Source organism: Pecten maximus, chromosome 5 (assembly GCF_902652985.1).
Source record: "Pecten maximus chromosome 5, xPecMax1.1, whole genome shotgun sequence".
NCBI lineage: Eukaryota > Metazoa > Mollusca > Bivalvia > Pectinida > Pectinidae > Pecten > Pecten maximus.
In genome coordinates, this window is record NC_047019.1 from 38319384 (window position 1) to 38450982 (window position 131599).

The 131599-nt window shown below is 39.2% G+C and overlaps 6 protein-coding genes and 2 long non-coding RNA genes across 12 annotated transcripts; 4 read left to right on the forward strand and 4 right to left on the reverse strand.

Annotated features, from left to right (window-relative positions):
- Positions 1-406: 406 nt before the first annotated feature.
- Positions 407-1087, forward strand: LOC117328449. The gene has a single exon (XM_033885980.1). The coding sequence runs from the start codon at positions 407-409 to the stop codon at positions 1085-1087; it is 681 nt and encodes a 226-aa protein (XP_033741871.1).
- Positions 1088-1388: 301 nt separating this feature from the next.
- Positions 1389-1973, forward strand: LOC117328450. Its single transcript, XM_033885982.1, has one exon. The coding sequence runs from the start codon at positions 1389-1391 to the stop codon at positions 1971-1973; it is 585 nt and encodes a 194-aa protein (XP_033741873.1).
- Positions 1974-22796: 20823 nt separating this feature from the next.
- Positions 22797-66994, reverse strand: LOC117327981. 2 transcript variants are annotated; one of them, XM_033885266.1, is made up of 6 exons: positions 66820-66994; positions 37416-37488; positions 28983-29114; positions 27931-28074; positions 26364-26516; positions 22797-25368 (listed from the first exon to the last, which is right to left on the reverse strand). In XM_033885266.1, the coding sequence occupies exons 4-6, from the start codon at positions 28016-28018 to the stop codon at positions 25103-25105; spliced, it is 507 nt and encodes a 168-aa protein (XP_033741157.1). In that variant the 5' UTR covers positions 28019-28074; positions 28983-29114; positions 37416-37488; positions 66820-66994; the 3' UTR covers positions 22797-25102. The 2 variants fall into 2 exon arrangements, with proteins under 2 accessions (XP_033741157.1, XP_033741156.1); XM_033885265.1 differs by having other exon boundaries at positions 66606-66851.
- Positions 29142-32269, reverse strand: LOC117327980. Of its 2 annotated transcripts, none has more exons than XM_033885263.1 (2): positions 30492-32269; positions 29142-30185 (listed from the first exon to the last, which is right to left on the reverse strand). In XM_033885263.1, exons 1-2 carry the CDS (start codon positions 30656-30658, stop codon positions 29162-29164), a joined length of 1191 nt encoding a protein of 396 aa, XP_033741154.1. In that variant the 5' UTR covers positions 30659-32269; the 3' UTR covers positions 29142-29161. The 2 variants fall into 2 exon arrangements, with proteins under 2 accessions (XP_033741154.1, XP_033741153.1); XM_033885262.1 differs by having other exon boundaries at positions 30237-32269.
- On the forward strand, positions 34612-37435 carry LOC117327982. 2 transcript variants are annotated; one of them, XR_004532761.1, is made up of 3 exons: positions 34612-34680; positions 35600-35696; positions 37387-37435. It is a non-coding gene; the product is annotated as an uncharacterized LOC117327982 (long non-coding RNA). The 2 variants fall into 2 exon arrangements; XR_004532762.1 differs by lacking the exon at positions 37387-37435 and adding an exon at positions 35956-35983.
- Positions 66995-69875: 2881 nt separating the features above from the next.
- LOC117327983 lies at positions 69876-70767 on the reverse strand. Its single transcript, XR_004532763.1, has 2 exons — positions 70418-70767; positions 69876-70219 (listed from the first exon to the last, which is right to left on the reverse strand). It is a non-coding gene; the product is annotated as an uncharacterized LOC117327983 (long non-coding RNA).
- A 27543-nt stretch (positions 70768-98310) lies between these two features.
- Positions 98311-117126, forward strand: LOC117327984. Its single transcript, XM_033885267.1, has 5 exons — positions 98311-98669; positions 101304-101449; positions 102164-102356; positions 103348-103467; positions 113329-117126. Exons 1-5 carry the CDS (start codon positions 98444-98446, stop codon positions 113742-113744), a joined length of 1101 nt encoding a protein of 366 aa, XP_033741158.1. The 5' UTR covers positions 98311-98443; the 3' UTR covers positions 113745-117126.
- A 340-nt stretch (positions 117127-117466) lies between these two features.
- LOC117327985 (TIP41-like protein) lies at positions 117467-129073 on the reverse strand. 2 transcript variants are annotated; one of them, XM_033885268.1, is made up of 9 exons: positions 128999-129073; positions 126717-126845; positions 126131-126310; positions 124791-124893; positions 123008-123139; positions 122207-122302; positions 121915-121977; positions 118801-121383; positions 117467-118414 (listed from the first exon to the last, which is right to left on the reverse strand). In XM_033885268.1, exons 2-8 carry the CDS (start codon positions 126836-126838, stop codon positions 121255-121257), a joined length of 825 nt encoding a protein of 274 aa, XP_033741159.1. In that variant the 5' UTR covers positions 126839-126845; positions 128999-129073; the 3' UTR covers positions 117467-118414; positions 118801-121254. The 2 variants fall into 2 exon arrangements, with proteins under 2 accessions (XP_033741159.1, XP_033741160.1); XM_033885269.1 differs by lacking the exon at positions 128999-129073 and adding an exon at positions 128898-128954.
- Positions 129074-131599: the final 2526 nt, after the last annotated feature.

Sequence of the window (131599 nt, forward strand, 5' to 3'; positions counted from 1 at the left end):
GAAAAAATCAAATCTCAAACCGAAAGAAAAAATCTTTGTGCCAAAAAGTGAGGGGATCAGTAGTATAATCTTTGCCATGGTGTCATTGCAATGTTATGCTTCAAAACACGGCACTATTTTGAATGACCTGGTCTCTGATAAAAAAGAACTGCCTCCAAGTGTATAAAAATGAATATGGATATAAAGCAACTAACCATATGTTCTACCATTGCTTTCTGTGCATGCCAAGCATGATTTTTCTCATTTTGTTTGTGCCATTTCTGTTGATTTTTCTGTTCCAAGTCTTTATCTATGAATCATTTGACATTGAATCTCTAATAAACTAATAACTGATTTTTAAAAATAAGAATGTACATTATTTCTATGTAATCTCCCTCTGACCAAGCTCTGTCTGTGTAACCTCCCAATGGTCCAGCTCTGTCTGTGTAGCCTCTCAATAATCCAGCTCGGTCTGTGTAGCCTCCCAATGATCCAGCTCTGTCTGTGTAGCCTCCCAATGATCCAGCTCTGTCTATGTTACCTCTCAATGATCCAGCTCTGTCTGTGTAACCTCTCAATGATCCAGATCTGTATGTATAACCTCCCAATGATCCAGCTCTGTCTTTGTAACCTCCCAATGATCCAGCTCTGTCTATGTAACCTCCCAATGATCCAGCTCTGTCTATGTAACCTCCCAATAATCCAACTCTGTCTGTGTAACCTCCCAATGATCCAGCTCTGTCTGTGTAACCTCCCAATGATCCAGCTCTGTCTGTGTAACCTCCCAATGATCCAGCTCGGTCTGTGTAACCTCCCAATGATCCAGCTCTGTCTGTGTAACCTCCCAATGATCCAGTTCTGTCTGTGTAACCTCTCAATGATCCAGCTCTGTCTGTGTAACCTCCCTATGATCCAGCTCTGTCTGTGTAACCTCCCAATGATCCAGCTCTGTCTGTGTAACCTCCCAATGATCCAGCTCTGTCTGTGTAATCTCCCTATGATCCAGCTCTGTCTGTGTAACCTCTCAATGATCCAGATCTGTCTGTGTAACCTCCCAATGATCCAGCTCTGTCTGTGTAACCTCCTAATGATCCAGCTGTCTGTGTAACCTCCCAATGATCCAGCTCTGTCTGTGTAACCTCCTAATGATCCAGCTGTCTGTGTAACCTCCCAATGATCCAGCTGTCTGTGTAACCTCCCAATGATCCAGCTCTGTCTGTGTAACCTCCCAATGATCCAGCTCTGTCTGTGTAACCTCCCAATGATCCAGCTCTGTCTATGTAACCTCCCAATGATCCAGCTCTGTCTGTGTAACCTCCCAATGATCCAGCTCTGTCTGTGTAACCTCCCAATGATCCAGCTCTGTCTGTGTAACCTCCCAATGATCCAGCTGTCTGTGTAACCTCCCAATGATCCAGTTCTGTCTGTGTAACCTCCCAATGATCCAGCTCTGTCTGTGTAACCTCCCAATGATCCAGCTCTGTCTGTGTAACCTCCCAATGATCCAGCTCTGTCTGTGTTACCTCCCAATCATCCAGCTCTGTCTGTGTAACCTCTCAATGATCCAGCTCTGTCTGTGTAACCTCTCAATGATCCAGCTCTGTCTGTGTAACCTCTCAATGATCCAGCTCTGTCTGTATAAACTCCCAATGATCCAGCTCTGTCTGTGTAACCTCCCAATGATCCAGCTCTGTCTGTATAACCCCCCAATGATCCAGCTCTGTCTGTGTAACCCCTCAATGATCCAGATCTGTCTGTGTAACCCCTCAATGATCCAGCTCTGTCCGTGTAACCTCTCAATGATCCAGCTCTGTCTGTGTAACCTCTCAATGATCCAGCTCTGTCTGTGTAACCTCCCAATGATCCAGCTCTGTCTGTGTAACCTCCCAATGATCCAGATCTGTCTGTGTAACCTCCCAATGATCCAGCTTTGTCTGTATAACCTCCCAATGATCCAGATCTGTCTGTATAACCTCCAAAACCTTATTCAGTAAGCCTGTGTGGTGTATAGTTTGATGGTATCTCCCAAACCAGCTGAAACTCTCACAGAAACAGTTACCAACATGTTTATGGCGTCCTGTCATGTTCACTAATTTGCCAAGCTTATCACATTCACTTTGAATTTAAAAATTCCTTTTTTGTTTCCATGGAAGCCAATTTTGGAGCAGGGTAAGAGATTTAATTGGAGAAGAAAATTATCAAATTTCGAAGTCTGGGTTTGATTGATGTAGGGCTATTATAACCTGTGGTAATTGTCTGCCATCAGGATGAGTAAATCAAGTCCATCTGTCACAGGTTTGCTGTTGTATCTAGTATCAGTATCAGTCGGAGGTATTTATTAAGTACCTGTATAAGATGTCATTAGGTATCAATTACCTGTATAAGATGTAATTAGGTATTAATTACCTGTATAAGATGTAATCAGGTATTAATTACCTGTATAAGATGTAATTAGGTATTAATTACCTGTATAAGATGTAATCAGGTATTAATTACCTGTATAAGATGTAATCAGGTATTAATTACCTGTATAAGATGTAATTAGGTATTAATTACCTGTATAAGATAATTAGTATCAATTACCTGTATAATATGTAATTACATATTAAGTACCTGTATAAGATGTAATTACATATTAAGTACCTGTATAAGATGTAATTACGTATTAAGTACCTGTATAAGATGTAATCAGGTATTAATTACCTGTATCAGATGAAATAAGTAATTTTTAACATCCTCAAATGACCATTATGAAATGTTTATTTGTCCATCAATGTTTGCCAGTCAAAAAACAATTGATGTATTTCTACCTGTTTGTGTATTGATCTTTAAATTGATCGTTCAGGTGATCTCCAATAATACCTGTAGTCTATTTCCTATTGTTTGAGGAGACAATGGGGCTCCATTACATTACTTCTCCTGTCAGGTGTTATGGCTCCTGGCCATCCAGGTATGCATGTATCATGTAAATGAAGGAAAATATAACAAATTATTTCTAGTCTTTGAATGTGTTTCTAGGTATTGTAGGTACAAATTGGTACAGTGTAGATGAAGATGAAAAACAATTTGCAAGTGCATAATCCAATTAAGCGGTGCCATCACTCATATCAACAACTCCACCCTAGTACTCAATCTTCCTACAGCAGATATCTCTCTCCTTCACACTGTGAGGCACATTAACTCCAGAAATTGTCAGCCACTTTGTATGTTTTATTTTCCCAGACTTGTGTAAGTTGTGGCTTCCCAGATCTGTTCCGACCCTGTCTACCTTAAACCCAATTCTACAATCTAATTCCAGAAAACTAGTCTCTGTCTCTTTATGATGTTTCCTATTTTGATATTTACAAGGTCCTTCAGAAATTCTGAGTGGAAGTAATTGAACCTGAGCGCAGTTATTTTTCACACCATCAAAGTTTTAGCTGTTTTTTTCAGACACCAAACGGCCAAAGCATTGAGTAAAGATGGCCCCTGAGAAGTTGTAATTAAATGTCAATGATTCTACATGTAAGACTTTAATACAACAGATATAGTGTTTAACAAAACTGATGTGGTTAGTGTTCTGGTGTCCGATGATTCTAGTGGCTACCAAAAACATCCAGTATAGCGAGATAGAGAATCCAATCACTTGTACACTTCCCAGCAAATAAATTCCCTCTGGGTCTGGGTCTCCTTCAATTCCAATAACCACTTGTAGAGAAGCTAAAACGATATCCACATAAAGGTTTCCCCAAGTGATAATTTGAGGGGAACTTTAGGAGTACCATTTTGTTCTCTCACTAATATATCAGATATTTCTGAGGTAGTTTGATAATATCTATTTTCTTCCTACAAACTATTTTTGGACATGTTCCACAATAGTAAAACTTTCAAATTTTACTTGTAGGCCATTTGACACCCAACAATTGCTTCACTTTCAAGATCGTCTGTGAAGTAGCTTTGTAATCCAGCAATTAGCATGCTATCATCTAATTGAGGATACTTGAATGATAATTTTGTAGTTCAAGAAAGAGCTATGCTAAGTATTGTGATTAACAGATGGGTAATTTTAAAGTCCAGCTATTGTTACACTATCAAAATTACTTGTGGGGTAAAGTCCAACAATTGTTACATTTTCAATATAACTTGTGGGGTAATTTCAAAGTCCAGCCAATATATGTTACACTTTCAAGATTACTTGTGGGGTATATTTAAAGTCCAGCTATTGTTACACAAAATGTACTATCAAAACTACTTGTGGGGTAATTTTGAATTCCAACAATTGTTACACATTCAAGATTACTTGTGGGGGTAATTTTGAAGTCCAACAATTGCTACACATCCAAGATTACTTGTGGGGTAATTTTGAAGTCCAACAATTGTTACACATTCAAGATTACTTGTGGGGTAATTTTGAAGTCCAACAATTGTTACACATCCAAGATTACTTGTGGGGTAATTTTGAAGTCCAACAATTGTTACACATCCAAGATTACTTGTGGGGTAATTTTGAAGTCCAACAATTGTTACACATTCAAGATTACTTGTGGGGTAATTTTGAAGTCCAACAATTGTTACACATTCAAGATTACTTGTGGGGTAATTTTGAAGTCCAATAATTGTTACACATTCAAGATTACTTGTGGGGTAATTTTTGAAGTCCAACAATTGTTACACATTCAAGATTACTTGTGGGGTAATTTTGAAGTCCAGTAATTATTACACTACCGAGGTTACTTGCAGGGTAATATACAATCACCTGGAAAAACCAATGAAGAAATCAAATTACAATATATTTCAATAATCCATATTCAACTACTACATGTTTTGCCAGAACAATAAAAGACATTACCTAGAATAGTTTGACCAAGTGTGTTAAGGATCATGCCAATGAGGCTTCAGAATGCCCTCTAAGAGCCAACAAAGTATAGCTTATCATTATATTTACATGTAAAAATCCTCTCCTATAAGAGAACAACTACTAGACACAATATACAATAAGCATTATAAGCAAAACTGATTTTCTGACACCTCAAATTTCTTCATTTCGCTTATCTTGAAGATCAGTTTGACAGGATATTTCTTCAAGAAATCAAATTATCTCTCACTATCAGAATGAATGACTGGCTCCGACACTGAAGTCAGACATGCAGACAGCACTTTCTGTGCTGACTCCGACCATTTTGACCATTTTACACTTCCTCTCTTCAGTCTAGTGGACAAATGATGGAGATGGCCTCCATGGAAAGGCTGATAATTAAAATTCTGTATTAGGGACTGCTACACAGTGACAGCATTGTACCTCCATTAATTCTATCCAACTTTAACCAAGATTCTTGTCGGACCGTTACCTTTCTGATTACGTCTCTACTCCAATAGATCCCTAATACAGTTAAGTAGTTACCTGATTACGTCACTACTCCAGTAGATCCCTATACAGTTAAGTAGTTACCTGATTATGTCACTACTCCAGTAGATCCCTAATACAGATAAGTGGTTACCTGATTACGTCTCTACTCCAATAGATCCCTAATACAGTTAAGTAGTTACCTGATTACGTCACTACTCCAGTAGATCCCTAATACAGTTAAGTAGTTACCTGATTACGTCACTACTCCAATAGACCCCTAATACAGTTAAGTAGTTACCTGATTACGTCACTACTCCAGTAGATCCCTAATACAGTTAAGTCTAAATACTTATCCAGCTGTATAATATGCCACTTCACAAAATATCTGTGTAGGTTTATGATTTTCATTTTTACATATTTTTTAGATTTATGGATATCTAAAGCGTATGTTAAAAATTTATGATGATGAATGTTCATATGCTAAGAAAATATTGTATTATGAAGTATTGATGTTATCAAACCTATAACAAAGTTCTAGTTGGAAGAGGACTCTGTAAGTAATGGTAGTTATGTACTACTTTATCAGTAATCGTACACGTTCCACACAGCATGACCGAATGTCTCTAAGATTAATGTCTAATTGATATTTATTCCCATCATCCAAACAAATTTCATTTTAGCACTTGATATCAAAATGAACTTGTCCAATTTCAAAAGAATTACTATCTTAAGTGCATTCTACCAATAAGGTAACTGATATTGTGTAGACAGCTGTTGAAGACAAAACCTGCATGTTCTGCAGTTCAGCATCGATAGATACTACCACTAATAGTGCACAAGAGAGGCCAACGTGTAGAAATTCGAGATTGTCAGGATATCTCAATAGGTAAATACTTCTTGAAGGTCAAATAATGTCTGTTTCATGCCAATCAAGAAATTCTATAGTTAGAAATAAACTTATGATGGTGCAGCATTTGGGTGAACATAAATGTGGTTCTGGTATGATCCATTACTTATTGAGTGAAATGGAATGATTACAAAAGTACATATTCTAAACCCACAGAAGGGGGCTCTGGCACCTCAGAAGGAAGATCTGGTGCCACGGGAGGAGGCTCTGGCACCACAGGAAGGATATCTGGCACCACAGGAAGGAGATCTGGCACCACAGGAGGGAGATCTGGTGCCACAGGTAGGAGATCTGGCACCACAGAAGGGGATCTGGCACCACAGGAGGGGCTCTGGTACCACAGGAAGGATATTTCGCACTACATGAGGGGGCTCTGGTACCACAAGAGGGAGATTTGGCACCACATGAGGGGGCTCTGGCACGGGCTCTGGCACCACATGAGGGGGCTCTGGCACCACAGGAGGGGAACTGGACCACAGGAGGGAGATCTGGCACCAACGGAGGGGGATCTAGCACCACAGGTGGGGGCTCTGGCACCTCAGGAGGGTCTCTGGCCCCACAGGAAGGGATCTGGCACCACAGGAGGGGTTCTGGTACCATAGGATGGAGATTTGGCACTACATGAGGGGGCTCTGGTACCACAGGAGGGAGATTTGGCACCACATGATGGGGCTCTGGCACAGGCTCTGGCACCACATGAGGGGGCTCAGGCTCTGGCACCACAGGAGGGGAAACTGGACCACAGGAGGGGACACTGGCACCACAGGAGGGGACTCTGGCAGCAGATGATTGAAAGGTGAGGTTTATTGTGTAATATAACTGTCAGTTTTATAACAACATGAAATCACAATGTGGTGAATCAATGGTCTATTACATTCCTGATCAAAAGTCTTTACTTTATGCCAAATTGATTGAGGTCAAATAAACACGGGTAAAAAAAATCAAGGTCAAAACCATCAAGGTCAAATAAACCTTGGTCAAACTAGCCAAGGTCAATCCAATCAAGATCAAACTAACTGAGGTCAAACCATTCATGGTCAAACTAACCAATGTCAAATCAATCAATGTTAAACTGACCAAGGTTAAAATGAATCAGCAGCAATTGCAGGAACCCAGTCCATAGAAATATAAGCTATAAGCACATTTTTTAATACCAAATTATTGCATCACCAACACTTCAGCAGTTCAGTTTCTAAAATAAGCCACAAAAACAATATTATCTGTTAAGTTAATTGATCAAATTGAAATTTTATTATTGGTAAATTCTGCCAGTTTAATTAAATAGTGCTCCATTGCTGGAACAGTCCAAATCTGTATCTACATTCAGTATAGAGCAATTTTAGTGGTAACACAGGTAGATTTTCTTTATGTTACTAAACATGTATCTGACATTAGCAATAGCATTAGACATTTTTGAGGTCTCTATCTCTGTGTCATTTCAGGTCAAGCATCAAAAACTGCAATTTTATCTCATGTCATGGATTTTTGTTGTTGTTCAAGTTCTTTTTACTGCTAATGACATTTACAAAGTAAAAGTTGGGGTTATTTACAAATTCAGACCTATGAAGATTGTATAAAACCAATATTCTTCAGAAGCACTTATACTTAAAGAATAACTATGAAAGATTAAACAGAAGCACAAAGTCAGTAAAAAATAATTTATACACTCTTTATAGTGATCTTTCCTTTACACTCATGTGACCTAAATCCAAAATCAACATCACTGAGAAGCTTGAAACTTTATGGATATTGATCAAGAAACACACTGACTATTACAATGGTGCAGGGTTTAGGCTCCAGAAGGTCTTACTAGAGTTTACAGTCTATTAACAGACTGAGTAAACAATGGAGGATAGTTGTGAAAAGTTACAGCGACCTCATACACTGATGTTATACTCAAGCTGACTCCCTGTAATGAATTTGGTTGACTGTTTGGCTTTTAGTACTAGAATGGCCGCTAAGGAATTTAGTGAAGTGGAGGTGACACATTGACCCCCATGATATAGTGCAGTGCTGCTGAAGTTGTTTCTGCTTATATGTAAAACAATTTGATGACTGCCTGACATGCTTCATAGAAATAGAGCTCAGCTGAGAGTGTTGTACTGGAGATGTCATCAATATATGTCTAATATTTGTGGTATGATTGGGATGTTAGGTTTAAGAGGAAATACCACACAGACTTTAGAACTCTAAATACAGCCACAGTTGATTGACTAATTTGTAGAAGTATTGACAACTCGTGTCTAAAGACAATATGAACTGTCTATATTGTCCATTTTGTCCTCATTACACTGAGAAAACATTACACACTAAGGATCAATTTGTCTGTCGGACACTAATACTGTTACCAATGACAGTTATAGTCTTCAAACTCTGACTGTGTCTGGGCCAAGCATATATCTAGGGCCTTATACAAACACTGACTAACTCTAGACCAAACATATATCTAGGGCCTTATACAAACTCTGACTAACTCTAGACCAAACATATATCTAGGGCCTTATACAAACACTGACTGTCTCTGGGTCAAACATATATCTAGGGCCTTATACAAACACTGACTGTCTCTGGGTCAAACATATATCTAGGGCCTTATACAAACACTGACTGTGTCTGGGCCAAACATATATCTAGGGCCTTATACAAACCCTGACTGTGTCTGGGCCAAACATATATCTAGGGCCTTATACAAACCCTCACTGTCTCTGGGCCAAACATATATCTAGGGCCTTATACAAACCCTCACTGTCTCTGGGTCAAACATACATCTAGGGCCTTATACAAACCCTCACTGTCTCTGGGCCAAACATATATCTAGGGCCTTATACAAACACAGACTGTCTCTGGGTCAAACATATATCTAGGGCCTTATACAAACCCTCACTGTCTCTGGGTCAAACATATATCTAGGGCCTTATACAAACCCTCACTGTCTCTGGGTCAAACATATATCTAGGGCCTTATACAAACCCTCACTGTCTCTGGGTCAAACATATATCTAGGGCCTTATACAAACACAGACTGTCTCTGGGTCAAACATATATCTAGGGCCTTATACAAACACTGACTGTGTCTGGGCCAAACATATATCTAGGGCCTTATACAAACCCTCACTGTCTCTGGGTCAAACATATATCTAGGGCCTTATACAAACACAGACTGTCTCTGGGTCAAACATATATCTAGGGCCTTATACAAACCCTCACTGTCTCTGGGTCAAACATATATCTAGGGCCTTATACAAACCCTCACTGTCTCTGGGCCAAACATATATCTAGGGCCTTATACAAACCCTCACTGTGTCTGGGCCACACATATATCTAGGGCCTTATACAAACACCGACTGTCTCTGGGTCAAACATATATCTAGGGCCTTATACAAACCCCGACTGTCTCTGGGCCAAACATATATCTAGGGCCTTATACAAACCCTCACTGTCTCTGGGCCAAACATATATCTAGGGCCTTATACAAACACCGACTGTCTCTGGGTCAAACATATATCTAGGGCCTTATACAAACACAGACTAACTCTAGACCAAACATATATCTAGGGCCTTATACAAACCCTGACTGTGTCTGGGCCAAACATATATCTAGGGCCTTATACAAACACTGACTGTCTCTGGGCCAAACATATATCTAGGGCCTTATACAAACCCTGACTAACTCTAGACCAAACATATATCTAGGGCCTTATACAAACCCTGACTGTGTCTGGGCCAAACATATATCTAGGGCCTTATACAAACCCTCACTGTCTCTGGGCCAAACATATATCTAGGGCCTTATACAAACCCTCACTGTCTCTGGGTCAAACATACATCTAGGGCCTTATACAAACCCTCACTGTCTCTGGGCCAAACATATATCTAGGGCCTTATACAAACACAGACTGTCTCTGGGTCAAACATATATCTAGGGCCTTATACAAACACAGACTGTCTCTGGGTCAAACATATATCTAGGGCCTTATACAAACCCTCACTGTCTCTGGGTCAAACATATATCTAGGGCCTTATACAAACCCTCACTGTCTCTGGGTCAAACATATATCTAGGGCCTTATACAAACCCTCACTGTCTCTGGGTCAAACATATATCTAGGGCCTTATACAAACACAGACTGTCTCTGGGTCAAACATATATCTAGGGCCTTATACAAACACAGACTGTCTCTGGGTCAAACATATATCTAGGGCCTTATACAAACCCTCACTGTCTCTGGGTCAAACATATATCTAGGGCCTTATACAAACCCTCACTGTCTCTGGGCCAAACATATATCTAGGGCCTTATACAAACCCTCACTGTGTCTGGGCCACACATATATCTAGGGCCTTATACAAACACCGACTGTCTCTGGGTCAAACATATATCTAGGGCCTTATACAAACCCCGACTGTCTCTGGGCCAAACATATATCTAGGGCCTTATACAAACCCTCACTGTCTCTGGGCCAAACATATATCTAGGGCCTTATACAAACACCGACTGTCTCTGGGTCAAACATATATCTAGGGCCTTATACAAACCCCGACTGTCTCTGGGCCAAACATATATCTAGGGCCTTATACAAACACCGACTGTCTCTGGGTCAAACATATATCTAGGGCCTTATACAAACACAGACTGTCTCTGGGTCAAACATATATCTAGGGCCTTATACAAACCCTGACTGTCTCTGGGTCAAACATATATCTAGGGCCTTATACAAACCCTGACTGTCTCTGGGTCAAACATATATCTAGGGCCTTATACAAACCCTCACTGTCTCTGGGTCAAACATATATCTAGGGCCTGATACAAACACCGACTGTCTCTGGGCCAAACATATATCTAGGGCCGTATACAAACCCTCACTGTCTCTGGGCCAAACATATATCTAGGGCCTTATACAAACCCTGACTGTCTCTGGGCCAAACATATATCTAGGGCCTTATACAAACCCTCACTGTCTCTGGGTCAAACATATATCTAGAGCCTTATACAAACCCTGACTGTCTCTGGGCCAAACATATATCTAGGGCCTTATACAAACACTGACTGTCTCTGGGCCAAACATATATCTAGGGCCTTATACAAACCCTCACTGTCTCTGGGTTAAACATACATCTAGGGCCTGATACAAACCCTCACTGTCTCTGGGCCAAGCATATATCTAGTGCCTTATACAAACACCGACTGTCTCTAGACCAAACATATATCTAGGGCCTTATACAAACCCTCACTGTCTCTAGACCAAACATATATCTAGGGCCTTATACAAACTCTGACTAACTCTAGACCAAACATACATCTAGGGCCTTATACAAACACCGACTGTCTCTAGACCAAACATATATCTAGGGCCTTATACAAACCCTCACTGTCTCTAGACCAAACATATATCTAGGGCCTTATACAAACCCTCACTGTCTCTAGACCAAACATATATCTAGGGCCTTATACAAACTCTGACTAACTCTAGACCAAACATACATCTAGGGCCTTATACAAACACCGACTGTCTCTAGACCAAACATATATCTAGGGCCTTATACAAACCCTCACTGTCTCTGGGCCAAACATATATCTAGGGCCTTATACAAACCCTCACTGTCTCTGGGTCAAACATATATCTAGGGCCTTATACAAACACCGACTGTCTCTAGACCAAACATATATCTAGGGCCTTATACAAACCCCGACTGTCTCTGGGTCAAACATATATCTAGGGCCTTATACAAACCCTCACTGTCTCTGGGTCAAACATATATCTAGGGCCTTATACAAACACTGACTGTCTCTGGGTCAAACATACATCTAGGGCCTTATACAAACTCTGACTAACTCTAGACCAAACATATATCTAGGGCCTTATACAAACCCTCACTGTCTCTGGGTCAAACATATATCTAGGGCCTGATACAAACACCGACTGTCTCTGGGCCAAACATATATCTAGGGCCGTATACAAACCCTCACCGTCTCTGGGCCAAACATATATCTAGGGCCTTATACAAACCCTGACTGTCTCTGGGCCAAACATATATCTAGGGCCTTATACAAACCCTCACTGTCTCTGGGTCAAACATATATCTAGAGCCTTATACAAACCCTGACTGTCTCTGGGCCAAACATATATCTAGGGCCTTATACAAACACTGACTAACTCGTAACCAACATATATCTAGGGCCGTATACAAACCCTAACTGTCTCTGGGTCAAACACTATCTAGGGCCTTATACAAACACTAGACTGTCTCTGGGGCCAAGCATATATCTAGGGCCTTAATACAAACACGGACGGTCTCTAGACAAACATATATCTAGGGCCTTATACAAACACCTGACTGTCTCTGGGTCCAAACATATATCTAGGGCCTTATACAAACACGGACTACTCTAGAACAAAACATATATCTAGGGCCTTATACAACACCGACTGTCTCTGGGTCAAACATATATCTAGGGCCTTATACAACCCTCACTGTCTCTGGTCCAAACATATATCTAGGGCCTTATACAAACCACTGACTGTCTCTGGGGCCAAACATATATCTAGGGCCTTATACAAACACTGACTGTCTCTGGGGCAAACATATCATCTAGGCCTTATACAAAACCGACTGTCTCTAGACCAAACATATATCTAGGGCCTTATACAAACCCTCACTGTCTCTGGGCCAAACATATATCTAGGGCCTTATACAAACCCTCACTGTCTCTGGGTCAAACATATATCTAGGGCCTTATACAAACACCGACTGTCTCTAGACCAAACATATATCTAGGGCCTTATACAAACCCCGACTGTCTCTGGGTCAAACATATATCTAGGGCCTTATACAAACCCTCACTGTCTCTGGGTCAAACATATATCTAGGGCCTTATACAAACACTGACTGTCTCTGGGTCAAACATATATCTAGGGCCTTATACAAACTCTGACTAACTCTAGACCAAACATATATCTAGGGCCTTATACAAACCCTCACTGTCTCTGGGTCAAACATATATCTAGGGCCTTATACAAACCCTCACTGTCTCTGGGTCAAACATATATCTAGGGCCTTATACAAACCCTCACTGTCTCTGGGTCAAACATATATCTAGGGCCTTATACAAACCCTCACTGTCTCTGGGTCAAACATATATCTAGGGCCTTATACAAACCCTGACTGTCTCTGGGTCAAACATATATCTAGGGCCTTATACAGACACCGACTGTCTCTGGATGGACTTGACTTCTCTGAATCAGACAATGTAATAGTTTTATTCCAAATGAGCTAGGACTTGGCTTCTCTAAAGCAGAAGATTGGACAATAATATTTCAAATGAGGATGAATGAACTTTCCAAACGTGTTTACAGATTTAAACTACAGTAATTAGAAAATAAATAACTTGTTCACTAGGAGATGGCTATATCTTGATTAGTGTGATTTTCAAGGAAGTTTAACAAAAATAACCTGAACATTTCTGAGTGATGGATTATACCTTCAAGGAAAAGTGATAAAGGAGAAAAAACATTTAGCAGTTCCCTTCAAAAACATTTTAAATTTAGGATTATAGATTTCTAAAGTGGCCATGCAAACAATCTGAAATATAGGCTGTAAATAGAAGAACAGTGTTGTATAATGGTATCTATGTAAGGGTCAAATAAGACATTAAGTCCAATATATCTCCAATGTCATCCATAAAAGCAGATACTAGATCCCAGTGTTCCAAAGTCCTGAAATATCAGGAATAATGATGAGCTTGCTCACTATCCCATTGTCAATAATTCCTACAATAAACAGCCATTAAAGTTACTATGGTGTTATCTGTTGTCTGTATCTACAGCCAACAAGGAGAGGAAAAGTAAAAGGCCCAGGTTTAATGTGGAGATCTAACAGTCACACATACATGGAGATAAGGCTTCCCCCAGATACTGAGGCTGGTCAGGGCAACATCAGCTATCATTCTGGGAATTTGATCCTCTGTCCAGCCTCTTTGTTTTATCACCCAGCACTTTGTCGGCAGTTTCCCTATTGGTTGTTTCAGACAGCACAAAAAGCCCTCACTGATTGATGTAGCTTTTAGATTTTACTTTTTTGTCTCCTAAATAATCATGTGAACTGATGATTGTTATAGTGAGGCTGGATACATCAGCTGATATAAACACTTGATTTGGTTTTACTGTGAGTTGCATTTTATAGCTTTGCTTACATTGAAATTGTTAACAGTCCATCTATGACTGGGGTTCTACTTACATGTCCCAACAATGGAGCAATGTTCAGTATACAACTAGTAAAAAAAAAACTACCAATAAAATATGGGATCCTGTCACAGCCACACACAGGAAGGGGGATCCTGTCACTGTAGCCACACACAGGAAGGAGGATCCTGTCTCTGTAGCCACACACAGGAAGGGGGATCCTGTCACTGTAGCCACCCACAGGAAGGGGGATCCTGTCACTGTAGTCACACACAGGAAGGGGGATCCTGTCACTGTAGCCACACACAGGAATGGGGATCCTGTCACTGTAGCCACACACAGGAAGGGGGATCCTGTCACTGTAGCCACACACAGGAAGGGGGATCCTGTCACTGTTGTCACACACAGGAAGGGGGGTCCTGTCACAGTCTTACACAGGAAGGGGGATCCTGTCACAGTCTTACACAGGAAGGGGGATCCTGTCACTGTAGCCACACACAGGAAGGGGGATCCTGTCACTGTAGCCACACACAGGAAGGAGGATCCTGTCACTGTAGCCACACATAGGAAGGGGGATCCTGTCACTGTAGCCACACACAGGAAGGGGAATCCTGTCAGAGCCACACACAGGAAGGAGGATCCTGTCACTGTAGTCACACACAGGAAGGAGGATCCTGTCACAGCCACACACAGGAAGGGGGATCCTGTCACTGTAGCCACACACAGGAAGGGGGATCCTGTCACTGTAGCCACAGATAGGAAGGGGGATCCTGTCACTGTAGCCACACACAGGAAGGGGGATCCTGTCACTGTAGTCACACACAGGAAGGGGGATCCTGTCACTGTAGTCACACACAGGAAGGAGGATCCTGTCACTGTAGCCACACACAGGAAGGGGAATCCTGTCACTGTAGCCACACACAGGAAGGAGGATCCTGTCACTGAAGTCACACACAGGAAAGGGGTTCCTGTCACTGTAGCCACACACAGGAAGTAGGATCCTGTCACTGTAGCCACACACAGGAAGGAGGATCCTGTCACTGAAGTCACACACAGGAAGGGGGATCCTGTCACTGTAGTCACACACAGGAAGGGGAATCCTGTCACTGTAGCCACACACAGGAAGGGGGATACTGTCACTGTTGTCACACACAGGAAGGCGAATCCTGTCACAGCCACACACAGGAAGGGGGTCCTGTCACTGTAGTCACACACAGGAAGGGGAATCCTGTCACAGCCACACACAGGAAGGGGGTCCTGTCACTGTAGTCACACACAGGAAGGGGAATCCTGTCACAGCCACACACAGGAAGGGGGTCCTGTCACTGTAGTCACACACAGGAAGGGGAATCCTGTCACAGCCACACACAGGAAGGGGGATACTGTCACTGTTGTCACACACAGGAAGGGGAATCCTGTCACAGCCACACACAGGAAGGGGGTCCTGTCACTGTAGTCACACACAGGAAGGGGAATCCTGTCACAGCCACACACAGGAAGGGGGTCATGTCACTGTAGTCACACACAGGAAGGGGAATCCTGTCACTGTAGCCACACACAGGAAGGGGGATACTGTCACTGTTGTCACACACAGGAAGGGGGTCCTGTCACTGTTGTCACACACAGGAAGGGGGATCCTGTCACTGTAGCCACACACAGGAAGGGGGATCCTGTCACTGTAGCCACACACAGGAAGGGTGATCCTGTCACTGTAGCCACACATAGGAAGGGGAATCCTGTCACTGTAGCCACACACAGGAAGGGGGATACTGTCACTGTTGTCACACACAGGAAGGGGGTCCTGTCACTGTTGTCACACACAGGAAGGGGGTCCTGTCACTGTAGTCACACACAGGAAGGGGGATCCTGTCACTGTAGCCACACACAGGAAGGGGGATCCTGTCACTGTAGCCACACACAGGAAGGGTGATCCTGTCACTGTAGCCACACATAGGAAGGGGAATCCTGTCACTGTAGCCACACACAGGAAGGGGGATACTGTCACTGTTGTCACACACAGGAAGGGGGTCCTGTCACTGTTGTCACACACAGGAAGGGGGATCCTGTCACTGTAGCCACACACAGGAAGGGGGATCCTGTCACTGTAGCCACACACAGGAAGGGGGTTCTGTAACAGTCACACACAGGAAGGGGGTTCTGTAACAGTCACACACAGGAAGGGGGTTCTGTAACAGTCACACACAGGAAGGGTGATCCTGTCACTGTAGCCACACACAGGAAGGGGGATCCTGTCACTGTAGCCACACACAGGAAGGGGGTTCTGTAACAGTCACACACAGGAAGGGGGTTCTGTAACAGTCACACACAGGAAGGGTGATCCTGTCACTGTAGCCACACACAGGAAGGGGGTTCTGTAACAGTCACACACAGGAAGGGGGTTCTGTAACAGTCACACACAGGAAGGGTGATCCTGTCACTGTAGCCACACACAGGAAGGGGGATCCTGTCACTGTAGCCACACACAGGAAGGGGGATCCTGTCACTGTTGTCACACACAGGAAGGGGGGTCCTGTCACAGTCTTACACAGGAAGGGGGATCCTGTCACAGTCTTACACAGGAAGGGGGATCCTGTCACTGTAGCCACACACAGGAAGGGGGATCCTGTCACTGTAGCCACACACAGGAAGGAGGATCCTGTCACTGTAGCCACACATAGGAAGGGGGATCCTGTCACTGTAGCAACACACAGGAAGGGGAATCCTGTCAGAGCCACACACAGGAAGGGGAATCCTGTCACTGTAGTCACACACAGGAAAGGGGTTCCTGTCACTGTAGCCACACACAGGAAGGAGGATCCTGTCACTGTAGTCACACACAGGAAGGAGGATCCTGTCACAGCCACACACAGGAAGGGGGATCCTGTCACTGTAGCCACACACAGGAAGGGGGATCCTGTCACTGTAGCCACACATAGGAAGGGGGATCCTGTCACTGTAGCCACACACAGGAAGGGGGATCCTGTCACTGTAGCCACACACAGGAAGGGGGATCCTGTCACTGTAGTCACACTACAGGAAAGGGGTTCCTGTCACTGTAGCCACACACAGGAAGGAGGATCCTGTCACTGTAGCCACACACAGGAAGGGGAATCCTGTCACTGTAGCCACACACAGGAAGGAGGATCCTGTCACTGAAGTCACACACAGGAAAGGGGTTCCTGTCACTGTAGCCACACACAGGAAGGAGGATCCTGTCACTGTAGCCACACACAGGAAGGAGGATCCTGTCACTGAAGTCACACACAGGAAGGGGGGTTCTGTCACTTTAGCCACACACAGGAAGGAGGATCCTGTCACAGCCACACACAGGAAAGGGGTTCCTGTCACTGTAGCCACACACAGGAAGGGGAATCCTGTCATTGTAGCCACACACAGGAAGGAGGATCCTGTCACTGTAGCCACACACAGGAAGGGGGATCCTGTCACTGTAGCCACACATAGGAAGGGGGATCCTGTCACTGTAGCCACACACAGGAAGGGGAATCCTGTCACTGTAGTCACACACAGGAAGGAGGATCCTGTCACTGTAGCCACACATAGGAAGGGGGATCCTGTCACTGTAGCCACACACAGGAAGGGGGATCCTGTCACTGTAGCCACACATAGGAAGGGGGATCCTGTCACTGTAGCCACACACAGGAAGGGGAATCCTGTCACTGTAGTCACACACAGGAAGGGGGATCCTGTCACTGTAGCCACACATAGGAAGGAGGATCCTGTCACTGTAGCCACACACAGGAAGGGGGTTCCTGTCACTGTAGCCACACACAGGAAGGGAGTTCCTGTCACAGCCACACACAGGAAGGGGGATCCTGTCACTGTAGTCACACACAGGAAGGGGGTTCCTGTCACTGTAGCCACACACAGGAAGGGGGATCCTGTCACTGTAGTCACACACAGGAAGGGGGATCCTGTCACTGTATCCACACATAGGAAGCGGAATCCTGTCACAGACACACACAGGAAGGGGGGTCCTGTCACTGTATCCACACATAGGAAGCGGAATCCTGTCACAGACACACACAGGAAGGGGGGTCCTGTCACTGTAGCCACACACAAGAAGGGGGATCCTGTCACTGTAGCCACACACAGGAAGGGGGATCCTGTCACAGCCACACACAGGAAGGGGGCTTCTGTCACTGTAGTCACACACAGGAAGAGGGTTCCTGTCCCTGTAGTCACACACAGGAAGGAGGATCCTGTCACTGTAGCCACACACAGGAAGGGGGATCCTGTCACTGTAGCCACACACAGGAAAGGGGAATTCTGTCACAGTCTTACACAGGAAGGGGGGTTCTGTCACAGCCACACACAGGAAGGAGGATCCTGTCATTGTAGCCACCCACAGGAAGGGGGATCCTGTCATTGTAGCCACCCACAGGAAGGAGGATCCTGTCATTGTAGCCACCCACAGGAAGGAGGATCCTGTCATTGTAGCCACCCACAGGAAGGAGGATCCTGTCATTGTAGCCACACACAGGAAGGGGGATCCTGTCATTGTAGCCAACCACAGGAAGGGGAAGCCCCATACAGCAACTACATAGACATCCCCACCCTCCAGTACAAGAACTACATAGACATATCTCCCCCATACAGGAACTACATAGACATATCTCCCCCATACAGGAATTACGGTATTCAGATACAGTGTCACAAATACAAGTAATACTGGACTCATTAACACTGTCAATCAATATATCCCTATACATCCCCATTCCCAATACAAAAACAGCAATGACAGAGAAGATGAACTGGACCTAATGCTCAACATCCTTGACCACTTGACCTTTGGAAGACTTGTCCCAAGTGTCCACTTTGGACTGACCTTTGCCAATAGGACAATATAACTGTAAGGAGGGAAGGTTAGATACTGGCCTTTGTATACCAGTCAGTCTGTTTGCTAACCTTTTACCAGGAATAGTGTAGATATAATTAATGAGACAATCTTGTAGTTATTTTGTAGTAAAGGTCAGAATGAATTTTGATGTGCATTCGTGATACATCATGGTCTAATTCATATAAACATAAGGAATACAAATTGAGTTATTTCTCTGTATAGAAGGTTGACATTATGACTTTCTGTGTCTATTGATTAATCAGACCCTATACTGTTATTCAGGTATTTGGTTCAATTTCTTTGGTTACAAAATGTTTTATGACAGAAAAACTTACAAGTGTAGTGTGTAGATTATATAACAGGCCAAACATTTCCTATGACGCATGTACCCAATTGAACCATTCTTTACCCTTATGAAACATATCCATTATATCATTTGTAATTCAGAACCACACCTCTGTTACGAAGTGTTAGCTCACAAATACACACCTTCCCGTTCTATAACACAAGTGATCAATCTCTGAGACTGACTTACATGTTGAAACTTTCTGACGAGAATAAACCTGGCATGCAGCCGTATTTCAGCAGACTATACTGATACATGTACAGGACACCCTACAGGACAACCTATACTGATACATGTACAGGACACCCTATACTGATACATGTACAGGACACCCTATACTGATGTATGTACAGGACACCCTATACTGATGTATGTACAGGACACCCTATACTGATGTATGTACAGGACACCCTATACTGATGTATGTACAGGACACCCTATACTGATGTATGTACAGGACACCCTATACTGATACATGTACAGGACACCCTATACTGATGTATGTACAGGACACCCTATACTGATGTATGTACAGGACACCCTATACTGATGTATGTACAGGACACCCTATACTGATACATGTACAGGACACCCTATACTGATGTATGTACAGGACACCCTATACTGATGTATGTACAGGACACCCTATACTGATGTATGTACAGGACACCCTATACTGATACATGTACAGGACACCCTATACTGATATATGTACAGGACACCCTATACTGATGTATGTACAGGACACCCTATACTGATACATGTACAGGACACCCTATACTGATGTATGTACAGGACACCCTATACTGATACATGTACAGGACACCCTATACTGATGTATGTACAGGACACCCTATACTGATACATGTACAGGACACCCTATACTGATGTATGTACAGGACACCCTATACTGATGTATGTACAGGACACCCTATACTGATGTATGTACAGGACACCCTATACTGATACATGTACAGGACACCCTATACTGATGTATGTACAGGACACCCTATACTGATGTATGTACAGGACACCCTATACTGATGTATGTACAGGACACCCTATACTGATACATGTACAGGACACCCTATACTGATGTATGTACAGGACACCCTATACTGATGTATGTACAGGACACCCTATACTGATGTATGTACAGGACACCCTATACTGATGTATGTACAGGACACCCTACAGGACACCCTATACTGATGTATGTACAGGACACCCTATACTGATGTATGTACAGGACACCCTATACTGATACATGTACAGGGCACGTACCCTATACTGATGTATGTACAGGACACCCTATACTGATGTATGTACAGGACACCCTATACTGATGTATGTACAGGACACATACTATACTGATATATGTACAGGACACCCTATACTGGTACATGTACAGGACACCCTATACTGATGTATGTACAGGACACCCTATACTGATGTATGTACAGGACACCCTATACTGATGTATGTACAGGACACCCTATACTGATGTATGTACAGGACACCCTATACTGATGTATGTACAGGACACCCTATACTGATGTATGTACAGGACACCCTATACTGATGTATGTACAGGACACCCTATACTGATACATGTACAGGACACCCTATACTGATGTATGTACAGGACACCCTATACTGATGTATGTACAGGACACCCTATACTGATGTATGTACAGGACACCCTATACTGATGTATGTACAGGACACCCTATACTGATCCATATACAGGACACCATATACTGATGTATGTACAGGACACCCTATACTGATACATGTACAGGACACCCTATACTGATGTATGTACAGGACACCCTATACTGATGTATGTACAGGACACCCAATACTGATACATGTACAGGACACCCTATACTGATGTATGTACAGGACACCCTATACTGATGTAAGTACAGGACACCCTATACTGATACATGTACAGGACACCCTATACTGATGTATGTACAGGACACCCTATACTGATGTATGTACAGGACACCCTATACTGATGTATGTACAGGACACCCTATACTGATGTATGTACAGGACACCCTATACTGATGTATGTACAGGACACCCTATACTGATACATGTACAGGACACCCTATACTGATACATGTACAGAACACCCTATACTGATGTATATACAGGACACCCTATACTGATGTATGTACAGGACACCCTATACTGATGTATGTACAGGACACCGTGTACTACCAAACATGGCTAAATTTCATACGTCTCACTTGACATGAAACATCAAGATTCTACAATATCAATGCAATATCACCCACAAGGAAGCATTCAAATGTAGACCGTAATTTGATGAATTAAAAGTTTCTATTACTTATTAGTCTGGTATATGTAGATGTAGTGATTGAAATGTTGTAGAGTATGTTTTCTTCAAAATGAAAATTATTTCAAATTGAATTAAGGCTCAATGTTAAGAGTTAATCAGGTTCTCTTGTAATGTTTATCTTTCATTAAGAAAAATATACATACTGAAACACTATCACGAACAATAATTGTATTCTATCCCAATTCTGGAATATTGATATAACCCACAATTACTAAATACTTCACTCAATAATCTACTTGTGTCAATTCGATTTTTGAATAACAATAAAAAAAAAAAACAATTTCAACTACATTTTTTTCCAAATAACCTAGTCTTAGTGATGTGATAAAGCATCTCATTCACAGCCATGTTGAAGACCAAGTTCCCAAGTACATGCAATCGATGGCAATTCTGTGTAGGTCTTCCTCTCCCATAGTGAACTGCCACTCTGCCCAGTCCATAAATGCCATATCTTGTCGAGGAGTTAATATGTACGCAACAGCTTTTATTACTATAAGGTTAGACTACTAGTGGAGATAGTATGAAATTTTAACAATAAAATTATATTAAATTAGTTTTTTTTTTTTCTATATTTGTTCCAGGTCAGATAATAAGGAATATAGTACAGTTGGAGACATGTCTGATGTCTATCTCAGTACCTCACACAAACTTGTAATTCATTACAAGAAAGATTCAATTATCTTGAATCTTGCGGGAATCGAGGTCCTGATGAAGAAGAGTCAAAACATGAATATTGATAATGGAATGGATTATATATTTATGCATTTCATGCTAGGTGAGTTAATACATGAATCATTTGAGACAATTGACAACATAAACAGCTATAAATTACCATTTCTGTATTTTTTATTCAGCTACACAAGACAGAATAATATCAAATGTAAAGTACAGACAGGAGGATAATGAAGAATTCCAGAATACAGACGATAAAATCATATCAAATATAGTCTTTTTAATCCAAACAAAAGGATTACATCATGTTTATATCAAAATGTAACAAATCAATTTAGGTAAAACTGGAATGCTTCAATAAAATTGTTTGTACTGAAGAAAGAAAAATAAAACCCAGTTTGACAAAAATATTTCTGTAGCAGCTTTAGATATACAGCTTACCAATTACACAAGAAATATGCCATTATAATACATCAATATTAGTACACCAACAACAACATCCTGTATAGAACATCACAGCAAAATACAACAAGCAATACCGATTGTTAAAACCTAGTCCTGTCATAGAACTCCAGGGAAAATGGACTCTCCTCTCTCACCATAAATAAATGCCAGCTTGCATGACAAACTCATTTAGATTCCAGAAAAGAATTGAGTTGAATAATTTCCAATTTTGAAGTTTATAGTAAGAATCTGTTCAACGTGAATGTAACCATTGATTTAGCACAGAGAGGATAAAATTACAGATTTATTTTTCTCGAAATATTTGTTGGGTTAACAAATCAGTATCTATAATAGAATTTCAAGGAATCAAAATTAGTCATCAATTTTTAAATATCTTTATACAGTTAATATGATTTACATAGGCTCAAAGGGATAATAAGACATATTGTATCATAAAGTAAATTTTAAAAAATAAGTAAATGTTAAATAAAAAAATAATTCAATAAAAATCTAATTGAAGAATAATACTATATGTAAAAAAAAAAGCCTTTAAGAAGACTTTATTGCGAGTACAACATGACAGTGGATGTAGACAAAAGAGCTCACAGCTTCAGTACACTTTGTCACAGTGACCTACAGAACACCATTTTATACACATAGTCTATATCAGAATTTCAAATCTCCGAGTTATTTTTGTGTTTTATTTGTTTGGTCTCGAAAAACCAGCAACGTTTTGAACAGTGTTCTCACAAAAAGGATGTTTGATTTTGAAAACTTGAACCTTCCTTAAAACACTGTATGGCTACATTTACAGGGCAGAAATTTCCAATGTACTATACATAACAAGTCCCGTTACAAAGTAACCATGCATGGTTAATATCTAAAATTTCTTCCAAAGAAAAAATATTGTATCCGATCCATTTGCACGCATGCTCTGTTTCAACAGACTTGTACGGAGTAACCATGCACATAACAAAAAGCATTCAAGTGAACATGCTTTAGTGTAGATTAGAACTGTGGGCCCATGATGGCCTGTGAGGACCTTCTGTCACATGACTCTAAGTACGAACCTATAGGCCTGTGAGGACCTTCTGTCACATGACTCTAAGTACGAACCTATAGGCCTGTGAGGACCTTCTGTCACATGACTCTAAGTACAATAATAGAACCTATAGGCCTGTGAGGACCTTCTGTCACATACATGTCTCTATTTTGCCCGAAAATAGAACTTTTGAGCCCACAGTGTGTGTGAACTTTCTTTGACAACAAAGCCTTTATTTCACAGAAAATAGAACAGGAAAGTCCACCGCCTGTGAGGACTATCTGTCATAGCCTTACTTAAAGTTTTCTATAATACAAAATTGGGAGAAAGAGTCCTCAGCAATGATGTGGAAGATAAAACAGCTACACACGTCACCCGACATTAAGTTACACAATGAATATCTATGATGATGAACAGTAATCTCATTGAAAAGTCAAACCCTCAAATATAAAACTTTGACACAAAATTCAAAACGTGTTTCTAAAAAAACTCCCTGGGACTGAATTTAGCATTTCATCGGTAAGTTATAGCATATTTATTTCTTCTGTTCGCAGAAAAGTATGACATCTATAACATTTCTTCTGTTCGCAGAAAAGTATGACATCTATAACCTATCTCACAGCAGTTAGAATACACTTGGTATTTCTTTCTGATATTCTATTCCTAATCACATCGAAACAATTCAAAAGGAAATATCTTTTTGTACATCTGATCAAATATGTGTTAACCATGTTATATACAAGTAGCATACATGATATAAAGAAGCTGTGTGATATTTCCTGATCAATAAGTTTTTGGGATATGATGACACAAACAATCGACTAGAGAGGTTAGTGGGTTAACTATTTAAATCTCCAATTGACCTGGCCGTAACATTGAATTAATTTTCTAATCTGGTTGGAAGAAACCCTTAAATCAGGAGTATTCACACAGCCTCTGATATAGTGTCACGGTGCTAAATACAAATATACACTGTCTATTCATTCTCATCAATGAAACCAGCACTACCTGGGCCAGCATTCTTTCGGTTCTGGCGTCTCTTTTGTTTGCGTTGCTTCTTCTTTTCCTTCTTTGTCTTTCTCTTCATTTTCTTTTCGTGTTTTCTACATTTGACTGCTATTTCTTTCGTTGGTTCACATAATGTTGGGTCTTGTCCTGGTTTAAGAGTTAGGATTCTGGTGGCATTGCCATTTGGACATGCTGAAGTGTCCCAGTCGACAGATTTATCGTACTTACACTTGTCTGAAAAAACCCACAAAATCAACTATAACACTCATCAGCAATACAAAAACAAACAACAGTTCATATGCATAACTACATTTCACAATATTTGCTATTCTTGTATTTCCTGTCCAATATGTACCTACATATGTATTGTTTGTCCAATATATATCTACATATGTATTTCCTGTCCAAAATGTACCTACATTTGTATTTCCTGTCCAAAATGTACCTACATATGTATTTACCTACATATATATATTTCCTGTTCAATATATACCTACATATGTATTTCCTGTCCAATATGTACCTACATATGTCTTTCCTGTCCAATATGTACCTACATATGTATTTCTTACCTACATATATATTTCCTGTCCAATATATTATACCTACATATGTATTTCCAAACTTACCTCTACCTACACCCAGTAATGTATAATGTTTTGTAAACTATTTATTTTGCAACAATTGCGTAACAAGTTATATCAACATATATTAATCACTCTTGATGAAAGCACACGAGGGGTCTTACTATAGAAGGAATCAGGAAATTTGTAAATCAGCACTCACATTTCTTGACACCAGTAAATAAGTTAACAAGTTTCAAAAAAAAAAGTTACTTGGAGAGTAAAGTGATATGGCATGATATTGGAAATATTTTATCAGTTACACTGTAGATTCACAACAGCAGTCTAAATCAACATTTGACAAAAACTGGTATGAAGCCCTGATGTGTTTTGGTATATGTACACCTTTCTGTAAATATATCTCAGATTAGTTCTAACGCTAGTGCAAAATGAGGGATCTAGCATTTGATTCTGATATATATGTACCTCCTGCATAGAGAGTTCCTGGATACTTTTTATACCCCTACCAAAACATAAGGTAAGGTCGTGAAAGTAAACACAGTTATAATACTGTCAAGGAAAAGTCGATCATCTATCATTTAAGCAGAGATTGCATATAAGATCATACTGAAAGCTTATAAATAAAGAAAATTACTATCTGCTTACTCTTATTCTTCATTTTCCTGCACGGCTTGGTTTTGTTTTTCTCCGGACAGGCGGGGTTCTGTCCAGGAAGGAGAGGGAAACTGATAACCATTGTGTTTGTCGCCAAGTTACACTCTCCAATTACACGCTTACCATACTGGCACTTCATATTGACTGAAACACACCAGAAATGATTTACAAGATTACAGTGCAACAAACAGACCAATCAGAAATGATTTAAAACATTATGTTAAAACAAACAGACCTGCAATCAGAAATGATTTACAAGATTACAGTACAACAAACAGACCAATCAGAAATGATTTAAAAGATTATGTTAAAACAAAATGACCAATCAGAAATAATTTACAAGATAATATTTAAACAAACAGACCAATCATGATACTTTGACACATTCAACTCCTGCAAGGCTTTATATTTTTCCCCCTCACAGTAGTAAATTTTATGTACCTGTTGAGATTGACACACCTTTGTACAAATGTGATTGTCTACTTTACAACTGGTTAGACTCCTACATCCAGGCAGTAGACAGTTTGATAATTCAGGAAATTGAATGGTTCTGGTAAATCCAGGATTACTGGGATATCTCTGATTTAAACATTGAGTGCTTATGTTGAAGCTTACATTTTTTGTCAGTTTTTCACAAAATGTGGTATAGTTTTGTAAATTGTCTAATGCCAAGTATTTGACTGCTTGCCTGAAAGCAAATATAGGAACTTTGGGAAAAGAGCAAAACACATATATATACTACAGCTATAGTCACTTAGACTTGGACTTGGAAAACCTAATGTTTAAGGAGAGTTTGGACTCCTCTGACCTTGAAACTGGCCTTAGGACACAAATGAGCAAATTTGATAGCCTGATACCATCAAACTACAATTTAAGTATGAATAATATGACTGACTGAGGATAAAATGATTACCCTAGGACATTGCTCCCTAGTGGTGTCATGGTAACGAGTGGTGGACACCAGTTTTGTGTTTCTAGTCACCAGTTAAGGACCTATGATTGGTTCATGAGATGCCAAGCAGGCAGGAGTACTGTCAGTGGGTGCAACAGATAGCATGAGGATATCTTTGAGAAAGTGCAGGTGACCTTGACCTGACCTTGGAAGCTTAAAAAATTGCAATCTTAAATGCATTGCATGAAGTTAAGTGCTATTGGCCAATATCAACAAATGGCAGAAACAACTTCCTGTTTTTAGCAAAATGGCTTAAACCTTTGAACTTCAAACATTAACTTAAACCTTCAAACTTCAAACATAAACTTAAACCTTCGACGTCAAACATTAACTTAAACCTTCAAAGTTCAAACATTAACTTAAACCTTCGACTTCAAACATTAACTTAAACCTTCGAACTTCAAACATAAACTTAAACCTTCGAACTTCAAACATTAACTTAAACCTTCGACTTCAAACATTAACTTAAACCTTCGAACTTCAAACATAAACTTAAACCTTCGAACTTCAAACATAAACTTAAACCTTCAACTTCAAACATTAAAAGAACTGTGCACATGCTACACCTGAATAACCAACCTAGGTAGATAACAGTAACATAGTTACCTTTATTGGGCTTGCACCTTTTCGTTTTGATCTTGAATGGTTCACATTGCTGGTCGGGACCTGGAATCAGTGGTTTTCTGATTTCCATCGTCCTGTTTATGGGGTCACATGGCCCAACAATTGCAGCTCCATACTTACATACACCTGTAACCAATAAATGTATTTATCATTAAACACTAATTTACACCGTAAGATAGCAAAAGGATATTCACTGCATGGACTATACATACTAACCAAATACATGTATCTGTATATATACTCACAGGAGAAAACCTAAAGGGCGTTTCAAACTTGATTGACCTTACATTGGACTGGCAGTGTGAAGGCCTATGAGGGAGTTTCAGACTTGACTGACCTTACATTGGACTGGCAGTTGTGAAGGCCTATGAGGGCGTTTCAGACTTGACTGACCTTACATTGGACTGGCAGTTGTGAAGGCCTATGAGGGAGTTCCAGACTTGACTGACCTTACATTGGACTGGCAGTTGTGAAGGCCTATGAGGGCGTTTCAGACTTGACTGACCTTACATTGGACTGGCAGTTGTGAAGGCCTATGAGGGAGTTTCAGACTTGACTGACCTTACATTGGACTGGCAGTTGTGAAGGCCTATGAGGGAGTTTCAGACTTGACTGACCTTACATTGGACTAGCAGTGTGAAGGCCTATCAGTCTGTCAGTTTAGAGGTCAGCTGTGAAGGACTGTATGCTATATTTGACTTGACTATGGACTGACAGTGCAGGGTCTGTGAAGTAATGCATGTTATATTTGACTTGACCTTGGACCGACATCGTGACGTCTGTGAAGGAATGCATGTTATATTTGACTTGACCTTGGACTGACAATGTGGAGTCTGTGAAGGAATGCATGTTATATTTGACTTGACCTTGGACTGACAGTGTGGGGTCTGTGAAGGAATGCATGATATATTTGACTTGACCTTGGACTGACAATGTGGAGTCTGTGAAGGAATGTAAAGCTCGGAAAAAGAGTTCCAGGACTGGGCCTAGGACAGATTGTCAGACAGAACAGAATGAAAACTTGGAAAACCTACTACAATCCCTTGTCTGGACTTTTGGTGCACTGCAGTCTGGTTGATTGTTGGGCTTGGGTTGAAGTGTCCTTGTCTTTGTCCTGGTTACAGGATCACAATCACTCCATCTGGCTTTCTTAGAATATCTACAGCCTGAAACAAAATACATGGACATTTAATAAAGACACACATGGATATCATTAACTACTCCCTACCATTATAGAATGTCTGTCCTCTATTCCCCTGTCGACCCACCTACTCCCTACCATTATAGAATGCCTGTCCTCTATTCCCCTGTCGACCCACCTACTCCCTACCATTATAGAATGTCTGTCCTCTATTCCCCTGTCGACCCACCTACTCCCTACCATTATAGAATGTCTGTTCTCTATTCCCCTGTCGACCCACCTACTCCCTACCATTATAGAATGTCTGTCCTCTATTCCCCTGTCGACCCACCTACTCCCTACCATTATAGACTGTCTGTCCTCTATTCCCCTGTCGACCCACCTACTCCCTACCATTATAGAATGTCTGTCCTCTATTCCCCTGTCGACCCACCTACTCCCTACCATTATAGAATGTCTGTCCTCTATTCCCCTGTCGTCCCACCTACTCCCTACCATTATAGACTGTCTGTCCTCTATTCCCCTGTCGTCCCACCTACTCCCTACCATTATAGACTGTCTGTCCTCTATTCCCCTGTCGTCCCACCTACTCCCTACCATTAAAGAATGTCTGTCCTCTATTCCCCTGTCGTCCCACCTACTCCCTACCATTATAGACTGTCTGTCCTCTATTCCCCTGTCGTCCCACCTACTCCCTACCATTATAGAATGTCTGTTCTCTATTCCCCTGTCGACCCACCTACTCCCTACCATTATAGAATGTCTGTCCTCTATTCCCCTGTCGACCCACCTACTCCCTACCATTATAGAATGTCTGTCCTCTATTCCCCTGTCGTCCCACCTACTCCCTACCATTATAGACTGTCTGTCCTCTATTCCTCTGTCGACCCACCTACTCCCTACCATTATAGAATGTCTGTCCTCTATTCCCCTGTCGACCCACCTACTCCCTACCATTATAGAATGTCTGTCCTCTATTCCCCTGTCGACCCACCTACTCCCTACCATTATAGACTGTCTGTCCTCTATTCCCCTGTCGACCCACCTACTCCCTACCATTATAGAATGTCTGTCCTCTATTCCCCTGTCGACCCACCTACTCCCTACCATTATAGAATGTCTCCCTTCTATTCCCCTGTCGACCCACCTACTCCCTACCATTATAGAATGTCTGTCCTCTATTCCCCTGTCGACCCACCTACTCCCTACCATTATAGAATGCCTGCCCTCTATTCCCCTGTCGACCCACCTACTCCCTACCATTATAGAATGCCTGCCCTCTATTCCCCTGTCGACCCACCTACTCCCTACCATTATAGAATGTCTGTCCTCTATTCCCCTGTCGACCCACCTACTCCCTACCATTATAGAATGTCTGTCCTCTATTCCCCTGTCGACCCACCTACTCCCTACCATTATAGAATGTCTGTCCTCTATTCCCCTGTCGACCCACCTACTCCCTACCATTATAGAATGCCTGTCCTCTATTCCCCTGTCGATACACCTACTCCCTACCATTATAGAATGCCTGCCCTCTATTCCCCTGTTGACCCACCTACTCCCTACCATTATAGAATGTCTGTCCTCTATTCCTCTGTCAATCCTGCCTACTCCCTACCATTATAGAATGTCTGTCCTCTATTCCCCTGTTGACCCACCTACTCCCTACCATTTAGAATGTCTGTCCTCTATTCCTCTGTCAATCCTGCCTACTCCCTACCATTATAGAATGCCTGTCCTCTATTCCCCTGTCGACCAACCTACTTCCTACCATTATAGAATGTCTGTCCTCTATTCCCCTGTCGACCCACCTACTCCCTACCATTATAGAATGCCTGCCCTCTATTCCCCTGTCGACACACCTACTCCCTACCATTATAGAATGTCTGTCCTCTATTCCCCTGTCGACCCACCTACTCCCTACCATTATAGAATGCCTATCCTCATTTAAAATTATTATTTGGTACAAAAAGGAACAATCACCAATGCTATTAGCCTATAGTTTATGTTTTGTTCAGAAGCCTGTTACATTGTAATATAATCGTAGAAGAAAATGAGAAAACCCCATGTCATCAGATGATTCTGTTGATAACTGCCAAGGGGTTAGCTGGCAGGCACAAGGGGACCAGTATTTGCTTCGTTGTGTACAGCAAAAACTATGATGCTATTGTTAAACCTGATCTATAGACATTTCAATGTTAAGAATCAATACATCTCCGACTCCTGTGTGCAGCAACACTCTGCTGTAGGCAAATTATCCTGCCAGCAGAAAGACTGACAGATCAGCTGGACATCCAATATTATTTTGGCCTTCTGTTATGGATCATCATTGTGAATTTGGTTAGCATTTATACAAGAGCCCGTATTTCTATATAATTATGATGACAGAAGACATCTTTGACAATCAATGAGCCTACAACAACAATCAATCCATCAGAATGACAGACAGGCTCTAACCACACACAGCCAGATGACAGCATGTAAATACATTACATAATCTGAAGAATGGAAATTACCAACAATTCCTTGTTCAATTACTTTTTTTCTGTATAATTTTTCATTACTAAGGCATACTATAGAAAGGTTACTGTAGGAAAACCACATGTGGCATTTAGACTGGGAGTTGGAGGCTACAAGAATGTGAATGAATACGGAATCAGCTGATAATAGCTATAGTTTTATTCCTTCATTTGTCTGCTCTGTAAAATTGAAGACAATTTCTCTTGGATATGGTAAGGGACTTGGACTTCATAGGAACCAATCAAATATACTGTAGTCCTCATTTAACAGCTAAGTGCAACAGTGAATATCATTGGTCACTAAGTGCAACAGTGAATATCATTGGTCACTAAGTGCAAAAGTGAATATCATTGGTCACTAAGTGCAACAGTTAATACCATTGGTCATTAAGTCCAACAGTAAATATCATTGGTCACTAAGTGCAACAGTGAATATCATTGCATGGTCCCTAAGTGCAACAGTTAATATCATTGGTCATTAAGTGCAACAGTGAATATCATTGGTCACTAAGTGCAACAGTTAATATCATTTTCAAACACATTCAATATCCAACTACAATCTGCAGAAAATATGAATGTGTATAGAAAAAATTGTTCCTTATGATTAATGAAGGTGAAATCGAAGTTAAGGGAAAGTCTTCTTCAAATGATTAAGATTTAAATTCAAAATGAGACACGACGAGTCAGAAGTCTTAATCATTTCAGGTTGGAAGGTAAATCATTGAGAAAGTTTTCAGATGAGGTCATACATTTGACAAACACACAAGGAGCATGTCATTGGTAACTCATGAGCAGAATGTATTTAACAAACTCACAAGGAGCATGTCATTGGTAACTCGTGAGCGGAATGTATTTAACAAATTCACAGCTGAGCATGTCATTGGTAACTCGTGAGCGGAATGTATTTAATAAACTCACAGCTGAGCATGTCATTGGTTACTCGTGAGCAGAGTGTATGTAACAAACTCACAGCTGAGCATGTCATTGGTAACTCATGAGTGGAATGTATTTAACAAACTTACAGTTGAGCATGTCATTGGTAACTCATGAGTGGAATGTATTTAACAAACTCACAGCTGAGCATGTCATTGGTAACTCATGAGCAGAATGTATTTAACAAACTCACAGCTGAGCATGTCATTGGTAACTCATGAGTGGAATGTATTTAACAAACTCACAGCTGAGCATGTCATTTGTAACTCGTGAGCAGAATGCATTTAACAAACACACAAGGAGCATGTCATTGGTAACTCATGAGCAGAATGTATTTAACAAACTCACAGCTGAGCATGTCATTGGTAACTCGTGAGCGGAATGTATTTAACAAACTCACAGCTGAGCATGTCATTGGTAACTCATGAGCGGAATGTATTTAACAAACACACAAGGAGCATGTCATTGGTAACTCATGAGCAGAATGTATTTAACAAACTCACAAGGAGCATGTCATTGGTAACTCATGAGCAGAATGTATTTAACAAACTCACAGCTGAGCATGTCATTGGTAACTCATGAGCAGAATGTATTTAACAAACTCACAGCTGAGCATGTCATTGGTAACTCATGAGTGGAATGTATTTAACAAACTCACAGCTGAGCATGTCATTGGTTACTCGTGAGCAGAATGTATTAAATAAACTCACAGCTGAGCATGTCATTGGTAACTCGTGAACGGAATGTATTTAACAAACTCACAAGGAGCATGTCATTGGTAACTCATGAGCAGAATGTATTTAACAAACTCACAAGGAGCATGTCATTGGTAACTCATGAGCAGAATGTATTTAACAAATTCACAAGGAGCATGTCATTGGTAACTCATGAGCAGAATGTATGTAATAAACTCACAGCTAAGCATGTCATTGGTAACTCGTGAGCAGAATGTATTTAACAAACTCACAGCTGAGCATGTCATTGGTAACTCGTGAGCGGAATGTATTTAACAAACTTACAGCTGAGCATGTCATTGGTAACTCATGAGTAGAAATTGACAAACTCATCAGAATTAGAAGACTAATGAATAACTAACCAGTAGAAAGTGATGGACAAACTCATTAGGGACATGTTATGGTGTACTGGTGAGCAGCATGTGATCCAGTGATTAGTGAGGGGAATGTGACCCGTATGTGATCCAGTGGCTGGTGGTGGTGGTTAAAGAGACCTTTCCGTCAGCCTTGGCCTACCATTATACATTCAGTTTCCTGACTTAACATTTCACTGCACTGGCTGAATAATCATTCAGCATGTAAAAAACATCTTCAATTTGTGTGGCAAACATTCATCACTTTAAACTATTAGAAAACAAATTATAAAAGACGTTCCCTTTTCACAGCAATATTTTTAAACGAATGTCAATTTTAATGTTTGAAGCGCAGTGTGCAGTACCAATTTATCCCTGAAATTAAAGAATCCAAGCTTTACAGCCCAATGAGAAATAAATCTATATTAACATGGTAACATTCAGATGAATGGGAATGACATCCATTAAAGAATAGTGTTTACCTGAAACTCGGATTTAACATGCAAACTCTGTGAATTATCACGTTACACGTAGAAACACTCGAGACACAGCTATCTCAGATCCATAGTGTATATCATAGAAATGAGAGGTGGAATCCAGGTGGAATCAATAGGGGCATCGAGGGGGGCATCAAAGGGGCATTGAGGGGGCATCAAGGGGGCATCGAAGGGGCATCAAGTGAGAATCTAGGGGGAAGCGAGGGGGAAGTGAGGTTAGGTATTAGGTATAGAGGTGGGGGATGGAGGGGTTAAGTATTAGGTAGAGAGGTGGGGGATGGAGGGGTTAAGTATTAGGTATAGAGGTGGGGGATGGAGGGGGTAAGTATTAGGTAGAGAGGTGGGGGATGGAGGGGTTAAGTATTAGGTAGAGAGGTGGGGGATAAGAAGGGGTTAGTACTTACGGGTCTCGCGGGGTGGGCTGAGGGGTTCCGTCTTAGTCTCGCGGTTGGTGGCTGTGCGGGTCCGTCTTCTGGTCTAGCGTGTGGGGGGATGGAGGGGTTAAGTATTAGGTATAGAGGTGAGGGATGGAGGGGTTAAGTATTAGGTATAGAGGTGGGGATGGAGGGTTAGTTATGGTTGAGGTGGGGTGGGGGTTAAGTATTAGGTATAGAGGTGGGGGATGGAGGGGTTTAAGTATTAGGTATACGACGGTGGGGGCTGTGAGGGTGTTTCGGTCTGATAGGTGGGGGATGGGGGTTCGTCTTGGTTAGAGGTGGGGGATGGAGGGGTTAGGTATTAGGTATAGAGGTGGGGGATGGAGGTTTCGTTTGGTATCGAGGTGGGGGTGAGGGGTTGTTTCGGTCTCGGGTGGGGCTGGGGGGTACGTCTTCGGTCCAGAGTTGTGGGATGGAGGGGTTCGTATTAGGTATAGGGTGGGGGCTGGGGGGTTAAGTATTCAGGTATCGCGGTGGGGATGGGGGTTACGTCTTAGGTCTGCAGGTGGGGATGGGGGTTCAAGTATTAGGTATAGACGTGGGTGGATGGTAGTAGTCATTCGGTTAGGGTGGGGTGGAGGGGTTGTATTTAGGTACTAGGGTGGGGATGGCGGGGTTCGTTTCGGTCGGTGTGGGGCTGGCTGGGTTAGTCTTCGGTTCGGTGCGGTGGGGGCTGGGGGGTTTGTCTTCTGTACGGGGGGGGGCTGGCGGGGTTCGTCTGTCGGTCCGGTGGGGGCTGGCGGGTTCGTCTTCGGTTAGCGAGTGGGGGCTGGCGGGGTTCGGTCTTGGGTTATCGCGGTGGGGGCTGGCGGGGTTCCGTCTTCGGTCTCCGGTGGGGCTGGCGGGGAGTGTTGGTTCGGTATCGCGGTGGGGGTGGCGGGGTTCCGTCTTCGGTCGCGACGGTGGGGGTGGCATGGGTTACCGTACTTCGGTATCGCGGTGTGGGATGGGGGGTTCCGTCTTGGTATCGCGGTGGGGGTGGGGGTTCGAGTTTTGGTTCTGCGGTGGGGGACTGGGGGGTTCGTCTTAGGTTAGAGGTGGGGGATGGAGGGGTTAAGTATTAGGTATAGAGGTGGGGGATGGAGGGGTTAAGTATTAGGTATAGAGGTGGGGGATGGAGGGGTTAAGTATTAGGTATAGACGGTGGGCTGGATGGGGTAGTATTAGGTGGGTGTGGGCTGGCGGGGTTTCCGTCTTCAGGTTAGGGTGGGCTGGAGGGGTTCGTATTGGTCTGAGGTGGGGGCTGGACGGGGTTACGTCTTCGGTCTGCGGTGGGGGCTGGAGGGGTTACGTATTCGGTTCGGTGGGGGCTGGCGGGGTTCGTCTTCGGTCTCGCGGTGGGGGCTGGGGGGTGGTACTTGGTAGGCGTGGGGGTGGAGGGGTTAAGTATTAGGTAGAGAGGTGGGGGATGGAGGGGTTAGTCTTCGGTCCCGGGTGGGGGATGGAGGGTTCGTTCAGGTACAGCGGTGGGGCTGGCGGGGTTCCGTCTTCGGTCTCGGGTGCGGGCTGGCGGGGTTGGTCTTGGGTCTCGACGGTGGGGGTGGCGGTGTTCCGTTTAGGTCTCGGGTGGGGGCTGGAGGGGGTAGGTCTTACGTCTCGGGTGGGGGATGGAGGGTTCGTCTTCGGTCGGGTGGGGGATGGCTGGGTTCACGTCTTCGGTTCTAGCGTGGGGTGGCGGGGTTCCGTCTTCGGTCAGCGGTGGGGGATGGCGGGGTTCCGTATTCGGTCGCGCGGTGGGGGATGGAGGGGTTCAGTTCTTCGTCTGGCGTGGGGTGGCGGGGTCGTTTCGGTCTCGGGTGGGGGTGGGGGGTCTCGTCTTGGTTCGCGGTTGGGGCTGCGGGGTAGTATTGGTTGCGGTGGGGGTGGCGGGGTTCCGTCTTCGGTACTTGGTGGGGGCTGGGGGTTCGTCTTGGTCTCGGGTGGGGGCTGGCGGGTTCCGTCTTGGTCAGAGGTGGGGGTGCGGGGTTAAGTCTTGTCTCGCGGTGGGGCTGGCGGGGTTAGTCTTCGGTTCGCGGTGGGGGCTGGCGGGTTCCGTCATTCGGTTCGGGTGGGGGCTGCGGGGTTCCGTCTTCGGTTCGTGGCGGTGGGGCTGGGGGGTTCGTCTTCGGTCTAGCGGTGGGGGCTGGTGGGTTCCGTCTTCGGTCTCGGGTGGGGGCTGGCGGGGTTCCTCTACGTATCGCGCTGGGGGCTGGAGGGGTTCACGTCTTAGCCTTGCGGTGGGGCTGGCGGGGTTCGGTCTTGGGTTTGGGTGGGGGCTGGGGGGTTCCGTCTTCGTGCGGTGGGGATGGCGGGGTTGATGGTCTTCGGTTCGCGTGGGGGCTGGCGTGGGTTCCGTCTTCGGTTAGCGGGTTGGGGCTGGCGGGGTTCCGTCTTCGTTCGGGTGGGGGCTGGCGGGGTCTTTCGGTCTCGAGGTGGGGGTGGCGGGGTTAGGTCTTCGGTTCGCGTGGGGGCTGGGGGTTTCGTCTTCGGTCGCGGGTTGGGGCTGGAGGGGTTGTCTTAGGTCTCGCGGTGGGGGCTGGCGGGGTTCGTCTTCGGTCTAGCGGTGGGGGTGGCGGGGTTTGGTCTTGGTCTGCGCTGGCGGGGCTGGCGGGGTTCCGTCTTCGGTCGGCGCGGTTGGGGCATGGCGGGGTTCCGTATTCGGTCTCGCGGTTGGGGGCTGGGCGGGGATTCCGATCTTACGGTCCGGCGGTGCGGGCTGGCGGGGTTCCGTCTTCGGTACTCGCGGTGGGGGCTATGCGGGGTTCGTCTTAGGTCTCCGCGGGGTGGGGCTGGCAGGGTTCAGTCTTTAGGTAGAGAGGTTGGGGATGGAGGGGTTAAGTATTAGGTAGGTAGGACATGGCAGTAACACATTACCTCGGTTCCTCCGGCCCCAGACACAGACACTGCCAGCACCAACAATACAGCAAATACAAATACAATCTTCATTCTGCAATAAACAATGGGTGGATGTTGTTGTACATTTCCAATATATAAAATAAGATAGTGTGTAAAACACAGGAAGCTGTAAGATTTACATTAGTTTTCTATAACCTCCCGTATGTTATATCTTCACTACAATAAAACATTTACATTAAAGGGATATTTCAGACAAGTTTTAGATTTAATTTTTTTATTTATATGAAATTTGCACAAAAACATCTCAAGTTGTATGCCCCCATTTATCTAAAACAAACATAATATTCAATTGATGGTAATTCTTTGTAGATCTAGCTGTTGGCCCTGATTGCATCATAATAGATTTGTTTTGTATTAGCCAAACAGACAGTAAAACAATAGTTGTGTACATTATAAAATTGACAGGAAATAAGCCTTGTACAATGAAAATTCAATCCCAGCAGAAAGTATAATTTAACAGTGTATACACAAAATACTTCATAAAATCTATGATCCAGTGACCCTTCAGTTCCAGATTTTCTATAATGAGCTATGTCTAGTCAGTCTAATTACACACTGTATATATTGACCAGGGGTCACCAATTTCGCTTGTCCAAATTGACCGCAGGAAATTTTTTTTAAGCTTACAGTATAGTTCTAAAAGTCTAGAGAGTGTTCTTAAATGTAGAGAACTATTACAGTAATGAAATTAAGAAAGGATCACAATATACAAAACATGTATTTATACATTTGCTCCGCATTTCCCCATTGACACAATGCTAAGAGGCAGTTGCCACCATACGCCTATAACACCCAGTGCCTCAGGCTATAACACCCAGTGGGTCATGTGACATTAAAAAAGGCAGGATTTTTTTGTTTTAGTTTAGTTTTTTTCAAAGTTGACAAAAATGGTAAGACAATGTAAATATAAGTATTGAACAGTGGTTTTAATGTTGTTATAGTCGATATGGCAGCAAGATGTATGGTGGGCAAATGTAGCAGCATGGAAACCCTAACGGGTTCCCATACCATTTGCCCACCATACATCTTGTTGCCATATCGACAATAACAACATTAAAACCACTGTTCATTGCTTAAGTAAAAAGGGCTCGTTTTGTAAACGAACATTCAGTTGAAGGTTCACTCAGATTTTAGCACATTTCTACATTTTGATAGATAAGCATATTGATGAATCGCCCTCAAAATTTTTTAGAATAGAAATAATTATATGTAGAAAGTGTAATTAGCACAACTGTAATTATGAGTGATGCATTCAGCATGACTAACTCTAAAATAAGATTACCCCTAAAATATATGTACATTGACAGTATGTTATTATTTGGTTACCCCTAAAATATATGTACATTGACAGTATGTTATTATTAGGTTACCCCTAAAATATATGTACATTGACAGTATATATGTTATTATTTGGTTACCCCTAAAATATATGTACATTGACAGTATGTTATTGTTTGGTTACCTCTAAAATATATGTACATTGACAGTATGTTATTATTTGGTTACCCCTAAAATATATGTACATTGACAGTATGTTATTATTTGGTTACCCCTAAAATATATGTTCATTGACAGTATCTTATTATTTGGTTACCCCTAAAATATATGTACATTGACAGTATGTTATTATTAGGTTACCCCTAAAATATATGTACATTGACAGTATGTATTTTTGAAGTATTTCTATCTGTATAGCAAGCATGTTCTTTAACTTTATGCTAAGTGGAATAATTTTGACTTACTTACATTCCAAAAATTGATTTAAAAATGTTCAGTTCTGATAAAAAGGTAATCAAATATCAATTGATTCCAGCATTTTGCATGATTTGAGAAGGTCGTGAAATCAGATAGACATGATGGAATCAGGTGAGTCGGCAAGTCGTCAGAAATTATACTCAAAGACAGCATATCGGGATTAGCGAACAGCTGGGTGCATTCAAATGCTGCTACTGATTTCTACCACTACTCAAGTTAACATTCCGAGTGATTTAGTTTGAGGAAGCAAATCAGAGAACCAAATTCGACATTTATTGATTTCCTTTCAAAACTGAATGCAGACTTAAGGAAGTTTAGAATAACATAAATATTGCCACTTGTCATGAATAAATAGCTCTGAAATAGTGTAAAATTAATTGAATGGATTAAGAGAAAGGAAATGGAGCCTGATTATTTTTATTCCTGACACATATTTGTAACAACATTGGTAATGGTATCACCATGTTTGTGTAAATCATGCGTATCAAACACCAAGACTAATATCACTGCAATCAAACAATTCTCATATCATTCACTCAACCTCATGTATGCCTTGAAACTATCCCATCTGATTTTGCCAAAATTAACCACTCCATGCTTTCCATCATCAAATACCAATGTGTAAACCACTCCATTCCCCCACCCCCACCCCAATACAAATTGAAACGAGTCAAGGCAGTAAATCTGGAAATGAATCCATGTTCCATCAACTGATAAACCACTCCATGTTGTCCCCAAGCAGATACCACTGTAAACCACTCCATGATTTCCCCACCAGATACCACTATAAACCACTCCATGATTTCCCCACCAGACACCACTACAAACCACTCCATGATTTCCCCAACTAGATATCACTATAAACCACTCCAAAACCACTCCATGATTTCCTCACCAGACACCACTATAAACCACTCCAAAACCACTCCATGATTTCCCCACCAGACACCACTATAAACCACTCCATGATTTCCCCACCAGATACCACTATAAAACACTCCATGATTTCCCCACCAGACACCACTATAAAACACTCCATGATTTCCCCACCAGACACCACTATAAACCACTCCATGTTGTCCCCACCAGATACCACTATAAAACACTCCATGATTTCCCCACCAGACACCACTATAAACCACTCATGATTTCCCCACCAGACACCACTATAAACCACTCCATGATTTCCCCACAGATACCACTATAAAACACTCCATGATTTCCCCACCAGATACCACTATAAACCACTCCATGATTTCCCCACCAGATACCACTGTAAACCACTCCATGATTTCCCCACAGATACCACTATAAACCACTCCATGATTTCCCCACAGATACGACTATAAACCACTCCATGATTTCCCCACCAGATACCACTGTAAACCACTCCATGATTTCCCCACCAGATACCACTGTAAACCACTCCATGATTTCCCCACCAGATACCACTATAAACCACTCCATGTTGTCCCCAAGCAGATACCACTGTAAACCACTCCATGATTTCCCCACCAGATACCACTATAAACCACTCCATGATTTCCCCACCAGACACCACTATAAACCACTCCATGATTTCCCCACCAGACACCACTACAAACCACTCCATGTTGTCCCCAAGCAGATACCACTATAAACCACTCCATGATTTCCCCACAGATACCACTATAAACCACTCCATGATTTCCCCATAGATACCACTGTAAACCACTCCATGATTTCCCCACCAGACGCCACTATAAACCACTCCATGATTCCCCCAATATAAACCACTCCAAAACCACTCCATGATTTCCCCACCAGATACCACTATGAACCACTCATGATTTCCATAGATACCACTATAAACCACTCCATGATTTCCCCACCAGACACCACTATAAACCACTCCAAAACCACTCCATGATTCCCCCAATATAAACCACTCCAAAACCACTCCATGATTTCCCCACCAGATACCACTATGAACCACTCATGATTTCCATAGATACCACTATAAACCACTCATGATTTCCCCACCAGATACCACTATAAACCACTCCATGATTTCACCACCAGACACCACTACAAACCACTCCATGATTTCCCCACCAGACACCACTATAAACCACTCCATGATTCCCCCACTATAAACCACTCCAAAACCACTCCAAAACCACTCCATGATTTCCCCACCAGACACCACTATAAACCACTCCATGATTTCCCCACCTGACACCACTACAAACCACTCCATGATTTCCCCACAGACACCACTATAAACCACTCCATGATTTCCCCACCAGACATCACTATAAACCACTCCATGATTTCCCCACCAGACACCACTGTAAACCACTCCATGATTTCCCCACCAGACACCACTATAAACCACTCCATGATTTCCCCACCAGATACCACTATAAACCACTCCATGATTTCCCCACCAGATACCACTGTAAACCACTCCATGATTTCCCCACTAGACACCACTATAAACCACTCCATGATTTCCCCACCAGTTACCACTGTAAACCACTCCATGATTTCCCCAGCAAATACCACTATAAACCACTCAGGATTTCCCCACAGATACCACTATAAACCACTCCATGATTTCCCCACCAGACACCACTATAAACCACTCCATGATTTCCCCACCAGACACCACTCTAAATCACTCCAAAACCACTCCATGATTTCCCCACCAGATACCACTATAAACCACTCCATGTTGTCCCCAAGCAGATACCACTGTAAACCACTCCATGATTTCCCCACCAGATACCACTATAAACCACTCCATGATTTCCCCACCAGACACCACTATAAACCACTCCATGATTTCCCCACCAGACACCACTATAAACCACTCCATGATTTCCCCACCAGACACCACTATAAACCAATCCATGTTGTCCCCAAGCAGATACCACTATAAACCACTCCATGATTTCCCCACAGATACCACTATAAACCACTCCATGATTTCCCCATAGATACCACTGTAAACCACTCCATGATTTCCCCACCAGACGCCACTATAAACCACTCCAAAACCACAACATGATTCCCCCAATATAAACCACTCCAAAACCACTCCATGATTTCCCCACCAGATACCACTATGAACCACTCATGATTTCCATAGATACCACTATAAACCACTCCATGATTTCCCCACCAGACACCACTATAAACCACTCCAAAACCACTCCATGATTCCCCCAATATAAACCACTCCAAAACCACTCCATGATTTCCCCACCAGATACCACTATGAACCACTCATGATTTCCATAGATACCACTATAAACCACTCATGATTTCCCCACCAGATACCACTATAAACTACTCCATGATTTCACCACCAGACACCACTACAAACCACTCCATGATTTCCCCACCAGACACCTCTATAAACCACTCCATGATTCCCCCACTATAAACCACTCCAAAACCACTCCATGATTTCCCCACCAGACACCACTATAAACCACTCCATGATTTCCCCACCAGACACCACTACAAACCACTCCATGATTTCCCCACAGACACCACTATAAACCACTCTATGATTTCCCCACCAGACATCACTATAAACCACTCCATGATTTCCCCACCAGATACCACTGTAAACCACTCCATGTTGTCCCCAAGCAGATACCACTATAAACCACTCCATGATTTCCCCACCAGACACCACTATAAACCACGTCATGATTTCCCCACCAGATACCACTATAAACCACTCCATGATTTCCCCACCAGACACCACTATAAAACACTCCATGATTTCCCCACCAAATACCACTATAAACCACTCCATGATTTCCCCACAGATACCACTATAAACCCACTAGACACCACTATAAACCACTCCATGATTTCCCCACCAGATACCACTATAAACCACTCCATGATTTCCCCACAGATACCACTACAAACCACTCCATGATTTCCCCACCAGATACCACTATAAGCCACTCATGATTTCCCCACCAGACACCACTATAAACCACTCCATGATTTCCCCACCAGACACCACTATAAACCACTCCATGATTTCCCCACCAGACACCACTATAAACCACTCCATGATTTCCCCACCAGACACCACTATAAACCACTCCATGATTTCCCCACCAGACACCACTATAAACCACTCCATGATTTCCCCACAGATACCACTATAAACCACTCCATGATTTCCCCACCAGACACCACTATAAACCACTCCATGATTTCCCCACCAGACACCACTCTAAATCACTCAAAAACCACTCCATGATTTCCCCACCAGATACCACTATAAACCACGCCATGATTTCCCCACAGACACCACTATAAACCACTCCATGATTTCCCCACCAGACACCACTATAAACCACGTCATGATTTCCCAACCAGATACCACTATAAACCACTCCATGATTTCCCCACCAGACACCACTATAAACCACTCCATGATTTCCCCACCAGACACCACTATAAACCACTCCATGATTTCCCCACCAGATACCACTATAAACCACTCCATGATTTCCCCACAGATACCACTGTAAACCACTCATGATTTCCCCACTAGACACCACTATAAACCACTCCATGATTTCCCCACCAGACACCACTATAAACCACTCCATGATTTCCCCACCAGATACCACTATAAACCACTCCATGATTTCCCCAACCACTTTAAATGACAGCATGATCCCCCACCAAATAGGAAACCATTGCATGTCTTTCTATCAAAGATACCATGAACAATTGAACTGAATTAGAAATAATACCACGGCTTCAAGACAAGGCTTACAAATAGAACTGTACAATTGTTCTTTGATTGTATATAATACTGATGATGGCTTCCAACTCCTTACTGCTTCCCATTTAAGGAAGAGAGTATGAGTCTAACTTTATTGACTTCAGTATGTCTCTATTAGGGGATAACACATTTCGCAATTCGATTGATGCTTAACAAAAAAGCTATTACCAGGGAAAGAATTAGGAAATGAAAAGGTAGGGAGGGGAAGATAAACTTAACATCAGGACCATTTATACTACAATAATGTAGCAGATATATTTTAGTCACTAGCTGTCACCTGGTAAATATATATTTATACTAGTATATATATATATATAGCAAAGGGTTCTAACTACAGTTTAACATACAGTGGGTAAAATAGATAGATTGGGGTGAGCGAACTCTTCTGTGTCTGTGTACTAACACACATCTATTGCTAGGTAACCACTAATGTCAACAGAGTGCAGTACCTCATACAATTCTTCCCTCGTCCCTTATAAAACAATTACTGTCACAGAATATTTGTGTAAGGCCATGCATTACCCATTACAGCACTGACTTGGATACAGAATTCCAAGAAAAACAGATTAGATTCAAACTAATGTTTCATAAAATGCTTCTCAAAGTGACTTTACTGTACCACAGACATGGTGGAACCTTGTGGTTCCTGTAGCATGTTGTGTTGGGTTTAATTTGACAATCTATTCAAACTTGGATGGATCTACTTGAAACTGCATCAAACTTTCAAGTGAAAAGTATGGTACACTTCCAATCAAACTTTTTCATCTACCTGGTAATAAAATGTTAACTATAATAAGAATAACTGATGGATACTAAAAATAAAAACCCCAAAACCACAAATCAAATCTACCTGTTATTCCATTCCTCTTCTGATTCTAATGTATCAATTCAATTAACACACTACAATGGGTGGTAACTTACACCCACACTACAATGGGTGGTAACTTACACCCACACTACAATGGGTGGTAACTTACACCCACACTACAATGGGCGGTAACTTACACCCACACTACAATGGGCGGTAACTTACACCCACACTACAATGGGCGGTAACTTACACCCACACTACAATGGGTGGTAACTTACACCTACACTACAATGGGTGGTAACTTACACCCACACTACAATGGGTGGTAACTTACACCCACACTACAATGGGTACTGCTAGTCGATATGAACCAGATGGAATGTTCCAGTTTTATACAAAGGTCAAGAAAGTACCTAAAATGCATTTGGACATAATATTGGTGTGTAATCAGTAAACAGTACTAAATCGAGTTAAAGAAGAGAATCTCTACTCAAGTTGGACATGCTCACTAAGAGGTTCCAAAGACATGCTACTGATTTGATAACTGTATGGGAAGGGGATAGTAAATTAAGTTTGATGTGTCCAAACTCCCAGCAGTGTTGCCTACACTGATGACCATTCAGGAAGGAATCAATGATAACACATTATATGATAACATACTATTTAACAACACACTATATGACAAGAGGCCCAAAGGGCCTGCATCACTCATGTGGATGTTTCAGTAATTATGGAAAAATATTTTAAGTTACATTTCAAAAATTTTTCTACCTTAATTGCTGCATCTTCCAACCATGGTTTAAAGTTTGTTTGTTTGTTTTTTTTCTATTTTGCAACCTTCCCCTTTTAGGCCCCCTCTCTCCAGCTCTAAGGGACCCATACCCTACATTAGATCCCCTTAGCCCAAATATGCTTCTGGCTAAATTTCATCAAAATCCATTTAGTCATTTAGGACAAGTAGGGATTTTAACGATTTACTCCAATTTCCCCTATCGGGCCCTGCCCCTCTGGCCCTTTGGGGGTCAGACTTTTCATTAATATAGCCATATATAGTTTATGACTAATAGCGATTTAAAGCAAATGTTGATGCACGACGGACGGACAGACAGATGCCGCACCATGGCATAAGCTCATGAGCTTAATAACACACTATACAATAACACACTATATAATAACATGTTATTTGACAACACACTATATAATTCTCCTAGAGTGATTTGTACAGCATTAAAGAGAACAGATGACAGGGAATAGACTGCTGTCTACAAGGACCAAAATGAATGTTGCTGGGCTATAACCATGGCTGACAATTTTACATGTCGATGACACTCAATTACTGTCCAAAATCCCTCGTGATAAAGTTCAGGAGCTGGAAAATTATTTCGCTCATTTTTCACTTTGCTAGTGATGGCTTTGGGTTAAGTCATATGATGAAAGGTCTCCCAGGTTTATTCATGGCTGAATCTCACAGTATACCTAAAGTTGATCGATTGATTTCTTCCTGAATGGTCATCAGTGTATGGAACACTGCTGGGAGTTTGGACACATCAAACTTAATTTACTATCCCCTTCCAGTACAGTTATCAAATCAGTAGCATGTCTTTGGAACCTCTTAGTGAGCATGTCCAACTTGAGTAGAGATTCTCTTCTTTAACTCGATAAGCTGGATCTGTAGAACTTCCACAGGAGAGCAGTTATTATATAGTTTTGTATACATGCATTGTTCTCGGTATACAAACAAGACTTTACTAATATGGCCCGATTGCATCCAACTTTAATTACAGAAACAGCAATAAGTTTCTGAGGCATAAAAACTAGGTCACAGTGATCAAATTTAATGTCATATATACAGGTATTGTTGATATCATGACAATACAACATGTCTACACCGCAATAGTGCCATCTACCTTGATACTATGGCTGATCAAGCTGCCATCACAGTAATTGTAGCAATAACTGTATTCAACCAACTACATTATAAAGTTTTGTATGCAGAATAAATAAGTCCCTTTTTCCCTGAAATTTTTAGCTAGTAGGCAAAACATATCTGTAACACAAGAATTACACATGATCATATAGTCCTGTCCAGCTTTGTCACTTTAGTAAGTTTTAAGCAGACTCCAAAATTCACAAAACAAGAGGCCCATGGGGCCTGTATCGCTCACCTGGTTGGATTAGACCAAATGTTGAAATAATGTTCATATTCAAGTTGTTTTATTTGTAAAATTCTAACAATGCTATATATGGTTATAGTGTGGGAATCCCAACTGCTTTAAAGATTAATGAAGTCCAGACTCTCTAAGGTCTGAAAGACCTCAAGAATTGTTTATAGAACATGCATTCATCACTTTATGACTAGTAGCGATTTCAAGGAATTACCTCTATTTCACCTATTGGGCCCGCCCCTTTGGCCATTCCGGGGTCAGAGTCACCATTTATGCAAAATCTGTTCCCCTGTTTCTGACCAAATTTGGTTCAAATCCATTCATAACTTGATGGCTAGTAGCAATTCAAAGGAATTACCTCTATTTCCCCCACTGGGCCCATCCCTTTTGGCCCCTTTAGGGTCAGAGCCACCATTTATGCAAAATCTGTTCCCCTTCCCCCAAGGATGTTTCTGACCAAATTGGGTTCAAATCCCTTCACAACTTTATGACTAGTAGAGATTTAGAGGAATTACCTCTATTTCCCATATTTGGCAACGCCCCTTTGGCCCCTCGGGGGTCAGAATCACCATTTATGCAAAATCTGTTCCCCTTTCCCCAAGGATGTTTCTGACCAAATTGGGTTGAAATCCATTCATAACTTTATGACTAGTAGTGATTTAAAGGAATTATCTCTATTACCCCTATTGGGCCCCGCCCCTTTAGTCCCTTTGGGGTCAGAGCCACCATTTATGCAAAATCTGTTCCCCTTCCCCCAAAGATATCTCTGACCAACTTGGGTTCAAATCCATTCATAACTTTATGACAAGTAGCGATTTAAAGGAATTACCTTAATTTCCCCTATTGGGCCCCGCCCTTTTGGCCCCTCGGGGGTCAGAGCCACCATTTATGCAAAATCTGTTCCCCTTCCCCCAAGAATGTTTCTGACCAAATTGGGTTGAAATCCATTCATAACTTTATGACTAGTAGCGATTTGAAGGAATTACCTCTATTTCCCCATTAGGCCCTGCCCCTTTGGCCCCTTGGGGGTCAGAGCCACCATTTATGCAAAATCTTTTCCCCCTTCCCCCAAGGATGTTTCTGACCAAATTGGGTTCAAATCCATTCATAACTTTATGACTAGTAGAGATTTAGAGGAATTACCTCTATTTCCCATATTTGGCCCCGCCCCTTTGGCCCCTCGGGGGTCAGAATCACCATTTATGCAAAATCTATTCCCCTTCCCCCAAGGATGTTTCTGACCAAATTGGGTTCAAATCCATTCATAACTTTATGACTAGTAGTGATTTAAAGGAATTACCTTAATTTCCCCTATTGGGCCCCGCCCCTTTGGCCCCTCGGGGGTCAGAGCCACCATTTATGCAAAATCTGTTCCCCTTTTCCCAAGGAGGTTTCTGACCAAATTGGGTTCAAATCCATTCATAACTTTATGACAAGTAGAGATTTAGAGGAATTACCTCTATTTCCCATATTTGGCCCCGCCCCTTTGGCCCCTCGGGGGTCAGAATCACCATTTATGCAAAATCTGTTCCCCTTTCCCCAAGGATGTTTCTGACCAAATTGGGTTCAAATCCATTCATAACTTTATGACTAGTAGCGATTTAAAGGAATTACCTCTATTTCCCCTATTGGGCCCCGCCCCTTTGGCCCCTCAGGGGTCAGAGTCACCATTTATGCAAAATCTGTTCCCATTCTGCCAAGGATGTTTCTGGCCAAATTTGGTCAAAATCCAATAAGAACTTTATGACTAGTAGCGATTTGAAGCAAATGTTGACGGACGGACGGACGGACGACGGACGACGGACGGTGCGCCATGGCATAAGCTCACCGGACCTTCGGTCCAGGTGAGCTAAAAATCAGTATTCCCCCCCCCCCCCCCCCCCCCCCAAAAAAAAAAAAAACCCAACCAGATAGTATGAAAGCACCCTGTATACATTATAGACATATGTGTAAATATTGGTGCACTGCAAAACTAATATTAAATTTCGCAAAAATCACTAATTCTCAAATTATGTAATTGTCCCCCAAACATCATTCTTTCTGAATAGCATGAATTCAATTCAATTTGACAATAAACTAATTTGTAAATAAATGAGAGAAACAATTAAGATTTTACATTAATTTCTCAAAATCTTGGGGTTTTAATCCAAAAATACAGCAAATAATTTTAATTCCTGTAATCTGTAGGGTGTGTTGAGATGTCCACTACGAGATCTCAATATTTACCATGTTTGGTTAATGTTGGACTTCAGATTTTTGAACAATGGATCTAAACACAAAACTTTAAAGTGAAATGTTGATGATGATGCCATTGCCATTTGTAAACATGTAGTATGTAACACCTAGTCTCACTTTGTGACTTTGTCGTAGGTGAGACAAAATAATTTGCTGATGTAATACAGATCTAGACATTAACACTGCTGATTCTGTCTATAAAGTATTTAATATCAATAAGTAAACTCCAGGTACAATGTATGTGCTATATGCACAATTTTTATTTCAGGTTTAGAGGATACGAAAAAAGATAAATCACAGTTTGATCAAGTACCACTCTGATGAGATCAACATTAAACACCTCCCCACCACGACAAGAGTAGGGAGTTATACCACGATGATAACCCCACCACGACAAGAGTAGGGAGTTATACCACGATGATAACTCCATCACAACAAGAGTAGGGAGTTATACCACGATGATAACCCCACCACGACAAGAGTAGGGAGTTATACCACGATGATAACCCCACCACGACATGAGTAGGGAGTTATACCACGATGATAACCCCACCACAACAAGAGTAGGGAGTTATACCACGATGATAACCCCACCACAACAAGAGTAGGGAGTTATACCACGATGATAACCCCATCACAACATGAGTAGGTAGTTATACCACGATGATAACCCCACCACGACAAGAGTAGGGAGTTATACCACGATGATAACCCCACCACGACAAGAGTAGGGAGTTATACCACGATGATAACCCCATCACAACATGAGTAGGTAGTTATACCACGATGATAACCCCACCACGACAAGAGTAGGGAGTTATACCACGATGATAACCCCACCACGACAAGAGTAGGGAGTTATACCACGATGATAACCCCACCACGACAAGAGTAGGGAGTTATACCACGATGATAACCCCACCACAACAAGAGTAGGGAGTTATACCACGATGATAACCCCACCACAACAAGAGTAGGGAGTTATACCACGATGATAACCCCACCACGACAAGAGTAGGGAGTTATACCACGATGATAACCCTACCACAACAAGAGTAGGGAGTTATACCACGATGATAACCCCACCACAACAAGAGTAGGGAGTTATACCACGATGATAACCCCTCCACTACAAGAGTAGGGAGTTATACCACGATGATAACCCCACCACAACAAGAGTAGGGAGTTATACCACGATGATAACCCCACCACGACAAGAGTAGGGAGTTATACCACGATGATAACCCCACCACAACAAAAGTAGGGAGTTATACCACGATGATAACCCCACCACGACAAGAGTAGGGAGTTATACCACGATGATAACCCCACCACGACAAGAGTAGGGAGTTATACCACGATGATAACCCCACTACAACAAGAGTAGGGAGTTATACCACGATGATAACCCCACCACGACAAGAGTAGGGAGTTATACCACGATGATAACCCCACCACAACAAGAGTAGGGAGTTATACCACGATGATAACCCCACCACAACAAGAGTAGGGAGTTATACCACGATGATAACCCCACCACAACAAGAGTAGGGAGTTATACCACGATGATAACCCCACCACGACAAGAGTAGGGAGTTATACCACGATGATAACCCCACCACGACAAGAGTAGGGAGTTATACCACGATGATAACCCAACCACAACAAGAGTAGGGAGTTATACCACGATGATAACCCCTCCACGACAAGAGTAGGGAGTTATACCACGATGATAACCCCACCACGACAAGAGTAGGGAGTTATACTACGATGATAACCCCACCACGACAAGAGTAGGGAGTTATACCACGTTGATAACCCCACCACGACAAGAGTAGGGAGTTATACCACGATGATAACCCCACCACGACAAGAGTAGGGAGTTATACCACGATGATAACTTCACCACAACAAGAGTAGGGAGTTATACCACGATGATAACCCCACCACAACAAGAGTAGGGAGTTATACCACGATGATAACCCCACCACGACAAGAGTAGGGAGTTATACCACGATGATAACCCAACCACAACAAGAGTAGGGAGTTATACCACGATGATAACCCCTCCACGACAAGAGTAGGGAGTTATACCACGATGATAACCCCACCACAACAAGAGTAGGGAGTTATACCACGATGATAACCCCACCACGACAAGAGTAGGGAGTTATACCACGATGATAACCCCACCACGACAAGAGTAGGGAGTTATACTACGATGATAACCCCACCACGACAAGAGTAGGGAGTTATACCACGATGATAACCCCACCACGACAAGAGTAGGGAGTTATACCACGATGATAACCCCACCACGACAAGAGTAGGGAGTTATACCACGATGATAACCCCACCACAACAAGAGTAGGGAGTTATACCACGATGATAACCCCACCACAACAAGAGTAGGGAGTTATACCACGATGATAACCCCACCACTACAAGAGTAGGGAGTTATACCACGATGATAACCCCACCACAACAAGAGTAGGGAGTTATACCACGATGATAACCCCACCACGACAAGAGTAGGGAGTTATACCATGATGATAACCCCACCACCACAACAGTAGGGAGTTATACCACTATGATAACCCCACCACGACAAGAGTAGGGAGTTATACCATGATGATAACCCCACCACGACAAGAGTAGGGAGTTATACCACGATGATAACCCCACCACGACAAGAGTAGGGAGCTATACCACGATGATAACCCCACCACGACAAGAGTAGGGAGTTATACCACGATGATAACCCCACCGCGACAAGAGTAGGGAGTTATACCACGATGATAACCCCACCACGACAAGAGTAGGGAGTTATACCACGATGATAACCCCACCACGACAAGAGTAGGGAGTTATACCACGATGATAACCCCACCACAACAAGAGTAGGGAGTTATACCACGATGATAACCCCACCACGACAAGAGTAGGGAGTTATACCACGATGATAACCCCACCACGACAAGAGTAGGGAGTTATACCACGATGATAACCCCACCACAACAAGAGTAGGGAGTTATACCACGATGATAACCCCACCACAACAAGAGTAGGGAGTTATACCACGATGATAACCTAAGAAAGCCATTGATGGATACATCACAGATCAGTCCAAACATCAGCATTCAAATGGTGCCAACAGTTTCTATACTGCCAATCTTTCAGCAAACTCTAGGGTTGTAATTCAACACTGATCCTTTTTTTAAACAAGACATCTATCACCTCTTATAAAAGTATTAGAAAACAATTAGGCATTACAAAATCTAACTGTGAATGGATTCCAGGTGATTTTTGGTAATACTTCACAGAACAGTTTATATCTAAGTGTCCAATGTTTGGCATGGATTCAATGCATGCATATGCACTCCAAATAAAAATTTGAATTGATAAGAAATTAAAAATATCATATAAAAACTAACTTTTTATTCTGTAAGGATATTGATAATTATGAGAAAAAGATCTAACAATATCACATCCAAGTTTTAAGAAAATAAACATGAAATTTGAGACCCATATCATAAAGAATTAGCTGTTGATGTTACTGAAGCATTAAACCTGTCCAGGAGACGAAGCCAGACAAGGTTATGGAGTACTTGAGAGTTTTATCTAGTCCCGATACCATGGGTATGACACCACATAAAAACCTCACTTTTTAGCTGATGCCTGCCAACTCAGTAACATGGAATGATACTTTACACAGCTGAAAGCTCTCCATCACTATCGGGAGATTGATGAATCATCAGTGTGAGATGATGACCCACCATTTACCACCAACAATGATATGATGCCATTTTGGTACCTTACATGTCACCTCATTCTATTAATCACCTAAAGAGCAGCAATATTGACAATAAAAACATCTGACAACCATTCAAATGTTAATTTTTGATATGGCATAACAAAGCTTTATATATATATATTGGTTTCCTGGGAGACATGGTCAAGCCTTGTTGAAATGAGACATGGTCAAGCCTTGTTGTACATGAACAGTCACTATAGGGCCATGAAATGAGATATGGTTAAGCCTTGTTGAAATGAAACATGGTCAAGCCTTGTTGTACATTGACAGTCGCTAGATCCATGAAATGAGACATGGTCAAGCCTTGTTGTACATGGACAGTCACTAGGGCCATGAAATGAGACATGGTCAAGCCTTGTTGTACATGGACAGTCACTATAGGGCTATGAAATGAGACATGGTCAAGCCTTGTTGAAATGAGACATGGTCAAGACTTGTTGAAATGAAACATGGTCAAGCCTTGTTGTACATGGACAGTCACTAGGGCCATGAAATGAGACATGGTCAAGCCTGGTTGTACATGGACAGTCACTAGGGCCATGAAATGAGACATGGTCAAGCCTTGTTGTACATGAACAGTCACTATATGGCCATGAAATGAGACATGTTCAAGCCTTGTCGTACTTTGACAGTCAGTAGGGCCATGAAATGAGACATGGTCAAGCCTGGTTGTACATGGACAGTCACTAGATCCATGAAATAAGACTCAAGCTTTGTTTGTACTTTGACAGTCAGTAGGGCCATGGAATTAAACCATGTTCTTATGCTCTTTCTTATAGCAGGTTTGATAATAATAACTCAACTCACAGGGGTATACACTCGACTCAACCCCAAAACCACTGAATTCCTAATTCTTTCCTACAGATTAATTAAATTAAATTTTGACCTGGATTTCCCCTTCTTGTTATGATATATGGGTCGCTGTAGTTTCCCTCTACAGATGTCTATGATAAAATTACAATGTAGAGGCACTGGCCAATTTACTGTACCAGCCACCTAGTACAGGCAAAGTACATCATATCAAGGCTGATTACACTATCTCTACCACAAATTATTTCCACTTTAAACAGTTACAATATATTAATCAGGTCTCCTCCTAGATGAATTTCCCACAATATGTGAAGCAGCCTAGGCAGAAACAGGGTAATCTAATAAATGAGACGACATATAAATCAGAAAAGAGCTTTTTCATTCTGAGCCTAAGTGGCCATGACACACTCATCTGGGTGATGAGTTGATGAATACTTTCCACTGCTACAGATCAGATATCATCCACTTAGTTAAACACTACCAATCTGCTGTTATTATTCTAGACACTTTATTCTTCAACTAGTGAAACAATTTTTTTTCATGGCCATCGCTAATTCCATTATCTGTTATCTGGCCAACATTAATCCCATTGTGTTTTCTGGTGACCACTAATCCCATTCTTTCCATCATTAATCCCATAATCTGTTATGTGGTGCTCACTAATCCCATCCTCTGTTATCCACCACTGATACCATTGTTTTCTATCTGGCCACCACTAATCCCATCCTCTGCTATCTGGTCATCACAATAATCCCACTGTGTTTTCTGGCCTTCACTAATCCCTTCTCTGTCATCTGGCCACCACTAATCCCATTACATTGTATGTGTTATGTGGTTCCCTTTAATCCCATTCTCTATCATCAGGCCACCACTAATCTCATTGTGTTATCTGGCCACCACTTATCTCATCCTCTGTTATCTGGCCACCACTAATCCCATCCTCTGTTATCTGGCCACCACTAATCTCATTGTGTTATCTGGCCACCACTAATCCTATCTGTTATCTGGCCACCACTAATCCTATCCTCTGTTATCTGGCCACCACTAATCCTATCCTCTGTTATCTGGCCACCACTAATCCCATCCTCTGTTATCTGGCCACCACTAATCTCATTGTGTTATCTGGCCACTACTAATCCCATTCTTTGTTATCTGGCCACCACTAATCCGATTGTGTTATCTGGCCACCACTAATCCCATTGTGTTATCTGGCCACCACTAATCCCATTGTGTTATCTGGCCATCATTAATCCCCTCCTCTGTTATCTGGCCACCACTAATCCCATTCGTTGCTATCTGGCAACCACTTATCTCATCCTCTATTATCATTCCACCACTAATCTCATCCTCTATTATCATTCCACCATTAATCTCATCCTCAATTATATGGCCACCACTAATCCCATTGTGTTATCTGGCCACCACTAATCCCATTGTGTTATCTGGCCACCACTAATCCCATTTTCTGTTATCTTAAGACCACTAATCAAATTATCTTCTCTTCACAAACTAACGACAAGTAAAGAAGTACCCCTGTCTAATCAGAGTGTTTACATTGAATTTTCAGTATTCTTGAGGCTACTAGTCATTCTAAGATGTTTGTAAACATGGCTGTCTGTACCTCCTGGGTAGGTTGTGGTGTATGTGGTAACAAAGCTGTAGGCTACACTTGGGTTAAACTTACTGGTAATGTATCTAAACCTCAGTCTATCAGGAAGCGGTTATGACATTTTTTAATGTTTGCTGCTAGAACACGTTTGGCATATCCATTTCAAAACCACATATCATACCCTGAAAACTGAGTGTAGTTCAGATGTATATGTTTTGAAAATATTATCTAATGTCTTTTTACATGGCCGGCCACCACTAATCCCATTGTGTTATCTGGCCACCACTAATCCCATTATGTTATCTGGCCACCACTAATCTCATTGTGTTATCTGGCCATCACTAATCCCATTCGTTGTTATCTGGCCACCACTAATCCGATTGTGTTATCTGGCCACCACTAATCCCATTGTGTTATCTGGCCACCACTAATCCCATTGCGTTATCTGGCTACCACTTATCCCGTTTGATGTTATCTGGCCACCACTTACCACATTGTGTTATCTGGCAACCACTAACCACATTGTGTTATCTGGCCACCGCTAATCCTATACTCTGTTATCTGGCCACCAATTATCCCATTGTGTTATCTGGCCACCACTAATCCCATCCTCTGTTATCTGACCACCACTTATCCCATTCTGTGTTATCTGACCACCACTAATCCCATTGTGTTATCTGGCCACCACTAATCCCATTGCGTTATCTGGCCACCACTTATCCCATTTGATGTTATCTGGCCACCACTTACCACATTGTGTTATCTGGCAACCACTAACCACATTGTGTTATCTGGCCACCGCTAATCCTATACTCTGTTATCTGGCCACCAATTATCCCATTGTGTTATCTGGCCATCACTAATCCCATCCTCTGTTATCTGACCACCACTTATCCTATACTCTGTTATCTAGCCATCACTAATCCCATTGCGTTATCTGGCCATCACTAATCCCATTGCCTTATCCGGTCACCACTAATCCCATTATGTCATCTGGCCAATACTAATCCAATTCATTGCTATCTGGCCACCACTAATCCCATTGTGTTATCTGGCCACCACTAATCCAATCCTCTGTTATCTGGCCATCACTAATCCCATTCTCTGTTATCTGACCACCACTTATCCCATTGTGTTATCTGGCCACCACTTATCCTATACTCTGTTATCTAGCCATCACTAATCCCATTGCGTTATCCGGTCACCACTAATCCCATTATGTTATCTGGCCAATACTAATCCAATGCATTGCTATCTGGCCACCACTAATCCCATTGTGTTATAAGGCCACCACTAATCCCATTGTGTTATCTGGCCACCACTAATCCCATTCTCTGTTATTTGGCCACCACTTATCCCATTCTCTGTTATCTGGTCACCACTGATCCCATTGTGTTATCTGGCCACCACTAATCCCATTGTGTTATATGGCCACCACTAATCCCATTCTCTGTTATCTGGCCATCACTAATCCCATTCTCTGTTATCTGGCCACCACTAATCCCATTGTGTTATCTGGCCACCACTAATCCCATTGTGTTATATGGCCACCACTAATCCCATTGTGTTATATGGCCATCACTAATCCCATTCTCTGTTATCAAGCCATCACTAATCCCATTCTCTGTTATCTGGCCACCACTAATCCCATTGTGTTATCTGGCCACCACTAATCCCATTGTGTTATATGGCCACCACTAATCCCATTGTGTTATATGGCCACCACTAATCCCATTCTCTGTTATCAAGCCATCACTAATCCCATTCTCTGTTATCTGGCCACCACTTATCCTATACTCTGTTATCTAGCCATCACTAATCCCATTGTGTTATCTGGCCACCACTAATCCCATTGTGTTATCTGGCCACCACTAATCCCATTCTCTGTTATCAAGCCATCACTAATCCCATTCTCTGTTATCTGGTCACCACTAATCCCATTGTGTTATCTGGCCACCACTAATCTCATTGTGTTATCTGGCCATCACTAATCCCATTCTCTGTTAATTGGTCACCACTAATCCCATTGTGTTATCTGGCCACCACTAATCTCATTGTGTTATCTGGCCATCACTAATCCCATTCTCTGTTAATTGGTCACCACTAATCCCATTGTGTTATCTGGCCACCACTAATCCCATTCTCTGTTATCAAGCCATCACTAATCCCATTCTCTGTTATCTGGTCACCACTAATCCCATTGTGTTATCTGGCCACCACTAATCTCATTGTGTTATCTGGCCATCACTAATCCCATTCTCTGTTAATTGGTCACCACTAATCCCATTGTGTTATCTGGCCACCACTAATCCCATTGTGTTATCTGGCCACCACTAATCCCATTGTGTTATCTGGCCACCACTAATCCCATTGTGTTATCTGGCCACCACTAATCCCATTGTGTTATCTGGCCACCACTAATCCCATTCTCTGTTATCAAGCCATCACTGATCCTATACTTTGTTATATGGCCACCACTAATCCCATTGTGTTATCTGGCCACCACTAATCCCATTCTCTGTTATTTGGTCACCACTAATCCCATTGTGTTACATGTATCTGGCCACCACTAATCCCATTGTGTTATCTGGCCACCACTAATCCCATTGTGTTATCTGGCCACCACTAATTCCATTGTGTTATCTGGCCATCACCGATCCCATTCTCTGTTATTTGGCCACCACTAATCCCGTTGTGTTATCTGGCCACCACTAATCCAATCCTCTGTTATCTAGCGATCACTAATCTCATCCTCTATTATCTGGCCACCACTAATCCCATTTTCTGTTATCTTGTGACCACTAATCCAGTTGTCTTCTCTTCACAAACCAACGACATGTCATTCTAAGATGTTTGTAAACATCTCTGTCTGTACCTCCTGGGTAGGTTGTGGTGTATGTGGTAACAACTAGTCATTCTGTAATGTTTGTAAACATGGCTGTCTGTGCCTCCTGGGTAGGTTGTGGTGTATGTGGTAACAACTACACTTGGGTTAAACTTACTGGTAATGTATCTAAACCTCAGTCTATCAGGAAGCGGTTATGACATTTTTTAATGTTTGCTGCTAGAACACGTTTGGCATATCCATTTCAAACCACATATCATACCCTGAAAACTGAGTGTAGTTCAGATGTATATATTTTGAAAATATTATCTAATGTAACACAAGTATGGATGTCTTAAGTCATTTTTTCCAGACTGGACATTTACACCGCAAGTTGTCATTAATTATTTAGAGGTCATATTTACTGGCTAGGTATTAAGGGGTCGCGGTGACCGAGTGGTTAAGGTGTCTCGACACTTTAATCACTAGCCCTCCACCTCTGGGTTGGGATTTTGAAACCCACGTGGGGCAGTTGCCTGGTACTGACTGTTGGCCGTGGTTGTTATATTTACTGTATGGTTGTTATATTTACTGTATGGTTGTTATATTTACTGTGTGGTTGTTATATTTACTGTATGGTTGTTATCTTTACTGTGTGGTTGTTATATTTACTGTGTGGTTGTTATATTTACTGTATGGTTGTTATATTTACTGTGTGGTTGTTATATTTACTGTATGGTTGTTATATTTACTGTATGGTTGTTATATTTACTGTATGGTTGTTATATTTACTGTGTGGTTGTTATATTTACTGTATGGTTGTTATATTTACTGTATGGTTGTTATATTTACAGTATAGTTGTTATCTTTACTGTATGGTTGTTATATTTACTGTATGGTTGAAACAAACCTACATTATGTTTCGCCTCAATTGCATCAACCAGCTCAACCAGTACAGCCTTTTATGTAAGCTTATTTCTTGGAAATAACGCCAGAACCAATCAGAAGTATTCTACTTTCATTTTCATATCAAATGTAGATACAATTGGATATTTCACTAATCAACTGCAAATTAGAAAATTTGAGACTAATACCAGTATTTGACAGGTGAGGGCTATTTTTATCATCCCAAAAGGAGACTTCCCAATGTTGCATCAAGGAGAATGTGTACAAGTTACCTCCCCTTCCACAAACCAGGCAGTAAGCATAATAATTTGCGCAGAAAATAGTTCAGAATACTTAATGATAAAACAGCTCATTGTGTATGATTTTAATGATTTATCTTTATATATAATGTATTTATCTTAAAAAGATGTCTTCAAACATATGAAAGTGGAATCATATTACTAAATCATAAATAAGTATTCTGCGGAAGGAAATAATGTGTGTTGTTAGTTTTTTTTGGGAAGAATAATTTCCGGTCCCATCCTGCACCCATCAGGATTTATCATAGAAATAAGTGATATTTTGATTCCCCAAGAGTTCTGAATGAATCTGTTCTCTTGAAAGTTGGCAATTTCAGCTGTAGGTAGCTGTGTTCCACAGCACCTAAAAAAAAATCTTTTAAATGTCAAGTTTTACGGAAGCTGTTAACAGTACAGTTACAGCATAGAGTACACAATTATACCTCGATATCACAGGATAGTAATGCTCCTGTTCATAGCTCCCCCTTGGGGAGCTTACAAAAGGACAAAAATAACATTTGTATAGAAGTAGCTGTGGAAATAATAGAAGGTGAACAAACTAAAAGTACCTCTCTCTGATTAAACCCACCAGATACAACCTCTCTGATTAAACCCACCAGATACAATCTCTGATTAAACCCACCAGATACAATCTCTGATTAAACCCACCAGATACAACCTCTCTGATTAAACCCACCAGATACAACCTCTCTGATTAAACCCACCAGATACAACCTCTCTGATTAAACCCACCAGATACAATCTCTGATTAAACCCACCAAATACAATATCTCTGATTAAACCCACCAGATACAATATCTCTGATTAAACCCACCAGATACAATATCTCTGATTAAACCCACCAGATACAATATCTCTGATTAAACCCACCAGATACAACCTCTCTGATTAAACCCACCAGATACAACCCCTCTGATTAAACCCACCAGATACAATCTCTGATTAAACCCACCAGATACAACCTCTCTGATTAAACCCACCAGATACAATCTCTCTGATTAAACCCACCAGATACAACCTCTCTGATTAAACCCACCAGATACAATCTCTGATTAAACCCACCAGATACAATCTCTCTGATTAAACCCACCAGATACAATCTCTCTGATTAAACCCACCAGATACAATCTCTCTGATTAAACCCACCAGATACAACCTCTCTGATTAAACCCACCAGATACAATCTCTCTGATTAAACCCACCATATACAACCTCTCTGATTAAACCCACCAAATACAATATCTCTGATTAAACCCACCAGATACAATCTCTCTGATTAAACCCACCAAATACAATATCTCTGATTAAACCCACCAGATACAATCCAAAAGTACCTCTCTCTGATTAAACCCACCAGATACAACCTCTCTGATTAAACCCACCAGATACAATCCAAAAGTACCTCTCTCTGATTAAACCCACCAGATACAACCCCACATAGCAAGCTGTACCATTCACACATCAGGATGAGTAGATGAGTGACCAATGCCATGAATTGAACCAGGCCCAAAAGTGACCAGTACCAGTCTATACACATTCAATGACCACATGATACATTTCACTCATCAGTTTCCATCTGAGAAAGCAAGAATAAGACTTGACCGGAAAGTGACCAGATACCTGAGGCTATGTGTGTAACTATGGCCACCTGGGTGACAGATTATTCAATATATTGACTTTCTCTCCCACTGTTACTAAGTTAAATGGCCAGTTGAGTGGTCAAACAGTAGAGAATCAATAACATACAACATCAGGAGGGACATGCTACATTGATCCGAGTTACATAACCTTACTAGATCTACCATACCAGACCAGTCACAGCTAGCTAGGTAGCACTATAGCCCTATACAATGTGTTACTGAGATATGGGAAGCAGTCATTGAGTTGTGGCATGGAAACAAGTTTTTGATAAAAGATGAAGTTTAGTCTTGATCACCCCTGTGGTCTAACAATCCATATGTATCACTGATATTTGTGGTTTATAAGTTATGGCCCCCAGTCATTACAGCCTCATCTATCAACCTGCTGGTCAAGTAGTGGTGGAACTTGCAAACCAGAGATGGAGGGCTATTGATAAAGTGTTGGGACACCTTAACCACTCGGCCACTGAGGCCCAGTTTAAACCTCATTCGATATGATCATTGAAGATTCATGTAAATAAATATATATCTATAAGTCTATTTTGACAAGAATTCATATCATATATCGATTTAGACATACAGTAAAACCCAGTTATTTTGACACCCATTACACCATCAAACTCACTTATCACCATGAATTTATTCAGAATGCATTTCCTCCCATGCTAATGCACTTGTTTTACTGCCAAACTCGCATACCGCCATCCGCCATCACATTTCGAGAACAAATGGTAAAAATAACATCATCTTGACCTCATTAATATCCCGCCATTGAGTCCTGAAGTATGTGTGTTTATATATTATTGTTACATGACTGACTGCCGACTGACAGATAATTAGCCGTACACATGAAATCAATGAACCATGACTAGTGCTTTGTGGTCTTTCTTTAGGTGAGTTTCGTAAGTTATGATGATTAAAACTCACTTTTGTGATACCGCTACATGCTTTATTAAAATATCAGTGGACTTTGTTACTCCAGAGACAATAGTAAGATGTTGGGTACACAAGGTATTGTACCATGTACGTGATGACGCAATGTTAACAATACGGAAACCCCGGACACATTACTCGCGCGACTCGCACTGTTTCAGCAACGATGTCACACAACTGTTTAGGCAATGATGTCACACAACTGTTTCAGCTATGATGTCACACAACTGTTTCAGCTATGATGTCATACAACTGTTTCTGCAACTAGTTCTGCAAAGATGTCATCTGCCTGCTTCAATGTTAGAAAGATTATAGCTACATGTAACACCCCGAGATGAAATTACTCTTCTTTATGCGTTTCTTTTATTCAAGTGAATTCCTATTTTGACTTGAGATATTATTAAATAAGTTTAGTGAATTGCATTATGTGACCATCTTCAATGGTTTCCAAATGAGCAGGCTAAAAACATCCCTGATACATTTTGAAACAGATGGCTTTTGCACACAGGTTCCAACATATCACACAGAAATGTTGACATTTTAAGACAGACAGTGTTACACATAGTTTGAGGATACTACGGTCAAGGCTCTCATTAAAAACCAGTTTGTCAGTATAAATACAACCTGTTATTCATCAAATTTAAACAGTCAGTTTTTTCAGCATGCGAGTTAACATTGTATACATTCAACTGAGTATTAATAATTAAAAAAACACAAACACCTGTTTTAAACCTTAGCAAGAACACTGACTGGTGATGTCCCTTATGCCCATGAAACCTGCTGCAATAAACAGTGAGGTTTTATGTACAGTTTGTAGCTGAAGATTACAAACTCCCAACATGTACGAGGGATCCAAACTATGCACGTAAATTCAATATGTAAGAACATCCAGTCATAAATACACAATTCTTCTCAATCATTTCTCAGAACTGGAATAACTTTCTGCCACTTAAATTATCCATCAACCACATGTACCCATCTTACAAGAAAATTTCAATGAAAATTGGACAACCCATCCTCCCTACAGAGGCATTAAAAGTTCCATAAAGGCAGTCTGGTACCTGATAGGGACCCAACAAACATCAATCATTATGTCTATTGATTCTACAGAGGCAGCATCAACATGAAAAATCAGCATTTAAACAAGCAAATAAAGGCAAATTTGTTACACAAACACCACACAGGACAAATGGCAATCTGTTTCACTTAGCTTTGGCCCTGTACAACAGACCGAACGATACTACCATTACCTGGTCACACACCTCATGGACCTTGATGATACCTCAACATACCAGTCAACACAATCACTCCAGAAGTCTAGTTATACCTCAACATACCAGTCAACACAATCACTCCACAAGTCTAGTTATACCTCAACATACCAGTCAACACAATCACTCCACAAGTCTAGTTATACCTCAACATACCAGTCAACACAATCACTCCACAAGTCTAAGGTAACCTCAACATACCAGTCAACACAATCACTCCACAAGTCTAGTTATACCTCAACATACCAGTCAACACAATCACTCCAGTCTAGTTATACCTCAACATACCAGTCAACACAATCACTCCCAGTCTAGTTATACCTCAACATTACCGTCAACACAATCACTCCACAAGTCTAGTTATACCTCACCATACCGTCAACACAATCATTACTCCACAAGTCTAGTTATACCTCAACATACCAGTCAACACAATCACTCCACAAGTCTAGTTATACCTCAACATACCAGTCAACACAATCACTCCACAAGTCTAGTTATACCTCAACATACCAGTCAACACAATCACTCCAGTCTAGTTATACCTCAACATACCAGTCAACACAATCACTCCACAAGTCTAGTTATACCTCAACATACCAGTCAACACAATCACTCATACCAGTCAACACAATCACTCCACAAGTCTAGTTATACCTCAACATACCAGTCAACACAATCACTCCACAAGTCTAGTTATACCTCAACATACCAGTCAACACAATCACTCCACAAGCCTAGTTATACCTCAACATACCAGTCAACACAATCACTCCACAAGTCTAGTTATACCTCAACATACCAGTCAACACAATCACTCCACAAGTCTAGTTATACCTCAACATACCAGTCAACACAATCACTCCACAAGCCTAGTTATACCTCAACATACCAGTCAACACAATCACTCCACAAGTCTAGGTATACCTCAACATACCAGTCAACACAATCACTCCAGTCTAGTTATACCTCAACATACCAGTCAACACAATCACTCCAGTCTAGTTATACCTCAACATACCAGTCAACACAATCACTCCACAAGTCTAGTTATACCTCAACATACCAGTCAACACAATCACTCCACAAGTCTAGTTATACCTCAACATACCAGTCAACACAATCACTCCACAAGTCTAGTTATACCTCAACATACCAGTCAACACAATCACTCCACAAGTCTAGTTATACCTCGATCAACATACCAGTCAACACAAGATTTCAATAGTTTCATAATTTCATTCCACATCTGTATACAAATATTGGACTCTTCTATCTCATTCCACATCTGAATACATATATATTGGACTCTTCTATCTCATTCCACATCTGTATACAAATATTGAACTCTTCTATCTCATTCTACATCTGTATAAAATATATTGGACTCTTCTATCTCATTCCACATCTGTATACAAATATTGGACCCTTCTATCTCATTCCACATCTGAATACATATATATTGGACTCTTCTATCTCATTCCACATCTGTATACAAATATATTGGACTCTTCTATCTCATTCCACATCTGTATACAAATATTGGACTCTTCTATCTCATTCCACATCTGTATAAATATTGGACTCTTCTATCTCATTCCACATCTGTATACATATATTGGACTCTTCTATCTCATTCCACATCTGTATACAAATATTGGACTCTTCTATCTCATTCCACATCTGTTTACATATATTGGACTCTTCTATCTCATTCCACATCTGTATACAAATATATTGGACTCTTCTATCTCATTCCACATCTGTATACAAATATTGGACTCTTCTATCTCATTCCACATCTGTATACATATATTGGACTCTTCTATCTCATTCCACATCTGTATACAAATATTGGACTCTTCTATCTCATTCCACATCTGTATAAAATATATTGGATTCTTCTATCTCATTCCACATCTGTATAAAATATATTGGACTCTTCTATCTCATTCCACATCTGTATACAAATATATTGGACTCTTCTATCTCATTCCACATCTGTATACAAATATTGGACTCTTCTATCTCATTCCACATCTGTTTACATATATTGGACTCTTCTATCTCATTCCACATCTGTATACAAATATTGGACTCTTCTATCTCATTCCACATCTGTATAAAATATATTGGACTCTTCTATCTCATTCCACATCTGTTTACATATATTGGACTCTTCTATCTCATTCCACATCTGAATACATATAAGTTTTAATCATTGCCAATTCTGTTGTCCCTTTTATAAAGGAAAGCTGTTAATAACAAAATAGCAGTCTTTTCTGTCATAGTTCAGAAAATCTTGGCATTGCTTCATGAATTTCTTTTATTTGGTGTTAAATTCTTCCTTCTTACCATTTTTGTTTTATTATATTTGTATTTTGTATTTATTATTAATGCCACAACATTCATACCACTTTTCATTTATCAAACCATTTTACAGTCTATTTGTGATGAAAGACAAAAGAATTCTGCAACAAAGTGAATATAACATTTTCTTTTAGATCATTTAAATTCATGATCACTTTAAACTTAATTATTCCTGTTATAGACACAATTATTTAAGAATAATCCTAAAGTTAACATCATTTTCAGTCTCTGTATCTGCCTAGTCATTACAACTATAAACCTCAGTCTCCGTATCTGCCTAGTCATTACAACTATAAACCCCAGTCTCTGTATTTGCCTAGTCATTACAACTATAAACCCCAGTCTCTGTATTTGCCTACAGTCATTACAACTATAAACCCCAGTCTCTGTATTTGCCTACAGTCATTACAACTATAAACCCCAGTCTCTGTATTTGCCTACAGTCATAACAACTATAAACCTCAGTCTCTGTATCATTACAACTATAAACCCCAGTCTCTGTATTTGCCTACAGTCATAACAACTATAAACCTCAGTCTCCATATCTGCCTACAGTCATTACAACTATAAACCCCAGTCTCTGTATCTGCCTAGTCATTACAACTATAAACCTCAGTCTCTGTATTTGCCTAGTCATTACAACTATAAACCTCATTCTCTGTATTTGCCTACAGTCATAACAACTATAAACCTCAGTCTCTGTATCATTACAACTATAAACCCCAGTCTCTGTATTTGCCTACAGTCATAACAACTATAAACCTCAGTCTCCATATCTGCCTACAGTCATTATACAACTATAAACCCCAGTCTCAGTACTTGTCATCTTTCTGGAGATACAGTCAAATAAAATACAATAATTCTGAAACAAAATATGGACATGTTTTTCCATCACCTACCTGAAGGAATTTAGTTCCCAGAAACTCAAAAACTCAAATGCTCTTAAAATCCACAATTACTAGCTATCACACTGCCTCCTACTGGCAGTAGAGGGGTAAGTGTTGTGGCTGTGGGTTCACTGAGCCCACTCTCTTATCAGACCAGGCTTCCACACTGAATCACATGTACAGGGTGCTGGCGGTTTAATCCAAATGAATTCCTGGTAGTACTCACCTGATCTATAACCTTAGGGCTCCCAGCCACTCTCTATACCAGTAATCCTGTCACATGGCAGCCCACCGGTTAGAACCAGTTATCCTGTGATCAGCTGATCAAATGCTGACTGACAGCCTAAGTTTGAGAGTAACACTCCAATGGAATGGTTCCTCTCTATCCCTTTACCCCTCCCCCAGTGGTCATAGGGGCCACCCTAAGGGGTCATACTTACTTAGTAGTATAAATAGAACTAATTCTCATATTGTAATATGTTTCTACAGATCTTGTATGTAGTATTTTCTTTATTTGTACATAAACATTTCACCATACATATTAAAATGAACAGACCTTTACTCTATATTAGGTTTAATTAATTCATATGTAATTATCACAATAAGTACTGATTTACTGAATATATACATGGTAAGGGGAATAGCAGAACATGTAAAAACTACCATAGGCATACAAAATTCCTGTACATAAGTTTTATTTTGGCTATGTGTTAATACTGTTGATATCTCATACTCTTATAATTAGTGTGTGAAGACAGGTACAAATTAATACTGTTGATATCTCATACTCTAAGTGTGTGAAGACAGGTACAAATTAATACTGTTGATATCTCATACTCTAAGTGTGTGAAGACAGGTACAAATTAATACTGTTGATATCTCATACTCTTAGTGTGTGAAGACAGGTACAAATTAATTGTGTTGATATCTCATACTCTTAGTGTGTGAAGACAGGTACAAATTAATAGTGTTGATATCTCATACTCTAAGTGTGTGAAGATAGGTACAAATTAATAGTGTTGATATCTCATACTCTAAGTGTGTGAAGATAGGTACAAATTAATTGTGTTGATATCTCATACTCTTAGTGTGTGAAGACAGGTACAAATTAATTGTGTTGATATCTCATACTCTTAGTGTGTGAAGACAGGTACAAATTAATACTGTTGATATCTCATACTCTTAGTGTGTGAAGATAGGTACAAATTAATAGTGTTGATATCTCATACTCTTAGTGTGTGAAGACAGGTACAAATTAATTGCGTTGATATCTCATACTCTTAGTGTGTGAAGACAGGTACAAATTAATTGTGTTGATATCTCATACTCTTAGTGTGTGAAGACAGGTACAAATTAATACTGTTGATATCTCATACTCTTAGTGTGTGAAGATAGGTACACATTAATACTGTTGATATCTCATACTCTTAGTGTGTGAAGACAGGTACAAATTAATTGTGTTGATATCTCATACTCTTAGTGTGTGAAGACAGGTACAAATTAATACTGTTGATATCTCATACTCTTAGTGTGTGAAGACAGGTACAAATTAATACTGTTGATATCTCATACTCTTAGTGTGTGAAGACAGGTACAAATTAATACTGTTGATATCTCATACTCTTAGTGTGTGAAGATAGGTACAAATTAATTGTGTTGATATCTCATACTCTTAGTGTGTGAAGATAGGTACAAATTAATACTGTTGATATCTCATTCTCTTAGTGTGTGAAGACAGGTACACATTTATTGTGTTGATATCTCATACTCTTAGTGTGTGAAGACAGGTACAAATTAATACTGTTGATATCTCATACTCTTAGTGTGTGAAGACAGCAGTTGTCAGTTTATCAATTTTGTGTGTGGAGTTGTCAGTGTATCAATTTGTGTGTGGAGTTGTCAGTGTATCAATTTGTGTGTGGAGTTGTCAGTTTATCAATTTGTGTGTGGAGTTGTCAGTTTATCAATTTGTGTGTGGAGTTGTCAGTTTATCAATTTGTGTGTGGAGTTGTCAGTTTATCAATTTGTGTGTGGAGTTGTCAGTTTATCAATTTGTGTGTGGAGTTGTCAGTTTATCAATTTGTGTGTGGAGTTGTCAGTGTATCAATTTGTGTGTGGAGTTGTCAGCTTATTTAATTTGAGTGAGGAGTTGTCAGTTTATCAATTTGTGTGTAGAGTTGTCAGTTTATCAATTTGAGTGTGGAGTTGTCAGTTTATCAATTTGTGTGTGGAGTTGTCAGTTTATCAATTTGTGTGTAGAGTTGTCAGCTTATCAATTTGTGTGTAGAGTTGTCAGCTTATTTAATTTGAGTGAGGAGTTGTCAGTTTTTTTCAGTTGTCGAGGATGTTTCTCTCTAGTTCTCAGGCTAATTGCTGTTCGTATTCGAGTTATCCAGTTAGAAGCCGGGTATATTGAGAACCACAGATGATTACCGAACACAACATTGTTGTTTCACATGATCAATATTATACCGAAAGAATCCATAGTCACTGAAGGTAAAAGGCAAAATGTCAAATCTGCAACAAGTATGTAAGTGTGTTAGGCTTGTTGAAGTCACTTCACATTGTAAAAATCATGTGAAAATATTTCTGTTTGAAGATTTGTATTGATTATCATACAAACAATATACACAACACAAGATATTTGATCATTATCCTCACATACTTGATACTTCTCAGTTTTTACAGCACTAGTTAATATTTTATAGACTCATGTAACAGAGCGCAGGAATTATATAAATTTAAATCACTGCCTCCGCTAGGGATCGAACCCGGGACCTCTGGCTTACTAGTCTTACGCTCAACCGATCGAGCTAAAGAGAAGATCTCTCTAGCCGAGCGGTATATTGCGGCTAGTATTTACCAGGGTTACATACTCCCCCTCCAGGAAAGAACTCGTCCTCGAGTTTCCAGGGGTAACAGCGATGCTTTCGCAAGCAGCGATGAGTATCATTCCCGAGTCCCTACGTGGGCGCCAATGTAACAGAGCGCATGATTAATTAAATTTAAATCACTGCCTCCGCTAGGGATCGAACCCGGGACCTCTGGCTTACTAGTCTTACGCTCAACCGATCGAGCTAAAGAGAAGATCTCTCTAGCCAAGCGGTATATTGCGGCTAGTATTTACCAGGGTTACATACTCCCCCTCCAGGAAAGAACTCGTCCTCGAGTTTCCAGGGGTAACAGCGATGCTTTCGCAAGCAGCGATGAGTATCATTCCCGAGTCCCTACATGGACGCCAATGTAATAGTCGTCTTATTTCTTCAATAATACAACTCCGGGTTCTTGTTTCCAATATTTATTATTATACAAATAAACCCTGTAACATGAAATACATCATATTACCATATATTTATACATAATGATAATTCACGCAATTATACAATGAGACAAAGTATCTCCCTGACCGTAGTCAGTTACATTAATTACAATTGGCGAATATATACATTAAAACTGTTTTAATCAATCTATACATTATATAGAAATAGCAGCTCTTACATTATTTATACAATTATCATTCATTTATCTTAATTACATTAAAATACCCACCTCTTCAGTATGAAGAGGGTTTTCCCGGACTATGTCCGCCGAGTCCTCTGTACTCGTCTTAACGTTCAGTTAATAAGCTATATGAATAAAATAATGCACACATTAAAACCATGCTTCATTGAAATCACTCGCGTAATACGACCACGCCCGAAATCTGAATTAATTTCCAGAATATCAACTTTACTTTTAACAAAAATACTACCTTTAATCAAATATATTATATAAAAGATACTATATTACATTACGCTTATATATATTTTTACACAGGTACTTACGTTTAATGACTCTAGTGTTCGCTACATCTTTTCGTCTCTATGCTGGCTATGATTACCAATATACGATGTTGTCCCTCTGACCGCTCTGTTCATAAGTGACCAGTGCGCCAGGTAAAACTACCCAACATTCAACACTCGCATTCCATAAATAGACAATACGTACACTACAAACAGGTTTACATACACGTTACATCACATCCGCTCATTAGCTCGCTCGCATTCTCACGTGCTATTCTACCGCGCGCGCTAAAACTATTGCCGCATTGCGTACCGTAGAATGCTTCGCGGAAAGCTGACTTCCGTTTCATACGGCGCGTATATTTAAAATACAAAAACATATTAAAAGTATATTGTCAAAATAATGACATACACATTGCAGTGACCTTGTGGATTCTTTCAATTCGTTGGCAGTTATCTGGGGGTGCAGTTTAGTCAATTGTTCGTAAGTGAGATTCTTACATTTGAGTTGAGTTGTCATTTTTACAAGGTTTATGATCGCTCAGTATCAATTTGTGTGTAGTGTCAGTATCAATTTGGATGTGATCGTCCTATTATCATCATGTTATAGTGTTAGTTCTTCAATATCAATTGGTTTTGTTTCCAATAGTTTTATTATACAAATAAATGTGATAGTATGATATACTTCATTTATACAATATGTGTTGGAGTGCATTATCATGAACAATTGGTGTGACTTCGCAGTATTCATTAATTTAGTTGGGATTTCGTTAATGTTTTATCAATTTTGGATTGAATGCATTCTAATTATTTAGCATGGGTATTCAGTTATCAATTTGTGTGTAAGTGTCAGTTATAAATTTGGTTGTGGAGTTAGTCAGTTTATCAATTGTGTGTAGAGTTGTCAGTTTATCAATTTGTGTGTGGAGTTGTCAGTTTATCAATTTGAGTGTGGAGTTGTCAGTTTATCAATTTGTGTGTGGAGTTGTCAGTTTATCAATTTGAGTGTGGAATTGTCAGTTTATCAATTTGTGTGTGGAGTTGTCAGTTTATCAATTTGTGTGTGGAGTTGTCAGTTTATCAATTTGTGTGTGGAGTTGTCAGTGTATCAATTTGTGTGTGGAGTTGTCAGTTTATCAATTTGTGTGTGGAGTTGTCAGTTAATCAATTTGTGTGTGGAGTTGTCAGTTTATCTATTTGAGTGTGGAGTTGTCAGTTTATCAATTTGAATGTGGAGTTGTCAGTTTATCAATTTGTGTGTGGAGTTGTCAGTTTATCAATTTGAGTGTGGAGTTGTACGTCAGTTTATCAATTTGTGTGTGGAGTTGTCAGTTTATCAATTTGTGTGTGGAGTTGTCAGTGTATCAATTTGTGTGTGGAGTTGTCAGCTTATTTAATTTGAGTGAGGAGTTGTCAGTTTTTTTCAGTTGTCGAGGATGTTTCTCTCTAGTTCTCAGGCTAATTGCTGTTCGTATTCGAGTTATCCAGTTTGAAGCCGGGTATATTGAGACCCACAGATAATTACCAAACACAACATTCTTGTTTCACATGATCAATATTATACCGAAAGAATCCATAGTCACTGAAGGTAAAAGGCAAAATGTCAAATCTGCAACAAGTATGTAAGTGTGTTAGGCTTGTTGAAGTCACTTCACATTGTAAAAATCATGTGAAAATATTTCTGTTTGAAGATTTGTATTGATTATCATACAAACAATATACACAACACAAGATATTTGATCATTATCCTCACATACTTGATACTTCTCAGTTTTTACAGCACTAGTTAATATTTTATAGGCTCATTCCATCTCCCCTGGGACATCAATATAAACATACAGCAGTATGTACTAATTGCTCTATTGATAAAGCTGTCTCACTTCCCTGATGAAGGCCTAGGCTAATTAATGAGTACAACAGTAAGAGGGACATTACCAGTCTGGAACCATTAGTATAGCCCCACTTCCCCCTTATACTGCCCCCCCCCCCCCCCCCACCTCACTTCCCCTTTATATCACCCCCCTAACCAGGTCCAACTTCCATTCCTTATTATATTGGACCCCCCCCCCCCCCCCCCCCCCTCCCCTGATACAGAACCTCAACAAAGAGGGCCCCGCCCACCTGACACATACAGGGGTCCACCAGGTCAATACACATAGGGCCCCACCCAGCCAACACACACAGGCCCCACCCATCTAACACACAATTAACAGGGCCCCACCCATCACACACAGAGGGCCCCACCCAGCCAAGACACACAGGGCCCCACCCACCTAACAACCACAGGGCCCCACCCACCCCACACAGAGGGACCCACCCAGCCAACACACACAGGGCCCCACCCACCCCACACAGAGGGCCCCACCCAGCCAACACACACAGGCCCCACCCATCTAACACACACAGGGCCCCACCCATCACACACAGAGGGCCCCACCCAGCCAACACACACAGGCCCCACCCATCTAACACACACAGGCCCCACCCATCTAACACACACAGGCCCCACCCATCTAACACACACAGGCCCCACCCATCTAAAACACACAGGCCCCACCCATCTAACACACACAGGGCCCCACCCATCACACACAGAGGGCCCCACCCAGCCAAGACACACAGGGCCCCACCTATCTAACACACACAGGGCCCCACCCACCCCACACAGAGGGCCCCACCCAGCCAACACACACAGGGCCCCACCCATCTAACACACACAGGGCCCCACCCACCCCACACAGAGGGCCCCACCCAGCCAACACACACAGGGCCCCACCCATCTAACACACACAGGGCCCCACCCACCCCACACAGAGGTCCCTGACCCGAACAGAAGTCCCATCCATCCCCCCCCCCCCCCCCCCCCCATCCTCCATGACAATTACAATGATCACATGAACTCATTCCTAACTGAACAATACCAAGTTTTGTTAGCTTATCGTAGATATTTAGCAGAATAATTTAATTCTAATATACTCCACATAAATTGTGAAATATGGCCTGTGTATTATATCTGACAGCGATGAATTTGAACCTTAGGAAATAAATACTTTTCTTTCCATTTCCATTAACAGGTTCATCAGGCTTGAAACAAATGTAACTGGGTGGAAGTCTCTACAATGACTACTGGACTGATGGACTACAGGAGTCAACTGTAACACCATAATAGTGACCTACCAGATCACTTTATCACAACTATGTTATTGACAAACAGCTGAAAACTATACAAAATCTAAACATTATATGCACAATGGACAGGGGGTATAAATGATTATCCCCATCATCATTTCCTGTTTGGTATAAATGAGATCCCCATCATCATTTCCTGTCTGGTATAAATGATTATCCCCATCATCATTTCCTGTCTGGTATAAATGATTATCCCCATCATCATTTCCTGTTTGGTATAAATGAGATCCCCATCATCATTTCCTGTCTGGTATAAATGATTATCCCCATCATCATTTCCTGTTTGGTATAAATGATAATCCCCATCATCATTTCCTGTTTGGTATAAATGATTATCCCCATCATCATTTCCTGTTTGGTATAAATGATTATCCCCATCATCATTTCCTGTTTGGTATAAATGAGATCCCCATCATCATTTCCTGTCAGGTATAAATGATAATCCTCACCATCATCATCATTTCCTGTCATATTTTATTGCCATAGGGGCCGCGGTTGCCGAGTGGTTAAGGTGTACCGACACTTTATCACTAGCCCTCCACCTCTGGGTTGCGAGTTCGAAACCTACGTGGGGCATTTGCCAAGTACTGACCGTAGGCCGGTGGTTTTTCTCCGGGTACTCCGGCTTTCCTCCACCTCCAAAACCTGGCACATCCTTAAATGACCCTGGCTGTTAATAGGACGCTAAACAAAACCAAACCAATATTGCCATAAAATGGCTAAAAGGATTAGGCATTAGGATTAAGTTCTTACAACTTAGTTAGCCTTCTACTAACTTAAAGATGTTTTACAAAAATCATGGCTTTCTTAACATGTATATTTAAATAGAACTTTTCACTAAATAAATTGAATTAACATAACAATTTGTTGACAGTTGTTTCTCTGTACCCTGAACTATACCCAAGAAATATTAACCAAGGTTTTTACAAAAGACCCTTATACTATTTTAGTATACATTCTCTGTAGCGAGTGTAGTGACACTGTTGGCCAAGGTGGCCATCTTGGATTTTGGATCAACCTAAATAATAAAAACACTTGATCAGAACCGTCTCAGGATCACTTCTGGAAAGTTTGAGCTGAATCCCACTGGTGGAACTTATGGAATAAATGTTTTTCAGGAAAACCATGATTGCACAATCATGTTGCAAAATGGCCAACCTGGCTGCCATGTCAAAGTTTTTACAAAGCTGAACAATAACAGCACTTTGTTGGCTTCCCTTCCTTAACTTCCTCACTAATTTCCAGCTCAATGGCACCAGTGGAACTGGAGAAGAAGTTAAAAATGAGGTTTTCAAGATGGCTGCCATGGCGACCATCTTGGATCACTTGTTCAGGACCATCTCAGGATCATTTCAGGTATGTTTGAGCTGAATCCCAGAGGTATTTGAATTTGAGAAGAAGTTTGAAATGTGAAAAGTTTACGCACGGCGGACAACAACGGACATAGCATGATGACTATATGTCATCCTGACCCTTCAGGGCAGATGACCTAAAAACATGTAATTTTTGTAATCAAGACTACTAGAAATGGTTTGTATCCTTAATGTAACATACATATCTAAAAGTTTTACTATATTGTTCAAAAGTGAAATATTGATTTCCCCAGAGAAGAGTGTTTGTGTCAGTTAGGAGGAAAATTTTAGGTTCCTAGGATTTCTTACAATAGAGTAAAATGGACATGTATAGAAATAGTGATGTACATGTTCTACTTCCTCACATACCAGGGTAAACACAAAGGACTATCACTGAGGTTAACTCTATAAAGGTCATATACATATATCGTATACTACTGAAATTTAGACTAGAAACAATATATTGTTAACAGCTTTTAAATGCAACAACAGACCAAGTTGTCTTTATAGAAGAGTTGAGGAATTCCATGTGTGTTACAGATGAAGTAGACTGGCCACCAGACCCTAAGGTTTTTTTTAAGAATTAATTACCAAGCTAAATTCTAATACTAGATTATCTGCCCCTAGTTTGAAACTTAGGATCTAGAATCAGACATATCCTAGGGACGAAAGTTATAAAGCTCAATTTTATTTATCATTTTGATATTCTAGAGACAGGGGGCCAGTCTACAGATGAAGGTATGAATGATTTTCTAAGTAGTTCAGTCCTACAACGTGGGATAGTGATGTCATTCTGGTGACAAGAAGAATATGATGATGTTTCAGATCAAAGTCTAGGAAGGAGTTCTAACAGATAATTTGGTGTCATTTCATTTTTTATTTTGAAAAGTGTTGACTGCTTAATTTGTTTGTGATGTTCAGATAAAAGTTCCCATACTGTCTCAAAATAAAGTGATTCTCTGACTGGATGTACGGGTAGGCCAATAACTACCCGTTATGACCGACAGATGAAGGACATATAAACAAACAGCTAAGTCCCACAAAATGACCATCACAACACATGAGTAAGGCAGTGATTTTGTTGACTGTGTACCAACCACAAACATTGGGGCATTGTGACCTTTGTCAGTACTACCTCATACTCTGTAATCTTATCACAGTCATAGAATCAGAGAGTAGCTAGCACACAGATTAGGATTACTGGAGTTAAGTAGTGGTGTGGTCTCCTTTATGTGCAACATCCCGACAACTGTGAACAACATGTTGACAGGTTGATCCTATTTGTTAAGTGTTTATCATTATGGACTGATTTTGGTCAATATCAGCTGACCAACAAAGATTAAACATGAGGTATCATTAAACAAATTTACCATTGCTGATTGGATACTAAAGTGGTCAGTAAACCACCCGAGACTGTCTAGAATCAGGGGTGTTCAGCTCTGGTAATGACACTCAGCCCAGGTGGCCAAACCACCTTTAAGCAGGCAGTGTTTCCCAAAGTTAACAATGCTTTCACTAACTTATTTCGAAAAATAGATCAACTACAAAAATGAAACATAAAACTTTGTTGAAAATGTTTTACCATTCCCTACTTTGATTGAATGACAGGTGTGTGTTGAAATGTCATGTGCTTGTGTCAAAATGTCATGAATTAGTGTCAAAATGTCATGAATTAGTATCAAAATGTCATGAATTTGTGTCAAAATGCCATGTATTTGTGTCAAAATGTCATGAATTTGTGTCAAAATGTCATTAATTAGAATCAAAATGTAATGAATTTGTGTCAAAATGTCATGAATTAGTGTCAAAATGTCATGAATTTATGTCAAAATGCCATGTATTTGTGTCAAAATGTCATGAATTTGTGTCAAAATGTCATTAATTAGAATCAAAATGTAATGAATTTGTGTCAAAATGTCATGAATTTGTGTCAAAATGCCATGTATTTGTGTCAAAATGTCATGAATTTGAGTCAAAATGTAGATTGTTTTTCTACATAACGAATGATCATGACTTAGGTCAATTTTGCTTTTTTGGGGGGTTTAAAGTCACATGATAATTACATTGAAAATACTAAAAGTATAGTATTTTGGTATCAGAGTATAGTATGTAGGTATTAATTAGTATATAGGATTAAAGTATAGTATATGTATTAAAGAAAGAAAATAAGAAAAAAAAATCCTTTAAACATGAAACAAAAGCAGACGCAGGTCAATTTTAGATTCTTTGACAACCAAACTGATTCCCAAGGAAGGTAAACGTCGGTCAAAGTAGTCCACTGGTTATCTGTAATTATTTGTCATAATACCATCAGGTGGTCCACTAGGGGATACAGGATTTAATCTGTAAAGGTATATTTTATCAAAACATATGACAAAAAATAAATCACAGTGAATACCTGGATACAACTTAACAAGTAATGCTGGCATCAAACAGTGATCAAGCTACCCTCAAAACATGTAAAGTGGAAATCTTAATCAACAACAATGGATAATTACATAAGACTGACCACCGACATTCTAACTTAATTCTCTGTTCACACGCTCTCTCTCTATGTGATTATCTGTAGACATACTACAACATAACACACTCGATGGCCTGGTATCACCAACTAATGATGAATCTGTTTCAAGATTCTTTAAAAATTAAAAGTTTACCTTATTTACCTGTGGTGACTACAGGTAATGATTGACAATTATGTTATTACATGTATAAGTGTATCTACTGTATGGATGCAGAGCTTACAATGACATCCATACATGAATAAGCTAAAGTTCAACAATCAGAATATTGCCTGATTCATTTTAATGAGATCATGAAATATTGAAAAATATTTTTACATGAAATAAGCATTAGGTCATTGCGATTTGTGTCAGTGTATAGCTGTATGTATTAAACATGATTAACTCACAACTTATATAAGTAGTAAGCCCTCGGCTGTTTGTTGAATGTATTATATACACAAAACCTTACTTATGAATTTTACCTTCCCACGATAAAAGCCAAATATTTATTGTATCACTAGATAACAAAATCTGCTGACAAAGATCTATCTAATGTTTCTTAGCAGCAAGAAATTCTTAACTGTCAAAATGGTAGACGGAAGTCTGGAAGCCCCTCATTCTTCTAGTGTTAAAATTAGTGGGATTTTATTGTAAACTCCCAATTATCAAACTATTAGGACACTGATCATGAGTTAAAAGTTGGTTAAATAAGTTTGAGAATTTTAGAGAATAGTTACATAGGTTTATCCTCCTGTGTATAGACTGGGTAATGCAGGAAACCACCAAGAACAACAACAGGGGAATCACCTGGAACATGACAGAGATGTTAGAAGATCTAGACTTCCCTGATGACGTAGCTCTTCTATCCCATCGCCACGGTGACATCAAAGACAGGACCAATGATATGGCTAGAAAAGGAAGTCAGATTGGTTTGAACATCAACACCAACAAAACAAAGACCCTGAAAGTCAACGCAAAGTCCAATGAATTAACCCATCCTGCTTGGTAACACCACCATAGATCAAGTAAATGACTTTGTCTACCTCGGAAGCAAGATAACAGCAGACGGAAACTCTGAGGTAGAAGTGCAAGCCCGCATAACAAAAGCAAGGGGAGTGTTTGCTGCATTGAACAACATCAGGAAATCATCCAAATTCAGCATTAACACCAAATTGAAGATCTTCAAGAGTAATGTCCTCGGGGTCCTTCTCTATGGAGCAGAGTCGTGGAAGATAACAAACAACATCTCAAATAAACTAGACGTCTTCCAGACGAGATGCCTACGAAGAATCCTCAAAATATTCTGGCCACATACCATCTCCAATTCAGAATTATACAGGACTACAAATACAGCACCGTTGTCTCAGGAAATAAAGAAAAGAAAATGGCGATGGATAGGACATATATACAGGAAACACCCAGACACCATTACTAGGGTAGCACTGAGATGGACACCATCAGGCAAAAGGAAGAGAGGAAGACCAAAAGAAACCTGGAGGCGGTCTGTAGAGAAAGAAATGAAGGAGATTGGGTGGACATGGGGACAAGTACAAAAATGGTCCCAAGACCGACAGCACTGGAGAACTCTGGTAACGGCCTTATGTGCGTCAACGCACGAAGAGGATTAAGTAAGTAAGTATCCGCAAAGGCACCTAACCAAAAACAAAATCAACCAATGTAAGTCGGTGATAAATAACAGCTATAAAGGTACTTATCATGTTTACAATGGATTAACTACACATATCAACACAGCATAGCATTAAATTCCCAGGTGAGGAAAAAAACCAATGTGGAAGCCATTTCTTGACACCCTTCTCATAAAGACAGATTATGGAACCGTGAATGTGTAGGAAAAAGATATACAAGGACCATTACCTCTAGATCTACTACAGGGCTCATTCCTCAGAATAACCAGAGGGCTGCTGGTTTTTATGTTGATCTAAACATCTAATAAAATTGTCAGAGAACTGTCTGACTTACCAAACATCAGTAAACATACTTTTCTATATGCTAAACAATTTTGACATATATATTGAATAGCGACAATTTTATTCCATCAAATTCATGACGATAACAAGATGTGCAAAGTAATGCAAGAGAATGACAATTGAGGTGGGGATCAATACAGCAGGGTAGGTTTACTGTAGACATCAGTATGACAGGGTAGGTATACTGTAGGACATCAGTATGACAGGGTAGGTATACTGTAGGACATCAGTATGACAGGGTAGGTATACTGTAGACATCAGTATGACAGGGTAGGTATACTATAGACATCAGTATGACAGGGTAGGTGTACTGTAGACATCAGTATGACAGGGTAGGTATACTATAGACATCAGTATGACAGGGTAGGTATACTGTAGGACATCAGTATGACAGGGTAGGTATACTGTAGACATCAGTATGACAGGGTAGGTTTACTGTAGACATCAGTATGACAGGGTAGGTGTACAGTAGAAATCAGTATGACAGGGTAGGTGTACAGTAGAAATCAGTATGACAGGGTAGGTGTACTGTAGACATCAGTATGACAGGGTAGGTTTACTGTAGACATCAGTATGACAGGGTAGGTGTACAGTAGAAATCAGTATGACAGGGTAGGTGTACTGTAGACATCAGTATGACAGGGTAGGTGTACTGTAGACATCAGTTACAGTATTTCAGGGTAGGTGTACAGTAGAAATCAGTATGACAGGGTAGGTATACTGTAGACATGAGTATGACAGGGTAGGTATACTGTAGACATCAGTATGACAGGGTAGGTATACTGTAGACATCAGTATGACAGGGTAGGTATACTGTAGACATGAGTATGACAGGGTAGGTATACTGTAGACATCAGTATGACAGGGTAGGTATACTGTAGACATCAGTATGACAGGGTAGGTATACTATAGACATCAGTATGACAGGGTAGGTGTACTGTAGACATCAGTATGACAGGGTAGGTATACTGTAGACATCAGTATGACAGGGTAGGTATACTATAGACATCAGTATGACAGGGTAGGTGTACTGTAGACATCAGTATGACAGGGTAGGTTTACTGTAGACATCAGTATGACAGGGTAGGTGTACTGTAGACATCAGTTACAGTATTTCAAGGTAGGTGTACAGTAGAAATCAGTATGACAGGGTAGGTATACTGTAGACATGAGTATGACAGGGTAGGTATACTGTAGACATCAGTATGACAGGGTAGGTATACTGTAGACATCAGTATGACAGGGTAGGTATACTGTAGACATCAGTATGACAGAGTAGGTATACTGTAGACATCAGTATGACAGGGTAGATACACTATAGACATGAGTATGACAGGGTAGGTATACTGTAAGACATCAGTATGACAGGGGGGTATACTGTAGACATCAGTATGACAGGGTAGATACACTATAGACATCAGTATGACAGGGTAGGTATACTGTAAGACATCAGTATGACAGGGGGGTATACTGTAGACATCAGTATGACAGGGTAGGTATACTGTAGACATCAGTATGACAGGGTAGATACACTATAGACATCAGTATGACAGGGGGGTATACTGTAAGACATCAGTATGACAGGGTAGGTATACTGTAGACATCAGTATGACAGGGTAGGTGTACTGTAGACATCAGTATGACAGGGTAGGTATACTATAGACATCAGTATGACAGGGTAGGTATACTGTAGACATCAGTATGACAGGGTAGGTGTACTGTAGACAGTATGACAGGGTAGGTGTACTGTAGACATCAGTATGACAGGGTAGGTATACTGTAGACTGTAGGCATCAGTATGACAGGGGGGTATACTGTAGACATCAGTATGACAGGGTAGGTATACTGTAGACATCAGTATGACAGGGTAGGTGTACTGTAGACATCAGTATGACAGGGTAGGTATACTGTAGACTGTAGGCATCAGTATGACAGGGTAGGTATACTGTAGACATCAGTATGACAGGGTAGGTGTACTGTAGACATCACTATGACAGGGTAGGTGTACTGTAGACATCAGTATGACAGGGTAGGTATACTGTAGACATCAGTATGACAGGGTAGGTATACTGTAGACATCAGTATGACAGGGTAGGTATACTGTAGGACATCAGTATGACAGGGTAGGTATACTGTAGACATCAGTATGACAGGATAGGTATACTGTAGGACATCAGTATGACAGGGTAGGTATACTGTAGACATCAGTATGACAGGGTAGGTGTACTGTAGACATCAGTATGACAGGGTAGGTGTACTGTAGACATCAGTATGACAGGGTAGGTGTACTGTAGACATCAGTATGACAGGGTAGGTGTACTGTATACATCATTATGACAGGGTAGGTGTACTGTAGACATCAGTATGACAGGGTAGGTATACTGTAGACATCAGTATGACAGGGTAGGTATACTGTAGACATCAGTATGACAGGGTAGGTATACTGTAGACATCAGTATGACAGGGTAGGTATACTGTAGACATCAGTATGACAGGGTAGGTATACTGTAGACATCAGTATGACAGGGTAGGTGTACTGTAGACATCAGTATGACAGGGTAGGTATACTGTAGACATCAGTATGACAGGGTAGGTGTACTGTAGACATGAGTATGACAGGGTAGGTATACTGTAGACTGTAGACATGAGTATGACAGGGTAGGTATACTGTAGACATGAGTATGACAGGGTAGGTATACTGTAGACATCAGTATGACAGGGTAGGTATACTGTAGACATGAGTATGACAGGGTAGGTATACTGTAGACATCAGTATGACAGGGTAGGTGTACTGTAGACATGAGTATGACAGGGAAGGTATACTGTAGACATGAGTATGACAGGGTAGGTATACTGTAGACATCAGTATGACAGGGTAGGTGTACTGTAGACATCAGTATGACAGGGTAGGTGTACTGTAGACATCAGTATGACAGGGTAGGTATACTGTAGACATCAGTATGACAGGGTAGGTATACTGTAGACATCAGTATGACAGGGTAGGTATACTGTAGACATCAGTATGACAGGGTAGGTATACTGTAGACATCAGTATGACAGTGTAGGTATACTGTAGATATCAGTATGACAGGGTAGGTATACTGTAGACATCAGTATGACAGGGTAGGTGTACTGTAGACATCAGGGTAGGTATACTGTAGACATCAGTATGTCAGGGTAGGTATACTGTAGACATCAGTATGACAGGGTAGGTGTACTGTAGACATCAGTATGTCAGGGTAGGTATACTGTAGACATCAGTATGTCAGGGTAGGTATACTGTAGACATCAGTATGACAGGGTAGGTATACTGTAGACATCAATATGACAGGGTAGGTGTACTGTAGACATCAGTATGTGAGGGTAGGTATACTGTAGACATCAGTATGACAGGGTAGGTATACTGTAGACATCAGTATGACAGGGTAGGTATGCTGTAGAAATTAGTATGACAGGGTAGGTATACTGTAGACATCAGTATGACAGGGTAGGTATACTGTAGACATCAGTATGACAGGGGAGGTGTACTGTAGACATCAGTATGACAGGGTAGGTATACTGTAGACATCAGTATGACAGGGTAGGTATACTGTAGACATCAGTATGACAGGGTAGGTATACTGTAGACATCAGTATGACAGGGTAGGTATACTGTAGACATCAGTATGACAGGGTAGGTATACTGTAGACATCAGGGTAGGTATACTGTAGACATCAGTATGACAGGGTAGGTATACTGTAGACATCAGTATGACAGGGTAGGTATACTGTAGACATCAGTATGTCAGGGTAGGTGTACTGTAGACATCAGTATGACAGGGTAGGTATACTGTAGACTGTAGACATCAGTATGACAGGGTAGGTATACTGTAGACATCAGTATGACAGGGTAGGTATACTGTAGACATCAGTATGACAGGGTAGGTATACTGTAGACATCAGTATGACAGGGTAGGTATACTGTAGACATCAGTATGACAGGGTAGGTATACTGTAGACATCAGTATGACAGGGTAGGTGTACTGTAGACATCAGTATGACAGGGTAGGTATACTGTAGACATCAGTATGACAGGGTAGGTATACTGTAGACATCAGTATGACAGGGTAGGTATACTGTAGACATCAGTATGACAGGGTAGGTATACTGTAGACATCAGTATGACAGGGTAGGTAGTACTGTAGACATCAGTATGACAGGGTAGGTATACTGTAGACATCAGTATGACAGGGTAGGTATACTGTAGACATCAGTATGACAGGGTAGGTATACTGTAGACATCAGTATGACAGGGTAGGTATACTGTAGACATCAGTATGACAGGGTAGGTATACTGTAGACATCAGTATGACAGGGTAGGTATACTGTAGACATCAGTATGACAGGGTAGGTATACTGTAGACATCAGTATGACAGGGTAGGTATACTGTAGACATCAGTATGACAGGGTAGGTATACTGTAGACATCAGTATGACAGGGTAGGTATACTGTAGACATCAGTATGACAGGGTAGGTATACTGTAGACATCAGTATGACAGGGTAGGTATACTGTAGACATCAGTATGACAGGGTAGGTATACTGTAGACATCAGTATGACAGGGTAGGTATACTGTAGACATCAGTATGACAGGGTAGGTATACTGTAGACATCAGTATGACAGGGTAGGTATACTGTAGACATCAGTATGACAGGGTAGGTATACTGTAGACATCAGTATGACAGGGTAGGTGTACTGTAGACATCAGTATGACAGGGTAGGTATACTGTAGACATCAGTATGACAGGGTAGGTATACTGTAGACATCAGTATGACAGGGTAGGTAGTACTGTAGACATCAGTATGACAGGGTAGGTATACTGTAGACATCAGTATGACAGGGTAGGTATACTGTAGACATCAGTATGACAGGGTAGGTTACTGTAGACATCAGTATGACAGGGTAGGTATACTGTAGACATCAGTATGACAGGGTAGGTATACTGTAGACATCAGTATGACAGGGTAGGTATACTGTAGACATCAGTATGACAGGGTAGGTATACTGCATGTAGACATCAGTATGACAGGGTAGGTATACTGTAGACATCAGTATGACAGGGTAGGTGTACTGTAGACATCAGTATGACAGGGTAGGTATACTGTAGACATCAGTATGACAGGGGAGGTATACTGTAGACATCAGTATGACAGGGTAGGTATACTGTAGACATCAATATGACAGGGTAGGTATACTGTAGACATCAGTATGACAGGGTAGGTATACTGTAGACATCAGTATGACAGGGTAGGTGTACTGTAGACATCAGTATGACAGGGTAGGTATACTGTAGACATCAGTATGACAGGGTAGGTATACTGTAGACATCAGTATGACAGGGTAGGTGTACTGTAGACATCAGTATGACAGGGTAGGTGTACTGTAGACATCAGTATGACAGGGGAGGTATACTGTAGACTGTAGGCATCAGTATGACAGGGTAGGTATACTGTAGACATATAATTATATATACTGAACCCTGACTGGACTTTAAGATAAGAAGTAAACATACATGCGTCACAGCTAGGTACTCCTGCACCAGTTTGATAAAAGTCCATTTTACGTCTGTTTGTTTATAATGATTAATCTTCTCCCTGTGAAGTAACACAATCAGTATATCAACATCATTGTTTATAATCCTATATATAAAACTGCCAATCATATACACAGCTGTTCAATCAAATCACAGAGTCTGTCAAGCCAACAGCTATACAGCAGATTGTCAACAGAATTAAAAAATACTTTGTATTTCATCCATTAAATTCACAGCTGAAATATAAAATCCCTCTTGTATGTAGAATTTATAGTTCCTTCCTTCATGAACACCTATATACAATATGTTGATTTAATAAGAAATCTAAGATAGGAATTGTATTAATGATATAGTACATCAATGACGGCAAAGCTCACCGGTGACAACCATCACAAAGTTCACTGGTGACAGCCATAACAAAGTTCACCAGTGAAAACAATCACAAAGTTCACTGGTGAAAACAATCACAAAGTTCACCAGTGAAAACAATCAAAAAGTTCAACGTTGACAACCATCACAAAGTTCACTGGTGAAAACCATCACAAAGTTCACTGGTGAAAACCATCACAAAGTTCACCGGTGACAGCCATCACAAAGCTCACCGGTGACAGCAATCGCAATGTTCACCAGTGAAAACAATCACAAAGTTCAACGTTGACAACCATCAGAAAGTTCACTGGTGAAAACCATCACAAAGTTCACCGGTGACAGCCATCACAAAGCTCACCGGTGACAGCCATCACAATGTTCAACAGTCACAGTCATCACAATGTTCACCGGTGACAACTTTCACAAAGTTCACTTGTGAAAACAATCACAAAGTTCACCAGTGAAAACCATCACAATGTTCACTGGTGACAACCATTACAATGTTCACCAATGACAACCATCACAATGTTTATCGCTGACAACCATTTCAAACATCACTGGTGATAACCATCACAATGTTTACAAATGACAACCATCACAATGTTCACCAGTGACAACCATTACAAAGATCACCGGTGAGAACCATCACAAAGTTCACCAGTGACTGTGACCCATCACAAAGTTCACCAGTGACAGCTATCACAATGTTCACCAGTGACAACCATTACAAAGATCACTGGTGACAACCTTCACATTTAATTTATGTTCACCAATGACAAACACCACAATGTTCATCAGTGACAACCATCACAAAATGTCTCAACTTAACATTCAGAAACTGGTTGATAGAATAATAGAATAACATTTAACACATTTGATAACAAACTCAAGATTACATGAATGAATGTGGATTTCAAAAAATTCTGAAAGTAATGCTAACCAATTAATTTTTGATGTGGAATACTAGTAGTTAAATCTAAAATATGGTAAAATTCAGAAAAAATTCTAAATGTTTTCAACACTGGTTTGTCATATTCTATCACAGCTAAAGATTGAAGATTGTATAAGTCAAGTCCCCAGTTGTTAGTCCAGACCCCCTTTATTAATCCTGGTTATATGATTGTATATACTATATATGACCTCCCCAATGGTCAGTCCAGACCCCCTTTATTAATCCTGGTTATATGATTGTATATACTGTATATGACCTCCCCAATGGTCAGTCCAGACCCCCTTTATTAATCCTGGTTATATGATTGTATATACTATATATGACCTCCCCAATGGTCAGTCCAGACCCCCTTTATTAATCCTGGTTATATGATTGTATATACTATATATGACCTCCCCAATGGTCAGTCCAGACCCCCTTTATTCATCATTTCCTATCAAACAAGCATTTACACAGTCACATGGTCTGTAACGACTGCCTCCAGACCAATTTGATATCATTGTCCCTTCATTACATGACTAGGAACTGCATATACAATACATGGTTAATAAGTGGCGATCTCGAGTTTTCCAGGTATATATACTATTTCCTTCATGTTGGATCATACCCTGTTAACAATGATGGAAGTGAGATTGCATTCATAACTTCATGTCTAGTAATTGTAACAAATAGCTAAAGAGTAGGGTTTTCAACTGTTTCCATTTAACGACAATATTACCAGGGGCAGAACTGGTCTCTCGGTCCTAATAGTACAACTTGTCACTTAATGCCTACAAACACTACTTTTTGCTCAAAGGACTTTCAATATTTTGCTCAAAGGACTTAGTCCCAACTGCTAAAATCAGAGCCAAATCCTGGCGCTTATTCTAGAATAAGTTGAAGGTGAAGCTAAATCCTGAGGCTAATTCTAGTATAAGTTGAAGTTGGAGCTAAATCCTCAGGCTAATTCTAGTGTAAGTTAAAGGTTGAGCTAAATCCTGACGCTAATTCTAGTATAAGTTGAAGGAGGAGCTAAATCCTCAGGCTAATTCTAGTGAAAGTTAAAGATGATATTGACAATATCAACAATGTACATGTATTATTCAAGCCAGGGACTAAATACCAGGAGACAAACCCAGTAGGACAATTCTGGTGGTATTCATCTCATTATGCCCACAAAGTCAAATCCGGAGTGTGTTGTAGCAGGAGATCAATAGAGATATGATCTACACTGTAGAATGTGCCATCAGAAAACATGATCTGGACACATCAATGTTCCTTCAAATGTTCTAAGGAGATAGATATTGAAATATCACAAATATATCTGAACTTAAACATAATATTTTTCCAACAAATGGGAGACATTATGAATACACCCAAACATTCCTCACATCAGATACAGCCGAATGGTTGTCTAAACAATTACAGCGCTACAGTGCCAGGCTCCTGTGGGAAGGTTTACTTTTTGTATAAAATTCAATTATTTTACAGACAGATACTCCCAGTTGAACAGATTCTGTGATCTCAGATATTCATCATAATCCGCAGGTGCAATTTTGTTGAATATTAAAAGGATATTTAAACAAGATATCATTTCAGTAACACAGAGCCAGGTAATTCTGAAGTCTTTTAATCATGATTGATAATGCTGTATTAGTAATCATGATTGATAATGCTGTAGTAGTAATCATGATTGAAAATGCTGGATTTATAGTCACCAAACAAAATTCAGCAAGGTGGTGATGACCTACATCAGGGACAATAGGAACATTTAATACAGTAATATATTGTTGTTGTTTTTATGGCATTTTAAAAAGCCTCTGGTTCTACATCATACATATACAGACATACATTTTTTTTTTTAATTTGGAAGAAGGCATGTATGACTCAATGAACTAGACTCCAGTGGTACTTACCTGGTGGACGTGTTCATATATATCTAATATCATAACATCCCACATCCTGTCAAGTCTGAAGACGTGTCCACATGTATCTAATATCATAACGTCCCACATCCTGTCAAGTCTGAAGACGTGTCCACATGTATCTAATATTATAACATCCCACATCCTGTCAAGTCTGAAGACGTGTCCACATGTATCTAATATCATAACGTCCCACATCCTGTCAAGTCCGAAGACGTGTTTATATGTATCTAATATCATAACATCCCACATCCTGTCAAGTCTGAAGACGTGTTTATATGTATCTAATATCATAACGTCCCACATCCTGTCAAGTCTGAAGACGTGTCCACATGTATCTAATATCATAACGTCCCACATCCTGTCAAGTCTGAAGACGTGTTTATATGTATCTAATATCATAACATCCCACATCCTGTCAAGTCTGAAGACGTGTTTATATGTATCTAATATCATAACGTCCCACATCCTGTCAAGTCTGATGACCAATGCCAACATGGTCCTGATGAATCCATCTACAAGTTAAAAAAAAAATCGGACAATTTGCTATATAGCTACAATGCATCATTCATTTTTTTCTATAAAATTAAACATATACATCAAATACTGTCTATTGATGGATCAATGCACAAGAAACAATCACCAAGAATTTCAATACACCAAAGGTTTTGATAATTTTGATCTTTAGAAAAGGTGTTCTGCTACATGTATTCTGATTGTGGTCTATATTTCCTGATTTTTTAATAATGATTTTGGAAGATGATTTTTTTCTAGACCTAGAAAGGCTTGTGTGTTACCACTGTGCCACCTGTATGACCATCCATCAAAACATATTTCTACATTTAGGATGAAAATTACCAATTCTTTACTTCAGACATATACATCATATCACTAAAACTTCATGATTTTAAAACATCATTAGTTCACCAGTAATAGCAACTTAAGATATGTGCAGCAGATTTTAATTAAGGTTTTTGTTAAAAGGGCAGAACATCCAGTTGACCCTTGATTTTTAGCAATTTCAAATCACTATTTCTCAGAAATCTGAAGGGTCAAAACATAGTCATATAGACATGTATATAACGCCCATTTAATCCCAACTGTTAAATCTCATTTTGGGTCAAAAACAAACTCTCATGACATTAAATTTGGTCCACTAAAATCTCTCCATGAAATTGGCACTAGGATTATATTTGTTCTACACAAGGAATAATAATGTTTTAGGTGAAAGGAGTAAATGTGAAATAACGTATTACCTTTTTTTTAGTGTGCATGTAATTTTTGCTACATTGCGACTAAATCGAGCACGACTATCATAACCAAGTATATGTCCGATCAAAAGATATATCCATGATACATGATTTATACACAGCTGTGAACATACAAATATACATGTATACTGTGAAAAAGGAATTAAATAAAACCTAAAGACTATGACTTAGTGATAACTGAATTGAGCAGTTTTCTACTTTGGTGAATTCATGGTTATAGAGTTCTGATATCATTTTTGAATTAGTCCATGACATTTTTGTCGATTGATCAAGTATAATTTTTGTTGCGAAAATGTCACCACATTATTTGAAAACATCGTATTATTTAGGTGTCACCATACATAACATGGTAAACAATCAGATTATTATCAATTATACACTTCCTGTTCTACAGGAGATTGATATGGATACTATATAGGACATCTGGTCCCCATGTTCTATAGGAGATTGATATGGATACTATATAGGACGTCTAGTCTCCATGTTCTATAGGAGATTGATATGGATACTATATAGGACATCTAGTCTCCATGTTCTATAGGAGATTGATATGGATACTATATAGGACATCTAGTCTCCATGTTCTATAGGAGATTGATATGGATACTATATAGGACATCTAGTCTCCATGTTCTATAGGAGATTGATATGGATACTATATAGGACATCTGGTCTCCATGTTCTATAGGAGATTGATATGGATACTATATAGGACATCTGGTCTCCATGTTCTATAGGAGATTGATATGGATACTATATAGGTGTCTAGTCTCCATGTTCTATAGGAGATTGATATGGATACTATATAGGACGTCTAGTCTCCATGTTCTACAGGAGATTGATATGGATACTATATAGGACGTCTAGTCTCCATGTTCTATAGGAGATTGATATGGATACTATATAGGACATCTAGTCTCCATGTTCTATAGGAAATTGATATGGATACTATATAGGACTTCTACTGTCCATGTTCTATGTGAGATTGATATGGATACTATATAGGACATCTAGTCTCCATGTTCTATAGGAGATTGATATGGATACTATATAGGACATCTAGTCTCCATGTTCTATAGGAGATTGATATGGATACTATATAGGACATCTAGTCTCCATGTTCTATAGGAGATTGATATGGATACTATATAGGACATCTGGTCTCCATGTTCTATAGGAGATTGATATGGATACTATATAGGACATCTGGTCTCCATGTTCTATAGGAGATTGATATGGATACTATATAGGTGTCTAGTCTCCATGTTCTATAGGAGATTGATATGGATACTATATAGGACGTCTAGTCTCCATGTTCTACAGGAGATTGATATGGATACTATATAGGACGTCTAGTCTCCATGTTCTATAGGAGATTGATATGGATACTATATAGGACATCTAGTCTCCATGTTCTATAGGAAATTGATATGGATACTATATAGGACTTCTACTGTCCATGTTCTATGTGAGATTGATATGGATACTATATAGGACATCTAGTCTCCATGTTCTATAGGAGATTGATATGGATACTATATAGGACATCGAGTCTCCATGTTCTATAGGAGATTGATATGGATACTATATAGGACATCTAGTCTCCATGTTCTACAGGAGATTGATATGGATACTATATAGGACATCTGGTCTCCATGTTCTACAGGAGATTGATATGGATACTATATAGGACATCTGGTCTCCATGTTCTACAGGAGATTGATATGGATACTATATAGGACATCTAGTCTCCATGTTCTATAGGAGATTGATATGGATACTATATAGGACATCTTGTCTCCATGTTCTACAGGAGATTGATATGGATACTATATAGGACATCAAGTCTCCATGTTCTACAGGAGATTGATATGGATACTATATAGGACATCTGGTCTCCATATTCTACAGGAGATTGATATGGATACTATATAGGACATCTAGTCTCCATGTTCTATAGGAGATTGATATGGATACTATATAGGACATCTAGTCTCCATGTTCTATAGGAGATTGATATGGATACTATATAGGATATCTAGTCTCCATGTTCTACAGGAGATTGATATGGATACTATATAGGACATCTGGTCTCCATGTTCTATAGGAGATTGATATGGATACTATATAGGACATCTGGTCTCCATGTTCTATAGGAGATTGATATGGATACTATATAGGACATCTAGTCTCCATGTTCTATAGAAGATTGATATGGATACTATATAGGACATCTAGTCTCCATGTTCTATAGGAGATTGATATGGATACTATATAGGACATCTAGTCTCCATGTTCTACAGAAGATTGATATGGATACTATATAGGACATCTAGTCTCCATGTTCTATAGGAGATTGATATGGATACTATATAGGACATCTAGTCTCCATGTTCTATAGAAGATTGATATGGATATTATATAGGACATCTAGTCTCCATGTTCTACAGGAGATTGATATGGATACTATATAGGACATCTGGTCTCCATGTTCTATAGGACATATAGTCTCCATGTTCTACAGGAGATTGATATGGATACTATATAGGACATCTGGTCTCCATGTTCTACAGGAGATTGATATGGATACTATATAGGACATCTGGTCTCCATGTTCTACAGGGGATTGATATGGATACTATATAGGACATCTAGTCTCTATGTTCTATAGGAGATTGATATGGATACTATATAGGACATCTAGTCTCCATGTTCTATAGGAGATTGATATGGATACTATATAGGACATCAGGTCTCCATGTTCTATAGGAGATTGATATGGATACTATATAGGACATCTAGTCTCCATGTTCTACAGGAGATTGATATGGATACTATATAGGACATCTATTCTCCATGTTCTACAGGAGATTGATATGGATACTATATAGGACATCTGGTCTCCATGTTCTATAGGAGATTGATATGGATACTATATAGGACATCTGGTCTCCATGTTCTATAGGAGATTGATATGGATACTATATAGGACATCTAGTCTCCATGTTCTATAGGAGATTGATATGGATACTATATAGGACATCTAGTCTCCATGTTCTACATGAGATTGATATGGATACTATATAGGACATCTAGTCTCCATGTTCTATAGGAGATTGATATGGATACTATATAGGACATCTAGTCTCCATGTTCTACAGGAGATTGATATGGATACTATATAGGACATCTAGTCTCCATGTTCTACAGGAGATTGATATGGATACTATATAGGACATCTAGTCTCCATGTTCTACAGGAGATTGATATGGATACTATATAGGACATCTAGTCTCCATGTTCTATAGGAGATTGATATGGATACTATATAGGACATCTAGTCTCCATGTTCTATAGAAGATTGATATGGATACTATATAGGACATCTAGTCTCCATGTTCTACATGAGATTGATATGGATACTATATAGGACATCTAGTCTCCATGTTCTATAGGAGATTGATATGGATACTATATAGGACATCAGGTCTCCATGTTCTATAGGAGATTGATATGGATACTATATAGGACATCTAGTCTCCATGTTCTACAGGAGATTGATATGGATACTATATAGGACATCTATTCTCCATGTTCTACAGGAGATTGATATGGATACTATATAGGACATCTGGTCTCCATGTTCTATAGGAGATTGATATGGATACTATATAGGACATCTGGTCTCCATGTTCTATAGGAGATTGATATGGATACTATATAGGACATCTAGTCTCCATGTTCTATAGGAGATTGATATGGATACTATATAGGACATCTAGTCTCCATGTTCTACATGAGATTGATATGGATACTATATAGGACATCTAGTCTCCATGTTCTATAGGAGATTGATATGGATACTATATAGGACATCTAGTCTCCATGTTCTACAGGAGATTGATATGGATACTATATAGGACATCTAGTCTCCATGTTCTACAGGAGATTGATATGGATACTTTATAGGACATCTAGTCTCCATGTTCTACAGGAGATTGATATGGATACTATATAGGACATCTAGTCTCCATGTTCTATAGGAGATTGATATGGATACTATATAGGACATCTAGTCTCCATGTTCTATAGAAGATTGATATGGATACTATATAGGACATCTAGTCTCCATGTTCTACATGAGATTGATATGGATACTATATAGGACATCTAGTCTCCATGTTCTATAGGAGATTGATATGGATACTATATAGGACATCTAGTCTCCATGTTCTACAGGAGATTGATATGGATACTATATAGGACATCTAGTCTCCATGTTCTACAGGAGATTGATATGGATACTATATAGGACATCTAGTCTCCATGTTCTATAGGAGATTGATATGGATACTATATAGGACATCTAGTCTCCATGTTCTATAGGATATTGATATGGATACTATATAGGACATCTAGTCTCTATGTACTACAGGAGATTGATATGGATACTATACAGGACATCTAGTCTCCATGTTCTACAGGAGATTGATATGGATACTATATAGGACATCTAGTCTCCATGTTCTACAGGAGATTGATATGGATACTATATTGGACATCTAGTCTCCATGTTCTACAGGAGATTGATATGGATACTATATAGGACATCTATTCTCCATGTTCTACAGGAGATTGATATGGATACTATATAGGACATCTAGTCTCCATGTTCTATAGGAGATTGATATGGATACTATATAGGACATCTAGTCTCCATGTTCTACAGGAGATTGATATGGATACTATATAGGACATCTAGTCTCCATGTTCTATAGGAGATTGATATGGATACTATATAGGACATCTAGTCTCCATGTTCTATAGAAGATTGATATGGATACTATATAGGACATCTAGTCTCCATGTTCTACAGGAGATTGATATGGATACTATATAGGACATCTGGTCTCCATGTTCTATAGGACATATAGTCTCCATGTTCTACAGGAGATTGATATGGATACTATATAGGACATCTGGTCTCCATGTTCTACAGGAGATTGATATGGATACTATATAGGACATCTGGTCTCCATGTTCTACAGGGGATTGATATGGATACTATATAGGACATCTAGTCTCCATGTTCTATAGGAGATTGATATGGATACTATATAGGACATCTAGTCTCCATGTTCTATAGGAGATTGATATGGATACTATATAGGACATCAGGTCTCCATGTTCTATAGGAGATTGATATGGATACTATATAGGACATCTAGTCTCCATGTTCTACAGGAGATTGATATGGATACTATATAGGACATCTATTCTCCATGTTCTACAGGAGATTGATATGGATACTATATAGGACATCTGGTCTCCATGTTCTATAGGAGATTGATATGGATACTATATAGGACATCTGGTCTCCATGTTCTATAGGAGATTGATATGGATACTATATAGGACATCTAGTCTCCATGTTCTATAGGAGATTGATATGGATACTATATAGGACATCTAGTCTCCATGTTCTACATGAGATTGATATGGATACTATATAGGACATCTAGTCTCCATGTTCTATAGGAGATTGATATGGATACTATATAGGACATCTAGTCTCCATGTTCTACAGGAGATTGATATGGATACTATATAGGACATCTAGTCTCCATGTTCTACAGGAGATTGATATGGATACTATATAGGACATCTAGTCTCCATGTTCTACAGGAGATTGATATGGATACTATATAGGACATCTGGTCTCCATGTTCTACAGGAGATTGATATGGATACTATATAGGACATCTAGTCTCCATGGTCTACAGGAGATTGATATGGATACTATCTATATAGGACATCTAGTCTCCATGTTCTACAGGAGATTTATATGGATACTATATAGGACATCTAGTCTCCATGTTCTACAGGAGATTGATATGGATACTATATAGGACATCTAGTCTCCATGTTCTACAGGAGATTGATATGGATACTATATAGGACATCTAGTCTCCATGTTCTATAGGAGATTGATATGGATACTATATAGGACATCTAGTCTCCATGTTCTATAGGAGATTGATATGGATACTATATAGGACATCTAGTCTCCATGTTCTATAGGAGATTGATATGGATACTATATAGGACATCTAGTCTCCATGTTCTCCAGGAGATTGATATGGATACTATATAGAACATCTAGTCTCCATGTTCTACAGGAGATTGATATGTATACTATATAGGACATCTGGTCTCCCTGTTCTACAGGAGATTGATATGGATACTATATAGGACATCTAGTCTGTATGTTCTATAGGAGATTGATATGGATACTATATAGGACATCTAGTCTCCATTTTCTACAGGAGATTGATATGGATACTATATAGGACATCTAGTCTCCACACTTTGATTTCTGGACCTGGTCTCTAAACTGAGGAATTTCTGCTGAACAAAAATAAGCAACATTTGAATACAGTATATTGACTTAACCTGAAGGTTGTTATTCCTACAATAATTAGTTTTCATTATTCCTTTTATAAAGTTGTACATCAATATAGCCAAGTGTTGTTATTAGGGATGGGCAGTGTCAGTGTGACAACTATGGGATCACTCAAGTCTGGAGTTCACTGGAGACGGAGATAACTGGGCGGGACACAATGGGGGCATTATTCTACCATCATAACCCTGATACATACAAATGTAATTAGGATCTACTTCAGTTAAGGGGAATAATAGAGTTTACTGGTGTGGCTGACATATTATCATGTGCTGTTGACTACATTTCCTATGATGGTATCCCATTAAGTGTTCAATCACTTTATATACACAAGCTAGTACATATCTTTGTTATGCTCTACTGGAAACATATTTTTATAAAACCATACTAAAATCTGTAATAACTAAACTTTGGATAAATATATTTCATACAACAAATCAATGATCTAAGATATCTCTGGTCCAGTTATATAAGGTGACTTGTATGTGACCTTCAGCAGTACACTTTGAAAGATTGGTTTTATTCTAAAAAAGGGTCAGTAGATGATTTATCATGCTGAATATCTGTGATATTTAATAATACTAATGAGATACCTCATTCCTTGACTATAAACAAGAGTTATTTACAACATATGCTTATGGTGACATTTTATAGTTTAAAGTGGTTGATGTTGTATAGGCATGATCTCCTTGTAAAAGAGCCTCCATAGTAAATCAGCTAAAGATTTCGGTGGTATAAAGGTATCAAGTTCAGACAGGCCATTGTAAGACATACCCACAAAGGTTTGATGGAATCTGTCACCAGGCGGGTACATAGCGTAAGTATAATGGTCTCCGACAGAGCATGATTCAGTCAACACCCTGAGGACTGCTTCATTCCCGTCTGGGTGCTGATGGCTGGAATATTCCTTTCATTGTTTTTTTTCCCCACCAAAGCATTTCTATGAACTGGTTTAATTGCATCTAAAAACATCATACTTTCCTGAAACAACCAGAAACAAATATTTTATAGAACAAGTTCTTTGGAGGCAAAACTCAAGTAAGATTTTAATATTGTTAGATTTTAAATTCTCAAGAGATCTGCCTACAATATGGAATGACCTCAAACTACAATACAACTGTCCCTGCACACCAACAATACTGAAAAATTGAAAAATAAAAAAAAAAAAAGTGAAAAGGATTTAATTCATTAAATTTCTATTTGCACAATTTCAGATCTGCATTATGAAACTAGCAGAGTGGGAAAGAAGAGACATCCTATAGGTATACAAAACATGCATCATTTTATTGATCGAGCTTTTCACAAGTATATCATATCAAGTTTCTGAAACAAGGAAATACAATAAAAACCTAAATATCACAAGTATTATATTGAGTCTGAATCCCTTGTACAAGTAATAAACTATGTCAGTCAGAATTCTCATCCCTTCATCAACCATAAGAAATCATTGGATAGGTCAGTAAGAGTTATCTTTCCTTGATTCTTATTGCTTGTGCTGGTTGCAAGTATACTGTATTCATGGTAATTATCACAGGCACACAACAAATAGTAATTAGGACTATACACGTACAGATACATGTGAAGGCTGTGTAAATAGATAATTTATGAAACAGATTAGCCTATCAATGATGCGGAAAATAATGATACCCTTTATTACTTTTACCCATTGGGACCATTGATTAACACAATATGTCAAATACTCTTTTTATTACTATTATTCCACTAACTATAATAAGCATTATTCAGCTGATAAAAGGTCTAAGCATAATTTTTCTAATAGAGCATATTCAAATCAGTTCATGTAAATCAAATCCTACATTGCAATTGATATGTACTGTAGATCATTCTGCAATTATATTATATATCATGATATTATATTATGTTTAATATTCGTCATACAAATCAACACAACTAAATTAAGATATATTGTTGCGTTGTTATTTAAAAAGAACAATTACATGTATATTAAAATCAATATTAATTTTGAATAATTGACATTGTCTCTTTGGATCAGTTATTTTATTACTTGTTGGGTATTTCTTCCAGTAACTTGGTTGCGGGATGAAGTTGCATAAGGATTTTATGACAGTCAATGTGACTCTTAAATGAGGTTTCCAAATATTAATGCTCATGGTAGGAAGAAACATGAGTATAATCTAAATAACACAGTAAGAGATCGAAGAGTGTCAAACTCTCCCGCCATGCTGTCGGTATGCGTTCGATAGTCATCGGACTGTTTTATATTCGAAGTACAGACTTGAGTTCCGAATACGCGCACCTGTTCTTCACGATCAATGTAGCGTTTAAGTCACACGGCCGTTAACCTTACATAAATGAGCGGCCTTTCGCGCTTGATTGTGAAATTGTTTACATTGGAATCGATATTCAGGTCGTTGCCAACGACGGTTCTTTGATACAGGAACAGTGAATTTAATCGCATCAGATAAAATTGAAAGCCGATTTATAATTAAGTGGCTGAACCGAAGTTTAGAGGGAAATTCAAGATGTACACGACGAGAATGCGAACCCACCCGGCACTACAAACAGGGTCGTATAGTTTGGATAAAGAAATTAAGGACATTATCGAAAGTGGACAATATTATTACACATCTGAAATCGCCACAGAACTCAATAATATCAACAATGCCTTAAATCATATCCTGTTGGATAGTAACTTCCTAACAACTTCTCCAGACTGGGGAAGTAAACTCGATCATGATGAGGCTCATGGTAATTGAACATATTTAATTAACGTTACTAATCAGTTTATAAACACGTGAACGACTTTATATATACAAACGTATATATTGAAGACCCATGATCGAATGGTAGACTATGACGACGTTGTCATAAACACCTGTTACATTACACAAACGATGTCGGGTGTATTGTCCATAAGCCAATTAAAATTAGGACTGTTTATAACTGTCATTTAAGATCGATTGATAACAAGAACTTGTACATAATGTACATCGTATATATTTTAATACAATACTAAACATTACATACTTAACACTATTACCACCCTCCAAACGTTTGACCTTCTCTTTTTACCTTTTGAACGCAAAGGGAATGATTAATTTGGCATCGGCCCTAAGAAATGTTATCATGCTCCGCCTCTAGCCAATTCTATCATGGCCTAGCTGCCTCTATCCTATTTTATCATGCTCCGCCTCTAGCCTATATATATATCTTTTGTATGCAACTTTCAAACTTTTTGGTGTTAAAGGGATATTCTGCTCAAATTAAACCTTTTATGAAAATTGTACAAAAGTATCTACTTATCTTCTTATGTAGCCAGAGTTTCCTCTGGCCCTGACACCATGTCTGGTGTAGAGCCCCTACACCAGACATGGTGTCAGGGCCAGAGGAATTCACCATATAAACAAGCATATATAATGTATTCATTTGCATTACATCAGGTTTGAGTAAGCTGAACAGATCTTTGTATACATTTTAAAATTGACAGATAATAAAGCTGATGAAGCAAGAGACTTGCCTTGCCAGCAGAAATTATAAGAGAACACACTTGTTGCAATGCTTTACATGAAATTTATCACTTTGACTTTTGATCTAATTTTCTATTGGCCGGTGAAATATAGTAAAGTGAAGCCCATGGTAAAGTGAAAAGCGTTTCACTTTACCATGGCTATGGTGAAGTGAATCCCCCCATAGCCATGGTAAAGTGAAGCGCCCTGTTCCACCCTAGTTTTTTGTTTTATCAGGTTTAGAGAAATAATTAAACTAACTGATAAATGAAGAAAAGTAAATTGAAAATAAACTATAAAGTGGCTTCACTTTACAATGGGGAAGTTCATTTCATTATAATGTGTTTTTTTTACCCTGGTTAATTTCACCATGCTTCCAAATACCATGCTACACCAAATTTGCTTGTCCAATAATTTGACCTCAGGAGAGATATGTTAATGCTGACAATAGTTTTAAAATTCATTAGAAAGAGTTCTTATAAACGATACAGAACACTTACAGCCAGAAATTTTGCAACTTGTGCAAAATATCCCTTTAATTACCGATCTACCGGTAGATATATTTACCATGGATGCCATTTCATACATTTTTGTGAGAAGCGGTACATACACTATCAGTGACATAGCAACTTTAAAAAAAAATACAATATATTTAGTTTGTTGTGTTTATTATGATTTATTTGTACCTCATATTCACTTAAGTATTGACATCAGTATTGTTTTATTGTTCCTCAAAATACTTTTCAATGTTTCTAACAATGAAAAAAAAAGAAAAAAGAGAGAATTGAATTACATGGCAACTTGGGGTGGGAGGGCAGGCAAATTAAGGATGCATCCAAATCTTTATTCACAATACTAATATGGTCTGAAAAAAGCACATCTATATACCAGGTACAAGGCTTGCATTTCTTAACTGAATATTTTAGCAATCTTGGCAAAACACTCTCATGAAGTTATGTTACACAAATTTTCCTATTTTTTTGAGCTGCCTTTCCCAACAATGATTCAAACATAATATGGACTAAATCCTACCTTTTTTTAAGAAGAAGGATTTTGCTATATTTCCTCTATTGGGCCCCTCTCTCTAGCCTTAAGGGGAGCCACACCCCTTATTTCATCCCCAATATTCCAGGGGTTACGATCATATACACATATGTGATGTGATCATAACCCCCAGATCTAGAGTATCAAGCATTTATACAGCATGGGATCTCCTTTGGTCAATAATGCTCCAGACCAAATCTCATTAAAACTCATTCAAGCCCAATAGCGATTTAAAATATTTTAATACCTCTTTCACAAATTTGGCCCCATCCATCCAGTCCCATAGGAGCCAAAACCTCCATTTATACAACAATGGATCTCCTTCGCCCAATAATGCTCCAGACCTAATTTCATCAAAATCCATTCAGTCGTTCAGGACAAGTAGTATTTAAAATCTTTGTCTCTATTTCCCCTATTGGGCCCCATCCCTCCAGCCCCAGAGAAACTACACTACTCATTAATACAATGTTGGATCTCCTTAGCCCAATAATGCTCTAGACCAAATTTCATCAATATTCGTTCAGTAAAAGGACAAATAGTGATTTTAACAGATTTACCTCCATTTCCCATATTGGGCTCTAACATTGCAGTCCCTGGCCCAGGGGATTCATGTCCTCTGTTTATACACCATTGGATCTACCTTGCCTAATAAAACTCCAGACTTTCATCAAATTCCATTCAGGTGTTCAGAACTAGTAGCGATTTAAATGAAATGCTGACAGACAACAGATGCTGTGCCATGGCGTAAGCTCATTGATCCTTTTGATCAGGTGAGCTAAAAACATATTGGTTACTTTCGTATTTTCACAATGTAAATCTCCTTTTTTTTCAGGTGCAGGTTCCATACTCACGAAGATAGCTGGGTTTCTTAATGAATATAAATCTGTAATGACAAACAGGTCAATAGAAACAGCTCAGGAGACCAGCATCAGACAAAACCACCACTGGGCCATGGAAAATCTTCTGGGTCTACAACAGGTAAGATTACAGATCTAGAACCAAGACACTTTGATGACTTAATAACAAGTTCATCTTTATCTATGTACATACACAAGTTAGGGATAATTCATGTTGCAAAACAGCATGTCTCTAATCATGTGTGTCATATAGACCTACATATTATCAGTCTGGATCTACATCAAACAAGAAACCAATAAACTCAGTATATACCTGGTACATAGATGTGTATATACCTGGTAGTAATCATTGTTATAATTGTTAGGTAACAAAGTAAAACATAGTTATTACAGTTTGTGTTCATCTTCAATTAAAATATTGCTTAACACTAAAGGTAAGTTGCTCTGTACTTGTCCATTACAAAGTTACTAAACTTAAACTTTTTAAGATATTAAGATATGTAAAAGTATAATGTTCTTACTAAAGGTTTTTTTCGGTTAAAGTACGTTTTTTCCGAGCATCATTTGAGAAATGCCAGGATTGGGAGGTTTGGGATCATCTCTCTTTACCTCTTCATTGTTATAAATAAGCAGGAACTTTTAATCCATGTAAAAGTACAAACGACAAACAGATCTACCATTAAGGAGTTAATGGATGTTTAGTACAACATTCAATTTCTGTTATTTAAAATGTTACATAATGATTTTCATCACAACAAATGAATGACACCAGTATTTTAGGTGAACAAACACTATCAATGATATGATGTAGTACTAAGTCTTGTGATCCCTTCAGGAACTAGGTCCATACACGATGAATGCAGCTGACCGGGTAAAACAGTTTGGTGACCAGGTTGGAGTAACTGACCGATACACTGGCTACAGAAACAATCTGACCCGTGGCTCAAGGCAGCCTTTCTGCATGTCCACTAGCTGGATGGACCAAAGTGCACCTCAGGGATACATGGATACACATCGTCCTAGAACAGGTACCAATTACACTGGAATCAGTTATCACTAACCTTCTATCAGGACAGGATAGCTAAAACAGTTAGGACACACAAAGTCCTATCATTCTATCAGGACAGGATAGCTAAAACACTTAGGACACATAAAGTCCTATCATTCTATCAGGACAGGAAAGCTAAAATACTTAGGACATAAAGTCCTATCTTTCTATTAGGACAGGATAGCTAAAATACTTAGGACATATAAAGTCCTATCATTCTATAAGGACAGGATAGCTAAAACACTTAGGACATATAAAGTTAGGACATATAAAGTCCTATCATTCTATAAGGACAGGATAGCTAAAACACTTAGGACACATAAAGTCCTATCATTCTATCAGGACAGGATAGCTAAAATACTTAGGACATAAAGTCCTATCTTTCTATTAGGACAGGATAGCTAAAATACTTAGGACATATAAAGTCCTATCATTCTATAAGGACAGGATAGCTAAAACACTTAGGACATATAAAGTTAGGACATTATAAAGTCCTATCATTCTATCAGGACATGATAGCTAAACACTTAGGACATATAAAGTCCTATCTTTCTATCAGGACAGGATAGCTAAAACACTTAGGACACATAAAGTCCTACCATTCTATCAGGACAGGATAGCTGAAACACTTAGGACATATAAAGTCCTATCATTCTATCAGGACAGGATAGCTAAAACACTTAGGACACATAAAGTCCTATCTTTCTATCAGGACAGGATAGCTAAAACACTTAGGACATTATAAAGTCCTATCATTCTATCAGGACAGGATAGCTGAAACACTTAGGACATATAAAGTCCTATCATTCTATCAGGACAGGACAGCTTAAACACTTAGGATATATAAAGTTAGGACATATAAATATGTGCCAAATACTTTATGGTATACTACTGTATTTGTGTGTTTATATGATTGTTACATAGAAAATAAAATTGTTATAGTTTTGACTGACAATTTTAATTACTTTCAGCGGGTTACTTTACACCCAGACAAATTACTAGTATGGTGCCTCCCCGTGTTAAATCAGCAGCCCTAGGCTCCCGTGTCCACTTTGCACAAGGAACTGCACCACCAAAGATCACAACACGAGGTAAGTCCTTAATTCATAAAGTTTCAATAAATAAAAAACAACGTAAAGAAAAGAATAAGAAAAAGAAGAGGAGCAACTCCTGAAGTGATGTTTCCAGGCAGTATATGTATGTATATTCTACCACTGGCTACTACAAGCTGTCAACTCACTGGACAATACTTCTCAGGGAGTTTTCTCCAGCTTCATTCATCAATCAGGAGTTCACCGAAAGTCACCATGTGTGTCGAATAGACCGAAAGTCACCATGTGTGGTAAGCTCTTATGTATTAATTATCCTTAAAAATATCAACGAACGTCACCATGTGTGGTAAGCTCTAATGTATTAATCATCTTTAAAAATTTCATTGAATGTCACCATGTGTGGTAAGCTCTAATGTATTAATTATCTATAAATAGTTTGCCTAAAGTGACCATGTGTGGTAAGCTCTTTCGTAAACTCTAATATATAATAATTTATGATATATAAATAGTTTACCAAAATTCAAAAAATTCAATTAAGAGTTCACCAAAGGTCACTTAAAGGGCAAGTTCTAACTCATAAATAATCAATAAAAAGTAAACCAAAGGCACCATATGATATATGAATTCCAACATGCCACCCTTTGTGTTATCTGTACACACTGTTGCTGAGGACTAACAATTGACATGCCACCTTTTGTGGTATGTGTACACTGTTACTGAGGACTAACAATTGACATGCCACTTTTTGTGGTATCTGTACACACTGTTATGGAGGACTAACAATTGACATGCCACCTTTTGTGGTATCTGTACACACTGTTGCTGAGGACTAACAATTGACATGCCACCTTTTGTGATATCTGTACACACTGTTACAGAGGACTAACAATTGACATGCCACCCTTTGTGGTATCTGTACACACTGTTATGGAGGAATATAACAATTGACATGCCACCTTTTGTGGTATGTGTACACACTGTTATGGAGGACTAACAATTGACATGCCACCTTTTGTGGTATGTGTACACACTGTTATGGAGGACTAACAATTGACATGCCACCTTTTGTGGTATCTGTACACACTGTTACTGAGGACTAACAATTGACATGCCACCTTTTGTGGTATCTGTACACACTGTTACTGAGGACTAACAATTGACATGCCACCTTTTGTGGTATCTGTACACACTATTACTGAGGACTAACAATTGACATGCCACCTTTTGTGGTATCTGTACACACTGTTACTGAGGACTAACAATTGACATGCCACCTTTTGTGGTATCTGTACACACTGTTACTGAGGACTAACAATTGACATGCCACCTTTTGTGGTATCTGTACACACTATTACGGAGGACTAACAATTGACATGCCACCTTTTGTGGTATGTGTATACACTGTTATGGAGGACTAACAATTGACATGCCACCTTTTGTGGTATCTGTACACACTATTACTGAGGACTAACAATTGACATGCCACCTTTTGTGGTATGTGTACACACTGTTATGGAGGACTAACAATTGACATGCCACCTTTTGTGGTATGTGTATACACTGTTATGGAGGACTAACAATTGACATGCCACCTTTTGTGGTATCTGTACACACTATTACTGAGGACTAACAATTGACATGCCACCTTTTGTGGTATGTGTATACACTGTTATGGAGGACTAACAATTGACATGCCACCTTTTGTGGTATCTGTACACACTGTTACAGAGGACTAACAATTGACATGCCACCTTTTGTGGTATCTGTACACACTGTTACTGAGGACTAACAATTGACATGCCACCTTTTGTGGTATGTGTACACACTTTTACAGAGGACTAACAATTGACATGCCACCTTTTGTGGTATGTGTACACACTTTTACAGAGGACTAACAATTGACATGCCACCTTTTGTGGTATCTGTACACACTGTTATGGAGGACTAGCAATTGACATGCCACCTTTTGTGGTATCTGTACACACATATTAACTGACATCAGGCCAAGAAGATGAACTATCTAACAGGTCATACTGATGAATCAGGGGAAATAACCACAGCTAAAATGTCTCAATTTTATTTATTCTTTGAGCATAAGCTTATTGGTACTGGTACATGTACAAATTATATGGTCTCAACTTAACCGGTTAATCTTTTTGGACCCACCCATCTGTCCTCAAGTGATATTCACACTTGTCCAGACAACTGCCTACAGGTATTTTTATTTCAGTGATATATATGCCCGTTTGACTATGATTGTTGATGATTTCATGTAATTAGCAGACGTTGTGAACCAGTGCTTACTTTTTTAATTGGTGTATTTTGATGGCAGTTATATATGCCCCTTTCCCTATGTTTATAGACACAAACTTTTTCAACAAATTCTTCTATAGTTTTCATCCAAACTTTTCAAAACAGATGTAATCAGCACACATATACACTGTATACCTGTGCATGTGCTTATGCTGTTTTGATCTGCTATTTCCCCTTTTTATCTGAATAAAAAAATGAGTGTAAATTGGGAGGGGATAAGTGTGGGTGAGTTGGTATGACGCTCATATGGTCACCTTTTGTCAATGCTAGAGCGAATTCATTTTTAGCCAGATTTTGATTTTCATATGATGGTCAAGTAAATAATGTACATTTTACTTGACCATATGTAAGACAAGTCGTAGACTCAATATGTCATCAAGAATAAACAAATAAATACTTATTGTAAGTATGAGGATATGTCAAACGAGTTTGTGTTTCAGGCTGCCAATTAAAGGTCAAGGGTCACTACTGCTATTTATAGAAAATCTTTGTCATGCTCTAGCAACTTAATTATCAAATGTATTTTAATCAAACTTCATATATTTGTAACATATGAGAATACAGAACAACAAACAAGTTTGTGTTTCAGGGTTAAACACAAGGTCATTGCTACTATTTATAGAAAATATTTGTCAGTGCTCCAGAACCTTCATTATTCATTGCATTTTAATCCAACTTCGTAGATTGGTCAAGTATACCTAGAACAAGTTTGTGTTTCAAGGTGTCAAGGACAAGGTCATTTACTAATTTAAGACAACCCCTCCAATGACTTTATTATTTAAACAGATTTTGATAAAACTTCAATGGTTGGTCAAGTATGAGAATACCTCTTATTGCAGGATATTTCAGCAGGTATACTTGACAAGCAAGGGGATTTGTATTTGTTTTAATACCTTGTTTAGGAATACTGAAATAGTTATACCCCAATGATGTTTTAGATTAAAGTTTGTTGAAATCACTTCATCAGTCCAGAACAAGTAGACATCTGAAAGGAAAGATTGACAGAGGATGCAATATGGTAAAAATACCTATTTCTGAATTATCAGCTCACCTGATCAAGAGGACTGGTGAGCTTATATGCCATAGCAGGGTGTCTGTCGTCTGTCTGTCATCTGTCAGTTTTTCCTAAAAATTGCTACTTAAGTCATGAACAACTGAGTTCATTTTGACCAAATAGTCTGAGGTATTCTGGGATGAAAAGGATCCAGTTTTATATAAACAGTGGGTTTGACCCCTCTTCCTGTAGCAAATTCTTCAAACAATTAAACATCCCTCTTGATTCTCCTTATAGGAATGAACAAAATTGGTATAAACTTGGTATGTAGCATTCTTTGGTGAAGGGTGACCAGTTTATAAACAGTGGGTATTGCCCCCAGGGGTCTGAGGGGTGGAGTCCAATAGGGGAATATAACAAATCATGTAAAGGTCAAACTTAATTCTTCTGTAAGAATCGAGGGAATTGGTACAGATTTTGTCTGAATCATCCTTGGGTGACACAGGGAAAACAATAACGTATTAAAGATATAGGGCAGTGTGCCTCCAAGGGGCCTGAAGGGTGGTGGCTCAATAGGGAAAACAGAACAGTTTTGATATATCCTTTATCTAGAATGGAAGGATTTGGGATTAAAGAGAAGGAAACATACTGCTGTAAAGATGAAGGCTGGGTCTGTCTCCCCAGTTCCAAGAGGTGAAGGATACAGGGCCCAAAGGGGAAATCTTTGAAATCTTTCTTCTGCTTTATATGATCAAATCTGGTCTGTATAGAGGGATAGGAACCAATAAAAGAAGTAAATTTGTTATTACTGTTGAGTTCTTTTTAATTTAAAGGCTAAATATCCAACTGTATGGTACAGACCCCATGGGCCTCTTATAATCAATTTAACTATCATAATTTTTCAAATTCACATATACTGCTGTATATCAAGTTCACATATAATGATACTGTGTGGTATACCAAGTTCATATATGATATTGTGTGGTATACCAAGTTCACATATAGTGATACCATGTGGTATACCAAGTTCACATATAATGATACAGTCTGATATATCAAGTTCACATATAGTGGTTTACAGCCTGGAATATACCAAGTTCACATATAGTGATACAGTCTGGTATACCAAGTTCACAAATAGTGATACAGTGTGGTATACCAAGTTCATATATATTGATACAGTGTGGTATACCAAGTTCACATATAATGATACCATGTGGTATACCAAGTTCACATATAGTGATACAGTCTGGTATACCAAGTTTACATATAGTGATACAGTCTGGTATACCAAGTTCACATATAATGATACCATGTGGTATACCAAGTTCACATATAGTGATACAGTCTGGTATACCAAGTTCACATATAATGATACCATGTGGTATACCAAGTTCACATATAGTGATACAGTGTGGTATACCAAGTTCACATATAGTGGTTTACAGCCTGGGATATACCAAGTTCACAAATAGTGATACCGTGTGGTATACCAAGTTCACATATAATGATACCGTGTGGTATACAAAGTTCACATATAATGATACTGTGTGGTATACCAAATTCACATATAATGATACCATGTGGTATACAGAGTTCACATATAGTGATACCATGAGGTATACCAAGTTCACATATAATGATACCGTGTGGTATACCAAGTTCACATATAATGATACCATGTGGTATACCAAGTTCACATATAGTGATACAGTGTGGTATACCAAGTTCACATATAGTGGTTTACAGCCTGGGATATACCAAGTTCACAAATAGTGATACCGTGTGGTATACCAAGTTCACATATAATGATACCGTGTGGTATACAAAGTTCACATATAATGATACTGTGTGGTATACCAAATTCACATATAATGATACCATGTGGTATACAGAGTTCACATATAGTGATACCATGAGGTATACCAAGTTCACATATAATGATACCGTGTGGTATACCAAGTTCACATATAGTGATACCATGTGGTATACAAAGTTCACATATAGTGATATAGTGTGGTATACCAAGTTCACATATAGTGATACAGTGTGGTATACCAAGTTCACATAATAAAAAATTATAATGATACAGTGTGGTATACCAAGTTCACATATATTGGTATACCAAGTTCATATATAGTGATACAGTGTGGTATACCAAGTTCACATATATTGGTATACCAAGTTCATATATAGTGATACAGTGTGGTATACCAAGTTCACATATAGTGATACAGTGTGGTAATTTACCAAGTTCACATATAGTGGTATACAGCCTGGTATACCTAATTCTCATGTATCCATATATTTTGGTATAAAAGTTCTCATACACTTACCTTAAAAAATCATGAGATTCTTTTTCACCACATTGTATGTTTAACTGGACCTCCATAATTCAACAGTGACCATCATCTTTCGAAACTCTCAGACTCTTCCTCCCAAGATCAATTTGGCTTTGTTGGGGATGAACATCCTTTGGTTTAAGACAGCTTTGTTTTGGGGCCTAAATTGATTGATTAACAGTTTTTCATGTCCTCTGATCAATCCCCTAGTACATCTTAAAAGCATTCAAATCCAGTCACTTTTGTCAGAAATCACCAGGCACAATCAAAGTTGTCATGAACTGGATGAAGTTCAGGTCAACAAGAAACGTTGGCGATGTCGTTATTATATCAACTCAGCTTTCAACAGGTTGTCCTTCCTTTCTCATTGTCGTTTTCCATAAGGTGTCACAAAGTGGGTAACAATATCATACATCTCACAATAATTCTGGTGTCACGTCGGTTTGTATGGCTGACATCATACCCTGTCAGTTTGTATGGCTGACATCATACCCCGTCGGTTTGTATAGCTGACGTCGTTACCTGTCAGTTTGTATGACTGTTGTCGTACCTGTGTGAGTACTACATCACACAATAATTCTGGTGTCCCGTCAGTTTATATGGCTGACGTCGTACCTCCCGACGTCGTACCTGTGCGAGTATTACATCACACAATAATTCTGGTGTCCCGTCGGTTTGTATGGCTGAAGTCGTACTCCGTCAGTTTGTATAGCTGATGTCGTACTTCCCGATGTCGTATCTGTGAGAACAACATCACACAATAATTTTGGTGACCTGTCGGTTTGTATGGCTGACATATTACCAGTGTGAATATTACAATATACTGTAGGTATAAATCAGTTAATCTCTCTAATGTTAAGTAGTGTACATGTGAAAAGTTCAAAGTCTGCATATCCAAGAGTTTTAATTAGGTATGGTTTAATAGGAGTATTCAGTTTATAGTGGATAATAACTTTGGATATTGCATTCTTTATTGCTGTCACCAAAAGTTGTACAGGTGAATTATATATATTGCTCGGCCAGGCTATAATAAGTTAATAACTCTGTCCTGATGGGGATATGGTAATAACCATTCCAATTAAAATCTTCTCAATACAGAACAAGTAAATTTTATTGATTAAAAATTACATCACAACTCAGTCTTTAATGTATAGTGACAGTTTATAATTTCATTCACCAGTGTGTTTTTATATAATTAAGTAAATTTCCTTGTAATATTAAACAAAATGTTTTTATTATTTGCCAGATTTCAAATCCAAGAGGGCAAAAAATGTCTCTAATTGTCTGGGGAATTTTCTCATATTAATGTGTTGATGCAATTAGGGTCAGGAGGACAAAAGGGTGGCACAGTTAGCTAATGTTTTCATGTTGTAGATTCACAAATAAGGGAACTTAGTTAGTTAATCATAAGTTCTTAGGGGCCCATCAACACTACATGTATATACAAGGGAACACTATTGGAGACAGTTAGGGACTGCATATGGGTCTACGATTTAAATGGGGGCCAAACAAGGGAAATTTGTTAGAGTTGGAGGCTAAGGGCTCATAAGGCTTTGCTGCCAATATAAGAAATCTGTTGTTTGATATTTCTGTATCTCTATTAAAAAAAACCAATAATAATAATTTCCAGCCATCAACAACTGAAAGTCATACATACATGATCTACATCTTTCCATTTTATTTGTTTAATTGGAAACACACAAAAGTGCCTGGACATTTTCTTATGAAAACATTTTAATGGTAGCAAACATTTAATTTCAAAGAACTTTACAATATCGCCTTCTCAGGGTGTCAAATTGAAAGCAAATTATTCAGGTGTAAAGACCTAGAAGGAAGGTGTATTGGAATGAAACACCCAGTTCTCAACTGTCAATGTACGTTTGATATAAAACACCCAGTTCTCAACTGTCAATGTACGTCTGATATAAAACACCCAGTTCTCAACTGTCAATGTACGTCTGATGTATTGGAAATAAAACACCCAGTTCTCAACTGTCAATATAGGTCTGATATAAAACACCCAGTTCTCAACTGTCAATATAGGTCTGATATATTGGAAATAAAACACCCAGTTCTCAACTGTCAATGTAGGTCTGATGTATTGGAAATAAAACACCCAGTTCTCAACTGTCAATGTAGGTCTGATATATTGGAAATAAAACACCCAGTTCTCAACTGTCAATGTAGGTCTGATGTATTGGAAATAAAACACCCAGTTCTCAACTGTCAATGTAGGTCTGATATATTGGAAATAAAACACCCAGTTATCAACTGTCAATGTAGGTCTGATATATTGGAAATAAAACACCCAGTTCTCAACTGTCAATGTAGGTCTGATGTATTGGAAATAAAACACCCAGTTCTCAACTGTCAATGTAGGTCTGATATATTGGAAATAAAACACCCAGTTCTCTACTGTCAATGTAGGTCTGATGTATTGGAAATAAAACACCCAGTTCTCAACTGTCAATATAGGTCTGATATAAAACACCCAGTTCTCAACTGTCAATATAGGTCTGATATATTGGAAATAAAACACCCAGTTCTCAACTGTCAATATAGGTCTGATATATTGGAAATAAAACACCCCGTTCTCAACTGTCAATGTAGGTCTGATGTATTGGAATGAAACACCCAGTTCTCCACCTGCCAGTGTAAGTCTATGAATATTATCTATTGATTAATGCTGTTTATGCTTTTACAGTCATAACAAATCGTTTTTCCATACCTTTAAATCCCCTCCACATTTTTAATCAGCTAGGCATTACCCAATGTATAAACAGGCAGTATTTTAGTCCTGGTATACAGAGGAGGTAAAACACCCAGGTAAGACAAACTACTGAAATATTTAATACCTTTATAGCGTTTAACGAGACTGATCTACCTGTGTGCTAAGTTGCTCAGGTGTGGTGTATTGTATTCTATGCAGGTATATATAAGTGCAACAATAGAAACCCAATGAACTAAATCAACGCATTGATACACATATTCCTTCTCTTGTTGGCAACGATCTGACCTATAGTTCATACATACAACAGACCAAGTTACCCAGGATTGGCAGCACATGATGTGGCAAGTGTTTAGATCTCATAATTTGATTGAAATATGATTAATTTATGGTGACAAATCTACAATATATGGAGTTAATGTCTATGGTGATATAAGCAAGGATATGATCTGGACAGGTTTTTTGAAGGAACCCAGAGTTTTTGGTGGGAGGGTTAATTGTACCTGTAATTTTACCTGTGCCTGGACCCAGGTACTCTGTTACTAATCAACTAATTAACTGATAAGTCATTTACTGTCATACAGTCTGTGATACTCAGTGTCAGGTTGGTATTGAATTAATACAAAATCTATTACTTACACCTATTGAAAACTGGATTCATTTGAAATTCAGAAACTATCATAATAGCATACTGATACATATTTTGTATTGATATTTCATATTCTCTGACATTTTTTTTACCATTTCCACTTGTATCACTACCTACGGTATAGACATGATGGAACACATTCTATCAATATTTGATTTTTTCTTCATAAATACGGATATATGTTCAAAAATCATACAGGTAATATTTGTAATTGATTGTAGAACATTACATATATACATGGAGTTATATGTATAAGTGTTATCAGGCCTTTAATAGGCTTACCTGGGTTTACCTGACGGTGTGTATTGTTGTAACTAAACTTTCACACAGTCTCTCTTTGTAGGCCCAAGTGGACTGACTAAAATGTCCTTCTACCCCACCACTTATAAACAATAGTAACAACTGTTTATACTTATGTAACTCTTTATCCTCACTACATAACCTACAGAGATGTTTGTGATCAAGTTGCAAGAGACAAAAAGGGATTTTTTATATACTGTAGATAGTTTATGATTAATTTGGTGATTGTCACACCAGAAGTAGACCGGTCAAGTTTGATAATTATAGACAAGTTGTCACTTTAAAATAATTATAGACAAGTTGTCACTTTAAAGCTACTGTTAAGACTAGGGGTTCAATGCCCATTTTGAGAACAAAACAATTTTAATTGAAAATCAAAGATGAAAAACTGGATGACAAGGGAAAATAAATGGTTAAAGATTGTTTTGAATGAATATAAACATTATACTAATACCCCATGTACAATGTCCTCCATGTTGTAAACTTTATCATGACCACAACGCTGAGATTAATTCTACTGACTGGTGTTAATGGAACAAGCATTGTACTGACCAAGATTTTTTCTGATTTACAGGATATAGGACAATTGACACACTCTACCCATTCAGTCCCAACGTCAATCCAGACCAGCAATTTTCCTACAGTCAAAAACTCCAGGAACTCAAGACTCAGAACGCTTACAACGCTAGCTCTACCGGTCTACAGCGTCCAAAGATGACATCCCCTCACAGCATGCAGGCACTCTCAGTACAGGAACAGGCAGGCATCAACACAACTTTCCCAGGCAGGACGGAGTACATGACCAAATATGGCCGTCCTCCAATGGATATACCAACCAGTGCCTTCAACATCAACCCTACCCCAGACTTCACCCTACATGAGCGACCCCTAGGACGTGCAACCTATGACCCTAGCAACACAGAATACCAAGTGCGATATGACTGGCCAGACAGTGAAAAAATTGTGATGAGGCCATGGTTGAGAAAGTGAAAAAATGTACTTTCACAACTTTAACCAAACTTTTGTTTTCCATGATAGAATGGACCTCATATGAAATCATGAAATAATTTTAGATTCAGGCAAATACCACGGGTAGAGCGCTGAACGGTTCCGAACACTTTATAGCTAGGACGCAGGAGTGTTATTTAGACAATTTCACACAATTACTTAAAGTTACATGGTATTATTTATTTCCAATTCTAATATTTTGATCGATATCTATTTATGTATAGAAACAATTTAACTTAACAATATTTCCTCTATATATTTTATTGCATATCTGTGATATTTAACCAGACTCATACCTGAACACACATGGTAAGGGTCATTTACATATCTTCATGTTAAATAAAGATGTTTTAAAAATGTCTTCAAACTTTGATTACGTATGATTTAAGCAGTAATCCAAATACTTCTGAAGCTTACCATATCGATTGATGATAGCTAGTGTTGTGTCATCAGGGGAAGTAACTCCAGTCTGCAATAAAACACCAAAATATAACTGCCCATTGTTTTGAAGGGATCCAATGGATATTTTTGGGGTAAATTTGCTTATTAATAAAAAAAAAAAAAAAAAAACACCATATAGCTTCCCTTGAAACATGAGCTTAAGCAATTAACATTTACCTGATATACAAATGTACAGTGGAAACCTATTTTATATAGTATCTATAGTATCTGTCAGAGATAGATTACCTTCCTATCTCTCTCCACCTCCTCCCCAACTCCCAATTTATCCATTCTTTTAAGCTTTAAATACTGATACACTGTTTAGTGGCTGAAAATTTTTTTGGAGATACACTTTTAGACTTGTACACAAACGTTGAGGGCAGGAGGAATGAGAAGAAATAATTGTTTTAACTCTCGGCCAAGTATCAGGAAACCTAGATCCATAAACTGTCATCTGATTAATTTTGCACATATATACTCGTATAAATTCTGGAAAACATTCTGAATTTTACTCCAAATCATGACCAACTAGGTTTCACTCTAGACATTTGCGAAAAACACAAGTACCAAAACTTTCCTACATCAAATGTGTTGTGACTGACATTGGAGTTAAAGAGATTCATTTTATAATTAATGAAAAAGACATGAATTATCAGAAATATGATTGTAAAATCTTTCAACATAGAAATCCAAAATTATTATCATGCTTTTTCAATACATAGAAATAGTTTTGAAGCATCTGTGAGTAACTTATAGTTGATTTCAACTGGAAGTAGACAAACATGTAGCTTGGTGTTTCCAGCTTGTGTAGTGGGTTCATTTTCAAATATGTAGTTTATTGCTGCATGGCTACATACTTAGATAGGTGTCAAGTTCAAGGCTACCCAGAATGACACACACATCAACCTGAGAACTGGCTGGTCGTTTATATCAGCAGTTCCTTATAATGATGTATCAAATAGGTAGGTAAAGGACAGATTTAGTGAAGTTAAGTAATTACCTACAGTGAGTATATATTAAGTGTACATACATAATTATAATACAGGGTTTACTTACAAGGTATTTCTTTTCATTGAAAAAAAAAAGTGTATTTTTTCCTCGTGATTAATATTTTTATGATAGAAGTATACTTATGAATGTGCAACTATGTAAATAATATGTATATTTCAGATGTAGAGTATAGAGTTATACTGGGGTCCATTAATTGATCCCTTTAATATTACTCATCAATCTACCTTAGTTATATCTTCGATACAAATATTTCTGTCTCATTGATTTTGTGATATTGTATTTATCAGTTAAAATATAACTTTATTTTTAGTACATGCAATTGGAACAATGTGTAAAATTACTCAAATTATTTTGTTTGAGGATTTATAGTTGAATATTAATAGCTAGATATCAATAGCACCAGATATAATATAGCTATTCTTTACTATTCTGCATATATATTTATTCCTTAAACAATGCAACAGTATAAAACAGATTTATAAGCATTTTTCATTCTAATTAGAATATGCTGGTACGTGACAACTAGTACTGTTTAGATAACTTTATGCACTATACCAAATTTTGTCTTGTTTTACACCTTATATCCGACTCATTGACAGATAAAATCTAATCAGGTCATTCATGACCAGATCAGCAGTGACATGAATTACGTCATGTGTAAGATGGCCAATACAGTACTGTGAGAATTATTTCTGCCAAAACAGATATTTAGGAATCCGGAGTGATCCTGAAGTTAAATCATATTACTAACACGATGTACCACAGAATGTACCAGTATCTCTATAAATGTGATAAAAGATTGTCACATTTTACATTGCTCATGCTGTTGAAGCTGTTATTACCCATTAGGACTAGATATTGATCAATATCTGGCCAGATATAAATAGGATACGGTTGTATTTTAAATGAATATTGTTGGTGATACGAGAAAAACAGTTAACTATAAATATACATGTTTACGGTAAAATGACTATGAACAAAGATAATTTATATTTCATATGTATATATTTTATGCACAACACAGCCAAAAAAATAATGTAAACACAGCTAAAATTAGTTTACTAACATTTTGTTAAAGGGAGATAATGCTGGCAACATATATTTTTATATACTGATGATATAAAAGGGTTTAACCAATCCAGGTGATTTTACAGTCTGGATTTTATTGTTTTACAGCAAAAGTTTTGACATTTCCAATATTTGACTGTATTTGTTGAAGAATGTATATGCTTCCTTAGCTGAGCAGCAGAGTTATTCAGGAATTTTAGAGGTATAAATTATTTAGTTATTCAATATTTGTTACAGTTGTGATATTTTAATACCTTGTGATTAAACATAACACATCGAGACCAAGGTTTATATTCCTATCACAACTTAAATAGAAGAGATATTTTTAGAGCATTTCCTTCTATACAATAATCTGTTTTTATAAGATAAACATATATTAAGCAGTGTAGTTTACTGGTAATGGAATCTCCTTGGATAAAGTATTTCATATCTGGTATATAGTGGGAATGACGAATGTTATTTTGAAAGACATTTTTTGAGCATTATCTTTCTTTCAACAGGCAATAATCCATTTTTGTATAAAATTTATATGAAATAGTATAGTTTACTGGTAATGGAATCTCCTTGAATAAAGTATTAAGTATTTTTTATATACTGGTATATATCGGGAATGAGGAACGTTATTCTGTATTCCAGTGCCTTTTGCAATAGTAGTACATGTACAATAATAAGTGTGTATACTTGTAATACAATGTGATTTTACTTGGTTATTGTAACTGCCTATAATTATATAATTATCTCTGCCTATTGTCTCTATTTACTTATACGTACATTGTAATTTCTTATCTCTTTTTCTTTTTCATGCTTTTATTCTTTTTGCAATAAAATTCCAGTAAGTTTTGAAGTTGTTTTTGAACTGTTGTTTTTCATATGAAAGTGTATTTATGCGTGGGTTCAGGGTTTGATTTCTCACAAACAATTGAAAAGTTGAATATATCCTTTTAATACCATACAGATCATAATATTGCATGGATACTTTTTTTATAACAAGAAATATAATCAGAAGGGTCATCAATCCTACAGATCATAAAGCTAAGTACATGTATTAGCTTGCTATTCTTGACAGGGGACATAACTCTAACTTTATTATTAGCCCTGAACTGTCAATGGTAAACACATATGTAAAATTAGATATATATATATTTCCAAAACATTTCTCCCACTTCAAAAAACACAACATATTGTCATTATTTAAAATTTATTGAAAATAAATTAAATCAACAGCACTTGTGAGTAGATAACACCTTTGTTACATTGTTCAATCATGTCACTTTTGTCACCTTTAGATATGGATCTGTCCTAAATTAGACATCAACCTTACATACTTACATATACCACAGGGAAGCAAGCTTCATACCAAAAATATCATAATCCCTGGGCTAGGTCTTATGGTCAGGTGGAAAAAATTGTGGAATGAAAAAAAGAAGTAGACTGAGAATTCACACAAGCAGTGCCAGGTTAACTAAACAGAATCATTTTCTCACAATCATTTTCTCACCAACAACAAGTTACTTCTTTCAAAACAAAATCAAACCAGGTGCCAGCACCCAGTTTAATACAATACAATGTACATTAAGTGTGTACTCGTGTTGTTTATGTAAAATACAATAGAATATCTGGTATAGATACATTTACTTCAGCAATACAGCATTCAGCCTCTGTACCAGACCTGGTATGTAGAGAGCCACATTTATATTATACACACATGCATTTGTACACTATAGTGGGGTACTAGACCAAATTTCAGTAAGTTATACTCCATCATCCAATGAGATGCACACAAACCAAACATTGTAGGTGATAGGTTAGGAGACAAGCCTCAGATAAACTGTACATTTACTGTCTAATTGGCTAAGTGCAAAATTATAGTCCCTGTGCCAGTAAACAGTAACCTACAGTCCCCTGTGCCAGTAAACAGTAACCTACAGTGTCCTGTGCCAGTAAACAGTAACCTACAGTCCCCTGTAACAGTAAACAGTAACCTACAGTCCCCTGTGCCAGTAAACAGTAACCTACAGTCCCCTGTGCCAGTAAACAGTAACCTACAGTCCCCTGTGCCAGTAAACAGTAACCTACAGTCCCCTGTGCCAGTAAACAGTAACCTACAGTCCCCTGTGCCAGTAAACAGTAACCTAGTCCCCTGTGCCAGTAAACAGTAACCTACAGTCCCCTGTGCCAGTAAACAGTAACCTACAGTCCCCTGTGCCAGTAAACAGTAACCTACAGTGTCCTGTGCCAGTAAACAGTAACCTACAGTCCCCTGTGCCAGTAAACAGTAACCTACAGTGTCCTGTGCCAGTAAACAGTAACCTACAGTGTCCTGTGCCAGTAAACAGTAACCTACAGTCCCCTGTGCCAGTAAACAGTAACCTACAGTCCCCTGTGCCAGTAAACAGTAACCTACAGTGTCCTGTGCCAGTAAACAGTAACCTACAGTGTCCTGTGCCAGTAAACAGTAACCTACAGTCCCCTGCCAGTAAACAGTAACCTACAGTCCCCTGTGCCAGTAAACAGTAACCTACAGTGTCCTGTGCCAGTAAACAGTAACCTACAGTGTCCTGTGCCAGTAAACAGTAACCTACAGTCCCCTGTGCCAGTAAACAGTAACCTACAGTCCCCTGTGCCAGTAAACAGTAACCTACAGTGTCCTGTGCCAGTAAACAGTAACCTAGTCCCCTGTGCCAGTAAACAGTAACCTACAGTGTCCTGTGCCAGTAAACAGTAACCTACAGTCCCCTGTGCCAGTAAACAGTAACCTACAGTCCCCTGTGCCAGTAAACAGTAACCTACAGTGTCCTGTGCCAGTAAACAGTAACCTACAGTGTCCTGTGCCAGTAAACAGTAACCTACAGTCCCCTGTGCCAGTAAACAGTAACCTACAGTCCCCTGTGCCAGTAAACAGTAACCTACAGTGTCCTGTGCCAGTAAACAGTAACCTACAGTGTCCTGTGCCAGTAAACAGTAACCTACAGTCCCCTGTAACAGTAAACAGTAACCTACAGTCCCCTGTGCCAGTAAACAGTAACCTACAGTGTCCTGTGCCAGTAAACAGTAACCTACAGTCCCCTGTGCCAGTAAACAGTAACCTAGTCCCCTGTGCCAGTAAACAGTAACCTACAGTCCCCTGTGCCAGTAAACAGTAACCTACAGTCCCCTGTGCCAGTAAACAGTAACCTACAGTGTCCTGTGCCAGTAAACAGTAACCTACAGTCCCCTGTGCCAGTAAACAGTAACCTACAGTGTCCTGTGCCAGTAAACAGTAACCTACAGTCCCCTGTGCCAGTAAACAGTAACCTACAGTCCCCTGTGCCAGTAAACAGTAACCTACAGTCCCCTGTGCCAGTAAACAGTAACCTACAGTCCCCTGTGCCAGTAAACAGTAACCTACAGTCTCCTGTGCTAGACAGTGGCCTATAGACTGTGCTAGTTACAGTAACATAGAGTACCTGTGCTTATTACAGTAACCCATAGTCCCTTCGCTAGTTTAACTTTACCTTAATTCCACGAGTAAAACATAAATATTATTCCGTAAAATAATACAGAAAAGTGAAAGAAGGGCTTACACACTCTTCTGTGAGCCTTCATAAAGTGGTCAAGTTTGACCTTGCCCATTAACCTTGACTGATGATCACCAAAATCCGGTGTAGAACCTGATGTGATGTTATGGTGCAAGCATGAACTAAATCTGTCCAGAGGTTCACGATTTGGTTTGGTTTGTTTTGTTTAATGTCCTATTAACAGCCAGGGTCATTTAAGGACGTGCCAGGTTTTGGAGGTGGAGGAAAGCCGGAGTACCTGGAGAAAAACCACCGGCCTATGGTCAGTACCTGGCAACTGCCCCACGTAGGAGGTTCACGAACACATGCTTTGTATGGACATATGGACGGACAGTCAAAGTAGATACCCCTCTTAATTAAGTGTGTGTTATAACAAGACAACATTTAGTTTGGATCATTAATTCGTAATGTAGTAAAAAGCTCTGCATTATTATAAACAAATAAGTATCACCCCTACCCAGCTATTTATAAAACTTGTATAACGGAATTATGATCTGTTGGTAGCTTAAAGACCCCTACAACAGTATTTCATATCAGGCTTGTCAGTTTAAAATGCATTATAACAAAAAAGTCCTGGGATGCAGACTTAATATTATTATATATTAGAAATCAGCAGAAGGCCATCTCAGGTTTAATGAATATCTAAGTTTTATGTAAAATTTAAGCAATGATTCCATGAAGTAAGAGCACACCTTAGAAATCTTTGGATTGACAAAATATTTGTATCCAAACTGTTAGTTCAGCCAGGGGAGGTGGTATCACAGAAAAATAAACCTACAGTTGAGCCAAAATAATTTCATTCAAAATCATCGTAACAGCTCAAACAATTTCAATCACTCAAAATCATCCTGGCAGCTTATACACTGCCAATCTCTCAAAATCATCCTGACAGCTTATACACTGCCAATCACTGAAAATCATCCTGGCAGCTTATACACTGCCAATCACTGAAAATCATCCTGGCAGCTTATACACTGCCAATCACTCAAAATCATCCTGACAGCTTATACACTGCCGATCACTCAAAATCATCCTGACAGCTTATACACTGCCGATAACTCAAAATCATCCTGACAGCTTATACACTGCCAATCACTGAAAATCATCCTGACAGCTTATACACTGCCGATCACTCAAAATAACTGCCTATAGCGGTCATTGTACATTTGTGCTGTGTGGTCACACTAACAGCCACTCATTTCAGACTGACTGGCACACTAACAATAACTTGGTGCTGTGTGATAGAAAAATCACATATTATGGCTTTCTGTGGTTTTACAAACTGACAATGCCAGCAATCACCATAATAAAGGTAATGGTTTCAATATCAAAATTGGTTTGTGTCAAATAGAAACCATCTTTATCTCTAGAGTCAGTGAGCAAATCATAGAATGAAGTCCTTTAGTTGTTACTGGTTACGTCTGTTGGGGTACAGTATTTGAGTCTTTAGATACAACAGGAAATTCTAATTTTTGAAACACTTCCTTCCGCACAGTCAGGTATTTCTGGACTTCATTTGGTTGTGTCAAGACATGTGGAGGAGCCTAGTAAAGTGAAAGTAGAATCTTGTTAGTTAGGGTACACCTAAAATGAAAGTAGAAGTTAGAATACAACTAAACTGAAAGCAGAAACTTGTTGACTATGGCAAACATAAGGTGAAAGTTCATTACACAAAACAAAAAATTATGTATGCCTTAGTGAGATTAGAAACATCTTAGTTACAACACATGTCAGGCGAAAATAGACATGGGCTAATTATGGCATACCTTAAGTGAAAATTGAAAGTTCTTTTACACACAAATCTAAGATTATATTTTTTAGCATAACTCATGCATATTAGTATTAAAGAAAATAACAAAACACACCTTTTCTAGTTCATTTCTTAATAAGACAAGCACATTTTGACTGTACATTTTTCACCACTAAGACAATATTGTGACCCCATTTATAATGAGGTCACAGTAATCTTATTACTTGTCTACAAACCAAGGTATTAGTTATTGCCATGTTCATACTAGACTTGTTTTTATGTTGTGTAATTAACAAAGGTAGGTATCAAACATCTTATTTTGTACCTTGATATCCTTTATCTGATCATCTCTGCTAGTAAATTCTCTCAAAATAAAGTTGTTCTCTGCCTGAAAATACAAAGCCATGGCTATAATAAGTAAGTGTCTGGATTAAATCATGGAAGTCAATTAGTATTTCAAGAGTTGTAGAATCACATTAAGAAAATAAATTCATGATGAAAATTCTAGAATCACATTAAGAAAATAAATTCATGATGAAAATTCTAATCTAATTTTCATTTAACACATTACAAAACCACACGTAATACAAACAATGTTTTAGGTAGATCCTGATTACCTCGTGATAAAGCCGTGTATCATTAATCCTGACCATTACATTGTCCACTCTCATAAACAGCCTCATTAGGATAAAGAAACTAGTCGGCATGACTCGCTGTAAATACAAACATACATATAACACTGTAAATCTAATATTTGTACAGGTATGATGATTGATCAATTATAATATGTTTACAGGCATGATGATTGATCAATTATATAATATTTTTACAGGTATGATGATTGATCAATTATATAATATGTTTACAGGCATGATGATTGATCAATTATATAATATTTTTACAGGTATGATGATTGATCAATTATAATATTTGTACCTCACTCTTACATGAGATAAATTTTATTCAAGTGTACAACAATGCTGACCTTATCTTAAACAATATGTCATGGATGAATCGCACCAAACATTCACACTAAATAATGATCAGTCGGCACATCCATATTTCTCTAGGTGAGTAATTCATTCAGCCATTTTTTAACTTGAAAATAACTGAAATGAATGCCACCAAATATTACACACAGAAGACTGATCTTACATGTATATAGGTATATAAATTATAATAGATAAGCGAGTTAGTTAATACTTAGTCTCACCATTTAATATTGAATTAAACAAGCATGCTGGCCATGGGAAAGTCCTCTACCGACCCCAGCTAAAAACAGTAATGGCTTTGACTCAAGAACTATGAAACTAGAACTTGATCTGCTGCTACTCACACAGAAGTTACATACCAACTTTCACCAACATACCATGAAGCATGGCACTGGCAGGGGAATGATAACCATATGCAGTACTTACAATCTTGACATTTAATATAGAGGTTCCATTATCTGCAAGTTCATCCTCAAACAACAGAATATCAGCATAAAACATGATCTTCTCCTTGACCATTAACTTTTCCATATCTATTCTTTCTTCTGTGTCGGACACCTACAAAATCATGTTAAGGAACTATTTATAAGCTATACTGTGTAACTGTATCGTAATTAGATCATTACATAAAATTAATTTTGCTGAAAAAACATCTGATATTTAACAAGAGGCCCATGGGCCTTAACGGTCACCTGAGTTTTGATATACAGTGGAACTTCGTTAACTCGAACTCGGATAACTCGAATACCCCGCTTAACTCAAAGTACCTCGCCGGTCCCGGCCGAATTCTCTCTTTATCTTAGTAAAAAAAACTCGGAAAATTCGAATTCGGATAACTCGAAAAACTCGGATAATACGAAGAAAAAATTTGGTCCCAACAATAAAAATCCTACTTGAAATGTTCGAATAACTCGAAGTATAATTTTCGTCGATCGGTGGCAAACGCCGACATTTTTTAAGAGCTAAATACCGTTTGTAATACTGAACATATCGGCACTACTAACCTACATGCTATTATAAGTGTTTCATAAATTCATAAAAGAAATTGTCGGTTGAATCTTATAACAACAAGTCTTGGTGATAAAAGTACTGCTTTACTTACATCAGGTAATTTCCCAAGGCGGTCGCTGATATTAGTACACACGATAGTCAACAACTCATCTACCCGTTCGCTCAAGCGTAACTAATCTCTGACACACCGGTAGATCTACCCAGCTGATGTTTTTACAGGTGTAGAAATGACACAGTCAACGGCGCCTATTAAATCTTTAAACTGCTGAAACAATAGCGTAATTACTGCCGAGGTGTTCAGAGTACAACTGTAACGGTCAGTGCTGTCTATTAAATCGGATAAAACGCCAACTCAGTTACAGTAACATTTTATACGCACATGCGCAGCCCAACTTCCGGTGCTAATACACATGGAAATGGCGTGGTTATTAATAAAAAGTAAGTAGGCCGATCAAACAGTATTTTATATATGTCCAATAAAAGGTAATGGTTCTGTTACGTTTTGTATGCAATCTGTGTTAAACTTAAACGGTTATTTGTTTTGACATTAATAACTTGTTATTTTGTCGAATTCCGTTTTATCGTTTACCTTCTGCAAACATGACTTGCACATCAGATCGTTATTGAAGTGACTAAGTGAAAGAAACTTTATCGTGACTGTATATCGGCAAAACTACACCAAATTACAAGTGACATAACGAAACATTACATATATATTTACATGTATTGACCAGTCTTCACACTAAACTGATGAGCGACAGAGCGAAGTTATAATGATTATATAATGTTGACAAATATTGACCAAACTTTTCACCAAAACCGATAACTCGCTTAATTCGAACACTCGGATAACTCGAAGTTTTTTCGTGGTCCCGTCGACTTCGAGTTAACGAAGTTCCACTGTATTTAGCATATTTGGCCCCTGTGACCTTGAATGTAGGTAAAGGTCATCCTTTTGAACTTCGTCTCAGATGACCTAATAAAAGGTTTCAATTTTTAAATCAATTTGCCAACAATTTGATTTTTTATTCATTGCTTTTTATGCACAACTGAAAATATTGAAAAGTTCATTGAATTAATACAGAATACATATATTGTGTATATGTTGTGTAAAATAATATGTATGGTTAGTATAGGTTGCTTGTTGAAGATTCCATTTACATGTGAAGGTATGTTTAATCCATGGTAGATAACATACCTTGATTTGTGTGTCACCCTTCCCAAACACTGTGCCTTGATACTCTGTCGTGTAGGTCCAATCAAACGGCTTTATCACCTCCTTTATATGTTCACTGTCAGCTCTGCAAATAATTTCAGGAAAGTCAGACAACAATACTGACTGTATTCATTTCATACCAAATAGGATTTACTAAGGAAAGATAACATGAAATAATTTCTAAAGGGTACGTTCTCTTAATCTTTTCAAACACAAGTCAGGTGACAGAGTATTGCAAGCATTCTGTAGTCTTCCTTTTCTCATAAAACTGGCAAAATACTCGAGTTATATTTCAAACATTTTCCTACTTTTGAACTGCCTCTCCAAACAATGGTTCAAACTACAGGTGGACTGAATCCTGTCATTCTCGAAAAAGAAAAAGTATTTTAATGTGGGTTTTTTTTTTTTGCATAATTTCCCCTATAGGACCCCCTTTCTACTGCCCTAGGAGTGCCACATCCTTCATTTATACAATTGCAACATTAGATCTCATTTGTAGAAATAGGGATTTAAAGGATTTACCTCATTTTCCCCCATTGGGCCCTGCCCCTCTGACCCCAGGGGAGCCACATCCTCCGTTTATACAATGTTATATCTCCTTCGCCCAATATTGCTCCAGACCAAATTTCATCAAAATCCATTTCACTGTGGGCATTCAGGACTAGTAGCAATTTAAAGGAAATATTGATTGACGATGGACGCTGCGCAATTGCATAAGCTCATTGGCCCTTCGGACCAGGTGAGCAAAATTGTTGATAATATTATTACAAAGGGCAATAACTCTGTAAGTTACCATCGAATAATTCTCATTTTTGAACTTCACAGAGATCTTGTCGATATATGGCTGCATACAAAGTTTCATCAAGCTTCATTGATATTTGCTCCAGTTATCGTGTTCACAAGGTCCAATAACAATATCATTACAAAAGGAACTCTGTAAGTTATTGCCGAATAATTTCCATTTTCAAACTTTTCAAACTCCGAGATCTTGTTAATATGAGACTGCGTACAAAATTTCACTAAACTTGGTTGTAACTAACTCAAGTTATTGTGTTTACAAGGATGGATGGATAATGGACACCATGGTATGGCATAAAAAAAGCTAAAATGCATTTAATATTGAGTACATTGTAAGTACACAATACATTTTGTAAGATATTTTAACCAAGACAATGTAATTATGTGACACAAGAGGAACGGCAACGTAATCTTTCAGATGAATTAATTGAACTACAGCAACACATGCCTCTATAGTAAAGACTTATACACTTGGTCTTCTGCAATGGGAAGATCTTGATCTGTCAGCTTTAGGTACCACTGACCTTGCTTCCTGCCAAGCTTCAGAAACGGCGACCTTCAGGTGATCGTGGTGAGCATCAACCATCTTTAGTGCATCAAATGTGTTGAATTCTATTCCAAATCCTCCCATATGTTCCAGATGAAGTATGTTGTTAGCAAATACCATCTCTGGAAACTGTGGCAATTCTAACTGGCTTTCAAATCTGTAACCAACCCAGCACAGAACCAAGACTGTACAACGTTTACTGTGTTACCATAAATGGTCACTTCATAGTTTGTTTTTAAATAGCAACTTTTTTAGTTACCTATAAGAATCAACAAATCTTGAAAGCACAATCTATCAAAGATGGTATTTATTTTGATAAAGACACCCTCCATAAGTCTCTGGCCATGGTGCTAAACAGTTGTAGGTATAATGCGAGTATTTATCTCTTTTTCACTGAGAATCTAGCAACATCTCAAAACAAGAACTTACAATGTAGATGGGAACTGTCATATCAGATATTTTAGATATCAGCTGGTAGAAATTCACATTTAAAAACAGACTATTTTACATACACATGTGTCATACATTATGATATATATACCAAGTATCTACGTGAACTGTACCGTTCTCTCTCTGGTCCCTCAGACTTCAGGATATGACTTTCCGTTGCAGTTAAAGTCCATGGACCAAATTGGAATTTTTCTGTTTTTGTCTTGCCACTGGCTTTATTACCTCCTGTCATCATGTTTCAACTGTGGTAGAACAGAAACAAACATTTTATCAGTCTTCTAATTCTACATGGTACTCATGGTCAACTTCAACAATAGAATTTGAAGGGGAAATGCCAGAGAGGAGTGGGATGGGAAAAGATTTCTTTTTTTTACTATATTTTAACATAGTTATATATATGAAGAAAAAAAACTCTGATTTAATTGGTGCTTAATTATATATATATATAGGTGGCAGATGGCTGACAAATTAATCTGTGGTATATGGGACGATACAATATCTGGTGGGAGCTTATAGTATTCCATTCAGGAACACATGTAAATTCATGCTCACCTATACATGAAAATTTGCCCACAGTGAATATACAGTGTACTTACTAATGGAGAGCAAATGTCAGTGATATAAATTGTCAGTTTAGCACGAAGTTAGATAAAAGAAATAAACAATTCTTGTGCAAATATACCCAGTGTCACTATGATTATTGGACAGATAATGTCCTTTTTCTGTTACAAATAATGCATTTCAAACGATACCGCATTTGATAATGATTAACTTATTTATTACTCAAAATAGCAAGTTTAAGTTACTCAATATGTAAGGGACTATATATATGTTGTTTAGAAACATCCACAGAAATTCTCATGTGTCGCTTTTATGTGCATACATTTTTATTAAAAAAGGGTTTTAGGACAGATAGACTAGTTTCTAATACCGATAATATTGTACACGAGTCCGTTCAACAGTTCAATGCTACTAACGTATTTCCTATTCGGAGTGATCAGATGGCAGCAATCAAAAGACAATCCACAACATAGACGACGCACACAAATTACAACAAGACATAAACGCAGCAGGACAGTGGGAACAAGACTGGCTCATGAAATTTCACCCAAACAAATGCAACATCATATCCACCTCAAACAAACGCACCAAAACAACATATAACTACAAACTACACGACCACACACTGCAACAAGTCGACGCCAGCAAATACTTAGGACTCACATTACAGAAAAACCTCAAATGGGATACACACATCAATAACATCACTGCAAACGCCAACAGATCACTGGGCTTCCTAAAACGCAACCTGAAAATAAACTCACAACATATAAAAGAACATGCATACAAAGCCCTAGTGAGACCCAAACTAGAATACTGCTCTTCCATATAGGACCCGCACAACACAAACCAAATCAATCAAATAGAAAAAATTCAACGCAGAGCAGCACGATACGTATAAAACAGATACCACAACACAAGTTCAGTACAAGACATGATGGACAAACTCAACTGGCCCACACTTCAAACACGTAGACTCAAGACCAGACTCATACTTTTATACAAAATCATTCACCATCATGTCGCAATAGACCCACACGGCATCATGCACCCAGCTGACCCTAGGACAAGGCAAACACACCCCTACACATTCAGACACCTATCTGCCACCAATGACACATATAAATACTCCTTTTTCCCACACACAATAACACAATGGAACCTCCTCCCGGTGGCAACAGTACAATGCACTACACTAGAGATCTTCAAGGCACATATACAAAATGCAGCCCTTGATGATCTCAAACACACACCATAAACACACCACCTAACGCTTTTATCTTAGTTTCCACTAAAAATTTTTTTTTTTAAAAACCCCTCTCACTGTACCCAAATCCCTGCACCTTTTCGTTTAAGAGCATTGGCAACGCCTCCCATTAGCCGTAATCGTCATTTTTTGACGGAGGCCGAACGACAAAAGAAGAAGAAAATGAATTCGAAATGCTTGTCATTGTACCAAAGCGTCAGTGTACCGAAATGCCCTCACAGTCACAGTACAGTTTTCTGGAGATATATATAATACATGTAAAAAAAACCACGTAAAATCGTGTGCAGCGATTGTATGCAAAGTGATCCGCTACTGCCACAACAACTGTATAACATAATGAAGGATATGTTTCCCTATTTTAGTGTGGCCGTAATGAAGCGATTCCTGACATGCCATGTGGTCTCGGGCATATCCCGGGATATACAGAGACAAAATGGACAGGATAGCAATCACTTTTAACAATCACCTACAATTCCATGAACATCGTCTTGTCTATTAGTTACGATCAGCCTGTTTGTTTGCTTTTGATATAGAAGCTAGAAGGCTCGATATAGATAATAGGCTTACTTTTTCTGTGAATCTCCCGCAATGTTGTTATATCAAAAACAATTCACTTCCGGTCTACTGGTGTAAAACAATAATTAATAGCTTTGAATTGTTTAAACAAATTATTCATACGATCGAAATATTAGAAACTTTTACATTTCGCGTTCACTAATAAAATAAATAAAGTTAGCAATTCTAAAATCATAAATGACATAAGACTTTTACGACATATAAATAATAAATATTTCAGATTCCACACAAAATAGAGTCGAAACGCAAACCTTATATTTAGAGTCTCTATAAATGGACCGTTGATTGGGAATTTGTACATGTCCATTCGACTCGATTACAAAAAGTGCGATAGGGATCCAATTTCATAACAAGGCCCATATTTTATATTTTTTGTGTAATGGTGTTTCCAAGGGTTGTTTATGTCCAAAACTCTAACATAGACCCGGGACGTTTGTATGAACTACTGTGACTCACCACACAGAAACTCAATAATCAATAGGGATATAATCTTCATTTATTTTACAACAATTGAGAAACAAAAACAAGGTATACCAACTTATATTAATCATCCTTGGCGGCCCGGATTGCAAAGCGCGAAGGGTCTGAATTATTATTGTGGGAGTGGTCGCGGGTAGGCCAAGTGACCATCATATACCTTTTGATTGATGTCCGATCTGCTGGGACTTATAAAATCACGATCACGTGATTCATACTACTTTGTATTTACTTCCTTAAAAATGAATCCCAAACGAATTAACCTCGTAAAAAATAAAGTATCTGAAGGGACGACGAACATATTCTTTAAACTGCAGTGACCTTGTTCTTGACCTTTGCACCCTAACTCGTAAAATCGTCCGATGTTTTCCCATAATCACGGACATATATTAGAAATATGAAGATATGTCTATGTGAAGTTTGATTAAGTAGAGCGTGGGAAAAGATTTTCTATTCAGAAACGGGGACCTTAATTAATTGTCATAAATGTTACCTTGCATCCTGAAACATGAACTCATACTTAACAATTACATTAAGTTTGAAACCCTCTAACACGAAATCGCTAGATTTCTGTACGTATAACTCTAGTCATTTCGGTAGGTACAGTAGCCGTTTGGGAACTAACTGTAGTCGTTTCGGTACTTACTGTAGTAGTTTGGGAACTTACTGTAGTAGTTTGGGAACTTACTGTAGTAGTTTGGGAACTTACTGTAGTAGTTTGGGAACTTATTGTAGTAGTTTGGGAACTTATTGTAGTCGTTTCGGTACTTACTGTAGTCGTTTGGGAACTTACTGTAGTCGTCTGGGAACTTACTGTAGTCGTTTGGGAACTTACTGTAGTCGTTTGGGAACTAACTGTAGTCGTTTGGGAACTTACTGTAGTCGTTTGGGAACTAACTGTAGTCGTTTGGGAACTAACTGTAGTCGTTTGGTAACTTACTGTAGTCGTCTGGGAACTTACTGTAGTCGTTTGGGAACTAACTGTAGTCGTTTGGGAACTTACTGTAGTCGTTTGGGAACTTACTGTAGTCGTTTGGGAACTAACTGTAGTCGTTTGGGAACTAACTGTAGTCGTTTGGGAACTTACAGTAGCCGTTTGGGAACTTACTGTAGTCGTTTGGGAACTTACTGTAGTCGTTTGGGAACTAACTGTAGTCGTTTGGGAACTTACTGTAGTCGTTTGGTAACTTACTGTAGTCGTCTGGGAACTTACTGTAGTCGTTTGGTAACTTACTGTAGTCGTTTGGGAACTTACTGTAGTCGTCTGGGAACTTACTGTAGTCGTTTGGGAACTTACTGTAGTCGTCTGGGAACTTACTGTAGTCGTCTGGGAACTTACTGTAGTCGTTTGGGAACTTACTGTAGTCGTTTCGGTACTTACTGTAGTCGTCTGGGAACTTACTGTAGTCGTTTAGGTACTTACTGTAGTCGTTTGGTAACTTACTGTAGTCGTTTAGGTACTTACTGTAGTCGTCTGGGAACTTACTGTAGTCGTTTGGGAACTTACTGTAGTCGTCTGGGAACTTACTGTAGTCGTTTCGGTACTTACTGTAGTCGTCTGGGAACTTACTGTAGTCGTTTGGGAACTTACTGTAGTCGTCTGGAAACTTACTGTAGTCGTCTGGGAACTTACTGTAGTCGTCTGGGAACTTACTGTAGTCGTCTGGGAACTAACTGTAGTCGTTTCGGTACTTACTGTAGTCGTTTGGGAACTTACTGTAGTCGTTTGGGAACTTACTGTAGTCGTTTGGGAACTTACTGTAGTCGTCTGGGAACTTACTGTAGTAGTTTGGTAACTTACTGTAGTCGTCTGGGAACTTACTGTAGTCGTTTCGGTACTTACTGTAGTCGTTTGGGAACTTACAGTAGCCGTTTGGGAACTTACTGTAGTCGTTTGGGAACTTACTGTAGTCGTTTGGGAACTAACTGTAGTCGTTTGGGAACTTACTGTAGTCGTTTGGTAACTTACTGTAGTCGTTTGGGAACTTACTGTAGTCGTCTGGGAACTTACTGTAGTCGTCTGGGAACTTACTGTAGTCGTTGGGAACTTACTGTAGTCGTTTAGGTACTTACTGTAGTCGTATGGGAACTTACTGTAGTCGTTTAGGTACTTAC

Excerpts from the sequence above, each read along its gene's own strand:
- LOC117328450 (XM_033885982.1), top strand. The coding sequence starts at position 1,389 with ATGATCCAGTTCTGTCTGTGTAACCTCCCAATGATCCAGCTCTGTCTG.
- LOC117327984 (XM_033885267.1), top strand. The coding sequence starts at position 98,444 with ATGTACACGACGAGAATGCGAACCCACCCGGCACTACAAACAGGGTCG. Across the intron at positions 98,670-101,303 it reads CGATCATGATGAGGCTCATG|GTGCAGGTTCCATACTCACG; the intron begins GTAATTGAACAT and ends CTTTTTTTTCAG. Across the intron at positions 102,357-103,347 it reads TACACATCGTCCTAGAACAG|CGGGTTACTTTACACCCAGA; the intron begins GTACCAATTACA and ends AATTACTTTCAG.
- LOC117328449 (XM_033885980.1), top strand. The coding sequence starts at position 407 with ATGGTCCAGCTCTGTCTGTGTAGCCTCTCAATAATCCAGCTCGGTCTG.
- LOC117327980 (XM_033885262.1), bottom strand. The coding sequence starts at position 30,658 with ATGGTAGGGAGTAGGTGGGTCAACAGGGGAATAGAGGGCAGGCATTCT. Across the intron at positions 30,186-30,236 it reads TCTATAATGGTAGGGAGTAG|GTGGGTCGACAGGGGAATAG; the intron begins GTGGGTCGACAG and ends GGTAGGGAGTAG.
- LOC117327981 (XM_033885266.1), bottom strand. The coding sequence starts at position 28,018 with ATGGAAATCAGAAAACCACTGATTCCAGGTCCCGACCAGCAATGTGAA. Across the intron at positions 26,517-27,930 it reads AAGGTGCAAGCCCAATAAAG|TCAATATGAAGTGCCAGTAT; the intron begins GTAACTATGTTA and ends GGTGTGTTTCAG. Across the intron at positions 25,369-26,363 it reads CAGGAAAATGAAGAATAAGA|ACAAGTGTAAGTACGATAAA; the intron begins GTAAGCAGATAG and ends GGGTTTTTTCAG.
- LOC117327985 (XM_033885268.1), bottom strand. The coding sequence starts at position 126,838 with ATGATGACAGGAGGTAATAAAGCCAGTGGCAAGACAAAAACAGAAAAA. Across the intron at positions 126,311-126,716 it reads GAGGGACCAGAGAGAGAACG|ATTTGAAAGCCAGTTAGAAT; the intron begins GTACAGTTCACG and ends GGTTGGTTACAG. Across the intron at positions 121,978-122,206 it reads ATACACGGCTTTATCACGAG|GCAGAGAACAACTTTATTTT; the intron begins GTAATCAGGATC and ends TTGTATTTTCAG.